The sequence below is a fragment of the Siniperca chuatsi genome, linkage group LG16 (genome assembly GCF_020085105.1).
Source record: "Siniperca chuatsi isolate FFG_IHB_CAS linkage group LG16, ASM2008510v1, whole genome shotgun sequence".
NCBI classification, from domain to species: Eukaryota; Metazoa; Chordata; class Actinopteri; order Centrarchiformes; family Sinipercidae; genus Siniperca; species Siniperca chuatsi.
In genome coordinates, this window is record NC_058057.1 from 8,009,724 (window position 1) to 8,153,902 (window position 144,179).

At 40.1% G+C, this 144,179-nt stretch overlaps 1 protein-coding gene and 1 long non-coding RNA gene across 4 annotated transcripts; both read left to right on the forward strand.

The window, feature by feature from the left end:
• The first annotated feature begins 3,534 nt into the window (after positions 1-3,534).
• flrt2 (fibronectin leucine rich transmembrane protein 2) lies at positions 3,535-48,266 on the forward strand. 3 transcript variants are annotated; one of them, XM_044169756.1, is made up of 2 exons: positions 3,535-4,048; positions 41,620-48,266. In XM_044169756.1, exon 2 carries the CDS (start codon positions 42,067-42,069, stop codon positions 44,047-44,049), a length of 1,983 nt encoding a protein of 660 aa, XP_044025691.1. In that variant the 5' UTR covers positions 3,535-4,048; positions 41,620-42,066; the 3' UTR covers positions 44,050-48,266. The 3 variants fall into 3 exon arrangements, with proteins under 3 accessions (XP_044025691.1, XP_044025692.1, XP_044025689.1); XM_044169757.1 differs by lacking the exon at positions 3,535-4,048 and adding an exon at positions 38,738-38,761; XM_044169754.1 differs by lacking the exon at positions 3,535-4,048 and adding an exon at positions 38,768-39,317.
• Positions 48,267-51,651: 3,385 nt separating this feature from the next.
• On the forward strand, positions 51,652-95,455 carry LOC122863346. The gene is made up of 4 exons (XR_006374990.1): positions 51,652-55,058; positions 59,938-60,335; positions 93,413-93,516; positions 95,023-95,455. It is a non-coding gene; the product is annotated as an uncharacterized LOC122863346 (long non-coding RNA).
• The last annotated feature ends 48,724 nt before the right edge of the window (positions 95,456-144,179 follow it).

Here is a 144,179-nt window from a genome sequence, read left to right on the forward strand (position 1 = left end):
TCAGCAGAAGCCTGGTGAAGGGTTTCCTGGAGTATGTTTTCATTTAGGAATCCAAACACCATAAAGTGAGGTAGTCATTTGAACAATAAAGGTTCATTTTGAGTTCCCCCTGCTCTGTGTGTGTCTGATATTTATGAAAACAAAAAAATATGAAAAAATATAGGTTTGGAGTTCTCTTTGATGCATGAAAGGCGGTGGGGGACTTTTGTTCTTTGTTCCTGGACACAGATGGCGATTGATTTTGTTTGTCCAACATTAATCTTTTCTTGCTTTTCATAAAGCTGCAGGAGCATTTTTTTCCCTCCCATCGCAGTTTGAGATCGACTTCTTTAAAAGAATAAGTCAGTGCTTTTATACATTTTTGCTTTCATTTGTGCTGCCACACATTGCTTGTTCACAACTTCACTAGTCCATCCAGTGCCAATGCAAATAAGTCTTTTCTTCGCCCTTGTAGAAGCGTTTTTCTTTAGGAAAGGACGAGAGGTTTACAATTACAGACATGCTAATGAAGTCTGCTAACCCATGGAGTGATGTTATCATTTGAAATTTTATGGGAAGGGGAGATTTTAAGAAATGTATTTTCCTGTTTATGTAGTGTGCAATTCCCTCTGAGACACAAAAAGGTCAAATCCAAAGCCAAGTGTCTGTCGGCCAAGTGTGTGGAGACGTGTAACACTAACCTGAAGTCATTTGACTAAAACGGATCTCGTGATCCACCTGAGGATTGTGAACCCTCCAGAACAAGTTCAGCCTGTCAGCTTGTGGCATGAAACATAAACTCCATTTGATCAACATCGCCCACTGAAAGGTGAAAAACACCGAATTCCACTGAAGCTGCATGACCAAATAACTCAGCGTGAATGCAACAACACAGGGGAGAAAGTCAAAGGGAAAACATTCTTTTCGCATAAGACCTACCTGGCAACGTTTTTGCGTATCAGACCTCCCCAGTGCCTGTCAGTATTCCAGCAGTGGCAACATTGCCAAAAAACACAAAAACAAGCTGTTCGCTATCACTGCCGTTCCCATGGGAACAGGCCCGCAGAGGGTGTGCCCGCTCCGACACTCATCTGCACAAACACTATGCGAGCATACTCCCCAGCATGCTACACATGGTGGTGGGGAGGTGGGGTGGGGGGGGTGGGGGAGAGTGCTGCACAGCCTCTTTCTCCAAGAACCAGGGCCTCATGCAGAACCCTGCTATCAGTGTAAGTGATTAGCTGGCCCCGCTTGTGAAAAGTGCCACAAGGGGAAAAAGGATCAAGATTCCTGAGATGTTGGGCCTGCAGTGCTCACTCGCACACTTCCTCTCCTTAATAAAGACCACACATTCCCAGCGGCTGGAGCAGCACTGGGCCCGCAGAGCTGCAGATCAAAGCTAGCTGGAGCTGCAGAAGAGACGGGGAGATGTAAACAGCAGACAGTCGACTGGCAAAACAATAAACAAATAAATGCCAGGCCGCTTCAATTAGCCCCGCTTATTTTTGTTAGAGATGAGAGAGGGAAAGTCAGTATGGAGATGGCATCTTTAAAGGCATCACTTTTTCTTTTTTTTTTGTTATTGGCTTGTGTTGTCAAGTTAGCCATCAGTGGGAATTAGCACCCCTTCTCACACCTCTGCTGCATCGCCACAGGTGGCACAAACACCATATAATTAGTATAGAGTGCACCTGCACTATTTTCGCATCGCGTTGTGGAAGCGCATGCAAATGCACCACAAAACAGGTGCCAGTGACAGGTAACAGTTACGCATTTACATATTAAGCTCCAGCTCCAAATTAAGCTATACGGTCAAAAGTTCACAAACAGAAACTGCAAGCTAAAAGTGTTTGTTTTTTTTGTTGTTGCCATCGATTTCACATGTAGATGGATTAAAGAAAAAAAAACAAATTGAGGATGACAGCCTGAGAATATGAAACCCTATGTATAAAAAATATATGCGAATGTTAGCATATTGAGTAACAGGAACACTTTACAATATGACGCAGTCCTATACAAAAAAAAAGGTCTGAATTTAAGGGTCACTTCACTCAAATGAAAAAAAACCTCTTTTCTCTATTTGGTCAGGTTCTCATTTGTCAGTCTATGAGATTTCTGCCTCCACCCTAGTGCAGTGGAGGTGAATTAAATGTTGCTAGTGTTGCTCAAAGCATTGAAAAATTACATTTCAAAAGATTTAAACACCTCTTTCCAGAAACAGTGCCCCTGTTAGTCTGGATAATCCACCGAACACACAGCCAGTAGATTCTACCAAATAAATAGTCCCTATGAAAAACTGTTGTGAAACAGTGTGTTCAACACTTCACTGACAGTCACAGCATACACTCTGATGCCAATTTATTAGGTGCACTAAGCTGAATACAGTTACATTTAATAATAATTTAATAAAAGCCCTGCAATAAATCCCACCTTCACGAAGCTTATGATGTTCGGTTTCGTTGAAACAGTTTGAGCGATGTGGTCATTCTGCAGGCTGTAGTTTGTGGTGCTGTTGAATTCTATTGCATATTGTCCATTGTATTGCATTTATATTGGAAAAAGTTCCCAGTATAATGCACTTCAAACACACTGCACAGACACTGGCCTCTCCTTTCACTTAGTTTAACTAGTGTTACCTGCCTCGCCAGCTGACTAGCAAGGTTGGATTGTAAGCTTGCATATTGTTCAGTGTCAAACTGACGGAAGCAGCTAGCTGAGTGAGTCAGAGTTAACTTGGCAGCGTTACGAATTTGAAAACGTTTTAAAACTCCGTGAGGAGCACAGTCACTCTGTCTGGTTGCTGTAGCCATTAAAAGCTAGCTGGTGAGGTGGCAGGGATTAGTGACTGCACTGTCATGAAAAGTGACATTATGAAAGTGTTCCTTGTAGGTCCTTTTACTGTTGTTGATGTCCTTGACACATTCTTGCTTTTAGTAACAGCCTACGCCTTCTTTTTAAACTGAATTTTTATCGAATTATTTCCATTTTGCCGCTGTTTTATCATGATTGTAAAGCATCTTGATTCAGTGTGTACTAAATGTGTGCTATGCAAATAAAAGTGTTATTATTCCTGCGACTGTGGTCACCCTTCTTAGTTATGTATGTGTTTTAATTGTATTCATTCATATCTCTGATCTAAGACTGCTAACATGTGAAAACAGCAGCTCCACAATAGAAGAAAAAAAAAATGCTCTTCTCCCTGAGGAAAACACCCCACTTTTTAAGTGAGCAATAAATCTAGCACTTAGGAGAGGTTACCCGTGTGTGTGTGTGTGTGTGTGTGTGTGTGTGTGTGTGTGTGTGTATTTGAGCGTGTAAATGTACTCAAGTCAATAGCCTCCAAAGCTGTCATGTTGCCTGGCCCCGCAACATCCCGTGACCCCTGTAACTCCTGTTTTGTTCTCGACGCTCCAGGCCCCTCAGATATCCCTTCCCTGGAACTCCCCCAGATGACTCTCCTCTCCGTTCTTACACACTACCCCAGTAGCCTTTGACCTCCCCGGCACCTCTGCCTCTCTGTGAGGCTGCCCTCGCATTCCAGTAAAGACGCTGAAACCTGAGCCCGCGGTGAGCTCATCGCCGGGCCACGGAATCAAGAGTTAAATGATACCAAAAAAAAAAAAAAAACGGAGAGAGAGAAGAGAAAACGGAGAGAGAGAGAAGGGAGAGAGGCAGCCGTTGGTGCAGGACAGGTCTGGAACTGGTTCTGTATGTCTGCATCGCCGGGGCTCTTCGGGGGTTAAGTTACACCAGAGAAAGCAAGGAGAAAGAGGAAGAAGAAACTGCTGGCGTCTTTGAATTCTCTCTGCTTTTGTCTGTCTCGTTTTCGCCCTCTCGCTGTCTCTCCGCGGCCTGACTGACTGGTGCCTGCAGTTTCCTCTTGACACACTCCAGCAAGCACACCGCCCTCCATCCGCGCTTTCAAGTTAACGAGCCCCGTCGGTCTCGTCCTCGTGTCTGGGAGCCGGGCTGGGATGTGAGCGTAATGCCGTGAGGTCGCGCTCCCCCCCCCCTCTCTCTATCTCTGTTCTTCTCTGACCCTGCCATGACCACCAAGTGTCCAAAGACGGTAAGTGTCCTTCTTTAAATTGTCTGCCAGTGTGTGTGTGTGTGTGTGTGCATAGCTTGGGGATTGTTTGTCTATGTCTGTGTGTTTAAAAAAGTGCAAAAAAGAACTTGTTCTGTTCCAGAAAAAAAAAAAAACACATTTTCCAAAGCTGTTCCCCAAATGTCACATCTCAGAATCATTGTGATTCATGTCTCATGTTGTGATGAGTACCATTAAGATGCTTAATCACTGAAAACATAATTAAACCAATCAGTGTCTCTCTCAAGCCGAGTTCGGAGGATGACTGCAGTACGTAAGGAAAAGGGGCTTTTTAGTCAAGGGCATCTCCAGCTGAAAGCAAAGATCAACTTTTAAAAGTTTTAAGAGTGCCATTAGATAAACCTTTCATCCATGCATTATTCATGGCTGCCATGTTTCTTTCTAGTTCACTGCCTGTTTCACTGTGTCTCTCTTTGACCTTGTGCACTTGTCTTGTCAACCTTTGGGGTGACAAATCCCTCTAAAGCAGAGTTTTAAACAGGGTGATGATTTTAATGGGTGGCCTACAGGAGACATTAAATGAAAGGTTGAGTACATATTATTTAAAAAAAAAAAAAGAAAAATAATAAAAGAGTGCATTTCACATGCTCTCTCGGGCGTTGTTTTACAAATTCAGAAGTGTAAGGACCAGTTTACATTCAGAAATCTGCCACCTGCTCTTCCTTTCCTAGCAGAAAGCAATTTAAAATAATTGTGAGCGTTTCCAGCAATAACTTTAAAAATGTCTGAGGTGAAACAGTAACAATTATCTCTAACATCTTTTGCAATGGTCTCATTATTTAAATGGGTGTGAAGTGTTCCATTGCTCCTCACAGGTAAACACACCATGCTTCTTGGGAAATAATGATCAAATCTCTATGATCAAAAGCTTTTAAAAATTTTTATTTATTTATTTTTTGCCAGGAAACGCTGCCCTGAAAGCACTTTTACAAAGCTATTTAATTCACAGGTTTTACTTAACACGCGGCCAGCACGCCAAATCCCAGACCATGACTGCCAGTGGACCTGATAAACACAACTAACAGCACATACCTCACCAGCATCGACATATAACCTCTAACATTTAGCCTAATTAACCTTAATAAATTCAGTTATTATTTTCAAGCGATATCTAGGGCTTCTAGCTGATTTTTTTTAATTTTTTTTTTTATACAGCTTCTTGTCAAGAACACGATTACTGAATTGATTTCTATTCCAAAATGATCCGTACAAAGTGATTTGCACATACATCCAGTAGCAAGGAAGTCAAGGGTGAAAGCTATAGTGCGAAAGTATACAACAGTGGTTCCCAACCATTTATTTGTCTGACTTACCCCTCATCCCTGTCAGATGAACTCTATTTTAGACCGGTCACTTGAGAGAGCACCAGCCAGCTCACAGCAGGGTGTGAGCGCGCCTGGCCGGCCGGCTGGCTGGCTAGCGGCCCCTGCAGGCGCTAGCTTGCCGTACTGGCAGTTTGTGGAGCTTCTCTCTGCTGCTTTGGTGCTACGGGAACCGAAACATGAGCTGCCGTGGCTGAGTTGCTCTCTTCCTGGGCCTGTCTAGGTCGTAGTGCCGGTTAGAATCATAGCTAGGCTAGCATTAGCGCTTAGCAGACGCCTGGAATAGCCAATCAGAGGGAGAGTAGGGGCGGGTCTACTACGGATGACTCTTCTTCCAGTACAGACTGTAGTTCCGTCAGCTCACGTGAAGGAATCTCGCCACCTGCTAGTGTAGCTAGTAACTGCACCCCACATTGCGGGATTCCTTTTTACAGATCTGCTGCGGCACGGATTGGACAAAATTCCACAAATATATAGGAGGGAAGTCACAAATGCCACGTGGCCCACAAGCTGACAGGAAGCAATCTACAAATGTGCAAAGCCCGTTTCACATGTAAAAATGGATCCACAAATGCGTATGTGTTCCTGTATGTATATGCGTTTGTTGTAGTGAAGCTATATTATTTCAGAGTAAGCATATGTATATTTGCAAATCGCTCTGTATTTTTGTGGTTATAACTTTACACTTTACACAACACAAATAAAAAAATACATGTGCGTAGTGAAATATTTGTGGGCCATGGTACACATTTGTGGATTGTCTTCTGCGGGTTATAACTAATAAAGTCTAATAAAAACATCCATAGAACTCCCCCTCATCAAGTCCAGCCATCATGTTCCAAAAGTGTTAATTTCAACTGATTTTACAGCAGATTTGAAGTAACACTACATAAAGTGGATATTATTAGAATCCTTTTTTCTTTCAGTTTTGTCAAGTTTGCGTTCTACTAACACATGGAGTGGCAGAAGCTGATTCAACCATCTCTCCATTACATTTAGCTAACAATATCAACTGTTTATCTACTACCTTTAGCTAACTATTTCAACTCATTATCTATTTCTTTCAAGTCATTATTTTACAACTCTTTATGCACGACTATGACTAATTATTTAAAATGTTTCTCATTTCTTAGCTAACTGTTCAAACCATTTATCCTCTACTTTAGATAACTATTTTAACCCAGAATCTTGCTTGCTAACTAGTTTTCATGCACTCTCCATGGCAACATATGACAACAACATGTGTTACAACTGACAGGTTGGTGTGGTGTGTCTTGTGCAGTCAGCCTATTGCAGCTGGTGGCTTACTGGTTACTGTGACAGTAAATCTACTGAAGATCAGCATCAAATCAGATCAGTTGCTTACTTAAAAGTAGCAGTACGACAATGTCAAGATACTTCGCTACAAGCAAAATTCCTGCATTCAAAGTAGAGAAAGTCTTATCAGCTAAATGTATTCCAAGTATCAAACGTAAAAGTACTTGTTATAAAGGTAGAATGGCCGCTGTCAATATATTTTTTTATATATAGTATTATTGGGCCATCATTACTGATGAATTAATATGTAAGCAGCATTTTAATGTTGCAGCGAGGTCGAGGTGGCCCTATTTTAACTACTTTATATACTCGTAGGTTGTTTTCAACCAGAAATGCTGACTATCTTCCTGTGGTTGCTGCTGATTTGCTGCTTTTCTCTGTTTTATGTCATTGTAAACTGAATACCTCTGGGTTTTGGACCGTCGGTCAGACAGAATAAGCCATTTGAAGCCATCACGGTGGGCTCTGGGAAATTGTGACATTTTTCACTATCCTCAGATGTTTAAAAGACCAAACACTTAACTGATTGAAATAATTGCTGTCAGACTTTTTTAGAGCCTCATCTCATACTCTGCATATAGAATCTGTAAAGCAACTAGTAGCATATCTGTCAAATACATGTAGTGGTGTACAATATTTCTGTCTTTAATGTATTGGAGTAGAAGTGTAAAGTATGAGCCTGACTGAGGTGACATTTCCAAATCTTTCAAAATAACTGCAGATTTCATGCATGATCATTCATGCATCAATTCTGAAAATATATCACTAATGTGTCAGTGCGGGTGACAGCTCAACATGCACCTTTTCAGAGTGTAGGGGTACAAGTGCTGAAAAAGAGCTCTTTCACCTATAACTGCTTTAGGGGACAGGCAGGTAGTCAGAAACAGTTTTATATAGAAGTACACGAATGAGCATGTTTGACAGTTGGAATGTGTTTTTGAACGGCGCAGAGGGAAGAAAGAGGCCCAGATTGAAGACGCTGTTTCAAACTGTCCATTTTAAGACATGAGAATTAAAATCATTATTTTGACAACAATAATGACTCACTATGTCTAAATATTTTAGAAATAAATTATAAAGACAGTAAAGTAGGATATGATAGGAATAGAAAAAGCACTTCATTTTGTAGAATAATTGTCTTTTAATTATTAAAATGTTCTTTTAAATTACTTTATATTTAGGCACACTCACAGGACACTGGAATTGGTCAGCGTCCTGGCAGGATATTGAACCAATCTTCCAACAAGAACAATCCTATAGTACTAGAGAGTCAGCTGACCGCAGCGGCCAACTGACGGCATGAATCAGCCGTTGTCCGGCGTTAGACATGGCCTGAGGGCAGCGCTGAGATATGCAGCGAGGGAGCAGAAGGAAGAGGGCTAAAAAGGGAGCATGAGGAGAGCATTGAGAAAGATCCGAGGGTGAGGAGGGGGATACAGAGAGAGAGAGAGAGAGAGAGAGAGAGAGAGAGAGAGAGAGTAGACCATAGACTGGTTCTCTGGCCAACTGGGAGATGCAGCACAAGGAGAAGCTTGTTGTCGCGCTGCCTCACCGTTCTCTGGGCATGTAGCAGGAGGACACGGCCTCCCTCGGATGAAAGAAAAATAGAGTCAAATACCAGAGGATAATGTGATTACAGGCAAATACGAGAATGAAGGTTAATTGGAGTTAAGTGTCTATAAAAAAACCGACCCTATATATATATATATACATCTGCAAGTCAACCTACATTCTGTCAACAAGGCTTGAATTCGTACCTCCATTAAAATAAACACATAACTCAACAGTTCAGAAAGAATGTTGCCAGTGTATATTTTCTGAAGATAATACCTGGACATTTGGAGAGCAATCATTAGATTATAGTCGATGGCTTAGACGTAATTAGAATAACATGAAGACCAATGTAAAAAAACATGAAGCTGCCACAGTGACCTCCCTACAAGTATCTCACACGTCTGGAGGTCAAATGGAGTGATTCAACCTCACCCCATGATAAATACCAGCAATAGCTGTTTTCATCAAACCCTCATAATCTCCCACATGTGACCACTGGCACTCTGTTTTTGTGGAAGCTGTCAATCAGAGAGACAGATTACCCTCACAAAGGTAAAAATGCTTCACCCCAGAATACAACTGTGACCTCTAAAGGACGAGCAGAGCTAAACACGCGAGGAAAGGATTACCTCCTTTTGCCGTACTTCAGCTTCCAGGGTGCCTTTTTTGGCAAGTGCAGTGACATTCATGGTGTTATGTTAAATGCGTCTCAACATCAGAGGTGACAAATCAAATGGGAGATTTTTTTTTGTCAAATGAATCACTCAACATTTACCGGCACCTTTGATTGTTCTTCACATAAATGCGTCTCAACATCAGAGTAGGGCTGAAACAATTCCTCGAGTAACTCGATTACTAAAATTAATCGATTCAATTGATTTGCATCGAAGCTTCGTTTAATCCATATAACTAAATACAGCGCACTGTGTTTCGCACAGATGATTGTTACTGTTGCACAACGCTGCGATCAGAGAAGGTTCAGAGCGTTTTGGTGTGATTTGACAGCGTGGATTACAAAAAGGAGGAAGAGAGAAAATAGCGAGGGGTGCAGAGAAGAGACAGTGAAAGTGACAGAAAGTGTCCAGGAATACTCTGTACAGTGCGTCTGTTGTAAAACTGAACTAGCCTACCACAATAGCACGACATCTATGCTTCAGCATCTCAGCAGAAAGCACAACGTTATAGTCTATGCATCCGGTCCACAGAGCGGACCCGACACAAGGTAGATGAAGGCTAGTAAAGAATACAGGCTGTGTTAATTATGGCTATATGTAATGGCTAATTAACAACGTAAATCAATATGGTGGCTAGTTATGATGTCCCTAAGTTAGCTGGGTTTTGCTCAAGATATTGACCACAGAAAATAAAATGCTGCGGTCAATTTGTGAAAGCCTGAGCTTCATTCATGTTATTTATTATTACGATAGTCACAGTTCCTGTCCACTCGTTTTTTTGCCTCCTACAAATGCCACAAAGACGACAGTAAAGGCTTACGCTATGCCTGAGCCCTAGTTAGGTTGAAACTCGTAGCTCTGAATTTATACCTTTTTTTAAGCAAAGGGTGTTTGTTTTTGCATTTCAGAATAGTTTTTCTTTAAAACCCAGACTGTAATATGGCACTTAAATGCACTAAATGAGAGAGACAAATGTTTTTTTTTTTTTAAATGTATCTCTCAACATTTACCGGCACCATTGATTGTTCTTTACAAAGCAGTATTAAAAGGAAAATCACAGCTTTGATTGGTGCAGTAACAATGTTCTGAAAAAGCCCTGCAATTCAAACCACTTCAAACCACAAATAAACCCCATAAGCAGCCATTTAAATCTGGCTTGCGTGCCCTTCTCTGTATGGAAAAGACCCAGAGACCGCCACACTGTAAATGACCAATTACATTATTACACTGTCACGTAATTGAGCTGGTAAATTAGTTTTACATTATGAATTGTGGAAGGCATGACTGGAACAAGCAAGTGAACGTGACCTCAGAAATCAGCATATATTTCCTTGGTGTTTGTTTTGACTTGCGTTGGTATTTTGTCAAAATTGTACCTATCAAAATTACAGTATGATAATAAGTTTCTCCAGTGTTTGTGAATTTTTGGTTATGACTGACAATTTGGAAGCAGTCATTTGATTGGTACTGTGGTATCTGTGAGGACAGGCACCATGTTTTTTTTATATAATATCACTTCAGTTCCAATGGACACAGACAGTTAACTGATGTGACTGTGTTCAGTGAGCGGAGGAGAATAGCAGCACGTTCAATCGACTAATCAGCAGACATTAATGTGAATGAGCTGTGAACGTCCGCACCTAACGAACAATCACTGATCACCATTCTTTGTCCGGGGAACTTCATACACAAAATACACAGAGTTTAACAAATGATAAAGCCAGTTATCCTTACTTAAGATCTCCAGTCATTTAAGGAGACAGTTCACCCCAAAATCAAAAATCCATATTTTTCCTCTTACCTGTAGCGCTATTTATCCATGTAGATTGTTTTGGTGTGAGTTGCCGAGTTTTGGAGATATCGGCCGTAGAGATGTCTGCTTTTTTAAAATATATATATAATGGGAATTAAATAGCACTACAGGTAAAGGAGGAAAAATATGTATTTTTGATTTTGGGGTGCCTTTAAGTTTACCTTGACTTTTTCAATTTTGATTTGAGATTGAAAAAAAATCTTGTATATTATGTAAATAATTACACGATGACATCACTGATATGCAAACTAGTGTGTGCCGTAGCACATATCTAGTGAGTTTTCAAGCAGACTTTAGCTTCTTTCCATTGAAAATAGTTGGCAACACTGTCTATGATTCCGTCCGTCATTACTGGAATCAAGGAGTAACGTACGGAGGGCTGAGTTTACAAGACTAGCTGCTGCTGTGAGTTCTGACGCTCATTATGCACCCATTAAAGAAAGACAGCTAACGCTTGCCCATAATTTCAATAATGCTGGATGAACACAGCCCTAAGTCTGCAGGAGCTGCCAATGACTCGTCAGTTGTTGAAATAAAAAGAAAAGTAACGTAAAATGGATATCAGTAAACGTTAACAAGCTTGGCTGACTCTTTCTAAAAGTAGAAGCTAGCAAGCTAGGCTAACTAGCTTCCACTTTAAGTGACTAAAATATACAGAAGGACCCATCTTGCTGTTAAATGTTATGTAGGGACAGATGTCATCTTGAAATGGTAACCAACATGCCTGTATCAATCTTTGTAGGCTTTAGGGCAATGACGTGGTCCGGTCAGTAGCACGCCACAGTTGACAGCGCATCTCCTAGCAATGTCGGCTCTCAAATGTCAGTTAACAGCTGCCATGTATGCCCACCCAGAGGTCTGAAGCTTAGGCAACGCTTCCACAAATATGTCAACATTATGCACAATAGCCACAGTATCATTATAGTTTAAATGTCCTTACACAAAAAGTGTATTGTTGGACTTTGAAGCAAAATTCTTAAAAAATAGTTAATTTATCACCATAATTTGAAATCACTTTAATAGCAGCTTGATAAGAAAATGTGAACACTTCTTGCCATTTTGTGAAGTACTGTGCTGTGCATGACTGAGTAGGCTGACACGCAAGTTTTACGGCCTGTAAGCAGGGCCGTTCTTGTTTGCTTTGGAGACTTCTGAAAGCAGCCAAAAAAGCAATGGCGAATGCCAGCCAGAGCGGCTGCCAGCAGCAGCCGTACAGCACAGCGCGCCGCTCCTTGATTTTCTGCTCCAGCCACACTGAACTGACACATTTTAGACCCAGCCATCAACACCCCCCACCCCCCTCCACCCTCATCTTTCCCCCCTTATCTTAGATTTTATGTTCACACCTCATAAAAACTCAATTTGCCTCTTAAGTCTGATCTTTAGGACTGAAATCCTGTCCGTCATTTACCGGTGATTTTGTGTTCAAGGCATCGTAAACCTATGAGGATTAGTTTTTGTGGTAATGACACTGCTGCACATACAGTGACTCATGGAGCATTTTTCGAGCATGCAACCAAAACAGCGGGCTGCAGATTAGATGAAGAATGGAGATGTATGCTCTCACACTTGAGCACCACAGCAATAGTGGCATGCGGGCAGCATCAGAGACGAGGAAAGTAACTACATTTACTCAAGCGCTGTACTGTAGGTACTTTTCAGGGAGACATATGTAAGTTATAAGTTTTTAATCCACTACATTTATTTGACAGGTATAGTTACTTTTCAGATTAAGATCCCAACCTTTTCGGCCTTACAAAAAAGCAGTGTCTAGATAGGGCTCCTTGTCATGTTACAGACTCCATGAGTTGTTAGCAGTTTCATCAAAGAGTGATTTTGTCTTTAAGATGGTTTCATTTAAATAACTGTTCAAACTAGAGAAGAGAATTAATACAGAAAGGAGTACAAATTTAAGTAACAGAACTTTCTTTTTCCCCCCCTACACACTAAAAATCACGGGGGTCAAAACTGACCCAGTTTGGGTCAATATAGCACTAATACAATAAAAAAACTTAATAAAATAATCATATTTTAGCTTGGGTAAATAACCCAACAGTAATATAAAAATATAATACTAACACTGGGTCAAAACAACTGGCACTGGGCAAACTGTCATTTTTTTAAAAGCAGAACATTTTTAGTGTGCACCCCATTAATGATGTCACGTCCCTAAGACTTGACTAAACTACCAAATTGTATATAAAGGAGTTAAAATTAGCTCCACCTCAACCAGCTAGTAAAATAACAGTAAAATGCTTACACATTAATGCATCAATATTAACAATTTAATAATATCATCTATAATAATCAGTCACAGTTTCTGCAGAACAAGTACTAGTTTTGATAATTGAAGTACATTTTGCTGATAAAACTTCTGTACTTTTATTTAATGGAAGTAATACTTTGAATGCAGGACTTTTACTTGTAGTGGAGCGTTTTTACATCGTTGTACTGGCACCCTTACTTAAGATCTAAGTACGTCTTCCACCGCTGTGCGGCAGTCACAGCCAGATGTGATGTCACCACCATGTGTTCTGCGTTATGCTTTGCAAGTGAGGTAAAGGACAGTTTGAAATCTGATTTGAGTGGCTCGGCTAAGTCATTTAAAATTTGATTTGAGTCAGATTTCAAACCACCTACAGTATGACTTCTACGTGTTTCTTGCCCTCCACACTTGATAAAATCAATCTGATTCCACTGTGGATATGCCAAAAATCTGATTTACAGTCTGAACGTAACCTTAGTGCCTGTCTTTACCCACATTCTCTATTTCTCTCGTTCTCCTTTTTATCTCCCCTGTGTATCTGTCTTCAACCATTTTCTTTACTCTATTGTCACTCTTTCTCTCACCAGACACTGTGAGTTCTGTTGTTGCAATACGAAAACTTATGACTCAGTGATGCAGGTTGGCTCAAAGGTCTAGTCAACACAATACACCAGCCGCACTTTCAAACTATACACCACACTGACATTATGCAACTCCCTGGACTTCCTGTTATTGCTCACCTTAAAGTTTTTCTTTATTAAACTTTCCCAACCAGTATAAAAATCCACAGCATAATATCGTGAAATGAAATATTCCTTTCATATGGGAACAAATTTAATCATTCTGTTTATATGTACTGCTCTAATACGAGCTGATACATGATTCGTTGTAGGAACATCCAGGCTGAGGCTTCCCTGCCCGTCCTGTTTTCAGTCAGACATGCTCTGGTGACGGCCAGGCTTTGACAGCACTCACTGGAGAGTCTGAATATGTGTGTGTGCACCTTCACTTCTTTTTGGATATGTGTCTTTTTGTTTGTATATGTTCCCTTCACCTGTCTGTATAAATTGGTTTTTCCCAGCCATGTGTTGCCTTCTCCTTCTTCCTTATTTTATATCTCTGCGTTGTACGGACGATCTTCTCTTCTGGCACTCTACACCATTATTTTCCTATTTTGCATGTTGCTTGCTGAGTTAGCTCACGCTGTCAGCTGCCTGCTGAGTGATGCATTCCCCCTCTATCTCAAAGGCTTCACAGTAATTGCAGGGTAATTGTTTGTCCAGTAATGCAGCATGCAAAAGCCTGGTCTCTCATTATGTCTGTTGAATTTTGTTGAAACAATACACCGTCAAAGAAAATCTGAGATCTCTGCCTTGTGGCGAGATATTGTCACATGTTTCCAAACCAAGTTTTTCAAATAACCTGGTCTGTACTGGAACACGGAGGAATAATCTCTCCCAGGTGGCATACAGTTTTCACTTTGTTTTAAGAAAAATAATCCCTCTTGACTGAAAACAGCCTCGGGCAAGCATCCAGTTCAGCCACATTCCACTTTCACATGACCTTCTCACAGACCTGGCCTAGAGCGAGAGCCGCAACGTCCGTCCCTGACCACACCTCCATTTGACTGGCCTAGATAATTCAAGGCCTGCTTATCTTTTCTTATTCTTCTTCTTCCACCTCCTCCTCCTCCTCAGTGTTTACAAGTTTGACTCAACTCCAGAGATGCAAAATGGCTTGTAAATTTCATGTATGTGTATTTACAGCTTTGTTTTACAAGAACAGCTACATCCTCGCTCAAACACTGGAAGCCTTTGAAACCATAGTGTCGGGGGGTTTCGTGTCAGAAATGTTTCAGTCTGTAGAAGCTTTGAACACATAGATGTTTAGGAATCAGTCAACTAGTGCTGAAACAACTATCGTATTTTTTAAATTGATTAGTTGCTTAAAGGATTAGCTTGACATTTTAGGACATACGCTTTCTTGCTGAGGGTTAGCTGAGATGATTGATACCACTCTCATGTCTGTTATATATGAAGCTACCACCAGCAGCTGGTTAGCTTAGCAGAAAGACTGGAAACAGCTAGCCTGGCAGGTGAAAAAAAAACTTCCTACCACCAACTTTAAAACTTGCTAATGAACACGTTATATCTCGTTTGTCAAAACACAAGTGTAAAAATGACAATTAGTGGTTTTACAGGGGTTTACGTGCGGGACAAATAATTGCTTTCATGCTTCGGTTTAAGTATGGATCAAACAGACGAGATATATAGTGTTAATTAGTGAGCTTTAATTAGTTTTACTTTTGGACAAAGCCAGGCTGGCTGGCTGTGGCTTCATATTTATCCTACAGATATAAGGGTGGAATCGATCTTTTCAACTAAATTAAATGATTTAGCGGAACCATCATCAATAGATTACCATATAATGAAAATCATCATTATTTGCAACCCCACAATCAACGCTGACTGCACCAGCAGCTCTCTGTCTATTCTACAGTAAAGTTCCTGGACTGAGTTTTTTTATTTACTTTGTGAATAACAGAGGAAAGCTGTGAAGCTCGCTTCTAAAACAGGAAATGGAATTGGCTTTCGCAAATGATGGTGTGTGTGTTTGTATTAAGGAGTCAGAGAGACAGAGCCACGCAGCACTTTAATATCCCCAATAACGTTGGAGAGACGGAGCATCTGTTTGAGAATCCCACATCAAACAAGACGACATGTCAGCGGGGGGTTATGCATATATTTCCCTCGCTCTTCCCATCCAACAGGAACAGGCAGGCATACAGGGAGAGCTGATGAGAAGAAGGAGATACACTTTTGATCAAGACTAGTGAGTGAGGATAGAATAAAACAAACAGAGAGGATACATGAGCAAATACATAGATACAGAGTCAAAACAACTATAACAGAGACTTGCAAATCAATTACGATATCAAGGTTCGGTGTTCTGTTCTTGTTCTGTGGTGGTGCAGGCGGAGATGTTGTTTTCCTGCGCGGGCATCTGGAGGAGATTAGGGTCCAACCTGACACTGCAGCCCCGTGAAACATGACTCAGGGATGAATGGAGGCTTTTAGACCAGTGTCTGTCTTCCCACACGTTGTTCTGCTATTCTTTATTTGTCCGTCACCCAATAAAACACGCACGGGCGTTATCTGATACCCACACGCTAGCCGAGCAAACAAGGTTCTGCCAATCTCATCTTCATTCTCTGCTTCTTTTTTTAAAACAAGCCTTTATTGGCGCCTTTCACTTAAGATGTTTTTTATCATGTAAGAAAGCAAAGCCTCGGAAAAACAAGATGTCACAGACGATATTATTAATTTCAAATCAGCTGTCCGCACAGACTATACATCATTGTAAGAGAATGTAATTTGTAAGGTCAGCAAATCTGTTTTTTCTCTTGTGAAAGCAATGAACCAGAGCAAGACTGAGCACAGAACAGGGAGCATGAGGGAATGTAACAGAATAACACGAGTTTAGGCCCAGCCGAGACCAAATTACCTGCAAAAAGAAGTCCATATTCAGAGTTCTTGTTTTGATATAGTCTACATGGCTGCGGGTTGGACTCTTATTAGATTCGGCCTGCGTTTCCACTTGTGGCTCAGACGAGGCCCTCCGACAGCCTTTATCCAGTTACGTCTGGGCCCTGGCGCTCCGGGGAGCTCACATTTGCTATTCCGTTATGGGGGCAGAGGGGGACTAATGCATGTCACCGCTGCCACCTGCAGTTAAAGCAAACAGAGCTGACCACCACTTAGCTGGGCACTAATGCTGCAGAAAAAGAAGGGAATGTTTAGGGCATCAGGGCTGTATTACTACATCGACTGACCCAGGTCACTTAGTTGAAGGATATACATGTTTATATGTATATACAGATATACATGTATCTCTGTGAAAGCTGTTCTGTTGCCTCCATAATTGCCAGACTAGATGCTGATATTGTCAATTGTGTTTTTTATTGTGAGAAAATATGCGAGCTGAGGGTAGTGAGTTGACACGTTAATGTAGAGGCATATCTGTTGGTTTGACTAACATTTTCTGAGGATGTGTGTGTGTGTGTGTGTGTGTGTGTGTGTGTGTGTGTGTGTGTGTGTGAGAATCGTACATTGTTTCCATTTCTTCAACTAGTCAAAGGCAAGACTATATGCCGCTGTTCTGTTTGAGAGCGTGCCACTGTCCCTGCATGGGTTTCAATTTCAACCCCCTCAGCACATCCACAATGCAATTGCTTCCTACTGCAATTTATTACAGGCAAATTGAAAGATTCCAAGGTGTGAGTCAGTTTGTGTTGGCTCTGAATGCGCAGGCTGGTTACTTACACTCCTGTTCTCCGTTTCTATACATGGCCGGAGCTTGTGCCCCATCTGGGTGTGTGAGAGCTATCGTTATTGTAACCAAGTCCTCAGGAAAGAGAAAGAGAGTGAGGAAAAAAGGAATTGCCGCTTTTCTAAAGCAAAGAGGGAGGATGGCAGTGGTCCCATTAGTTGACCCCCAGGTGAGCTCTCTGGAGGCATATAGACTTACCATCGTCAAAGCATAAGAAAATGCACTAGGCAGCATCAAAGCGCAGCACCAGGGCAGCTGATAGCTTGTGGTGACATTGTGCTGTGGCACTCTCCGCCATCATTACCGTGGATCCCTCACATCATCTATTTATAATCAATTTTCCATTCCGAAACATGCTGCGTCTCTGTCTCCCATATGGTGTCGAGGAAAGAAAGAGGTGAGGGACAAAGAGCAGGAGAGGGGGTGAACATGGAGCTGGTCGAGTGCCGCTAACACTGGAGAAATTATACAACAGGGACTGTTCACATAAATGGACCCAGACGTGTTAAAGTAACAGCGGTTTAGTGAGGCTATTATTTTAAAAATGGGGCTCAGACAAAGAATAAAATTCCTCAATTCCTACTGGGTCATACTTCAGAGAGGTCCCCTTTTAAATTAGCCAGTAAACTGTGTAAAGCCGCATCATTATTTGCAACAAAATGGCCTTATTTACAGGCACAAATATCACCAGCCAGTCAGTGAGCAAGTATTGTTTTACTGCTTCCATCCTCCCAGTATTTATCAGGGGACTTTTCACTCTCTCATTACTCCGGGTATAGTTTTACACATTTTTTGTGTGTATTGAAAATAAACTCACAAGTGGAATTTGTTTTGCTTTGGTTAAATGTCAAAGGAGCCACACCGTCAAGGGAAGAGCACTGCAAAGACATGCACATCTTAGTGTGCCCAGACGAAAAACAAAAATGGAGTTGTGTGGGTGTGTGTGTGTGTGAGGTGGGTTTGTGTGTGTGTGTGTGTGTGTGTGTGTGTGTGTGTGTGTGTGTGTGTGTGTTTCACTCCCTTCCTGAAAGGATGAGCTGCTAAGTTCCTGATGGAGGTGATGAACCCACGTTGCAGTGGCATTCTGTCTAAGTGTGTGTTTCTGCTTGCCTGTGGTGTTATGTTTTGCCTTTGACACACTGATATGCTAAAGGAAGTGGAGTTCAGCTCAGCCACATGACTGTGAGAGGGAAATATGACCAAACACAGAGACAATAGGGGTCAAGTGCTTTCCTTTTGTCCCCTGCATCCTAATACCTAACGCTCATGCAGGGACACATGGATGAGGTCTGTGGCCTTGCGGTGCCACTTTACACCCACTCGCCCCTGCGGCAACAGTAATGGGCCTAGAAGTGTAACCAGTTTCAGAAGTGATGCAGGTTAAAGGAAATGAATGGTGGGACTGACCTTTTTGTTAATCTCTCTCATTTTTCTGCTGCTTCAGGTCCATCGACACCATCAGGCATGTAGCCCAAAGTAGCATGACTGCGCCCTCCAAGGCTTGTGGCATTTAATTAATGTTAAAGTAATAATCTGTGACATTTGCTGTTAATTTTGCTACTCTGATGTGAACATGGTCGGACAAGAAGGCCTTGTTCTGGTGCACAAGAAGTGATGCATGTTATTTCTGCTACCTATTACACCCGTTATAGTCAATTACAACTGTCCCGCATTAAACAACAGCAGGTAGGAACTAAAGTGACGTGGTCAAACACAAAATAATAATAATAATAAACTGGTCAAGTAATCAGTTAGTTGATCGACAGAAAATTAATTTACCAATTATTTTTGATAGATCGATGAATTGTTTTAGTCATATGTCAAGCAAAAATGCAAACATTGGCTACTCAAATATAAATACTCAAATAATCTGCTGCTTTTCTTTGTCTTATATGATAGTAAAATTCATATTTTTGCATTTCAGACAGTTGGTTGGACATAACAAGCAATTTATAAATGTCACTTTTGGCTATGGAAAATTGTGATAGACATTCTTTGCTATTTTCGGACATTTTATAGACAAAATGATTAATTGATTAATCAGGAAAATAATTAGCAGATTAATCAATAATAAAAATATTCATTAGTCACAGCCCTAATAATAGTTAAAGATAATGAAAAAATAAGTACTGAAATAATAACTAGAAAAGGCTTAATGTTCACAAGAAAATGTATGTGCGTTTGCAGTCGAAACATCTGCAGCAGACGAAATACTAAAAAAGTTGAAGTAGTATTTGAAGTCACAGTCGAAATGCAATTCCTGACGGAAGTTGAAATGCCAGTTAAAATGGAAGTGCTGAGCAAGCCTGTAGTGCCAATTTAAATGAAAGCCCTGAGTAAAGTTGAAGTGCTGAAAAGATTTAAATATTCAGCTGAAATTCAAGCATTGAAAAGAGTTACAATTGTCGAAGCGGAAGTGATAAATTGAGCTGGAGGTGTTAGTTGAAGTGAAAGTCCTGAATGAAATAAATGTCAGTTCAATTGTATAAACTGAAAGATGTCAGTTGATGTATAAACACAAAAAGCAGTTGGAGCAAATTGTGTATGAACAGTGAAAGTAATGTGACTGGGAAGAGCTGAAGAAGATTTTTCTGGCACTGAAAGCATTTGAAGTGTCAGTTTAGGTGTAAGCACTGAAAGCCGAGGAAATGTAATGATAATGAAAAAATAACAACTGAGGTAATGAAAATAAACTCTGCAACAGTTCAAAGTAATATAGTAGAATTATTCTTACTAAAATAGCATTTTACCACAGTGTATTGTACAGTAAAATTACACTATATTAATGAGTAAGAACAACCTAAGAATTTAAAGTAAACCAAGATGTAGTGAATACAGTAACTAAGGTTACACTTTCCTGCAGGAGGAACAGCAGTTTGTCACAAACAGAAGAATTGGGTAGTTAACAGGAGTAATGATAACAACTATGATTGAACAGACAAAATAATACGACTCATATACAAAAAACTCAACAGTCAGGAACAGAAAATCCAAGGAACACATTTGATTGATTGACAAGTGATCTTGGGGGTACTGCAGGGTAAAAACAGTAGCTTGTCTTCAAAGATATTACGATAAGATAAAAATACAACAACAACAAAAAAAAGGATTATTTTAAAAATGCAATCAAAATCCATCAAACATCTCACTGACAGGCAGTGCTGTCAATGCAAAACCGCAGACCATCACTTAAAACTGAGCATAACTTTGATAGTTGTTACTTCTGGAGTGTTTGGAGAGACCACACCAAACTTAAACTAAAGTAAACTTTAAACACAATGTGCAAAATTCATCACTTCTGCTCTGTTAACCTCACAGGCAATTTAAAGAATAGATGGGTTTGTAATGAAGAAAGTTACACACAAGAAAAGGGAGAAAGAAACACAACACGAAAACTCTCGTTATAAGAGGGAAAATGATTCAATTTATAAAGAAAAGGGGTTCCAGTTTACAGTACATTTTTCCATATTATGGGCGCAAAATGCAGGGAAACATTTGGAGAAAACAATCACATATGTGTGAATCTGCTAAATGCTGATGATTACTAGAAAAATTAGATTCTCTCTAAAAGGTTCATGATTGAACCTGGCAGGCTTCAGTTCTACACAGACAGAATTAAGACATCCACCTTGCTTTACCTTACTGGAAAATAATTAGAAAGCTTTGATGTTACTTAATACCACAGGACAGCTTCACCACAAATTACTCAGTTATAGGGGATCAGTGATATTTCTGACACGGCACTCATTATTCATGGATTACATTTGCATTATCAAGGTAAAAACTTGGTAGATTGACATCAGGACAGCATAGGTTTCAGCTCAAAATGTTTCAATAATAATGATAATCGGTAGTGATAAATATACTAACTCATCTTAACATTATAATTTTGATGATAAACATGGTAAAAAAAAATTCTCAGCCGAGTGAGACTTTTCAGAGAGATGAGTGTAAAAAGGAGAAAAAGAAGCATCAAATCAGCATCTGCTAACACTCGTCGTGGCCAAGCTTCCTGGACTCAGAGGCCCCCCACGCTCTGCCTATACTCTAGAATTATGTGACTGGTTGATGAGTAGCTGTGTCGAGTTGGAAGGTCCTTGGCAAGAGGCCTTGGGCACCACTGGAAGACTATCAGAGTGCAGAGTCATTAGAAATCCCTCATTCTCACTCCACTGTGTAAACGGCCCAGCGGCCTCCATCTGAACGAGCCCTGAGGAAGGATCACCTCCGTTGGGCTGAAATTGGATCGTGCGCAGAGGAGGGCAGCTGTGGGAGCTGAGCTGTGGGGGAAAAAAGAAGTTATGTGTTCCTATTTATTGACTCTGCTGCAGAGATAACTAAACTGTTTCAAGGGGGAATAAAGTTTGGGGAGTTTTTTCCATAAGCACTGCGGGCATTAGGGGAGTGACAAGTTGCCTTAATAAAAGCCTTAAATGGCTATGGAGAAGAGAACTTGATTGGAAATGTACTTAAACCCACATCAGGTCAACAATTTATTTTGTTTGGTTTTTTTTTGTCTTACATAGTAGTATTTAATCCTAGCACAGTATGTCCCTGAACACAGCTGTAAGGGACAACTATCCATACTGTTGGAATAATATTTTAAGTATATGTGCAGCATCTGCAGAATAAATTAATATCTGAGCTGAAACAAATGCACTCTGAACATAAAATGTTTCTATATGTTATATTCACAACAATTTGGTTTGATATTAAACCACATTAAACAATGAGTATTTGAGCTCAGTTGCTTCACCTGAGCTCCTATATGTCCCTGAATTAATCTCTTCGGTCTTTAAATATCCCCCAAATAATTAACAGAAATATGAATATACTATTCCAAACTCCTCAAGTCAGTTATACATTACTTCAGAGGAAGGTGACTGAAACAAGAAGCCCCTCATACACAGTTAAGAGCGAAAAAAGACAGAAATCAACCTAAAAACTGATTTGATCGAATATGTTTGCCCTAAACGTACGGACTACGAAATGTTCTGTACATCTGCAAAAGAATTCATCTTAATTCAAACTCGGCAGCTTGATACGTACAGTTGTCTTAAACAAATTATGATTTTGACCAGTGTTGGGGAAGTTACTTGAAAAATGTTATGTATTACTAAATTATACTTATTACTGATACAAAATTTTGTACTTTTGTTAATCGCTTTAAGCAACTCCGAACTCTCCGCACCCACAAATCGCATTGTCTGAATTTAACATATAGAAATACTGTAGAAAAGGAGACATTACAGTTTAACAACTGACCTTTGACAGCTACCGTTAGCTTAGCCCTGGTGACAGAAATCACAGTGAAGCTGTGGGGTTCACACACCCTCCAACTCTGAACAAACCCAGCACATTCCTAAATATAGGCTTACCAATGGCTAACGTTAGCAAGGCAGCTGAAAGTGGCCAGTGGCTAACAAGACACAACATAAGACAGCTTGGGAGGTGCATTTCTCGTTGCCAGGACTCACTCCTGTTTTTTTGGCTGAGGCTAGCTGCTTCCCCCACCTTCAGCCCCCACATCAAGCTAACCTGACCCGGACAAGTCTCTCCAGTGAATGCTCAGAGATTAAATTAATATCAGCCCTCCATTAAAGTCCCTGTGATCAATCCATTTAATTTCTCTGCTTTTCTATTTACTGTCGCCGAGGGATACATGTGGACATTGGCATGACAAATATCGTCTTTTGTGAGTGTCAAGCAACCAAGCATGAATTGAGTTTTAGGTTCTAAAACAGAAGCACACCACCGTATTTACCACGGTTAAAATTCAGATGTCGGTTCTACTACCTCCCAGAAACCAGGCTCCTGTTCAAAAACTGATATTATTACAATGAATGTCTAATTTAATCCATCATTTACAGTAACACATGTATTATGTCCTTACGGGACCACAATTACTGCGCTTACAATCATATCAAACCCACATCCATGCTGCAACAATAGAAGTGGAACTGGAATATGCAGAAACTGCGTGTAATTGCCTCCCACTTTATGTTTCCTTTGACCTCTTCACTAGAAGTACTGAAACTATGTGTATCGTAAAAGTGCTCAGTAATGGCAGAAGTGAAAATAGTCCTCATTAAACACGATAATGAGCTGCGTGATTAAGTCACATGAGGAAAAAAATACAATACACGTTTTGTTTGAAAATGATGGCGTGTGTTGGTCAAGGCAGCCGCATGTGTACTTTATGTTCTGCAAGCTGTTTTTAATGGATTTCTGAAAACAACGTGATCTTGTGACTTCTGGGATGTAAGGCAAAAAGCAGCAGCAGAACAGACAGCAAACGTTTCTGTCTGCGGCAGCGCTTTAAGACTTTTTCAGCAATAATAGCATATTGTGGGGAAAAGTTTTTTTTCAAATCCTTGCCTCCATACAGACCTGTACTCTTTGTTTAGCCATGTGACACGGTGTGAGTAATGCAAGGACTTGGCCTTGGTACTACTTGAGAGTGGGAGCTGTATTTTACACATACTGTATACGTGTGTTTGTGGTGCATGTGTGCAGCGGTCCGAACTAGAAAAAAAATCAAGGCTTTTTGTTGGCATGAGTGAGGGGGGCTAATTACAGTGGAAGAGGAAGTCTGAGAGGTCTGCAGTGGAGAAGGCAAGAGAGAAAGACACAGAAAGAGGAGAGAGAGAGAGAGACAAGTGCCTAACGCTGTTTGTAATGAAATTCTGTCAAAAAGCCTTTTCATTTATGTAGGCCATGTTGAGAGATTAGCGGGGCAGGGGATGGCTGGGCACTGCACTGTGTTTGCTCTGCTTCACCCCACAGTCGGCAGGATCAGTAGCCAAGGAGGTGACAGAGCTCTCCTCTCCTCCTGCGTTTACTCCTATTACTCCTATCAGCCACTACAATCAGTGATCTCAGACTTTCTGTTATTTCAGCCTCTTTTCTTTTCGCCTGCATTTGCCTCTGTTTCCACCTTAAACCAAGGTATACAACATATACCCGCCTCTGGGATTGACCGAATGCCTTCCTAAAAATAGCCAGATACATACGTATCAGGATCCATCTTGCACAACAAGACTGCAGCCAATCATGTTGAAATATTTCATGTAATCTGTGGGAGACTTTTGTTGCCTGACTTCAGCCTTTAAGGTAGTACCTCCAAAAGTACCATCCTAAAATGGCAGCAACCCTGTTGAGAAGCGGTGGCTTAAAAATGCACTAATCTATATTTTTATATTAACAATGACTGATCTGTTCTGTGAAAGGGCTCACTCATAGTCACGAACAAACAGAGAATTATCCCCCCCACTCTGTGTTTAAGCATCTTTCAGCGCATTGTTTGGGTTTTTACGGCCCACAACTTCTTCCCGCTCTCTCTAGCAGCAGCAGCAGGCAGCTGTTTTCAGCAAAAAGCTCTAAAAAGCCACTGCACACTACCTGCCCAGCACCAAACAGCAGACAGACAAAGTCAGTGACTAACTTGTGAAACATAGTGGAGCCTTTAGCAGCGCCAGATATTTTCTTCAATAGTTAGTGGAGACTAAAGAGCTAACATCGGATTTACATTGATAATGAATGACAATGTTTCTCCGTGTCTGCTGGATGTGTAAATAGAAATGTGTGAACTGTTTCCCAACATGTTCACCACATCAACTTTTTGAGGCGATAATATGTCAGTGTTGTGTTTACAGCTTGCTGTACTGCCCTGAAGTGGCCAAAAGAATCAATGGGGTGGGGCGGGGGGGGCACAAGTGTTGTTGATCTATGCCACTCAGACCTCTATTATCTCAAGGTGCTGAGATTTGAGCTCTTCTAACAAGTAAGCCGGCCCATTCTCTGTGTTTCAGTCTGTGTAAAGACCAGGGGTGGGCAGATCAATCCCTAAAGTATCAATACTACTGAAGTTGTGTTTTACTATTGATAATAGCGCTATGATCAAAAGCAAAAATTGGATCTGTCTCTATTCCCACCCAACAGGACACCACTAGGGGCAGTCCCATACCTACACAAACACACACAAATCATCACCCCAAACTTTTTTTTTTGCATAATTCCACCTGGTTGAAAGATTCAGTTTCCTCATACTAGAAATAACAACAAGCGGGCAGTGTTTATGTGTGTGTGTGTGTGTGTGTGTGTGTGTGTGTGTGTGTGTGTGTGAGGTGCTGCAATGAGGATCTGGAGAGGCATTCCTGATGTCAGCACTGCTTTTGTACCCGTAGGCTGTGTGTGTGTGTGTGTGTGTGTTTTTCTGTCCATCTGTGTGTGTATTGATTGGTCTCTGAGACTAGTTTATGTGCTCGTCTGTCTGTTTGTCTGTGAGCCTATTGGTCACTGTGTGTGTGTGTGTGTGTGTGATTGTCTGTTTGTCAATCGTGTGTAGATGTGTGTCTGTCTGCGAGTTTATTCGAATCTTTGATGTTTGCATTTCTGTGTCTGTCTCTAGTCTGTGTGTCTGTTGATGTTTCAGTGTGTGTGTGTGTGTGTGTGTGTGTGTGTGTGTGTGTACAGCAAGAATAAAGCACCCCATTGATAAGAACAAGTTCTTCTTGTTAACGTATCAGTGGAGCTGGACCTGAGCCAGCGCTGAAGTCCCAGGGGCGTATTTCTACACAACCCCCGCTATGACACGGCCGTTACTATTCTGCAACCCCAGACACACACACACACACACACACACACACACACACACACACACACACACACACACACACAGGGCTAGATAGCCGAGGAACGGAACATGTGTTAACACTCTCTTTCCAAGAGATACATTGAAGAGGACATTGAGCAATGTTTCGTCTTACATCTCTCTAGCGGCCGCCTGCTCTGCAGTCGTCTAAAATGCTTCCATGTGCAGTCTCGGCATTCCGACTACCTTTCTGAAGCATTTCGAGACTCTCCCCGAAGATACCGGATACCCAGGGGAAAGCAGATAGTCATGAGAAATACCTGCTAGCTCTTAACAGTTTTAAATAACAGGAGGGGGGATTTTTGCCATTCCCTTGGTCTTCTTTTTTTGCACATGTGCCAGCTATTGTTTTCCTCCTCTTATACATCAGGGAGATGGAGCCAAGGCTGTTTTATGACAGTCATAATCACCACCCCTGGCTGCTGCATAGGGACATCAGCTCCGATCGGCTGTTGCGGGGCACACCTCGTTGTCAAATAAAAGTGTCTGGATGAAGGTCGGAGGGAGAACAAAGAGGTTCAGTGTGTGGAATAAGCACCTACGAACCCCACTGTTCCAGCGTGCACATGCTCTGCCGCTCGTCTATTTGTTTAACCACTGCAGGCCACGGCGGATGTTGTAGAGCCAGGCTGCACGCTCATTCTTTGACAGCAGGGACTATCACAGTAAATCTGTGCAGAACCACACAATTAATCACAACAGTGGGTCAAACAAGTGGCTCCGCGCGACATATGCATGTGGGCAGTGCACGCTGGGAGCCGAAACATAGCATTTAGTGTGAGAACTACATACATCAAGATTGTATTTAATAAAAAACAGGTCACCATTCAAAAGTAAGCCTCATAAAGGGCCGTGTTGTTAACATCTGTTTTTGAAGATAGATCAGGGAATGTGAGGGTGTTTGGGGATGAACACAACCACAATGATAGACAAGTGTTTAGTTTACTGCTTCTAAATTTAACATCATCATCCACAAACTGTTTGAAGTGCAATCGCATAGAACATTTGCATGAACTGATTCACTATCTTGCCCCCTCAGCACAGGATGTAAAGTGAAAAGCCCGAACGCGCTTTTAAAGACAAGCAAGGGCTTTTATTTTCCAGATGGCTTTGATATAGATCATAGCGGTGTCGCCACCAATGCATGCTTTCCATTATTACGATTGTTTAAAAGCTTTAGCTCTTAAAGTAAATGCAAAGTGACAAATCCAAAAGGGTTCAGACAAAGAGGGGGTGGGGGGGGGGGATGTCTCACAAATGGAATTGTCCCCATGGGCAAACCACACAATATTCATATCAAACCTGATACATCTACCACTTGAATTACTAACCATGCAATCAAGGGCTCTGCCAAGTTAGTGAATACACCCTGATCAGTCCGATGATAAGAGGGGACCTGGCTTTGTGAAAGGCCGTGTTCTCGTTAGCTATCAGACATCTTGAGTCAGTTCAGATATTAGCTCATAGTGTGTAAACGCCTGTTGCAGCGCTCCAAATCTCATTTGACAGGAACAGAATAATCCCACGAGTGCTACAAAGTCCACTCGGCTCCTCCTTTGATGGTCTTCTCAACGGTTAGGAAGAGCACATTTTGAGTTGTGAGTTCTTGTTGAAAAATGACCTTTTCAGGTGGGTTACTTCAAGGAAGTTAGTAGCAGAAAATATGCTCTTAGCTTAGCATGTTTATGGTTTTTATAGGTAATCATATTTTATTACCCATGCTAAGGATGGCAATGTCAATCTGTCGGTCGGTCCACCACTTTGGTTCAGACCAAATTATGTCAACAACTATGGGATGGATTGCCATGGCATTATGTACAGCCGTTCATGATCCCGCTTAGGATGAATTGTAATAACTTTGGTGACCCTTTAACTTTTCCTCTAGCACCATCATCAGGTCAAAATGTCAGTCTGTCCGATACTTATATGGTTTATAACCAAATATCTGCAAACTAATGACTCATCTGTACTTTGTGTTTAGTGCTAATTAGCAAATGTTAGCATGCTATCACGCTAAATTAAGATGGTGAACATGGTAAACATTATACCTACTTAACATCAGTATGTTGGTATTGTCACTGTTAGCATTTAGCTCAAAGCACCACTGTGTCTAAGTACAGCCTCACAGCGCTGCTAGCATGGCTATAGACCCTTAGTGTTGTTTTGACTTACTTTAGCTTTAGAGCTTACTGAACAGAATGATGTAAATAGTAATATTTCTTTTTCCTTTTTTTTTTTTTTTTTTTTTTACCAAAACTGAATATTGGCATGGAATACAGTTATAATATCTGTATGATTTTTCAGATATTTTAATTAAAAATACAATGACTAAATCCAACGTGATACTGCTTATACTGCTAATAATGATTCAACAAAGCAAAATTTAAGCACAGTTGTGGACATTGACCACCTCATGCTGATAACTGGGGGTGGCCTATAAAGAGAGCACTGCATATTAATATGCATATAATTCCACATTACATGACTTTTGGTTATTTTTATTAGTTTTTATTTATTTATTTATTCATTTAAAAAAACTCATATTGTATGTAAAACGTTTTATTGCTTTTTTTTCCCTTGTCCATAAAAAGAGATGGGTAATTACATTTCTTTTTCATCTTTAAAATGTATGTAGGTTGTAATTTTACTGTAAATGGACATCTGAAAGATTTGGTGGAGGCTCACTAAGAAATGCAAAAATATACTTTTTCCATGGCTTTTTTTCTGTGTGGGACCATTAAAGGCTTACAGCAACTTATGTCAAGATTTATTAAGACAAACAAATCCTCCTCCTGTGGGTTGCTCACACTGCCTCGACTTTGCATGATGTTAACATGACAACCATGCTGTGCTGACATAAAACATCTAGCCGCCTGGCAGGACATTGTTGTTAATGTCACTTTGGTCAACATTCATCACTCTTTCATATTCCTTCCCTGTGAGAGTTAGTGCCAAAAATGCCGTTAGCGACTTTTCACTCTGTCCCCTTCTTTTAGTGCTGTTATTCTGGGCAGTGGATCTTATAAATAACTAATAAAGACCAAAGCTATGACGCATTCATCTTAATGCTAGGTGGCATCAGGGACAGGTGCGCTGGCTTATTCCTACCTTTTGTACGACAGCACAATTAATCTGCTTTATGCCAAGTTAAGAGCAAAGAGTGGACTGTGGAAAGAGACAAATGAAAAACCAAAAGGGAAAGTCATGAATTTTACAGTGAACTCAAAGCGATGAGCACCTGACCTTGGCTACCTTTACACTTTCTTCGTCATCTCTCTCTCTCTCTTTTTTTTTTGCGTTGAGCAGTACTTCCTTAAAGATAAAAGGAAAGAGACATGAGTGAAGTCGCCTGTTCCCAAAATAGAACACAAACGAGGATAGGTCATGCAAGCGTGTGCTGGAGAGGGGAAAGTGGGGAGATATTAGCCATATGTGATTCATTTACAACAGCATGCTTCAATTAATCTGGGCAGGGTGGCAGGCGCCAGGGTTGGGCCCCATGCCACCTGAGCGAGAGAGGAAGAGTGATCTGCTGCCCTGTGAGGGATGAGCAATGAAAGCAGATACCTCCGAATCGATACGCCTTACATTATTGCTCACACCAAACTCATCCCCTCGACTTTCCTCCTCTCTTCCTCTCTCGCCCTCTGAGCCTCTTTGTTCTTTTCCTTCATGGGACTTGAAGACGAGGCCAATAAAGGCTGAACAAGGCATCCTGATTCATCAGGCATCCCAGAAGCACCCTGAGAGGAGCGGTAATTCTCATGTAGGCGTCCACCTAGAGACACCCTCAGGATGTTTTGTGAGACTGTTCTCTAACTGGGGCGGCATGCTGCAGCAATAAGTGATAGCAGGAGGGGGGGGCAAACTGGCGAGGGGCAAAAACCACAGTGACCAGATGGAACCGCAGATTGTTTTAAAGGGGCTACTGCCTCAGCAAAACCATATGGGGTAAAAATGCTATTTAGCGAAATCTCATTTATGTTTTTCACGACATGGTAAGCAGCACTGGAGGATCTTGTAAACAAAAGATAAAGTACTAACGCTGTCAACACGTGACGGAAAAAGAAACAGAAGAAAATCCAGCAGCCTCATCTGCATCTGTGTATCCCCGGGGCATGTTGTTGTGAGTTGTTTTATTTCAACTTGTGAGCAATATTCCAAAATAAGAGCAAATGAACACTTGCCAGGCTTTAATACCATAAAGCATTACGTTACAGTAAAGCTTGCCAAGGCTAATACTGTGATTGTTAGAATAAATAACCTGAAAATGTTTTTTTGATGATGATGAATTAACCAGAGGAAAGAAATGTATATTAAGGCACGGGATAAGAATATTAAATTACGACACTTGATAGGAAAAGACAAGCAATGGCACCAGCCTGGCAAAGGATTAAACACTGTAGCTTAGCAGTGTCTGACAGTATAATTATATTTTTAGCTGTGTGTTTTGTAAGCTGTTTCACCTGGCTTCTGTAATCTGGATTTATCCAAATTCCTGCCTCATGCATCAGGGGGATTTTTCACACTGAAAGACAAGGGGAGGGCTGAAATAGATAATACAACGCTTTCAAACATCCATTACATTGTATGCTTTTGGCCATACTGCAAGCTAAAACGTCTCTTTGCTTCCGAGGCAATTAAAACTTTCCACGAGGAATAAAGATTGGCATAGTATTTAATCTGAAAGTGAAGACACAGGAGTATAGAAGTAAAGCGAAAATGAACAACCTTCATGCCTCATCCCCAGTGTGTGTGTGTGTGTGTTTGTGCGCGGCTGTTTTGGATAATCTAACTCGTTAAATTAACAAAATGATGATAATAATAAAGATGATAGCAATAATGATCTCCTCTTTATTTCCTTCACGTTAAGTAAATAAGCAAGGTTTAGAATTATATCTGCGTATATGAAACTACACAAATGCTCTACATTGTAATTATCTCTAATTAAAATCTAGTAATTAATAAGTGTCTCAGGTCATGTGAGTGTAAATTGTTGTGAGACATTCTCCACTCAGCACTAATTTGAAATCATGCAATAATAAATCAGCTGCAGGGAGAAGCTGTCAGAAAGAAAAAGGTTCAGGGGACCGTGATGTTTTGGTGTTTCAAGGCTTAGTTAATTAGTTGGAGGGGAAAGCCAAAGATAAACACAGATTGTCATTCAAGCGCAGCCTGAGCCTTTAAACAGCTGTCCACAGCTGTAAGGTCCTGATCAAATCAAGGTGGTCAGACAGAACCGTGCAGGGTTAGCACATTCTTTTTCAGCTTGGCATATATCACACTATGTATTTCTTAATGCTTTCAAAAGAAGTAAGGGATTTTTTTTATTGCTTTCTTTTGAACGTCTTATTATTATTATTATGATATTACCCATGGATCAGTCTCTTATACTTTTAAATTGTTTGCTTTAAGTTATCGGTTTCTCTCTTATTTGTCTTCACCTATAATATTCCTGTAAAGCAGTGGTTCGTGTGAAAAGTTCTATAAGGAATAAATGAACAAGATTAAATAGAGGAACACTTTATATTCTCTAAATCCACTAGGCATGTAGCGATAGAAACATTTTACAGTGTCATTAAAATAGCCAAAATGATCACAATACCCACTCTACAAGCTTGATAAACATTCCATATTAAATTTTTGCATATGTCAAAACAGTTTTTATCTTTACAGTGAAACATGTAGAATCGTGTTTTGGCAGTTCGAATAACTAGTTTATTGGTTATCAACAAAACATCCTTGAACGGGAGTTTCCAACCTTTTTTGGTTGTGTCCAGTGATCTACAGGATTGCATTTCCATAAAGTTGGAGGACTCTTAACAGATAGATAAAAAAAAATAAAAAATCGAAGCAGCTGAGGCCAAGATATCCTGACTTTCACTCTCTTGTATGGGTCAAACTCCAAAAACGCTGGATCCTGCATACTCCCATAACACAACTCAATAGCTTTTTTCGTTAGACCCTCCGTGCCTGCTAAATGCCCATGTCCAAAGTTTGTAACGCTAGATGTTATAATTTGTGGTCACCAAGCCGAGATAAATGAGTTATTTTACTTTATACAAGTGTTTTCATAAGCTGAGTAGTGCTCTTCATGTCGTGTAAACTGATCTTCATGTGTAAAATATGTAATATTTAATATTCCACTAGGAATGTATCAATAGAAGATATTTGCAGTTCATTAAATTGGCAAAAATGATCATAATACCCATTTTACACAATATACAATCTTAATAAACATTTCATATTATACTTGCATGTCAAAACTTGTATTATCTTCTTCTTATTATTATTAATATTATTGTAAAACATGTATATAATTGTGTTTTCACAGTTCTGATCAAATGTGGAGCAGTGGCTTTTTGTGAACCCTTGATACAAAGCAGTGTCTACTTGCAACCCCAGAGTGCGTGCCTATGAGTGTTTCACACTGGAAAATGGAATTTAGTGTGGCAAAATTTGATTTTCTTTCATAATTCCTTCCCCTTTAATCATCTCTCGAGCCCCAGGTTGGGAACCACGGAACTAAAGCTTATTCAGAAGTAAATGTAAACATGATTTCCCGGTCGGCAGAATAATGTGCAGCTTGAGACAACCCAGCTTCTGCACAACGCTGAAGACGATCATAACCTTTGTGATGAAATAAGTCAGTGTTGTGCCTTGTATGTATGTATCAATGCTCTTGTCTGAGGTGGTGCGATAACGCTTCATGTTTTACTTTGAGATTTGTAGCGTTTAGTGGCTCACACCCACACCCCCATTTTGAGTCTGGCAGGATGGATTACATGTATCTACTTCGCTTGCTCACATGTGTATCTGAATGACTGATAGCGATAAGACATCATTCCAGGAGTCATCACGGATCCACCATGATGAGCACTGAATCAGGGTCTGGATATAGGTTTGTTTAGTGACTCATAGTATTTGTACAGTTTAGCCTGGGAGGCAGGAGCGGTCCTGAGCCCCCTCCCACCCACCCAGAAGACTTCCTCTTTGCTCAACTCAGGAGGGGAAATTTAGCCCAGATGTGACTTCAAACAAAAGAAAAGCTGCAGGGATTGGAGGTGGGATCAGGCCCATCTTTCGCGTGACCCCAAGACCTGCTCCTTCCTGGCATCTGTCTATTTTTCTCCTCTTCTGTTCTTTCTCTGATGATCTCTTGTAAGTTGCTGTCTCGAGGGTCCTTTTACTTTTACTCCTAAACAGCGCGGCTGTTTTTAACAAATAAGTGCTGTGTCATTCTTACTTTGGCTGTCTCGTTACCCAACATCGGGAATAAAATGATAAGGAAATCGTGCGTAGCAGCACATTTTCACAAAATAAGATTAAATAAATGGATTTGTAAAGTTCTCAGAACACACGCACTTTAAGCCTTTTAATACTAAAAACACACACACACACACACGAAGTACTTCACATTTTTCAGCCTTGTGCTGTATCTTTTTCTCATAAATATCTGACCAAATGTAGACGATGATGAGACGTCACTATTTCCAGGAAATGCTTCAGTGAAGATTAAGCTGAAAAATGTTTAGCTGTAAAACATCAGTGGTAATTAAACAGCAGGTTTTGGAGATAACGCAGCACAATGGAAAAATCAAGGGCTTTTTCTAGTCTCTTGCATAATTACACAGGAAGAACATTAGCATTTTTGTATTTGAAATACAAATCCTGAGGACCTTTTTTTCTCATTTGAACAACCAGGCATGTCATGGCATTGTTCTTCCGCTACTCTTACTTTTTTTTTCAACTTCATTAACTCATATAGGTAAACAGTAAAAAGATCTATACCCAAGAAACCGTCTAAAGTCACCCTGGGAAATGTACAGATGTTGATTGAAAGTATAAATGACAGCACTTGACCTAGCCCCAGTTTGTGCCTCTAATGCCTCACATTCAAGTCACAGAGCATCCGATGCTGCTAAAAAATATACAACTGGTAATCTTTGAACAAGACTGAGAGTATACAGTCATGCTAACAGCTGTTAGCATGCTAACACTTACTGATTAGCACTTATGAAAGTACAGCTGATGCAGATGGGAATGTCATTAGTCATAGTCAGTTGGATATCTGCACCAAATTTCATGGTAATCCATCCAATAGCTGTTAAGGCACGTCACTAAAAAAACGAAACTGTCAACCTGCTGGTGGCACCAGAGGAAAAGTCAGGCGATCATCCAAATCTGTAGGGTTCATTTTATGGGGATGATGAAATTTCATCTTAATTTAGCTGCGACTAAAAAGAGGCGCAACTTAAAAAAAAAAAGGGCTAAATTAGGCTTATTTATCGTGCAACATTTTCTTATCCAGATCATTAGTGGAGTCTTGGAGGATTCTGGAAATACAGTAGTGGGTGCTGTTAAACTATCTCCTGTGTATTTCAGAGATTGCTGGGCATTTCGTTTTCGGCAAATCGGATGCTTAGCGCCGACTGAAATGTAATGGTGATACATGAAATGAACAAAATAGGGCCACACGCTTGACCGTGATATACTGCTACGAATGCAGCGAACATCAAAAACTGGAGATGTAAAACAAAGTAGGCCCTTCCAAGGGTGGATTGCTCCTTTAAGCTATATTATCTTTCATAGCAGAGAGCAGCACATGTCAGCACAAAATGGCCACCACTTATCTCAACAATTACATGTTGCTAAGTAGTTGTCTGAGGTATTAAATCTTAGGAGGACAAGGATGACATGGCAGCCAGTAAGAAACAGCAGTAATCCACAATCCTCTCTTCCTGTCCTCTTTTGAGTGACTTTAAAGCTCCCCACCTCTTTTCTTCTGTCTCCTTCCCCCTCTACGTTCCCCTCTCACCCTGCTTCTCTCTCCCCCATCCCTCCCTCAGCAGAACTACAGGGGCTTGCTTGTTGTCAAGTCAGTGTTTTTACAGCCTGGCATTAGCACAGGGCAGCATTCACTCAGGACACTACGTTCACTTTGCCTCCCCTATAATTCACATGCTCACGTGAGAGCGCGCTGCCTACTCATGAAATGACCCCGATTGAGCATCGTTTCACAGCCCAAGAGACCATTTTACTCTCTTTTTTTTTTGATCTTATAAAAGCGACTTTAAGCCTTACAAGTCATTCTTTTATACATTTTAAATGCCACATACAACACCCCGTGTGACATGAGGAAGGCTCAGATGGAGCGGTGCTGTATTCGGTTTTCTTACATGGGAGTCAGTGGTCGATTTGTTTGACTTTAACAAGGAAGAAAGGTGGGGAGGTAAATGTTATTTAATCTAACTTTGCCATCTAATTAGGGGGCTACATTTAATCGTTTGGGAAATCCCATGTCCTCTTACAAAGTGTTTATTTTGTATTTGTTGTGTGTGTGTGTGTGTCTGTACTGTATGTACTGTATATTGTAATTTTCAGTGTCTGCCAATCACGATGTGTATGAAACAGAGCAACAGAAAAAAAGCCGAAAGTGGAAGAAAAAATGAATTTTTGGTCTAGAGGGGCTCAGGAGTTGGTGCAATCCTCCGACTCCCTCGTCTCCTCTCAGCTCGCTGAGTAAAATATACAGTATGTTGTTGGCTGACTAGTTTCCTCGGCTGTGAAAATGCGCCATTCTCTTCTGGGAGCCCTGCATTAGATGCATGTAGATTGATAATCGACTGGGGTAAACATAATTACATCGCCTTAGAAATTAATGAACACATTGATCGCCCACTCTAAACATTATCAGCATATTTCTCTTTAAGCCACTGAAACCTCGAGGGAAGGGCCTGATTATATCACGGCTTCAGCGAGTTGCAATATTACTGTGGCTTCCCACAGTTATTTCTTTCAAAGATCTTGCCAATTCTTGTGGGGAGGTTTTTAAACACTTATGTTGTTGGCACCTTTGAAGTGCCTTTCAGTGTCCAGATGTAAATTCATGCAGGGAGAAGTGTGATAAGCTAATGATGTCTCCGGGGACTAGAATGAATATAACCAAGGGATAAACATATCTGCATATCTGAGTGGGCTTCTCCCCCCACCCCCACCCATACCCCCCTTTAACACTGTTTGGGGCCTGAACAGGAGCAGATGGACAGAGCAGGCTTTGATGTGCTCTGGGGTCATGTGTATCTGCAGTTTTATCAAGGTACACAAGCATGCAGAGTAAATATGCCACACCAAAACTCTGGGAATGTCTCTGGGCAAGGCAGAGAAGGGGAATTTACACTTTGAGATTCAGAAGAGGGTGTAGACTGAAATATTTTTCTGCATTTGTGCAATATAGACCTTTAAATATATACAGTATGTCCTCGCCAAACTTAAGAGCAAGGCTACCAGAAGAAGGCACAATACAGATGTTGAACGTTTTCACTTACAGAAGCTTAAAATCAAATTTTTTAAAGTATTATTTGTATGTAATGAAATCATTTTCAAGCTATTTTACATCTCATGTTCTTTGCTTGACAACAATGAACAAAATCAAATTAACATGCCGGATAATGGCCTGAGCATATTTGCCTGTAGCCCCTCTTTCGCCCATTTAAGTGTCTGTCATTTTATCCCCATTTGCGTGCCAGAAAGAGACATTCCATAATGCTGTGCCGACCAGGAACAGAGCGCACTACTGCAAAACATGTCCATCAAGGAGAAAATAAAAATAGGCTGTTTCCTCTAAATTCACTCAATCAATAATTTATGCCGTGCACAGAAGCTTGATTTATGAAGGAATTAAATGTTGTGGACTGGGCCTCGCAACGGCCGTCCATCTCGGGGAAGTGGCAGCCGAAATTAAACATGAAAGGCAAACACTGAGAGCAACCAAATCATCTCACGGAGAGTTGCCGCATTAGAAGACTTCAATGGCACACGCGCTGGGCTGCCTGATCGGACAGAATTCCACTGGTGATTTGATCGGTAGCCACAGCGCTTGTTGGGAAAGTTTTCACGAGTTGTATATGTACAAGTGGGTCACCAAAAGTCAAAAAGCTACATTAATACTATTTGCCGACTGAAGGCAGAGATCAAAGGCAGCCGTGCACCTGCTGACCTGTGGGGATCTTGTGACTCCTGTGTGCCTCTCTCACCCTGGCTTTGGCTACAAACTGACATGGAAAACACAGAACATGAGTATTTTTTTTTTTCAAGTCAAACTGAGTAAGGAAATATAAACCGTAATGATACTGTGGCTATTGTACATATTTTTGAAATTTTCAAAAGAGGATAAAACTGTTTTGGACATATCTGTGGAAACAGCACTGAAGCTTCAATCCTCTGGTTGGGCATTTCCCATGGCAACGATGACTGACATTTGATAACCAGCATTGCTAGGAGACACGCTGTCAACTTCCCTGGTGCACTGACTTGCAGGTCAAAGCCTTGTATATAGCCTATGAATTTTGGTGTAATAAGTTTTTTCCCCTTTTTTCAACATCAGCTGTCTGTCTCTTTACACCATTCAACATTTGGGAGGAACTGTTGTGCTGTTAAGTTTGTATTTCACTCAGAGGGGAAACTAGCAAGCTAATGGAAGCTAGTTCGTCTAGCTTTGTAAAGTCGTTAGCCACATGACATTGTCAGCTGGTGCCACAAATTCACGTCCTCAGGGAACACTAACACAATAAATAAATTAAAAAAAAAACTAAAATGTACTCTTTTTGGTAACAAATACAAAAGATATCTGATTTCTGAGCAGAAGTGAATTTTAAAGTGAGTAAGGCTACTTTCACTGACCAGCAGCAACTGTGGCCACGAGAGACAATGGCAGGATAATGGTAAATGCTAAAACATAGTCTAATAGTAGCACAAGTAAAATAAGAGTCATAAAGTCAACAAATTGATTTGGTAATGTCAATTAGAGAGCAATATCTATCTTAAGTTTGCTAACATTAGCTAACATTAGCCAAGCTAAACTAGTCACTGCAGCTAGTAAGACTAACAGCAAAAGAGTGGAGTGAATTGGGCACGGGTGTTTTATTGCTTATGAGTTCAGCCTTTAATTTGTAATAGCCCTACTAAGGTTGTGTTTTTTTTTTCTTTCAAAAGTTACATAGTCTCACTTGTTCATCTAATATGTGTGTGTGTGTGTGTGTGTTTCGTGGTAAGCTTTTAGTTGTGTAAAAGAATGAGACAGCGAGAGGAGCAGCCTACAACAAGATGCGGGCCAACGTGCCGGCTTGAAGAGTGTGGGTAGAGCAGCGGTGCACTGCTGAATCAGGATTTGCGCGAAGAAGCAATGTTGTCAGATGAAATTACTTTGGCTGTGTCTAAATGCTTCAAATCACTACAAGTAAGTATGGGAAGTAAGGATGAGACTGTGCTTTTGCACTCGGGGCTAATTATCCAGCTGTAATTAAAAAAAAAAAACACCCTTCCGAGAAGAAATAGGGCTAGTGGTCCTTAAATCTTACCGCAGGCCTACACAACAGAATTATAGCTAATAAGGCCCTCTAGGGACAATTTGTGACCTCGGTGATATAGTAAATAACTAGGAACATTAAAGGACTCTGGCCTGCAGTGATTTTTCATTGAGAATGTGACTTCAAGACGAATTCCTGGATTTTGTGATTAAAATGCAAATGAAAGCCCCGGCGTCGTCGCAGGGTCGGCCAACGGTCGGTCAGGCAAATAGAGAATGTAGGAATGAAGTGTGTTGAGAGACAAACTATTTTCTGCAGTGTGAGGGCAGCAGGGAGGATCTGTGGCTTAAAGCCATCACGGAGCTGCTGGAGATGCATTCTTCATTCTGAGGAGGGGAGGAGAGAGAGAGAGAGAGAGAGAGAGGGAGAGAGAGAGAGGTGAGCAGAGCACACACGTCGCACTATCAACTGAACCCATCTAAGAAAACAAGTCGCAGGGAGTCCGGGTCTGAGCTGCGTAGACACTAAAAGGCAAGTTTGAGCTCCCCCACTAAACAGCGCACCGGACGGACGCAGCTGGCCCGTCATGGCCCGTGGCGGCTCAGGTGGCGGACACTTCGGCGAGTGCGACCTCACCGTTCGGGGAGAAGTGTGGAACGGGAGAAGTGGGCTCCGCGATCACCCTGCCGCCGCTCTCTTCAGCCCGAGTGCGCTGCAGACGGTGTTGAGTTAAAGCGGAGGAGCTCGAAGCGCCCGGGAGTCGGAAGACCAATAAAGTGGTGGACAGCGGTGCGGACGGACCCATGCAGGGAAATATGCTGTTCCGTAGACTCACCGGGCTCACGCTGCTGATCGGAACCGACTCGCACCAGCGTTACCGAACGGACCTTTACGTACGGTCGTACAGCAGGACCGCATGAAGGACAGAGGCTCGAAGAAAGGGGAAAAGTTGAACGCGGCCGCGGGGTTTGTAATGGATAAAGGCTCGCCAAAGGTACAGTGGCTGTTTCCCAATAACCCAGGACATAGTTGGACAGAAATGTAGAGGAAAATGGCCTACGTTGTATATCAATCGACTACTTTTCAAATCAAATTCTGAATGAAATTTATAAAATATGGACGTTTTGTTAACCAAGCCCCTATACAAACAGATCCGCAAATATGTTTTCACCTTTGGAACTCATAGCCCCAAGCATCCTGCCAGGAAGGATAGCTATATAAACTGACATGAATTCACCTATCCCCAATGACTTTTTAAGATGCTTATTTATCTGTAGGTTCATTAGGCTAGATGTTTCATCGAGTTAAACACATTTTTTCACCCAGGAGAAAACCTGACTTTTTTTTTTTGGGGGGGGGGGTCACTCTCAATGCACTGCACGGTTTTCAATTCCCCCCTTTGAAATAATTCATTCAAATGAACACCGCTCACTGGGCAGGCTTTGAAGTATACCTGATCCGCCTCTTATCGCCTCTTAAATACCCGATCCATTTTAAACTTTTAATTGCGTTTCTGTCGCTAAATCCAGTTCTAATCGGATTGTCCTGGGCACACATCACAGTGTTCATCTGGCGGGGAGAAAATGTGCTCCCTCGGCTGGAAATTTAATGAAAAAGAAAGAACAAGGGAGGGGAAAAAAGAAGTCTTTCGATAACTTTCCCTCCTTGATCTGTCCATGTCCACCATTTATCAGGTTTGGTGGTGTCAAATAAAGAGCAACTTGATGTCGCGCTTATTTTTAAGGTTATTATTTGGACTGAAATTTTATTTATGCAGCTATAATCTTGATGCTGCTGCCTTCTGCTGTTGATTCTGCTGCTGTGGCAGCACATTTTATCGCCTCATGTGGTTGCTTATACCCACCCCGAAGCTTATTTGATTAAATTTAGCTCTTTCAATTTAGAAAAGTAGATCACAGATGTGTGTCAAAGGATTGTTTCTCCATCTCAGCCACAAAGAGCCCATGCAGGCTGTCAACAAACAAGCCGGTCTACAAGGGCAAATACATGGATTTCCTTTGCTTACTATTTTTTATTTTACTATGATATCCTTTCTTGATAAAATTCCCTTGTCATGGCTGCCAGACATAACAAATCAGAAATGTAGTAAAAATAAATAACCCAAACAGCAAGAATTCGGATTATTTTCTGAATTATGTGGCTACTCCTCTTTCTTGACAAACCCTGCAGGACACCTTAATCCACGCTCATGGCCATCCCTGTGTTTAACATTCAACCCATCCTTCCTGTTATTGTGTGTCATCCAACATTGACTCAGGGTGGAGCTTCAGTTAAGCTGAAAGCTACAAATGACAACCAGTATATTTCAATCATGTGGGGGGAAAAAATGTTTGATGGGTCATAAAACTTGGAATAATGGTTCTAGGGGTCTACTGTAATCCAATGGCCTTGTGCTTTACTACAAGTCTCTCCATGCTGAAAAATAGCCAGTATCGATCATTTATTGCAGGTGGAAGGTCTAAATTATTTTCCAATCCCATTTCATTTGACAGCTCGTGTATGTCACTCTAGCGAGAGGAGGAGCTGATATGCAGGGTCTCTATTCCTCGACTGCCTCTCCTTTGTTTTGTAATTCCACTCTTCACAGCCTTAAATCTTGAGTTCGATGGTGTGTTCAGGCCTGCATGTAATAACGAGCTCCTCCTAAGGCCACCGCTAAAACAATTGCCTCTGTTTACTGTAAGCATTTGTGTGTTTACTCGTGTACCTCTGCCCACAATGTCTGCTCAAGCAGACAGAAAAAACACAGTCGTAACTTGCTTTCTGTTCCGTATTTTTTTTCCAGGAAATATCCTGTGCATCCTTGTTGGCACACAAAGAGATGATGTCTTTATTAGCCTTATCTCTATTTAGCCTGTTTTCCATTAAGCAGCATTAATGTTGCTCAGAACCTCTGTGAATCCATGCGTGTGTGTCCTTGCAGTGCTCTATTCCCTCCTTTGATAGAGCGGAAGGGATAAAAGCCTTCTTTATGTCTGTGAAACCGGATGTGCAAGAGCTGTTCTGAATATTTATCAGATGGTTTGACTCCTTTTTTTAATAGCCAACGCATAATTTGACATCAGCAGTGAACGCTATGTTTTGTGACTCTGTCTTTCTGTTTGGGAGAGAGGGAGGGAAAGAAAGTTGGTGTGTGTGTGTGTGTGCGTGTGCATGTTTGTATGTCAAATAAAGAGACAGAGGAAGAGAGGGGACAAGAGAGGCCCCTTTTTTTTTCCTCCGAGAACAGGCCACCCCTAAATATACTAATCCAGCATTTCTTTGTTTTCCCACAGGTCTCTGGATTCAAATGTCACCCCCCTTGGACTCTGCCCTGGTCGGGGACCAGCAGTGTGTGACGGACAGGCGAGTGGAGCCTGTGGTGGCTCTCTACTGCGTGGCTTCAAATTGGCCCTGGCTGAGCTCTGCATGGAGCAACGAGTGAAGAGTCCTGCTATGGTCTGATGTCTCAGCATGGATGGAGTCAGTCAGAGGACTGGCCACCACTAATGAGACCATCGCTCTTCAGCTGAGGACTAGCATTTACAGGATTACTCCCACGGTTTCCTGCTCTTTTCCCAGCTAACTGCATCATTACCTGACTCTCCTAGGTGGACTTTTCGTGGGTCTGGTTTTTGGTGGATATATACGTCATTGCCTTTCTGATTTTCACATTTGTTTAATTTTATTCCAGTTCTTTTTTTTTATTGTTGGTTTCCCTTTTCCTGTTTTGTTTTTCCACTATGGAGTTTCTGGCTGGACCCTGGAATAAAGATTGGGCTTCATTCCTGCAATTTTGGTTGACTGTCATCCTAAGCCTCCAAATGCAATTCAGCCCGGGTGCCTCTTGCCCGGAAGAGTGTCGTTGTGACAACCCGTTTGTGTACTGCAATGAGCGCAGCCTGACATCAGTGCCTCTGGGGATACAGGAGGGCTTCAAGGTCCTCTTTCTACATAACAACCAGATAAACAATGCTGGCTTCCCTGTGGAACTTCACAATCTGGCCTCCGTGGAGACTGTGTATCTCTACGGTAACCAGCTGGACGAGTTCCCTGTCAATCTGCCCAAAAACACCAGGGTCCTGCATCTCCAGGAGAACAATATCCAAACGATCTCCAAGGCAGCCCTGGCCCAGCTGACTCGACTAGAGGAGCTGCACCTTGATGATAACTCCATCTCCACAGTGGGGGTAGAAGAAGGGGCCTTTAGGGAGGCGGTAAGCCTCAAACTCCTCTTCCTCACCAAGAACCACTTGAGCAGCGTTCCCATTGGCCTTCCTGAGGACCTGAAAGAGCTGCGGTTGGATGAGAACCGCATTGCTGTTATTGCAGAGGAGGCCTTTCAGAATGTGACACGTCTGCAGCGCCTCCTTCTGGACGGGAACTTGCTGACGGACGAGGGCATTGCACCGGGAACCTTCCAGGACCTGGTCAACCTCCGTGAGCTGGCCCTGGCCCGCAATTCACTCACCTTCCCCCCTCCCCTTCTGCCCAGCCAGTCACTGGTCAAACTCAGCCTGCAGGAGAACCAGATCAACCAGATCCCTGTGGCAGCCTTCGCTGCCCTAAATAGGCTGGAAAAACTGGATATCTCCAGCAACCAGCTTCAGACTCTTACACAGGGTGTGTTCGATGGCCTGTCGAGCCTAAAGCATCTCATGGTGCGAAATAACCCCTGGCGTTGTGACTGTGCTGTGAAATGGGTGGTGGTGTGGCTGAAGTCTTTGCCTTCCTCCATCAACGCCCGAGGGTTTGTGTGCCTGAGTCCAGACCAGGTGCGTGGCATGGCAATCAGAGAGCTCACGCTGGATATTATAGAGTGCCCAGTTGATGTTGACCAGCCGCCCTGGCCCACCCTCCGCTCCACACCCCCTCCCCCACCCACAACCACCCCTATCACCACCATGATCTCCACCCTCATCACCACATCCATCCCTTACTACTTTGACTCACCCTCCCCTCCCTTACCCCCGATCCATAACAACCCTCCCGGGCCCCTGCCTCCGTATGCGGATCCCCTTCAGATCTCCTTCCATGTGGTCAACTCCACCAATATCGAGGTGAGCTGGGCCTCCTATTTCACTGTCACAGCCTACAAGGTCACGTGGGTGAAAAGGGGCCAAAGCCAAATAAACGAAGGAATGCAGGAGAGGACGGTGAGCGGGGACCGGCGGCATATTAGCCTCACCAACCTGGAGCCCCGGTCCGTGTATCGGATCTGCGTGCACGTGCTGGACACCCTTAACTCCTACAGGCCCGGAGAGGATACTATATGCTCTGAGGCCAGGACCAAGCCTGCCATGTCTACCAAGCCTCCCGGTAGAGAGCAAGCTCCACAGGAGAGCATCAACTCCACGCTGCTGATGGCTGGGATCATAGGTGGGGCGGTGCTTATCATCCTGGTAACGCTGCTCAGCCTGTTCTGCTGGCACATGCACAGAAAGAGCCGGTCATCTTCGACCAAGTGGAAATACAACCGGGGCAGGAGAAAAGACGACTACTGCGAGGCTGGAACCAAGAAGGATAACTCCATTCTGGAGATGACTGAGACAAGTTTCCAGATAGTGGCGCTGAACAATGAGCAGCTGCTCAAGGGAGATTTCCGCATTCAACCCATCTACACGCCCAACGGGGGCATTGGATTTAGAGACTGTCACCTCAGTAACAACAGCATAGCCTACTGCAAGAGCAGCAACGTGCCCAGCACAGAGTTCTGCCACACGTGATGCAGCAGCAAATAGTACAGCGGCATTCACACATACACACACATACCAGAAACACTTAACAATACATGCATAAATACACACACACACACACACACACACACACTGTTTGTGTAGACAACAAAAAAAACATAAAAATTCTAGTGAAATATAACTGTACTATATATATTTCCAAGTTCTGTCTACAATGTAATTTATACTGTGGATAATAATGTGGGATTCTCTGCTATCTTTTTTATTCTTAGAAAAAGAGATTCAAGTGTTTCTTTTTTTATAACCAGCAGGGTTTTGAAAGTTGTTTTAATGGTCAGTACTGTACATGAACATGGATTTGTACAATCACGGCACCCTGGGTGTAGCTTCTGACAAAAGCTGTCAGCCTTGGAAATGTTGGGGCGCTTAGAGGGCTGGGATCCTTTGCTAACCACAGAAGCAAAATATGGCCTTTTTGCGCTTTGAAACACTGCAAACCCTCCCCAGTACAACAGAACAGTAGTAAAGACAACACAGCGCAGGGGAAATCCAAACACTGCTGATTAGAGCGCTGTGGAAATATAGCACTGGTTCACTGGTGGCATGTTGTAAAAAAGAATTGAAGTGCACTTTCTTATTAATGGAAGTAAGGCAGGAAATGAGCAGAGGTTGTGATCACATGTAAAGGACTGTGGACGGTTGTGTAGGGAGAATATTATCGGGGCTGTTAAAAAGCCTGGACTGAGATTTCCCAAAAGTGCCTTAACACTAAAAGCACCTTTGTTCTGTTGGTTTACAGTGGAACAAAGGTGGGCTTAGTCAAGAGACACTTTTTGGAAAACTCTCAAAAAGGATGCGTCATTTTCAGCGTCATTTTGTAAGGAGGTGCAATTACAAACACGAGTTTAAAAAGCAACAAAGGATTATTGTCCCTAATGAGGCGCATAGATGTGCTGAGACTCACAGATCCTTTTGAAGAAATTCCCTAATTTGTTCTGCTTCTTTTTTTTCCCCTGTTTTGGCAAGTGAGGCCACAAGGGGGCGGTTTCCCTCAGCGTTGTGTGTGGGACAGAGGAACAGAGGGCAGGACAGGCAGACAGAGAGAAAGCTGCATAGATCACTTTACCTCCACCATTCCCCTGGAGTCCATTACCCAGACGATATAACTCATGCTCAAACAGCATTGTTTAGAGTATTATTGCTCATCGAGCTACTTAATGATGTGGAATCATTTAAAACTAAGAGTGTTTTCTGTGTTTGGTAGCTAAATGAAATGGATTTTCACCACTGTGGTCTATCATGGGGGGAAAGCCTCTGTTCCTCCCTGCGTGTGTGTGTGTGTGTGTGTGTGTGTGTGTGTGTGGAGAGAGCGTGATGGATTTTATAAAAAGCACACACATAACGCTAATTATACACCCACTTATTTCAACCTTGTCCCAGCGTTCATTAGGCTTTTTGATAAATTAGGAAATTACAACAATAAGATCGCACTCCGCCCACGATCCTCACAACGTTGTGACTGAGCAGCTCATCTAGTGTCTCATCATTTACCCCTTTGTGCACACTTATGAGACTGTCTACTTCATTTATGGTTTGCTCACCTGAACAATGCACCTGCTCACTCCACAACATTAGTTTCTGCGATGATGATTTTCACCCTATCTACCCTCATTTTCTGTTCCTCTGTTCTTCGTCTGTCTCCCTGTCTCCCTGTCTGTCTCTACACCTCTGATCGCTGCATGGGCTCAATTAAAACAGTTTTCCTGCCCTTCAGCTCCTAGGCTGTGGTGGCAGCTTTTTGCATGCGAGGTGCCAGCGAGAGGTCTTTATTATGCGCTTCTTAAGAAGGACTTTATTTGATTTGACAAGATTTTATTTTGAGGGGCCAAGCTTAAAGAATTCCCACCGCCGATACCCCCCTCCCCCCCAACCCCCACCCCCACCCACCCACCTCTCCTCATAATCCTCGACCAAAAAAGGGAGAAAAATATGTAGACCTTATTTTCACTTGGCTGCATGGATCTCACGCTGGGAGATGTTAACTCTTTGTGAGGCGCACAGCTGCTCGAACATACGCGGTAGAGAATCAACACAAACTAGGCCGAACATTTAAAGTCAAATTATTTTTTAAGGGCTTGTACTCGAGTTATTCCAGAGTGTCGCCATTTTCTCTGAGAGGATTCACCTCAGCATTTGGAATATCTCAAAGTAGCCGGACTTACTGTAATTCCAGCAATAGCTCAAATCGTGATCACATCAACTACTTAAATTCTGTTTAACCAAGACAATGGTTTAGTGTCATATTATGTCTTCAAAATCATGTTTTAATAAGACAACTGACGTGTTTTTCCAGTGGAACGAGACCTTTTTGTTGGAGTTTTATTTGGCATTTTTTTTAGAATATCTTGAAAATACAAAAGCTCTGTTATCAAGACAATATTTAAAACAAAAGTTCAACATTTTGGGAGATATGCTTATTCACTTTCTTGCCAAGAGCTAGATGAGAAGTTTGATTCCATTGTCATGTCTGTACGGTAAATATGAAGCCACCACCAGCAGCCACATTAGTTTAGCTTAGCATAAATAGTGGAGACAAGGGCAACCAGCTAGCCTGGCTCTGTCCAAAGGTAAGCCAATCTGCCGTAAAACCACATTGAGTTATTTTTATATGGATTAAACAAGCAAGATGTTAATTTGTGAACTTTAGAGGTGCTGGTAGGCGGATTTTGTTACCTTTGGACAGAGCCAGACCAGCTATTTCCCCATTTCCTGTCTTTATGCTAAGCTAAGCTAAGCTAACTGGCTGCTGGCTGTAGCTTCATATTTACCATACAGACATGAGGCTGGTATCAATCGTCTCATCTAACTCTTGGCAAAAAGTGAATAAGCGTATTTTGCAAAATGTCTATTAAAAACTATTCCTTAAAGGGAAAAAAATTCCTAAAATAAGTCGATTCTCATTGCAACAAAATGAATGATTGTAATGATCTCATTCCCCTTGCCAATGAATTACACTTATTTTAAGCAAAATAATATTTTAAGACAATTTTTTTTCATTTTGGGTTTATTAATACTAAGATCTTCTGTGGTTATCAAAGCATCTCCACTTTTTATTTTAACCTTTTTCTACTAATATCCACAGCGGACCATAAACACTTGAACATTTACATCAGATATTGTTTCGATTATTCTTTGTTATAAATGAAAGCCCTATTTTAAGTCACATGCCGATCAAACAAGGGGGGGGATCAAACTGTTGCAACATATACTAGCTCCCTTGTCTGTGAATGTGTAACAGAGACAGATATTTGCCTTACCTTTCATGCAGGACTGAATGATTAGCTAGAGAGAGAGCGTTGAGTGGGAGAAAGAAAGAGCGAAGAAAAAAACGAGACATAAAAAGACGGCAACGAGAATGCTGAACAGAAAGCACATTTCTCCAACAGCCACGGTGGCAACAATAACAGTATTAACAGGAAGAACAACATTAAGTGTGACAACACAGTAGCTAACGAGAGACTGTTCATCCATAGTGCCAGACCTTAAGCGGTGCATGGCTAATGATTCAACCAGACGGGGAAAAGGCGCTTTGGTGGTTTTGCAGCGTACATTACTCTTAATTTTCTACTTGCTTGATGAAAGTACTCTGCTGCGGTGCCGTGACCAATGGAATTACACAAAACGTATTACGGACTGCTAGCGTCGGATTATTACTGTTTCAGGGTGCCGAAAAGTAATTTCCCTTAAAGCTCATCGAATCACGTTGAGATAATTATGTTTAATCTCGGAGAGGTCAGTTCAGACACAACGCACGAGTGGTTGAAACAGAATACATTTAAAGTCATCTTTTCTTCCTGTACGCTGCAAAAATATATTAGCCAGTAACATTCATTCAAGGATTTTTGCATGTACTGTATTTAGCTTCATAGCCTTTCATTTTTGTTTGGATTTGTCCAGTATTTTTTTCAAGAGAAAGAAGGCTGGAAATTTACAGTGCATGTAAAACGGCTACGTTGGGATACTTCTTCTCATCGAGATACTGCAGTGTTATGTTGACCATCCACACCAAGTTTTCTTAGGAACCAAAGTTAAATTTCTGTTCTCATGATGAAATATTGATGTTGTTCCATGTATGTGCCTTGAGGTTGAACTTACAATGTAAAGTCCTTGAAACCTTTAAATGTTTTTGCACAAACTGTAAATACTTAAATGAAGCTTTTTGAAAATAAAAGAGCCATTGGATTTGAGCGATCACTCCTTTTTATTTTAGAAAGCTATCACCACAATCTAATGAAAGTGTATATTCTGTTGTGCTTTAATGAGTGATCCTACATTCTTTGTCTTTTACACATTAGTTTTGTTGTGCTGGCATAAGCTGTCAAACTATCAGAGCAGAGAGCAGAGAGTGTGTACAGAAACTCCGGCCTCGCTAAATCTATTTTGGGTCAGACACTAGTAATTCTGGGTCAAAGATTTGTGCTGTACCACACCATGCCAAGTTATCCTCTTATTTCTATACGGGAAGCTTGGGACATCTTAGCGTAGCCACAGCAGCTTAGCGTTCATCTGGGGAAAATCCAGGATACTCTCTCATTCTACTTGTATGGCACAAGTAAATCCCAGAACGGGCTCTTTCTCCAAATCTGTGTGTTCTACCAAAGTCCAACTTTTTTTCCCCCCCTCCCCATAACCACATCCCAATGTTGCCTTTGTAACCTCCAGCCCGCTAAAAAACCCACATTAGCCCAATCTTAATTCACTATGACAATTAACCACATGCATTCAGTTGAAACACAAGAGGGTGTGCCACTCTGGTACTCTGAGCGGGAAATGTGTTATTTTTCTCGAAACCCCCAAATGTCAAAATGTGATTTGTTATTGCAGAATCGTAGGCTCTTTGCGGAGGCCAAGTGGCTGAAGAGAACTGAGGATTTGGCACTAAAATCATCTACTTTGCTATTCTCCTCTCCTTGTGTGTTGTGTAACGAGCACCACGAAAGATTCAGAGTGTGTGACCTCACCCCTGTGCGTTCATCAGGATTGGGTTGTAAGTCCATTACAACGTTTGTGCGTAAGGTTCTAAGTAACTACCAGCTAGTTTCAAACTAGTTATTTATCAAAACGGGTTGCACCATTAAAACTTAAGACATTTCTTATCTAGTAAAGGCTTAAGTAATGTGCAAATCAGTTGCTAGAAAACATCTGCAACACTGTTGATTAAAAGCAATCAACTAAACAGGAAGTGACTGTAGCATCACACGCTGTAGCATAACTTCCAAAAATTGCAGTTTTTGGTTGGGAAACGATATATTTAACTTACCTGCCAGTCCTGTAAATGTAGGTATAACTTGTGTTTTATTCATAAATGCATACATGGAGAAATATGCGTTTCACAGTTAGTATTCATGCATTAAAGAAAGAACGGGAAATGTTGGATTAAGCTAACCTAGCTGAGGTTATTAGGTCGTTTTTGTGAAATGTAATTTAAAATCTTCCCGGTTTACATCATAGTTAAGCAGCATTTTATTAAAGGTCAAGGTCAAATGTGTCGAGCATATTCCACACCTCCCTTACACTTCAATGTAAATGTGTCATATTAGCAAGCTAACGTTAGTTTTGTCAGTTCATTCAGTTATTTACGCAGCAGTTCCACCTGGCAGCTGTAGGTGTAAATCTACAGTAGCAACCAGTGGTGGAAAGTAATTAAGTACATTTATGCAAGTATTGCACTTAAGTACAGATCGGAGGGACTTGTACTTTACTTGAGTATTTTCTTTTTATGCTACATTTACTTACTCCACTACAATCTAGTGGGAAACGTGGGACTCCATGACAGCTATAGTTGTCACTTTACACATTAAAATTTTACATACAAATTGTAGGATGAACTAAAATATGATGCATTGGGAGAGATTAAACCACCCAACAGTAAAATGATTTTAACTCCTCCCTCTAAGGGTAGTCTGTATGAGCCTAAGTCATTAAACTGGACATTGATCATTACTTCTCTGCAATACTTGACATAATTGTGCAATATTCTGTGTAATACTCCTGTGCAATATTTTAGTTTAAAATTCCCTATTTATTGATATTGATATTGCTCATACCTCTATTACTGCTGTGCAATATCCTCTGTCTCATTAGAACTTTAATAAGCTACACTTAACTTGACAGTTCATGCACTATTACCTTATACCGTATTATTATCATCAACCAGTAAACCCACTTGGTACTTAATTTATTTTCTGACCTGTATTATAGTGTATTATATTTTTTGCTAGTAGTTCTGTGCACTGACGTAAAGGCAAGCTGCTGTAACAAAAGAGTTTCCCCTCAGGCATCAATAAAGTATTTCTGATTCTGATTCTGATGTTAGCCACACTTCAACCAACTACAAAATGCTATGTACACATTAATGTAACAGTAATAAAAATACAATAATATTGCCTAATAGTAAAACATGTGTAAATCTTCACTGAGTAAACACTTAAATTATAACTAGGCTAAATTTGAAATAAGAGTCGGCTCCAGGCCACTAAGTTAATTGTCATAACACTGAAAAAGAGCACCACAGCAGTGTTTGTTAGCACAATTTGTGCCCTAACATTTGTGAACGTTGTGATTCATTTAAAAGAAAGCGGTTGTGTTTGTCATAGTCCATATGGCAGGAACTAATGAAATTTGGATCTTTTGCCTTTGAATTGTTCACTGAACAGGTGTTAGCTCTGAGTAGCTGTTTTTAAATCTTTCACTGCCAAAAGAACATTCAATTTTCTGCTTAGTACAAGCTCTCTAACAGCTTCACTTTGTGATCCTCATTTAAGCATCTTCTAATCAGCCTTTATATGGAGGAAAAGTCATTAAGGGATGTAATTTAAAGGAATCTTATTCCAGGTTTTACAAACATCTACATCTGGTAGACTTAACATTGAACTGGCTGGTTTAAAGCTGTGCTCTGTTGTTATTCCCATCTTTCACTGCCCTCAGTAGCCTTTAATTAAAGAGTGAGTGCAGGTGAGACCTTTGCCTATTTCACAGTACTTCAGGCTAATATGTGTCAGGTTGGGTCATTGGATTTCTGCCCATTTGCTGCTAACAGTGAATGTCATGAACATTAAGTAAAACCAGACTAAATCAATTTAGGATCATCTTGCTGTACTTTGAAGTTATATGAAACTAGAATTTCCACCCCACCACCAGTCAGGTTGCAGTTTACATCCATGTCTGTCCAGACTCACATAATATATGTAGGGAATACTGCGAAGGAATTGAATGAAAGGCATAAAGTGTATTTGTTGGCTAAATAGAAGTTATATAGTATAAAATGTGGTGCTTTTGTTTTCTCCTGGCATTTTTAGATGTGAGCTGTAGGTGAAACTCACTCAGTCACAGGCTCACGATTAGCTAGGCGCGCTCCAATACGTTGTTCGCAGTCACGTGATTCCGATGATGCTCGAAATTCAGAATGAGGCAGGAAGTGAAAGGCAGAATGGACGAAATGGAGGAAAGCCCGTACTGTGCTAGTTATTGTTTACACATTGTGTCGTCCCAGTCAACATGTGTGTGCCATCTGGAATCGCCCAATTATTCTTAAATTATGACTAAAAACCTATTTTGAGGTCACAATGACCTTTGAGTCAAAAGTGTCACCTATTCAGTGTCCGACCAACTGTGAAATATGGTCACAATCTCCCCTCCTGTTCCTGAGTAATGGTATTGAATAACGGCCAAAAAATCCAGGTCATTATGATGTCACAGTGAAGTTGACCTTTGACCTTTTGGGTAAAAAAAAATGTCACCACTTCATCGTTGATCCCATTAAACATCTGTGTGAAATTTTGTCATAATTGCCGCATCAATTCTTGAGTTATGGCCAAAAACATGTTTGTCACGGTCATTATGAGGTCACAGTGACCTTTAAGTCAAAAGTGTCACCAATCCATTGTACAACCAACTGTAAAATACGGTCATCAATTCTTGAGTTATGGCCAAAAACATGTTTTGTGAGGTCACAGTGACCTTGACCTTTGACCTTTAAGAACCAAATTCTAATCAGTTCATCCTTGTGTCCAAGTAGACGTTTGTGTCAAATTTGAAGAAATTCCCTCAAGGTGTTCCTGAGGTATCGCGTTCACGAGAATGGGAGGGACAGACGCACAACCCGAAAACATAATGCCTCCGTCTGTCGCCGGCGCAGAGGCATAAAAACTAAATGAATCGGAAAAATTGGTCGAAACAGGCATTTGCATTTATTCCTGTGTGATGGTGAAAGCGAAGATAGCCTTGCAAGTTTTCTCTTTTCGTGAGCTTTGCTGTTTCCTGAAGGTGCTTACTCTATTTGATGCTAGTCATTAAAATTTGATGTTGTGAGTTGAAAGAGACCAAAACACAGCGCAGACTCTATAGGAATTCCTCAGACAGCATTTAAACATTGAACACAGGGGATATTTCAAGCAATCATCAATCAGAGAACTGTTTTGAGATGCAAATTAAATGTGTCCTCCCAATTCTAGATTACTGAGTTGAAGATTACCATGTGAGGCCTGACAAGTGTCACAATATAAACTGTTTTCTTCTCTTTTACAATTTCTGAAAAGTGACTCGCCAGCTGTATGGAGTCGTAATTGGTGGCAAAATGAGCTGTACACTGAAGACTGCTGTCTGACTGCCTGAACTCCTCTCAGGCCTGGAAGGCATTTACAGGTGTCGACACAATAAAAGCAACTGCTGTATACAGTATGATGCAACCCGCTAACAGAGTCCTGCAACAAATACTAACATTGTGAAGCTTGCAATGGTCAGTTTGTGTTGACACTGTGTCCTAGGAGGCATTGATTCAATTATTTGCTCATTTTTGAGGCAACAGATTCAATTGTATTCTAAAGTGTAGAATACACTGAAATTCCTGAAATTTAGGGTTATGGTTAAAAAAAATAACAAATCAGCGCACCTTTTAAAAATATTGCAGTCAAATACACCACCACTACCTATGACCATACAATTAAATCAGCACCTCCCTTGCTTTACAAAGGTAGCATTTCTCGCATTGCTATTGTCTTGGATTGCATTAGATTGTACATTTGTATTGGGTCCACTCCCTATTTCTGTATTTTAAATGTTTTAAAGAGACTGTGGAGGTACATACAGTTATCATTCTGCCAACAAATGCTTTGGATTAGTGTTTTAAAAAGTCTATGTGTGAATGAAGCTGCAGAAGTTGTGTTACCATCACACTCCACTCCCTGCAGTGTACTGAGTAACAGCCTGCGGGGAGGTGAGATAGTAGCGAGCGTAGCAGTGGTGGAAGAAGTTTTTACATCTTTTACTCAACTTAAACTCCACTGGGACGCCTATTTCTTTGGCCAACATTACTGTCTTTCAGAGGCTGTAGCGAGCTCAGTTTTAAAGCTAGAGTGAACAACACAGTATCATATGAAACTAGATGCCCTAAAGCATCCATTGGTACCATGTTATGCTAGCTTGTCAGGAAGGGGGCTAAACAAAGTTAGCTAAATTAATGGCCATTTTCAAAGGAGTCCCTTGGCCTCTCACCTCAAGATATCTGAATGAAAATGCATTCTATGGGTACCTACGAGTCTCCCTTAACAGGCCCACTTTATGCTAATCGCATGCAGTTTTTTGCATGCAATATAAATGTGTTATTTTCGTGTTATTTATTCTAAAAATGGTGTATTTGAATATTTCTACATAGTGGGGTCCCTAAACAGTATTGGAATTGGGCATGACTGGGATTCTGAGACTCTTGTGGATTCAACGAGCCCAATTGTATTCATGTGTGATGATGTTAGTCCCATAGCAGCCATTTCATTGTAGTGAGACCATTTTTTGAAACTTGACCTCACTGTATAAAATGACCTATTGTGACCTCTAGGATAATCACAGCCTCATGAAACTTTACAACCGCAAACTAGAGACCATGGGCATTCAGAGGATGTATGGCTTCCCTAGGTATATTGACAATAAGTGGGGTTTCTGAGCAATTTCCAGAACAGAAGTGCTCGCCATCAAAATTGCAAATGCAACTGCAATTCTTACAGAAATCACCAAATGTCAAATGTTTTTGATACCAAATCACAGCATGATTTTGTCATATTTATCAATTCTCAAGTGGTCAAAAATTGTGTAACAAATGGTATCATCCCAAAAAACTGCTGCAACTTATAAGGCATAATTGAGCATGCGAATGGCCATAATAAACTTCTATCATAATAAAGCCCTTATACACAAAATTTGAATAGGCGCCTAACCAAAACACAATGTTCATTACTGATTTATGACTAGAAAAATATGACACACAGTGCTGCACTGGATCTCAAATTAATCTTCAGGTTCCCAGCTTTCAGATGATCTATACTTCTTATGTGGCATAGACTGTTGACCTGCTGTCTCCCCCTAAAGATTCCCTGTCCCCCCCTAAAAAAGACAAAAATGGGTCCATGGTAGGGAGGGGTGGAGTCGAAGAGGTTAAGTCAAATAAGTAATACCACAATGTCCAGCTTTCAGAATCTTTCTTAAGTAAAACTACAGTATAGTACAGTAAAAGTATTATCAGCTAAATGTGCTTAAAAAAAATCTGGTAAAAGTACTGGTTATGCGGGAAAATGGCTGTTGTGTTATATATCATTATCTATTATTGGATTGTTAATAATTAATACTGATGCATTAATGTGTAAGAAGCATTTTACTGCTCTAATTGGTCGAGGTGGAGCTAATTTTAACTACTTTATATACTGTTGGGTAGTCACTCTATAAGCTTCACTGCACTTCTGAGCTCTGTCTGTAGCATGATCTGTTCTGCCCGACCCCAGTAAATTGTGCAGCCGTAGCATTGCAGATTGATTCAATCCATCGTCAATTCTAAATTAAATTGACTGTGCTAACTGTGTCTGTCTGTTGTTTGGTGCTAAGCAAGTAGTGTATAGTGGGTTTTTAGAGGGTTTTTTTTTGCTGAAAATGGCTGCCTGCTGCGGCCCAAGACCCTGCTATGAGAGCGGTGAGAGTGAATCAACACAGTAAAGGTGAGGGAGGCTAAACAATGACCTGGAGCTCAGTATAAATCCGTAAAGTCGAGGGGAGCTGCAGATTCAGGTGATAATTCTCTGTAGGTTCGTCACTACGAGCGACCCCTTTCACACTGTCACATTGTTTTCAGACTGTCATCTGATACATTACATGATACAATTATAGCCGCTTTAAGTACAGTGCTTGATTAAATGTACCTAGTTGCATTCCACTGGAGTGTAGCATGATAGCTTTAACATTATACAATAAAAACAATCTGGTTTACAAGAAATGCAGTGGTTCCCTTAAAAGCTACTGCTCTAAATGGGTATCCATATGGTCAGCTTTAAATACGCATTATGTAATTCCCTCATCATAAATGTACCTGGTGCATGACATGCTTGGTGCTATGAGCTAAGTCAGAGATATCCAGAAAGACCACAGAGCAGATCATTACAAAGTGCACTAATGAAACTGTTGTTTCTGTTGCACAGATATATTTATATGATATCGCATAATTTCCCTCATCTGTTTTTAAAAAGCTGCCTAAATAGGTCTTAATTATCTGCAACCACAACTGAGTGGCACTGTGGCTGAGCAGACTCAGTTCATTAGTTGCATAAAATATCAAGTTGTCCGGGCACTTTCCCTTGTTTTTCAAGCTAACAATGTATATGTCTTCACTGTCTATGACACATTTTTCTTTGGTATAAAATTCATATTTAGTTGTTAATACATGAAGCTACGCAGAGTGAAACTTGTGCATATTTATATGCTAATTGGTGATTTCTCCGTCTAGCATATATTATGGTGTTGGGTGCCTTAGAGAGGCTGTTATCATGGGGAAGGTGATTTCTCCAAACACGACAGTACAGAGAAATAATTGGTACAGATATAAACAACACTTCCTTTATGTCTGGTTGCCTTGATTGAAATTACTTGTGCTTTCACCAACAGCTACTTGAATTTTCAAAAATATACAGTATTAATGTTGTAGAAGGGCGAGCTGGATGAGATGCTTAATAGAAAAGGTGATTATGAATGCACTTCACATCGCAGTGGGGAGAAAGGCAGACCTGCTTAACATTACTTTACATTTGCAATAAATGTACGGCTCTGGCTGCAACTTGTTGTTCTTGATGAAAAAGTCATTCATGGCTAAACTAAATATGAACCGAGCATTTTCAATAATTAAAACACCACCTGTCAGGGAAACTTAGTGCAAATTCCCCAGTATCTGGCCAGATTATAGTTTAACTTTCTCCCCTGGACCACATGGAGCATGGTAGCGCCTCCATATGTTGGGCCAGTGGGTCAGAGGAGTCACACTTCCAGGTGGGACAGAGCAGCTGTGACCTAGAGTGAGACTCACCGTCTGGTAAGGCACGTAATGAATGAAGACGGTGATGAATAGGGAAGGCAAAAGGCTCAAGGCTTTCTGGAGGTGACCAGGAGGAAACTCTTTTTTTATTTTCATGTTAGATACAAGTTCAGACTGTACAAGGCCTCGGCCCAGGGAGATTTATTGACATCGCTAAAGGTCTGTAGGGATGTAAAAAGGTGTATTACTCACAGGGCTAATCAGGTTTGTGCTCCTTTTTTCGAGAAAAAAAAAATCCAATAATGTTTCTACAGTAGCCCAGAACGAACAAACCAAACACTGGCTCTAGACAGGACCGTTCGCAGTCACCGTAGTTTCTCCTACATGCTTGGAAGGGGAGGGTGAGGCGAGCGGTATTCACATGGTTGCAAACTGCAATTTCACCACTAGATGCCAGTAAATCCGACAAACTGGGCCTTTAAAGAAAAAAATAATAATTTTAGTTGTGGAATGCAGGAAAACCAGCTTGGAGTTGACATTTACTTTCTACCAGACTCCTCTACACTGTAAAATGTTATTAATTATGTCAAATCAACACTTCTTTTATCATTAACTGTAAGTGTAATTAGATCATTTTGTCAGTTTGTAGTTAGTTCAACTTCATCAAATCATCTAGTTCTCAATTTCAGAACTTACAAGCAGTCAAGTCTTGTAACTTGAAATTAGTTGACTGAATGTCCAGCTGACTGTTCACCTACTGTTACTCATCAGATTAAATTACTTAGAAACATTGTTAGCAAATTAGCATGAACTTCTTAGCATACATTGTATTTGAGTAAGAATTCATTGCTGTATTGAAGAAGACTTGAAACTAGCAATTGAGACCATAAACTCGTTAGGAAAGTGTTTACTGAGGTAATAAATCAAGCGAGACTTAGGGTCATTTTCTCATTGAATTTCATACAATCGGACTTCTTTTTGCAACCAGTGGAGTCGTCCCCTGCTGGCAATTAGAAAGAATGCAGGTTTAAGGCACTTCCGCACTTGGCTTCACTTTTCAGACCCGGAGGCTGCTGTTTGAGGTATCCACTTCGACCACCCCCGCACTCCTTCTATGTAATTAATTGAAGCCATAGGGGTCATATCTAGCACTGATCTTGGTTTATTAAATGTGTCTGATAGCAACACAGCAAATGAGTGATCAGACTTGACGCTAGATACTTGATACTAGTGACAAATTGAAGTGTGAAGTGTGTACAATGAACAATCTGAGCTACTAGAGTAAATTATGTGAAAAATCAAAGTTGTGCCAATGATATATACATTAAATAATGAGCAAAAGTTCTAAGTTGGACAAAAAGAAATTAAGTTAAATTGTCTAATCTAAAATTGTATCGAAGTTTGTTGCCATGAAATTTTGAGTTTTTCATTTTTACAGTGCAGGTGATGTAGGTTCAGGCGTGCTGTTGGCTCAAGTTTCAACATTGTTCCATTGTTTCAGAAGCTCTTTGGCCTTGCATTCATGTAATGATATGAGAAATCCTGCAACTGTAATATAAGAACAGAGTGAGGACTGTCCTGAGTCACAAAGTCTCCTTGAGTCATGAACTCCTTGTTCACAGCTGCATTCTTTGGGCTGAAGTCATAAATAAATGCCCTCCTTAGTGAAAGTCTGTGATACTGCAGGCTCAGAACCAGGCTTTTAGGAGCAAAACATCTTCTCCCATTTGTGATGGAAAGATTTTTTTTTGTTGCCTGGCAAACATCTGCCGCTGATGTAACACTGGAAATTAGCTTTTGATGTACACTCTTTTATAGTCAGACTGAAATTAGAATACATTTTTGCTAAGAAGTAAGTATATAAATCCTTGGTAATTGAGAAAAGGCGCTCAAAGGAGCTCCTTTGATTGGCCAAAAGGGTTCTGTGATCTCTGAACAGTGCCCGCTCCTGGCTTTACAGGTACACAAATCACTTTTGCTCAACATTTCACTGAGATATGTGGTGCAAAAGTGAGAGGCCGCAGAGGTTTGTGTCATTTGTGAGCGAACAAACAGCATCTGAGGCTCTTAGAAGCGGATTCAAGCAGTTGTAGTTATTGACTTGTGTTTGTGCTAGAAAAATATCTACAGGTGTGCAACTCTCATTGCACGAATTCACATACTGATTTGCGGATGTGCAAATTTTGTCCATGATTTTAAATTTTTTGATGCGGGTGTGTGAATGTGTTTTGCACCATATTCACCACAGCAACCGTAGCAAAACTGTGAGCGGATGAGTTTCTTAATTTGTGATTCGTAGCATAGGATTTGTTCACATGCAATCAAGAATTTAAGAAGGTGTAACTGTTGTGTTTGTGGCAGAGAAAAAAAAATCTACAAGTTTGCAACTCCTAAAGCAATTCTCTCTGTGACTTCAAATTTACTGATACACGCGTGTGACTGTTTTCTACAGCTACAGATTCCACTGTCACAGGTGCTCAGTTGTTTTGCTACAATAATACCTTCATATTGCTTTGTCTGATCTCTGATTTGAGCACGTTTCAGTTACTCTGTACGTTAGCTACTCCATGTTGCAGGCCCTCCAGTTACAGGATTCCACTCGTTCCTGTGCATTTCTGACAGTCTGGTAATTTGCTACAGCTGGATTCACGAAAGTGAGACAGCTAACGCTAGTTAGAAAAGTAATGTAGAGTGGGAATCATTCCTTACATGAGCAAGCCAGGCTAACTACCTTCCACTTTCCGAGTGGAAGGTATGCTTCAACTTGAACGTATTTTTGCTGTTTGTTTAATGATAAAAGAAGAAATGTGTTTTAGCTTAATTTAGATACATTTGTAGAGATGGAGAGATGCAATGTGGCATATTATTTTTCACTATACACTAATTGCACTGCAGAAGTCGTGTGTTTCTGAATGGTAATTACAGATTAGCTTTGTTCGGTTACTGTCATGTAGTTGTTGTTTTCTTGCTCCCGGAGTTTGCAATAGTTTCTAATGAGCTCTAAACTCTTCATATGATTTTAATAGAATCCACACAAACAGGAGCATGTGTATGTGTGTGTGTGGTAGATACAGTAAGTGTTTTCATTACAGGACCTTGGCTGCAAGAAATAAACAGGAAATGTAATGCTGTTTGCACTACTCTCTAACTACCTGCTAACAACATAAAACTCTTGTTTTCGAGACTTTGTGACTTGTTGAAAATTCAAGTGCCTGTGTCATTCTCTTGAACTCCCATTTCCAGTTTCATGTATTCTCGCTGAACCTGTACTACTTCCTTTTAGAAGGAATAAATTGTTGCAGTCCCAAACAAACATTTCAGTCTAAATTGGGAGCTCATTAGAGGCTCACACATTCACTGAGAGCACGGGAAAAGGAGACATTATGAATTGATTTCTCTATATCTGGACGATAAAAGCAGAGTGCATTAGCATTAGAGAAGATGAACGTTGCTTCTGAGATCAGCAGAGGGGTAAGAGTGGTGTTGAATTAAACAGACATGTTTAACAAGCTGTTAACAACTCTCACTATCCTGCTCCCCCCCCTCTCTCTTTCTCCCTCACTCGCTGTGAGTAGCGGAGACAAAAAACAGCCGCGGCCTGAACGGGAGCGAGATCCCACGAGAAAGCGGCGACAAACGGGGCACTGTGGCGAGGTGGTGACAGTTCACACAGCGAGACTGGAGAGGAGTCCACCCGAGACAAAAAGCAGAGGCCCTTTGTCTCACAGCTGGGGAAAGTGTGGCTCAAAGCTGTTTAAATGTTATGGCGGGTAGGAATGGTTCTTATGAGCCCCGGGTCCGGAGTGCACATTACATGTTAATGACTTGGAACACAGACAGCAGAGCAGAGGCTCAAACTGCCAATTAAGCATATGCTGCAGACGCCACTGGTGTTCAGACACAACCATCTGATAGCGCTCAAGCTTGGCCTGCAGATCTGAATCTCTCCATGGGACGTGGAGGCACTCCAATGGTGAGTCATTAGCCACAGACATCCCTGAAAACCACTGAGGAATATAAGCAGCTGCTGATTGGATATCACTCATTCAGCTCCATCCTCCGTCAATGCTTTATTCTTTTGTTGGGCTCACCACTGTCTCTCCTTTTCTCACTCATCTGTTAAGTCTAACACTTGGTGATGTTGTTTGTCTGTGAACAAAGTAAACAAACTGTACTCCAGCGATTTAGCACTTCAATTATTCTGTGAAAGTGCCGAGCAGCTGAGGAATGGCTTGTTATTAAAGTGACATTAAGTTGGTAAAGTGTTATTGCTGAAGTGGAAGGAATTCCACACTTCTCAAATGCACTGTACTGTGTTTTATGTGTTTAATTGTTTTACAATCAGGGACACTTTTAGAAGCTTTTGAGTGGGGGTTACAATTTTAAAGAAAATGCGAAAAAATGTATTACGACTCACATTTAAAGCCCTGGTTCTTGGAAATAATAAGCTGTACATTACTAATAGTATACAATAGTTACATTGTTTATTCAGTGTAATAAATGAATGCCAAACAAATAACTTAAAGTACCCTACAACCGTGGACAGATTATGAGACAACAGGCCCCTGGACACAGATATATAAAAGCCCCCCCACACTCCTCCTATATAGGAGCAAGACACCCAGACTGAAAGAGGTACGAAACGACTACAAACTGTCTCTTGGTAGTCATTTTGCATCGTTGTGGTCATTTTGTGTCTCTTTGTAGTTTTTTTTGTGTCTTTCTGTGGTCATTTTGTGTCTCTTTGTAGTTTTTTGTGTCTTTCTGTGGTCATTTTGTGTCTCTTTGTAGTTTTTTTGTGTCTTTCTGTGGTCGTTTTGTGTTTCTTTGTAGATGTTTGTTAACTTTCCAATGAGAAAAATCACTTCATACAGAGGCTCTGGTCCAGGGGCCCCTTTACCTGGTAGGGTTGTTCAGTAATCCATCCATGATTCTAATTAGTTATCTACCTCGGGGGTCACCAGAGGGAGGTCAATGCCACCCTTGGCCACCCCTCTTGCCCTGCCCCTGTTTCCAGTATTGACTCACATTTGGTGTAATTAAGATTTTTTTGATGGAAAAAAAAACTCAAAGTGAAAAGAAATCTCTACAAATTGATCTAAATTAAGACCAAGGACAAAACACAAAACAATTGATTGCATAATTCACCCACTTCTAGTCAATATTAAGTAGAGGCACCTTTTGGCAGCAGCTGCAGACTTGAGTATGCGTGGATAGGTCTGTCTCAGTTTGCATGTCTGGACACTGCAGATTTCCCCCATTTCCTTTGCCAAGCTGCTCAGGCTCTGTCAAGCTGCATGAGGTACACAAATGAACAGTGTGTCTCATGTCCAGCCACAAATTCTGGATTTGATTGAGGTCTGGCTTGGCTACTTCAGAACAGCAACTTTGTTGTTTTGAAACTTTTCATGTGTGGACGTTATATGCAGGAATCCTGAAGTTAAATTTAATACCTTTTAAGACCCTTTCCATACATTTTAAGACCTCATCGCCAATTCGAGTTGAACAAAATGAGTGACTAACCCAATGCAAGGTTTATTATAAAGAGTAATATCAACAATCAGGCATGTGATTGGCAAAATTGTGGTAATTTGCACAATTGATGTTATTTGACTAAAAACTATGCATTTTCCCATAATTTTAGACCGTTATTACAACATTTATTAAAGAATCACACAGGTTTTATTTTTCACATTACACAGCAAGAACAAAAGTGAAACAAATGTGCTCACTGATGAAGGAAGTGTGATGTCCTGAAGTTATCCTTCACATTTCTGTGAGTGATTGCACAGAGTGTGCCATAAAAATAATAATCACAAAATAACATTGGTTAAACAAGGCTTATAGTGGAGGGATTTGAACTGCGATTGCTCATCCTCCCAAAGTCAGGGTGAATCCATAACCAGCTGTAGGGGTGGGTATCTTTGGATTGTATCTTCTTCTTATCCATACTCTTATTGGCCCGGTTCATTATCAATACTTTTACAGGTTCTTTTTCATTACTAAAAAATTGGGTTTTTAAGTATCTTTTATTTAAAAAAAAATCAATTCAGAACAGGATTAGAATTGATTTATATTTTAAATATAACTAAAGATTGTTTCTAGAGCAGCAACAGTTGTAAAGTTCACAACAGCGCAGTCACTATATACAATAATAATAATAATATGTCAGTAATATGTCAGTATCTAACATGTCAGTAAAATAAAAAGCCTAATATTCCTGACATCAAAATACTGAGTGAAGTTTAGAAAGAATGAAGAATACAGACATTGTTCAGTATCAGTCCTTCCTCCTGTCCTCTGAACTCCTCCCTCTGCTGCTGCTGTGATTCACTGCCTGGCTGCAGGTACAGCTTGAAGAGAGAGGAGGGGCTGGTGTGGAGGGGGGGCTGCCCGCTCACCCAGCAGCTACGTTTACAAGAAGTTGCCAAATTTTAAGATTCATGGCAAACACAGTTAGGCTACATACAGATAGCTTTCATTTCATTGTCACTTGTTCGTAACAATTAGCTATTAGCTTAACAAGCGCGCTGTGGTTGTAACAACAACAACTAGGGACAAAACAGGTGGAAAAATCGCTTTTTCTACTTTTTTCTTGAGTTGTTGTCAACTCAAGTACAACGTTACCTTCACCTTACCTGGTTCACTGTCTCCACCGCGGCCTCTCTGCTCTGCTGTCCGCTGTGTGTGTAGGAGCTGAGCCCTGCCCTCAGTCAAACATGCAGAGGAGCGGACAAATTTAACCTCGGAAAATGCGTTTAAGACTTTTAAAGGGCCTTCATTGTAGCTAAATTGATTTATCAACTTTTAATACTTTCTAAGACCCCTTTCTAGGACACCCTGTGTGTGGCTGTGGCTTTTTGTTTATCTTCTCAGAAGTTCTCTTGCACACTTGCAGCCATGACTTCTCTGTATTTTGCTAAATTCAATTGATCTTTTCTTTCACAAGCCATCCAGTATGTAGTATCACTATGCTATCATCCGATGCCTCATCGGACAACGGATAAAACTTTCTGTCATGAGAATTTTTTTAAACAGTACTTTTCACTTTGCTACTCTAAAAGCTGCAACTGGTGAAGACCCCGGGCAACAGTTGTTATATGCACAGTCTCCTTCCAAGATGCCTCGGACCTTTTGATGGCCTCCCTTACTAGTGCCCTTCTCAAACAGACACTCAATTTGTAAGGATGGCCTCCTCCAGGCAGATATACAGCTGTGCTGTATTATTTCCATTTTTCTGATTGACCTTTCTGTTCTGTGAGAAATATTCATTACCTTGGGAATTATTTCCCTGATTGGTACTTTTTGGTCTAACCTTTTCATGGAATTGTTTGGAATACTTCTCATCATTGTGAGTAGTTTTAACCAAGGAGGTTTTGCTCGTAAAACTGACTAAACAGTTGTTGGACCTTTTAGATACTGAAAATCAATTCCCACATCTTGACTACACACAGGCGATCACATTCAATTTAGTACTTGTACTAAAAGGAGTGATGATTGCAAAACACTTATGCAAACCATTACTGTACTTGTAAATTATTATCCTTAAAGGGGCACTGATTATACACATGAAAATCACTTCTGTGGCTCTGGAAGGAGCTTTGTCAAGTCTGAAAAAATGACTCAAGTGACTTCACTCAGTAATAGTAAACAGTGAGGCAGACATCAGCGAGATCCATTTACAAAAATTACACGCATGCATCATTTTACTGTAAATCCCTCGTGTGTAGGCAGGTAATTTGAATCCAGCGTGGGAATGGCGGACCCCGCCACTAAGAATGAAAACTCATTGGCTATTTATGAAATAATGCCAACAATGAATAGTATGAAAAATGGGGTTTGCTTTCATTAAAATCGTATGGATTAAAGCTTTAATTTGTATGAATTTTAAGAGATTGGTTTTTACTTACATTTAACAGTCTTTTAAATGAAAAATCCTACTTGCATCCAAATAGTCTCTGAAACTCTACTGAAGGGATAAAACATCATTCTTCCAAAAGATGTTCCCTCATTTAGTGTTTTGATGATGAGGTTGGAGAGCGTTGTCTGGCACGTTGATGTCACATAGGTGTTTAATTGGGTTGAGCTCTGGTGACTGTGAAGGCCACAGCATATGATACGCATCATTTTATACTCATTAAACCATTCAGCGACCCCTTGTGCCCTGTATATCTGCATTCATTATATACATATAGTAAATGATATGATATACTATATATCATATACTAAGCTGAGATGGTAATCAAAAGAATTTCTGCTAAAATGAAAAAAAAACATATTTCACTGAATCTCAGTGACGGAGACAAGCAGACAGCAATCCAATATTCTCAGGCTGCTTGGGATCTTTGTCATACAAAGCACAGACCAGGACCTCATATTGTGCTATTGTTGAAACTTCATTTTCTCCCTGATATGCAAGCATCAAAATCAACAGTGACAATTCAATTTTCCATGTTCCATGACTGTTCAGCCACTCCTGAGCCTAAACCACACACATCTGCTGATAAGCGTCTCCGCACACCGAGGAAAGTTGGTGCCAAAAGCAGTTTGCACAGCATCTCTTTGACCTTGACATGATTGCCTGTGAGGCACTTTAATTTAATCAGCTTCCCCAAGCTTGAAGCTGTGCTCATTGTTAGGGAGAGCAGGACCGGGGAGCGCTAGCCACACATGTACACACACACACACACAGGCACATGAAGGCATACTCCTCCTTGTGCTGAGGCAAGGTTAGCGACAGACCAAAGCTCCAGGGACCTGGGCCTCACATCCACACAAAGGCCAACAGACAGAGGAGTTTGCCAGGCATCTCCATCAAACAGGCCCATCTCTAATTATGTCATCAATCAGGGACGAGATGACGGGCAGGTACTCAATTAATGGGCATTGGAATGCAGAGCAGGGTCTTCGGGCACTGTGCCATCTCTGTCATCTTAGGCAGGCAACAGGACATACACATCAATGCACTTGGAAAATGCATGAGGCTGGGGCTAGGACAAACACATGCAGCCATTGTACCAAGACCCAAAGAATGTTAAGGCTGCATTTTTTGTGCACTGCTGCTGAATTAATCTTCTACTGCTGAAAGAATTTGTAAATGAAGATCATTATGCCAAATTGGCTAGTTAGTACTGTGATGCCCTTCTTCTTTTGTTGTCCTGGTTGCAATGAAAATCATTTTTATTGATGTAGTTACGTCTGCTTGTTCTTGCCTGTTCTTCAAACATGGAAGGATGGAGAAATGCCACTGTTTTAGGGCATTTAAAATTGACCTAATGTAGTAGCTATGCTCTTTTTTGTAACTCATTTGGTTCAATTTTGACCAAAGGAGAGGTAACATTCGGACTATGTTTTGGCATTCACACAATATACCAATTGGCCTAATGGGGGTGCTACGATTGAATCAAATTTCTTGACCACTAGTGTTTTAATGCGGGTCCCGTTTTGTTTGTATTGCTTACTCTACTAGCATGCACATGAAAACACCATCGATATATTGGGAGAATTGGATACCGTTTTCCAAGATGGTGCCCCATTTCTTTTTTAATGATTGTGCATGGGAAAATGTGTTTTTGATTCAGTGTGACCATGTGACCTGTAATTTCAACCATGACCACTACGCAAAAACCGTCTCCCAGCCTACAGACACATGAGCATGTGCACAAGCATGTGGGCAACGCAATGCAAATGTGTTGTGTGACATTTGGTGGCAATACTGCACCAAGAAAGACAGCCATGAGCCAGAAAAATGCCCGGAAGAGAAGAAGATAGCTAGCAAACAAACATGGTTCCAAAATATATAAATATATCAGCTTTGCACATGTTTTATGAGGTAGGACATGCATTTAATTCAATGCATTAATGTATGTATGTAAACCTTTGCCAAGTGACTAGTACTGGTTTAGTATTACTTTTAGCTGGTTACTGGTTTTAGCAATACCCGGCGGCAGTATGTTAAATAACATGGGGAAACCTGAGGAACAACATGCCTTATTTTGGCATTCCAGTGTGTGCATTGGAAGACGTGAAGCCATTACATGCAGTTACAGTTCTTTAAGCCAATCATAGAATGGGATTAATCATTTCAATTGCAAATGGAAGATAATATTGAACCTTACATATAATCATTGCATTAAATCAAGGATGCAGACACATATGGAATCCACATAATTTGTTTACTGAGATGCAGAGGCCCGTCGTCAGGGCATCTATTTTTTTCCATCAGAGCGATTAGAGCAAGCTCAAATGGACTTTGATCAGTGATTTGGTTACAAAATGAATCGCACTGGAATTAATGATGTTCGATTACTCTGCTAGCCCACTTGTGAGTTGCTAACTGCACTCATTAGCCCCTGAACTGGGCAGGCGTGAAATGGGCGCCCACAGAGTGTCAATGCTAGCCTCTGCCTCAATGTGCACCGCACAGCATTATCAGCTGCTGTTTAGACAGAGCCAGTTGATAAATAGGAGGGCAGAAATGCACTTAAACTGATTCATTTGATTAGTATTGGATGTGTTTTTTTTCTTGGTGGAGACAACCTGTGCCTTTCCGCGAGGGGGTTGAGTCTGTGTGTCTGGTTGTGTTGGCTGACAGATGTTCTTTCAGTCAAACCATGAAAATACCTCCCCAACAAGTGAATTAAGGTGAAGCCAATACTTATGCCCAAACCAACAGATTTGTTGCACCAGCTGGATCAATAGCTTTCTGCAGTAGAGAGATAGCCTGGAAACACCAGGGTGGACATTCCTTTTTGCCTCTGCAGCTTAATATATCATCTAGCATTTGAATTAAAATTAATGCAATATGGATGGCACAGAGTTGCTACAAAGAAGAAATCAGGACAATTGACAAGCCCAGCCCCGCCTAATTATTGTTGACGCCTGTCAAGCCTCTATTCTCGTGGCACATATGCACAATGTTAACGGTGGCAGATTTACCATTTCAGCGACAACTGTAGCTAGCAGATTTTATCAGCTGTAGCTAGCTAGCTAGCTAACATTAGCTAACATTAGTTGTTTGACAATGTGTCTCGAGGTGACTTTTTAATGTTTCCAGCTGACTCATCTTAAAATGAGAACCCTGTAAAACGGGTCTTAAATATGCACTTAATGGCTACATACATTATATCATATCAAAAGACTTAGGCTTAAGCTTTGTCCCAGGCAAAAAGTCACCATCCTCACCAGCTGATCCATGTAGAAGGCATAGAAATAAAGAAACAGCATTGTTCTGGCATTAATAGTAGTTAATTATTAATAATATTATAAGTATGTTGAGGAAAAATTTAAGACCAGACAAAAGTGTAAACTTCCCCAAATCCAATAAAGACCAGGACCTGCTAACACCTATATTCTCATAAAGTAGCACCCAGGACCAGATTCCACACAGTGAGGAAATACTACTAAACAGCGTATGTGCTACTATCTTAATGCAATGTAACTGCACAAAATAATATACTATGAAATGCTCTTTCCTGTTGGAAGTAATGCTGAATTAGGTTACTACTGTAGGTAGTAAGCTAGTTAGCCGGACATGCTAACATTTGTTCGTAGACAAACACACTCTTTAATCCATTCCTTACACCTCTGATCTTGTAGTTTTGGTTTTGAAAAGCTAAAAAAGACACCAGCCTCCAAAATCTGTATATGGACGTATATTATAACCCCATGCACAGCTCCTTCAGCAGGTGGCGACAGACCTGTTTGTTTTATGAATAGCCCCGGATCTAAAAAGAAATATATATATATATATATATATATATATATATTACTTGATATAGAAATGTCCAGCTAGCAACAGGTCATTACATGCGTCCATTGCCAGCAGCAACGTAGGCTGCTTCTAATCACTTATTATTTTGATTATTATTATTACTATTGTTATCATTATAATATTAATATTCTTTACAAAGTCAATTAGTCCATCATCGTACAGGAAGAAAAAGTGGATACTCAGTCAGCGTCATTTTTAATTATTTAGAAAAAAAAATCGAGCCATTATGTGAGTGTGTTTTGTGTAATTTACACAGTGGAATGTTAATTCAATGTTAATATTTGGAGGCCAGCCTACGCACCTGACCGGAACCTTTTGGAACAGCACAGTGTCTCACATCTTATATTAATTTTAATCTGAAATATCTTGAAAATGGTGCAATTATAGGGTAAAAATCTAAAGATTTCTGGACTGCGCTAAACCCCAGATGTTTCAAGAGCCTAACAATGTCTCTGATCGGTATGAAACTCTTTTATCTGCAGCCCTCTTGAAATCCTGTCAACAGATAATAATGTACTTCAGTGTCAAGTGTTTTACATGTGGAAGACTCGTTCTTTCTGCTCCTTTTCTATACTGATAATGGTGAATGCAGAGAAGCAGTATTAAACACATAAGGCAGATAAACAAATGCTTCACCGCCCCTTGCTTTGCTCTCAGGGCTTTCCATTCGTCTTTTCATCTATTTGCGTTACCGCAAAACTTCCTGAAAATGTGATCTTTGTTTTTCATTTTGGTCCTGTGTCAGTCAACATATAATGGATTTACTGTAGATCACTTCCACTGCAGAGGATGACATGTAGAGGGTGGAGTTAACCTTTAATTACAGCCTTATAGTACAAAGTGTTGAAAGGCAGCCATTCATGGACTTTAATAACTTATGTATTAAAGAATAGCGGGGTATTCATGACACACACTAACAGGGGCATCACCAGAGATTCAAAGAAACATGACCAGATTGTCTTTTTATACAGTCTGACCTGCAGCACCAATGACGTTTGGTAATTCAAAATGCTGTTATGAACGTGTGCTCCACAGCTGAGATCCACCTGATAACGTCACAGTGTACTGAGAGCTCACTTTCATTGCCTGCCTTGCACAGGTTGAATTTAAGGATCAGAGGTCCTCTCCTATCAGTATGATTGATCACTTGCCTCTGTGCTGAACTAGCACAAACTATTGATGCATTGCATTGACTGGTATTGATCTAAGCATTTCCTTCCAGGCATACAACGCATCATAGAATAATTGTAATGCTCGATGAGATTGTTTAGTGTATTTTATAGTGTTTTTTAATCACAGTTGTCAGACGTAACGATAAGGCTAAAAGATAGTTGAAAGATATAAATTGTCTTAGCGCTTAAGTCAAAGTTCCTATTAGAAGTAGTTTTGAAAAGAAAGTAGGTGGAGGTGGGTTAGAAGTTGTAGTGAAGTGTCTGTGGCGTTTTATATTTTGTTGGAAGTGTTTTAGATTGTAATCACACTAGTGAAGCAACAGACCATGTTGGATATTAAAAATTGACAGTCTCTTCGCATATGGTCTTCCCAGTGCTTCCCAGTTTCTAGCTACCTTAGTAAGCCCTTTTCTCTGTAGTGATTTGCCTAAATCTGTATTTAAGCTATTCTATTCTTTGGCAAAGGCTCAGATCATAAATCTGGATCACTTAATCAGTGTTTTAATAAAGGAAAGTACACTGAGAAGGTCAAGCAGATAAATCTATTTATATGCTAAAACAGACAGTTCTGGTGCAACCCTATAGCCAAAGAAGAAAGGTAATATTAGACGATTATGCAAACCCACAAATTATGTTCACTGACAACTGACAATCTTGCTTTCCACTATATTTGCGCATGGCAACTACGGTTAAGAGAGGGAAAGACCTTGGCTATGGAAAATAAAACTAGGGTTAAGGTTAGGCAACTAAAACACTTGGTTAAGGTTACGGTTAGTAAAAAGGCAAACATTAATTGCAGGTTTGTGATGGGATGCAAACTCCAGTCTCCTGCATGGAAATCACTACACAGCCAGCCTCCACACCCTCACTCTCCACCTTGCTTTATAAAGGGGACACTAATTCCTGCATTGGAACTTACTGTTGCAGAGGTGTGGGATTGTCCAATATGAACGTAATTCCTAAGGACATTGGGCTGACTAGTGTCAAAGACAGTCTACTACATGTACCTAGAGTGATCAAAGATCTTGGCCAATTACTTAAATGTATGTATTTCGTTGTTAGCATATTAGCAGTAACAAAAACTCACTTACAGTATATATACCATTATCATATGCAGAACATATACACATCCCTGTTCCCCAGAGTCTAGTTTCTGACAATTCAGCTGCAGTATGACATTCTGAAATGATGGCCTGAGGGCACGAGAACCACTCCAACACGTGATAATTCATCAGTTACTCTAAACAGCTGTCACTGTTAGGTATACTTTAAATCAGGGTACCGCAAGTTATATAAATGAGACACTGTAAAGCTTCAGTGTCTGTGACATATATTTATTTCTGAGATGTAGTAACTCTTAACAACACTGTTAAGATGTGGGTGGTATGTTTAAGTTACAGTTTGATAAAATAGATTTTGATAAAAGTCTCTTTTTTTTTATTCCAAAAGATCCTATCTTGGTGTGATTACAGCACCTCCTAAAAAACTGAGAAAAATAATGGCCAGTTTCTTAATGAATAATTCTTGATAAATGCTTCTTATGTTACAGATTAGTTACTATTTTGTGTAAGAGCTTTATACTTACCTAACGAGTAGCGGAGTGATATTTATTTACTTAGTAGTAGATGTCCATTAATAAGCAGTTTACTACTTTACTACTCTGTGCTCACTTGTGTAAACTACTCAGGGTTTTGTGTATCTTATTGTAGTGTTGCTGCATTGAATCAGTCCATCAAGAATTCTGGATCTTCAGCAAAAGGAATGTTACGGTGGAGGCTAATGAAGGCTGACTGGGTGAAAGAGCAGATTGGCGCCAGGGAGCCCGCCTGGCCTCAGCCCCTCCAGGGAATCACAAAAGACCTGCAAGTAGAGGAGATGGCCCTGCCAATCCCTGATACCCTTTGAAAAGGACAGACATTGTCTGGCCTGCGCTCTGATGCCTGAAAATAAGCATTCCTCTGGGCAATTTGAGCTGTTGTGGGTGCCAGGGAGGGAAAAAAAAGGATCTGGTGATGCAAGGTTAACTATGGCAGATTAAGAAGATTCTTTCACAGCTGGTTTCATATTTTTTTTGTGTGTGTGGGTAAATTCAAGCATTTGGGCAAGTGTTATTTAGAATAGAATTTGGACATGTATTCAGCAATGTTGGGCAAGTTATTTCAAAAATGTATTCAATGAATCATTGTTATATATATGTACAGTACATATTACTCATTGAAAAAAAAATCACATTACTTACCTACTCGGCACAGCTCAATCAAGGGTGCCTTTTAACAGCTCCAAATCCTCCACACCCACACATCACATTTTCTGTATTTAACGTGTAGAAATAGAGAAAAAAGACATTGGTTTAAGAAGCAGCCAGCCAACAGTTTGGCTGTATTTACTATCAATAGGTAGCTTAACATTAGCTTAACATGACCGCTCACAGAAGTCCGAAAGTCCTGAACCCTCCAACTCTGAACAAAACCAGGTGACTCCTAAATATCGGCTTACCAGTGGCTAATGTTAGCGAGCCAGCTAAGTAGAAACATCATGTACAGTAATTAAGACAACTCTGGACTGAATACGGAGAGACCAAACTGAAATCAAACTCCTGGTAAGACGGCCAACAAAACCCCTAAATTGTCGAAGCAGCTTTACTGGGATTACTAACTGTAATGCAATCGGTGAATTTCGAATTGTAATCACTTACACTACAGTAAGCTACACAAAATCCTAAGAAACAGCCAAAACTTTTGAATTGAGTAGTGGAATACACTGCAAATTAATGAATACAACTTACTTAATAAATAATAAAGAACTCAATAGCTACTTGATGATGATGCTCTTGAGTCGCATACATAGTAGGCCTAACTAATATGTATATAATTAGGAAGTAATGATTAGTTATTGATTTATTTAATGTTAATTTATTTAATGTTTTCTGCTGTAATCACACTTCGATTTTATTTTGTCAGATAATATTCAATATAGGGGCCTTTGAAAATGAAGAAGGCGTTTAGGAGATGATTAAAAAAGCATTTCTTGATGTGTTCAGTATACTGTACTTTGAAAGAAGACGTGAAAAAGGCAAAGCTATCCTGCTATTGAATAATTGGTGTTTAATGTCAGATCTCAGCATTATCAGCGATTACATGACATTTCACATAATAAAACGGGTCATTTGGAGGCAGAGCTTTTCAGTATCGGCACTTTGTTGCAATTCCACAGCAACATGGAATGTTACCAAACGGGCCAGCTGGAGGAAGTATAACTGCATAGCAAGAGTGGTGATGATTGCCATAATCACAGAGAACGTGTTTCAATCAGTGAGAGTAGCTTACTCAGAAGCTTGACCAGAACGGTTAGCAGGTTAGAACAGCTGGCTTGTCTCTGAATGCAGCAGCTGAAAGGATTTACATAGAGACGATAAAATAAAAAATAAAAAAACAACTGACGCCATCCACATATCAATCACTCCTCTGAGTGCTTTCACATGCAATCATTAGCTGTGGATGAGCCGAGATGTCAGAGGAAATTGTCCAGGCCAAAAGAAAATGGAAACACTCATCACAGACAACAAGAAATTGTGGAATAATTTTATCGAGCATGTCGGGAATATATTTAACACAATGTCTGCTGTTTGTGTGTTATCTCTTTTGCCTATTTTGTAAAGGGACACTGAACACCATCCATCAGAATAGAGATATAGGTTTATGAGTTTACCGCTCCTTCTTTCACCCTTTTTCCTCTCCCTGCCATATTGGGCCATAGATCTACAAGGCCTGACACTTGGATGAGCCCATTCCAAGGGAGTGATATTGCACCATAGATTTTAACAACGTGACAGAAACACCAATACAGTGCTGAACAAAGAGGCATTAAGGCAAAGATAAACCTCTGTGAAAAGCACATAAATCTGCAGGGGCCTGGTTTAAGACAGAGCCCAGAGGGGTGATGGCCACCCTTAATCAATAAGAACCTCATCAAGAAAGGTTTCCGTCACACCGATGAAACTTATACCAAGACTGGAAGGGGGGATCTGCTTGAAGAGTACACTTAGCTTTGCTGGTCCAATTAGTTACCAATTGTGCAGTCACAATTTTGCAGTATTCTTAGATCCTAGGCCAAAATGGCCAGGTTGAGAGTTTTTGAAACTTTATGAAGTCTTCTTTAGGGTAGGTAATTTTATATCTTTCATGGTTTTTGTGTGGTTTTAGTTATGGTCATAAGAAAGTAACTAACTATCTTTGGGTCTTTTGCTGACTTTCTACAACATGTCAATGGGCTGTCAACGCAACAGACGTGACAAGTATTCAGCTAACCACTTGAACACCAGAAAGGTAATCTCAAGTGCTAATCCTCCATCAGTTAGTTCACTATGGAGAGACCTGAAATCAGCTGACTTGACCTCGTGATCGCCCCCTTTTCACTCAATGTAAGGCACAATGTAGTTAGCATTAGAAGCAAAGAATCCTGCACGCTGGCAATCACTTACTCACTTTTTTTGTTCTTTTTTTATATATACAATGTTTGCATTTGTGGATCTTCATCAACCCAAATTAGTATGGTTGTCACAACATGGGTTCGCCTGATTGTTTGACTCTGGTCGCTGGTGATCAATACTGTTCAGGACTCCTTGGCTCCTCTCTGTCCTCAGAGTCACCCTTCAGTTAGACTTTGAAGTTTGCAAGAACTTTTTAGCCTCGCTAGCAGCGTGGCTCTAGAGATGGCAGTGTCGGTCTGTTGGTCCACCACTTTGGTCCAGACTGAAATATCTTAACAGCTATTGGATGAATTTCTCTGAAATTATGTTAGGGGATTCACCTGCCTTTGGGTTTTTATAAAGCCTCTGTACACCTTAGACCTATTTTATCTCAAACCATAATTCTCTTCTTTCATTTGAAAGCAGTATTCAGACTTGCAGCTAAAAAAGCTTGTGGAAAAAAGTGATAGTAGACATGCATGGTCCACAGAGGATGACCCTGCTGAGTTTGGTGATCCCCTGACTTTAACTCTATCATGAGGTTCACATCTTTGGCTTTTAGTGGAATGTCTCAGCAACTATTGGATGGATTGCCATGAAATTCAATGTGAACATTAATCAGCATTAAATGTTCCCCTCAAGTTGAATTGTAATAACTAGATAACTTGTTATCTATCCTTAACGTTTCCTCTGGCGTCATCAACAAAATGTAATGTGTCCAATACCTGCAAAACATCATTAGCAAACATGCCAAACTAAGACGGAGACAATGGTAAACATTATACATGCTAAATATCAGCATGTTAGCATTATCAATGTATGCGTGTTAGCATACTGACCTTTCCATTTAACTCAAAGTACAGCCTCAAAAAGCTTCTACCATGGCTGTAGTCTTGTTTGAACGTTCTACTGTAAAACAAAGTGCTAGCATACATTCTTGGTGATGTTCCAGTTGGTCATTCAACAATATGAACTATACACTGAACAAATATGGCTCAAACTTTTGTATAGTGACAAAATGATAGCACTTCTTCAGCTGTCCTTGATTCTGTTCTCCTCAGCTCACTGCTAATAACCGTCTATGACAAAAGATTACTCCGGGTCACAATATAAATATTGGTATGGGGTAGCCTAAAGGCAGATGTGCAGACAGGAGCATCTCAACTGCACCTCTGTCTCACTGAAGTCCCTGTTGCATAAGGTTAGGACAACAGTCGCACCCTGGCCTACCTTGTGACATGCTCATGTCCTTGACATTTACTGCTGCACTGCTGAAATAATTACACAGCTGCACAGTTCAGGCCAACATTATACAAAGAGAAGAAAGTGGCAAGTGAAATTAGACCACTGCAGACAAAATAATGCTCCAAAATGTCTCTCAGTGCTTGCACTGAAGAGTGCTATGTCATTCTGCTTTTCATGTCCGGTGTACCATCTTTTGGAGAGTTTGCCTTTGTTGTTGCCTTTGAAACATTTGCATTCAAAAAGATGGAATGAGCAACGATGGTATGCTCTTTTTAACCTTGGGCATTGTATTCAGGTTATTCTAAATATCTCTGTTTCTATTTGGCAAGCTTGCTACAGTGATTATCAAAAAAAAATACTTATTTAAAACAGATTTGTTTGTGTGTTCAGATTTTTTGGAATGTTCCTGGGTTCAAGCAACAGAAAAATAAGAGGAAAACGTGATGCAGTACATATTACAACTGATCTCGAGTAGGAAAGTCTGTATTCACTTGCTCCCATTCAAAGGGAGTAGAGAACTACGCTCTCTTGGAGTGTTTAGGCCTTGTGGTCAATTGTCATGTTATATTGAACATGTGAAAGAATCATCTGAAGGAGGCCTTTGAAGACTCCTTCAGACACACCTTCGAAGACACATGAACTGAAAAGGCGAACAAGGGCAAAGACATCACTAGTCAACTTCTTTCAGCTTGGAAATAAATATTTAAGCCATGTAATTATCTATTATGGTAATCATGCAGTAAATACACACCATCCTTAGCCTTATCCTTTATAGTAACGTTGCCTACCGCTTGCTAGGACCTACAGTATGTATTCTAGGATATAGATTTAGGTATTTTTCCACTAATGTGTGTATTTTCTCTTTTAAATGTGTCTCTGTACTCATTAGAAGTAGGTTAATTAAGCTGGAAGAGAACGGATGGGATTCTTTGGCCAGAAAACGATATGATTTGTGGTGTGAAAGCAAAACAGACCAGTCACAGGACTTTGTGAGAGTAGACATGTGATTTAACATAAGCTCGAAAGCGACTGTTAAAGCAGCTGCTGATCGTCAACTGTTAAGAACGCGATCTCCCAATCTGTATAAGAGATGGACAGCCTACATTTATAGAATTTGTCATTTGATCATTTTGTAACCATGGTAACACATATATGGCTGCACGCGAGTGCGGGGATTTCCCCTGATACATCACAAAGAGAAAAGGGGTTAAAAACAGAGTTGTGTTGATGCAGTTCCCCAATAAAAAGTATTTGTTTGTGACACCAGAGAACATACAGTCGATATACATATATAAAAGAAGCATTAAAGTGCTGCATCCCCACGTGGGTCCATGTAGCGCTGATGATTCAGGATGACATCACCAAAACTGTCCAATCAAGGAGTAACCTGTCAGTCTGTATAAAGTTATGTTTACGGCTCTGAACTACAGGTGTGAAGGCACCCTAAGACATTCATCAGTTTATTCTTTACTAAACCATTGTCGTTCCGAGTCATCATAAAGCTTTCTATTACTATTGCTATTGCTACAGCTATTATTTGCTTTTGTGAAGCTCAAATACATGCAACATCTTTAGACTATGGTGAAAAAACCTTTTACATGGACTACTAGACCATTAGTAAGGGAGAAAGAGCTGAGGCACATTACTGACCAAATTGCATTCCATATCTAGTTATTTCTGTTTTGATTCTTAATAAACTTCCACAATGGAGTTACTGAGAAATGTAGAACTTGCCGCAGATTCTAATTCATTCATTGTTAATATAAAGCTGTTACACAGCTACATCCAGAAGGTCTAAAAAATATCAGACATTTTCCTGGAATTAAGTTTCACATCATTGCAAAATTCTACTGAGAGTTTCTCCAATTCATGCTCAGTTTGGTTTTCCAATCTTGTGTTAGCTAACAAGTGATATGACAAGAACATGCAGAAGGTCTAGAAATTTCTCTGACAGAGACACTGAGGACTTCTTTTTCTTAGTTGTACAACGCACTAGCTATGACCGGGACCCCTTATGCCTTTAGTATTTCATGTAAGCCTACAGGGTGAGCACAGCCTCCTGAGCCCACTACACACAGGCTGCAAACACCTTGTTGCTGAGGTGACCTTATCCCCTGGCTTCAAACAAGAGGGCGTCACGAAAGGCCAAGAACCGCAGATAAATCCGAGATGCTGGAAACGACAAGGGCCTGTCGACTGACAAGCCTTGTGGTGCTTTGACAAGAATGATGAGGATAAAAATACATTTGTGTAATCTCTCCAATCGGATTAAGTTTCACCTTTCCAGCAGTGGAGTGATGGCGGTATTGTGTATCGCGGCTGAAGGATTTCATAATGAATGTTTCAGCATCTCCATGATAAAAAAAACATAGTGTCATCTCTGACTTGTGTCTGGCTTTCTCATCTTTAGTTGTTAAATCCCACCATGTCTGCATGCGTATTGTCTCGGAAAGCTGCCTCGCACAAATCTAATATCAACCGAGAGACACCAGTGAAGTGAACACAAAGGAGAAAGATCTTTGTGGCACATGATGAAAGATCTCTGACAGCAGCAGGTGGCACTGGTGCAAACCCCCACGATTCAACTAATGGTTCTATAGAGTCCAGTATCGACCGAATTTTATGGGAGAATAACAGGACATTAGCATTCCCTTTCATATTTCTTGTTGCACCATTGTGAGTAAAACTACATTTCTAATTGATAAACCTTTGTATAAGGACGGTGATAGGAACAACATTTGATGAATACTCAGTGGTATTGTGATACAAATGAGAAAAGAAGTGGTTGATATTTACCGTACCAGTGGAACAAGAGGGAGATGGAGTCATTCAGCACAAATCTGATGGTCTGTAATTATCAGCATGCAAATATCACCCATCTGTGCTTTAATGTGGCCTTCAGTGTTTTTTTCCCACCAAAGGGTAACATTTCTAAAAAGACAGTAATTACTCAGCGGAGAATGTGGGTCCCATTAATTTTTGCTTTGGCACAAATACTGCAATAGTACATCCTATACCCTCTCAATGCTGCAGCTGAGATTTATTAAAGTTCAGCTGGTGCTATTCCATGGTGATTACTATTAGGCTGAACACTGTCTGTTGTTTTTTTTAGAAATAATCATCAGATATATTGGTATACAGTTTCAAAACATATGGTTAGTCAATTTCAGCCCATATGGCCTCTATAACAGAGATACTTGAGAATTATCTGGTGTACAAGCATTTCAGGGAGAAGTAAAAGTGATGTTTTATTGTGAGTCATTATAAACACCAGGGTGTTGTGCAATACTCCTTACATCTTTCTCTAGTTAGTGTTGCTATACCTGAGCTTTCCATTACAGACATATGCGGTTTACAGTAATACCGATGGCAGATTTACCACTCAAAATCTTTTGTAATTTTAGAAACAATGTGTCCTTGATTTCAGACAGAGGTAGACCAAAGCAGGTTTTCTAGTCAGCTGCCGTCGATTTTTCCGGCTGAAATGATAACTGTCGCCGGCTGATTTTATCAGCTGTAGCTAGCTAGCTAATTAAGCTAACGTTAGCTACATGAATTGGTTGAAAATGCTGTCTCCGACTGACTTTTTAATGTTTCCAGCTGATTTATTTTAAAACGAGAACAAGGTAAAAGAGGTCTAAATATGCACTTGATGGCCAGATATTGTCCTTAGGGACTGAGGATGAAGCTGCATGTCCCAGGCAAATATTCAGCATCCTCACTAGTTGATAATTGATGTAGAAGACATGAAAATAAAGAAACAGCATTGCAGTATAGAGCTAGTTAGTCTGAAAAAGAAAAATGTAGGATAAGACTGTTACTCCGTTTTAATATAACCCTGTTCGGCTGCTTTGCTGACATACTTGTTTGTATTTTCAAACCGCATGTTTAATTCACTTTTATCGTTACAAGAGAAAAGGCTGTTAAGATGAGGACTACCGGTGTGTTTGGCAAATGTAACACTATCTCAGGTAATTTTGTGCCAGGGTTGCTGGAGTGTAAACTTCCACAAATCCAATAAAGAGCAGATGTTCCACACAGTGGATGTGCTAGTTGTGAATGAGGCATCTTTTAACATGAAACTTGTATGCTGACAAACGAATATAGCCTAGCTAGTAAATGATGTGTTCCTTGGCCTTGGGAGTAACACTCAGTTACTCGGATAGGAAGCTAGTTAGCCGGACTTGCTATCGATTGCAACTCACATAAACGCATTGTTAAATTCATTCCTTACACTTTTTCTCTTTTTAGAAAGGCTAAAAAAACACCACTTTCCAAAAGTGTTGCTCTTACTACAGCCCCATTACTGAACGTTCCCCACAATACACAAAAGCATGGGTCGATCCAGAGCAAGTAAACCAGCAGTTGCTGTTTGTGTGAGTGTGTGTGCTGGTCATGTGTGTTGTGTGCTTTAGCATGCTTGTGTACATATTAAAATGTGTGTAGGCTGGTTACATGCTGTTACCCCGCAAAATACACCAGTATATGTGCTATACGTGTCAAATAGCTGATTTTAATATTATGTTTAGTCTGTATGGTATTGTATTTTGTGAAGCACCTTGTAATTCTGGGTTGTAAAGGCGCTATATAAATAAATAAATAATAATAATAAATTGAAGACCTAATCTAAGAACATACAACACTATCGCCCACTCATTTCCAACTGTCTGTCAAGATCCAGCTTTGGTGCAATAAATCACTCACTGACACACAATGTAATAGGCCATGTAATGCAATGAAGTATGTTTGAGGATCTGATGGCCAGAGGGCCAGTTCTTAAGACAGCTCTCACTTTGCTTCCCAGCACATCATAATTACTCTGTTTCCCTACTGGCTTGCAATCCGTCTCCATAGTGATCCATCTTTTACATTCAGGCAGTGTAGGATCACACACGTTGGTATGCACGCACACACATACATACACACACACACACACACACACACGCACACTTCTGCCTTCGCGTTCCTCTAAGCCTTCAATTAATCTCTGTAGCAGACCTTTCACATTCATTTTTCACACATGTTCGCTTTCACATGTTTATTACATCAGTAAATGAGTATCAACATCATCCTCTGCTCATGCAAATGAAAGATGGGGGGGACTGGAACTGGCAATAATTGAAGGCAATTCATTATGAAAGGTTTTTAGACTATCAGGCTGGATCTGAACTTTAATAGCAACCCATGAATCCTCCTGGCAACCTTGGCCGAGTGAATGCTGCAGTGTTTTAATCCATAATGCATCACAGTATATGTCCTGGTCCCTGCGATCACATTAGATCCAATCATTTGCACTTGACACATTTTGAATATTCAAAGGACAGAAACGGAGTAATCATAACCTCATGAATAAAATAGTGCACCATTACAACCTTATGAAGACTGTAATTTACATTTCATGGTGAGCTAACTTAAATGATAGCCCAGAGTCAAGTTTAGTACTTGTAGTCATCATTTATAAGACTATATAGACTTTTAAGGATAACTTTTGGGGGTAATTTTGTTCATTTTGTTCATCTCTTTTAAAATTATTCCTTCAGGCTTTTCCCATTACATGGTTTCATTGTCACGCTTTTGGGACAGGCTCTCTTTAATGATAGGTCATTTACTGGTGATGTCCGGAGGTCATGCATGCCAGGAGGACTAGAAGTCATTTCAACGGCAGTCATAGTGAGCCTAGTACAATTACTGCCAGTTAAATAGTAAAAAAAAAAAAGTAATGACAAAAGCTGCAAAAGACATGTAAAGGTAAATCAATGTGGTAAAATCTGTCTGATCATATAAACAATTTTTTATTTTTTAAGCAGTAGAAATCACGCTTTTTTATATAACCAAGTGTATTTCAATCCAAATTGAAAAGTTGAAAACTTACTTCGCATGGAAGTCTGTGCCAGTTAATAACACCAAAAAGATTAAAAGAAAGAAGAAGGGGAAAAAAGAGAGAAGAGATTAAAAAGAAAAGTAGAACTATTTGCAGCACAAAATGAACACAATAAACTTAAATTTGCAGTGTTGGATGAGGGTTTCTGGTTGAGAGAGGCATAACATTTAATTCACAGGATATTTGATGGAGTCCCAGACTGAGAGAGACTGTATGAAAAGGCTTGAATGATGCAAAATGGGTGCAAAGTACACGCTGTTAGGCAACATATCCAGTAATAGCGCTGCTCTGCCTTTCCTCTTTGTTTTTTCACAGCTGCCACGACTTAAGTCCTGAGATAGAGGTCATGAAAAAAAAATCACTGAAATAGAAATTGAAATAGAAACTGAAGAAGAGGAGGATGTGTGGGTTTTGGCAAACATCAACAAATTCATTCTCCTTGTGAGGCCTTTAAGGTTTGTGACAGTTTGACAAGTGGAAACCTCTGGGGAGATGCTTCCCATAACCCTGCAGGAAATGAAATATGGATTATCAGGAACTATCCATAAAGGACACCATTGGCCAGATGTGAACCGCTGTGTGTAACTGTGTGTACGCAGAAATGAGTTATATTATCACAGACAGTATTATAGCCTTAGCTAGTCATTTTCTTACATGCGTGCAGTGAAATTTAGCATGTACTGTATGTTCTGTTTATGACTAAATACCTGCTAAACCAATGAAATTCCCATCAGTCTCAGCTGTAGTTTGTGTTTAGTGCTAAGTAGCAAATGTTAGCATGCTAACACGCTAAAACTAAGATGTGCTCAACAGAAACATTACTTGCTAAACATGAACATGTCAGCCTTGAGCTTAAAGCATTGCTGTGCCTCGATACAGCCTAACAGAGCCGTTAGCATGGCTGTAGATTCTTAGTGTTCTTTCATTTAACAAAAGATGCTCTCAAATGCTAAATGCTGTGCAACCACAAGCAGCTCTACAAGAACATCGCTTGCATAAAACAGTCTAAAATGGACAAGAATTCAGATTGAAATTGGGAACTATTTGTTTAAATAATCAATTACAAATGTGACCAGTTATTCAAAACCAGTTTTTGGTACTTGATAGTTTTGGATACTTTGGATACTGATGTTATAGACACATTTCATTCAGTACAAAGAAAGTAAAAATATTGAGGTTCAGTACCCAGCTCTAGTTACAATAAGTAACCATTGTTCTATATCACATATAGGCTTTGCTCGCTAACAGGTCCCTACAGGTTGCAGCGGTACTCACTTGTCAGGACAATGACACTATAATTTTTGTCCCAAGTGATCCCACCAAAGTGGGCCACCACTCTAGAGCCCATCACAGTGCTCTGCAAGAAGGTGAGGAGGTGAATAGTACCCCGCTGTGAGTCATAAGCCTGAGTGACTGTTAGCGAGCAGTAAGTCAGCTCCCACTCATCACTGAAGTGAGAGGAGCGGGCCGGCGCGGTCCTAAGTCCCAAGATGAATCATAAGTTCAGTACTGAAACATCATGTACTTTACTTTAATTCCAGGAGGAGTCAGAATGTCAGAACACGCATCACTTTGTTAAAATGACGTGTCATTCCCAAACCCAGTTATTAGTTTACTGTAAAAACTTGTATCCCCAAAAGTCTGCAGTTCAGAAATTAAGAAACAACAGGGTTTGCAGATTTGATGCTATGACTTATTTTAACAATGGTTTTTGCGTGGGTTTCATCCACTCTGCGATTATTAAACATGCACAGCCACATTAGGAATTGCAAGGTTTTCTTGCAAAAGCCCCAATCTATTGTAGTGTTCTACTGCTGTGGTTCTTATCCAGGTCAAGAAATTCAAGAAATATGACATATTTCATGGTACTAGTAATGACACTGGTAATGCATTGAAATTTTAAGACAGTAGACAGACAGTATTTCTAAGTATATAATCTCCCCCATGATGAAACATGTTAGCCTGAAGGGGCTAATTTAGCGATAACATGGCTCACTACACTATATATATATATTATCAAACTTATTTCCGCAGTTTATTATTTCCGTAATAAAAGTATTGAGAGTTATAATCGTTTGTCAGATTTCAGTTCTGGTTAATTTGACAGCCGTGGTTATTGGTGGTGACTAAAAGCGCAGTTTAATAGATACTACATGTCCCAGAATTCTGGGTGCAGCAAACACTCGTTTCGCAGCTACTTTGTCAGAAATAGAATAGAAGAGCAACTGGTGTATCTGTTTACACTGCAGCCTAACAAACGCGTCAGCCATTAAAAAATGCAGTGACAAATACATTGTGTTTCCTGTGACCGCCTCACATTAAAAGCCACCCTGTGTTAGTAGGAAATGTTGGGTTAGCATTAGCAATGACTTAATACAGCTCTGATAAAGCGTTGGGATGTTATCAATGAGATCAAATTTAAAACAGTTAAGCTTCCTGTGAATCCCTCGTGCATTTGAAGGCAATGTGAACCCAGGGCGGGAATGGCGGACTCCACAATTAACAAATAAAACTACCCACAGACCATAAATAATTTCAAAAATAAGGTTTGATTTCATGAAAATCTTAAGAATTATAACATAACTAACTTAACTACCAACATGTTCATGTATCCTTACAATATTTGATTTTAAAAATGTTACGTGTTTGTCTCTTTCTTTATTATATTTGAGCAAAATGTCACAGCTCACTCCAATGCCCTCTGGCTAAGTATTACTGGTCGACTGTAGTGAATGTCCCACTGCGCCTCTCTGCATCAGTGGACAACATCTGGCTCAGTGACCTCTGAGAAAGGGCTCACAGGACTTTCAACGGCACCTTCTGCTTGCTTTTTGTGCGAGTGTGTTAAAGAGTGCCTGCTCTCACCCATATATGTGTGCCTCTTGTCATGCATGCAGCCGCCTGGTAAAACAACCACCATGAGACCTCGCTGCGCTCTTCCTCACACTCCCCTCTTCCTTCAGGCCTGAGCGTCCCAGCCTCCGGAAGAAACAGAATATTAACTCCATGTTAATTGGCATTTCTCCTCCATCTTCTCCCCCTGCATTCCCGACCCTACATCCCTGCATTTCCCTTTAGTCTCAGATATTGAGTGTGTCGAAGAGGCGCAGCACAGGAGGATGGATCGGAGTAAGAAATGTGCGTGAGGAATGTGGAACTCTGTGCAGCGGTTAGTGAGATAAGTGGCATTTGTGTTTCCTCCCGTGGCTAATTATGCTATTTATACCCTGGCAATGGAGGAGACGCTCTGAGCTGGTACACCAAGATTAGTATTCTTACTAACATTGTTTATCCTCCTGAAAGTGATAACAGCACACACCTCGTGCTTTAGGGGTAATAGCTGTGTTCGTGTCTGTGTGTATATTTGAGTGATTGCTTATGTGTATCTCTGTCTGGATGTGCATGCATCTTTTGAGTTTTTTTATGTACAGTGAAGTGCTGGATAACAATGGCAGAATTTTGTTTTTTGTGTCCAATATGTCTAAGAGCATCCTGAAAGTACATTGTCATGTGTGTCATCAGTGAGAATTAGGTCCCTAAGCCACTAAGTGTTGTGCTGTGCAGTGAGGATCACAAGGTGGTTGTCAGAGTTGCTGGTATCACAGCAGTCCAAAAATCTTATTCTTATTCTTCTTATTGGTGAAGTGGAAATAAATGATGAAATTTAAGAGACTAATTTATATGCAACAGTTGCAACAGACAGCTCATCCTTCTCAGAAAAGGTACCAGACACCAACACCAGACAGTTTGATGCAACCGCACCTTGCAGACATGACAGCCAGAAAGGAGCCACTTCTTAAGATAGTATGTCTGTGAAGCCCAGCCTCACTGGGACAGCAAAAGATGACTTTTATTTATTGCAAGTCTACTGCCAGTAAAAGCGCACAATAATAAGTTGTTTACATATAGATTTTAGTGCATTGGTTTAACCTACATTAATAGCTTTTTGACCACAAGTGGGCAGCACAACAAGCTGTAAACACACAACACTGACATATTATCACTTTATAAAGGTGTCAATGGCTAACATTACATGTAGTCATTAGATCCATTTTAATACAAAATTAATGATTGTAGTAGCTTTAATGTCATGGATCTAAAAATGCACAATAACATAATTTAATTCATCCTATTTCCCCTCATTGCAGCCCATGATGATCTGTGGTAGGAACAAGTTGCAGTAGAATAGCTGCAAGAACAGGATGGAGTGATAAAACTGGCTTCAGGCTGTTCAGAATAAATATCTTGCCTCAGCTACAGTATATCTTATGGACATCTGTACTTAATGCATACTTTGCTAGACTGCTGCTGCAGCATACATCCATTTATCACAAGGAGAAATTGGAACATTCATATTTTGTTCCTTCCCTTTTCACACAGTATACCAAAAAGCAAGTGAAGTGACTTGACAGCTGGTCTACCTTGTTATAACTCTGGAGAATGTTGTATTAATATTTTCAATGATTATACTGCACTGGGTGCAGGAAAACAACTACACAACTACATGAACAATATTCCTAGAGCAAACTACATTTACAATTCAGTCAACAGGGTCAGCAAAAATGAAGCCAAGATAGCTCTTTCCCTGATGGGCCAAACACTGTCAGGCTAGCTTACTTTATGCGATGAGTGTAGCGAATTAACATATTGTTACTCCTCTCCTGTTTTCAGTTCAATTTGAACCTATAAAATCTCCCATGAGAGAACACTTAGAACAGAATATACTTTGTAATAGAGAAAAATAGATGAAAAAAAGATTAAGAGTCTACAGCCATGCTAGCACCTCTGTGAAGCCTCACATTGTCACAGTGGTGCTTTGAGCTAAAAGTAAGTATGCTAATGTGCTCAGGGACATTTTTAGATGATTTTATTTAAGCATAGTTCTTGTAGAGTTGTTTGTGTTTACACAACATTTAACATTTGAGAACCGGAGTCTCTTGTCAGATATTTTTTTTTGTAGAAAATTGTTTATCCTTCTCAGTACAAAGGTATCAACAAGACTTGAGAGTCTACAGCCATGCTAGCTCAAGCGCTGATGTTTTGAGCTAAATGCTAACATCAGCATGCTAACATGCTCACAATGACAACAACATGCTGATGGTTAGCAGGTATGATGTTTACTATGTTCACCATCTTAGTTTAGCGTGTTAGAAAGAGCAGCTGATGCTGATGGAACTGTCATTAGTTTTGCAGGTATTTGGTCATAAACCAAAAAAATAAATTGAAATTTTGATTTGATATTGGCGTTATGAATTAAAAATTAAGGGATCGCCAAAGTTATTACAATTCATCATGAGGGAAACACCAATTTCCATGGCAATCCATCCAATGGTTGTTGAGACATTTCACTAAAACACTAACCTCAGGGTGACGATACAGGAAAAGTCAGGGATCACAGAGGTCAGCAGGATTCATCCTCTGGGGACTGTGAATGTCTGTACAGAATTTCATGTCAATCCATCAAATGGTAGATATTTCAGTCTGGACCAAAGTGGTGGACTGACCAAAAAACTGACATTGTCATGGAGCCATGCCCTGGAGCCATGCCACTAGCATGGCTAAAAACATGCATCCGACCTCCTTTTCTCTTGTCTGATCCCAAATCCTTGCATTTTATACATTGTTCCCGCTTCTTCCATACTGATGTAGAATTGGCTACCAGTGGGTATGACTAACTGGCTAAGCCTTTTCCTGATATTCTACATGAGTCTCTGCATGATTTTGCAGATAGCAAAGAGGCTGTGCCAGATATAGGCACTTTGAGAGTGATCTGATATGCGGATTGGAACAGAAATGTAGTTACATTTTCTCATATTGCTCATGTGTTTGAAAGAATCCTTTATAGTGCCATGCAATACGTAGCATTGCAGCTTTAATGAATGTACATCCAGTAGTAACTGTAGTTGTGTGGAAACTGTCCTTGGATTAGGAGAGAGATAACCATATGCTTCACATTATCTTGCAGCTGGAGACCTGAGACATGCAGGTACAGGTACAGGAGAGTACAGAAGACTTTCCAACAAAATCATTCCAACTGTACATCCTCTCAGCCTCCTCTTACCTCAGTTTCTCATTCTGTCATAGATGGTGTTGTAGAAGGTTGATAATGGATTCCGTAGCAGCTCACTGTGATGAAAGGCGACACAGCTGAGTCATGTGGTCTTATCAGCCCTTTGTGTTCAATGTGCAGGACAGATCATCCCACAGCCACAAGAGAAGCCCATTGTCTCTTTTCTACCCCTCTGAAAATGAATTCTGATTTCCAATTCCACAGATACAGAATGGGTTACCGAGCAAGATTTTGAAACAAAATCCCATTGCCTCCCCAAATCCTGCTGCAAATGAATCACGCCAGAGTTCTCATTCCATTCCTCTATTCCTCCCCTGCCTTTTTTATTTGAATGTTATGGAAGCGTTAAGCTTATGAATGCCTTTTTAAAAAGAAAAACATTACATGGTCTGGCTCAGGCAAACTAGAATGATAGCAAATCGTTCGTAAAATTAAACTGTAACAATATAGCAAACACAATTTAATTTTGTGTCAAGGCCATAAATCGTTGTTTTTATGTTGTTTGGGCTTGTTTCAGGTTCCAAGCACAATTTAATCAACCATTGCAGGTGCATAAAACAGAGACGACTGTGGTTTGCGAGACAATAGCAAAAACACAAATTGGATTTTTCCATTCGCTTCTACAATTAAACAGTTGAGCTGCTGATTAACACTTTTCAATTTCCTCCTTCCCAAGCTGCAGCTGCTCTCTATCCCTCACTCCCTCTGTCTCTGTGCCTATCCATCTATCTATCTATCTATCTATCTATCTATCTATCTATCTATCTATCTATCTATCTATCTATCTATCTATCTATCTATCTATCTATCTATCTATCTATCTATCTATCTATCTTAATGGAACACATTATTTTGCCTCCATCAAAAATCATAAAATGTAATGCTAAAAAATTGCAGCCACCTGTGCTCACTTGTGGATAAGCCTCATTCAAATTTCCATATGTCAGTGGTAAATCCAACCATTACAGTATCACCACTGGCTCCGCATGGCTGATTTGTGTGACATAAGACAATTGTGTTGCCCCTATTGCTTGTGATTGATGTGAGTAACAAAAATCCATTTAGCTGTTTTCACAGGCAATATGAACCATCAGGAGGTGTTGTATTGAGTGTTGGCCAATAGATAATGTTACTGGAAGTGCAATAATCCTTAGTTGGCATGTGTATAACTGATTCAATTAGTTTTGTTGCTTTCTCATTTGGGTCTCACACTACTCCGAGTGTGCAATGTGGCTTATTATTATTTAATAAAAACCCAAATCAATTTGGTTGATCTCTGTGCTTTGGTTTTCAAATCAAAAACCTGTCCCTTGGTAAAGAAGTAGTAACACTTTCTCATAATTTCATTGTGAGTGTGGGCACTACTGGCTTACATATACAGCATATGACTTGCATTTTAATAAATCAAGAATCTAGTATGACAGTTTTATGAAAGTTATAGTCGTGCACCTCCAGAGGCTATGTATCCTCTAAAAGAAATTAAAATCACTTGCTTGTTATAGTAGTATATTATATATAATTACAATGTGATTAAATCCCTGGTAATATTTTACCAAATATCAAATGAAACAACTACAACAACCTTCTTAACCTTCTGGAGTTCATTTGGAGTCTCACCATTCATTTTAAAGGGTTAAGTTAACCCACATTGCAAAAAACATTCTGGTCCACTCACCCCTAGTAACAACCAGGCAGCGTATAGACTAGACATAAAGACTGGTAGCTAAGAGAAAGCACATAACCCCCCTTGACACCACAACTTTATTATTTGACACATAACATGTCAGTTTGTGAGCTTTAGAGGTGCTGGTAGGCGTTTTATTTATTTTTTTTTACCTTTGGACAGAGCCAGGCCAGCTGTTTTCCCCTGCTCCCATTCTTTATGCTAATACCAGCTCCTGGCTTTAGCTTCAAATTTAGCGTACAGATCTGAGAGTGGTATTGATCTCCTCATCTAACTCTCAGCAAAAAAATCCATACTTGCCATTCACCCCTCACCTGTTAATTTGTTTTACCATTATTCTCCAGATGGTTTCCTATGATCATATCTCCAGCCAGCCCAAAATGGGTGACCTGAAAGACTAAATTGTCAACTACAAATGTTACAGTTCCTCCTGCTTCTAGTCTTTATGCTAAGCTAAGCTAAGCGTCTCTTGGCTATATCTTCATATTTAGTGCATAGACATGAGAGTGGTATTGACCTTCTCATCTAACTCTCAGCAAGAAAGTGAATGCACTTATTTTCAAAAATGTCAAAAAATTCTTTTCCAGCCTCAGCACAGAGAACCAACACCATCTACATTTCTACACTGACATGTAGCATTAAGTAAGAACATTATGAGCTTTGTATGTATTGATGCCGCTTGGGCTCCGACTTTCTTGTGGTGATAGAAATGAGGCAACTGGAGCGTAGAGGACAAACACAGCATTCAAACTGTACTATATAGGCCCGGGCCACACACACATTCATACACACTCAAAAGCCTTTGACAGCCTCAAAAAAGAGATTCTGAATAATCTCCGCAGTTCACACACACACACACACACACACACACACACACACATAACTTTACATTCACCGACTCGCACACGGCCGCCAATCCACACACTCCAACACACACTCAGTTTTTTGTCCAAGCGTGATAAGGATCTGGTGAAGGTCGTGAGAGGGATCTCATTCGCAGCAGAGATGAGCCTGCTGATAGCGTCAGCCCTGCGGGCAGATTAGCCCAGTCTGATTCCACTACCGCCCCAGTCGTCCCAGTGGTGTCATAGCTGCAGCACTGATGCTATCGCGTCCAGCCAGCCACTGATGACCCTTGAAGTCCATTAAAGATTCCATTTAACTCCGTGTCATGCACGGGAATAGTGTGAAGAGGACAACGCTGTGTGTGTGCGCGCGCGTGTGTACAGATGTCTGAGTGTGAGCTTGTGGTTTTGTGTGTGCATGTGTTTGTGTATTTTTTAAAAGCATGAATAAAATCCGAACCTGCTACACATTTACTCAACTGGGAGCTGCCAAGTACAACTAAAGTTTTCTGAGCAGCTCAAGCGGAGTAATTCTGGGATCGTGTCTTGCTCAAGGCACATCAAGGCTGTTTACTGAGGGAGGGGTGAGTTTTCCCAGCCAGTCTGGAACTCAAGAAAAATAATCTGGAGGTCAGAAAAATGGTTTGAGTGACAGCCTGAAGGTGAAAAGACAGACATAAAAATGGAAGAAACATTGTCTTGTCTGTAGTTATTGTAGCCATGACGTGGAACTTGGTGTTGAAAGAGGTTGTTTTTCTTTGTTGCCATTTCAGAGATTCAAACTTGACAAGTCGATCTATTTTAATCACGAAGATCTTACGACACGCAGTGCATCTCGTTACTTTGAATATCACATTATTCACCGCATACCGCAGGTTGTTTTTTTGTTTTTTTTTTGCACACCAGAAAATATGTTTTTGTGCGAGAGTGACAAAAAGCCAAGTTTAAAAATAAAATAGTGGCTAGAAGGTGCTCATTAGAGCTGTTGCCAAAGAAAAGATTTGTTAGAAAATCAAGACCCCCTTCATTCTTTGTCGATAATTAGAATGCTTTTGTTAAGGTGTCATGCTGACACGAATATTTAAAGCCATCTTTGGATACAAATACTTGTTTTGGCTGAGGACAAATCATCATCGTCAAACATATTTTTGTGTCGTTATTAAGGAGGGATATTATGGGGGATATACCTTATCATCCTTCAAGTATGAAAGACCATTAGTAATGAATTACACAGGTTTATGGAGTGAATTATTAAAAAGCTTTTTCTGGTATTTATGAATTGGCACAGGATTAAACTGGAAGGAAGTATTCACAATTATATTTACATTTTGCAGGACTGCAGTGGCGGATTGTGATAATCCCTTTGGTTCTGGTCTTGTTTGTTGTGCTTTTTCCTTATATGCTCATTCCTGCAGCCTGATTCATGTTAAAGAAACAGTGTTTCTAATGGTGTGGGGGGAATTTTTTAGTCATTAAAATTATTTGAAACTAAATCCAAGACACCCTTTACACATGCTGTGAAGACCAACCTGAGACGAACTTCAAACTACTGTAGTATAACTTAAAGCTGCCTTCAGATGATAAGAAATTTGCTCTTCGCCCACTGCGAGGTAGGGCGCAGCTGAAGGCAAAACGCAGCGCAGGTATACGCCATGAAAAAGTGCGCAAGGAAGCTAACTATAAGTTCATAAACTATATGCCTATTGACAAACGTGGTAGCCCTATCTGACTGCTGACCTTTCGCCATGCATTACTGGCTCCGTCACACACAGCTGTTATCTCATTGGTGGCGCTTTGAAAGGTGAGCGGCAACTGAGGTCAAAGTTGAAATAATTTGAACTTTGACCTCAGCGCTCTGTGGTAATTTCGAGCGGTGCGCCACGCCAAGGGTAGTGCTACTGCTCTCCCCATAGGAAATGAATGGCACAGCCAGCGCAGAGCAGCTTTACCGCTGATCATGCGTGGGCACCATAAGGGTTAGGGGCTGTTGTATTGGTTTATTGGGTAATGCTTTAGATTACAACCAGTTAGTCTTCATCCTTAAAGTCTTTTCTCTTGTAAAATACTGTTTGAAAACACTCAAAGCATAAATATCATACCCAAATAAATCCCTTTTCTAGACACTGGGAACGTTTTTCAAATTTAAAACCTTCATGGATTAAAAATGAATGATAGAAAGACTAATAACTGACCTTGTCTGCAGTTTGATGTGTCCTGTCAACAGTCATTGGAAAAGGAGAAAAAAATGGTGAATACATTTTCTAGCATCACAAACACCCCAAAATGACTCTTGATATTATCAGAATTTGATCTGATAACATTTGGAAAGTCAATATTTTTTCCCCCATTCATGTGTGTGGGTATGTCATTATTATTAAGTGAGATTTCTGAAGCAAGTGCAGTTTAACACTTTCAGGTGTGTGCAAAAATGTTTTTTTTACTACCTTGTAATTATCTAAAATGTAATGGGTAATTTAAAGGTCCGGTGTGTGGGGTTAAATGGCATCTAGCAGTGAAACTGCAGTTTGCAACCATTTGAATACTGCTCACCTCACCTGCGCGTTCCAAGCGTGTAGGAGAAACTACGGTGGCCCAATCTAGAGCCAGTGTTTGGTTTGTCCGTTCTGGGTTACTGTAGAAACATGGCGGTGCAACATGGCGACCCCCGTGGAAGGGGACCCGCTCCCACTGGAGATAAAAATGGTAATGAAAACACAATTCTTATTTTCAGGTGATTGTACAGTACAATAATGAAAACGTACTTATAAATATTGTATTCCACTTCTGCCAATAGGTCCTCCTACATGTTACATACTGGACCTTTAAAATGTACTTACAGTGTAATTTATATCTATGTCCAACCTAAACGCAAAATTGTTACCCCCTTATTCTCTCTACTTCTTCTCTTGTACCTACCAGTAGGTAACCAGCAGTTAAGTTTTACTGGTTTCCCATATGTAGAAACTTTTTACACTGTAATTTGTGGGCTGTAGCTAAAGCTTTACTGTTTGTGGTTTCCATTGTTGTTTCACTATCTGCAGCCCTGTGCGTCTGTAATGAGCTACTACAAATAACAAGTGTGTGTGCTACAAAGGGGGAAATATTTAGGAGTTTATACAAAAGACAGTTTATTGTTCATCCTGTGCAAACAGTATCTAGACCCTGATTCCTCACTAAAATGAAATGTGAACACATTACAAAGGACAGCACAGCAGCAGATTCTGTGAATACCTAATAGCTTTTTTTTTTGCTTGAAGGCTATGCGAGGTTTTGTATTTTTCTAGAACTGTATAGACTGAATAATCAGAGCAAAGGTCCAAACATGGGCGTCTGTGATATTCAAAAGAATGTGTTAGCACTGAATAACACATTCATTTAAAGTCATCCTGATTAATTTTTAGGAGAATTGGAAGATATCTAAAGACCCCTCCTAGCTCGTAGGTGTTTTATTGCAGTGTCTCACGGCCAAAGCTACCATCAAAGAACAGGTCATTTGGTTGAAAATGTGATATATTCTCCATCCTCTCTGTTTGTTTGTTTTTTCATTCATCTGAACTTTTTCATTTCAAAACGAAACACCCCCCCAGGAAGTATTCCCTCTGAGTGTATCAAATACCAACTCTTATTCACAATGCGCCTGGCCTTCAGTGAGAAAACATTCTCATATAATTTATTCTGTTATGAAATCCCCTCCTTTCATGCATACACACTATAGTCTATATGATCCCTGTATATTTTCAGCCTTTAGTGGTGACAGTCGAGGGGAAAAAAACACACAGACTGTCATTTCTGAAGGTTGAAAATATACAGGAAACATATAATTGTCTGTTGTCCATTGCTGCCTCTCAATGGTACTCATTGATGTGTCTATTTTGTTCATGTTGTGTAATCTTAGCTTTGCTTTCCTCATAGTTCCCCACTGTTGGATGAAAACAACCATTCTTGAATCATGGCTAATTGGTTTCAAGCAATGGAAAACCCACTGTCTAACAATGCCCACTGAGCATTATTAACAGGTAATGTGCCAACATCTTCATTTATGTCAAGTATAGAGATGACTGACAAGCAAATCTTTCCCCTGCTGTTTTATTGAGGTAATGGTAATTGGTAAAACAGAATTATCTCAGATGTGCAGAGCTGCGTTGATCAGCTGTAAATACTCTGGTTTACTTTTTCTTGCACTGATGATGTAAACCCTACCAGTGTTTCCAGTTATTAGTGGTTGTTTCCAGAATATACTTTACGCTTTAATAATGTCGGGGTTTTATCAAAAAAAAGAAAAAGAAAAAAAGCTGTAGCCAAGACTTTTGAGACACTGCTCCCCCCTGTAATTGTACTATTACATTGGCTGTAACATGCTGCCATCTCCCTTTCAACTAGTGTCAAGTTAATAAAGCATGATCCATTAATAATAAACAGGGCTCTACAGCAAATCATTTTGTTTGCATATACCACTGAAAATTAGAGTGTTTCTTAAGTCAATTTGTCCCTTTACTGTTATTCCTTTAAAAAATTAACTCTGCCCCTCTTTTTTTTTAACTTACAATTTTTAATTTAAGCGTAGAGGTCCGATAAACCAACAAGGCATCTTGTGCACTACACTGTACACTCTGCTACACTGGCTGTTGCCGACTTTGCCCTTTAGCAGAAAATGAATTTAGACTGTGGCTTCTTTTAAAGTTAAGAATAATTGACATTACAAAATGCACGTTCAAGGACAAACAATATATGGCTTCCAGCCAAACAGCCTGCACATCTGACTCCAACTAACACACACAGACATGAAGGGAAGGAACAGGAGCTGCTGGGTGTGAAAAGTATCGGCACCACAAACGGCCTGGACAGCCCTGCGTCTTGCTAACCAAGGCGTTCTGTGAGTCCGGTATGAATATAAGTGTCTGAAAAGCATTGCAGGAGAGTGCAAAAGTATTGCAAGGTAATACAAAAACTGTTGTGAGGGATCAAAAAAGTGTTTCAAAGAACATTTCCGTAGGGGCCCTTAAGGGTGTATGTGACGTCATCGTTGGAAAATCTTAGATCATGTATCTTAGGGGCTGTAAAAATCCCAAGAATAAATGTAAAAAATCAAATAAGAAACTTAGGAGTAAGTTGAGGGAAATTCTTGTAAATACAAACTTTTCAAATAAAATCACTGCAAGAAATAACTGGATGACAAACTGCAGATTTATGTGAAAAACTAACATGAGCCACTATGTTTGTAGATACAAGGGATGACGTGCCAAGAGGGGAATTTGTCATGTAGTTACAGTGACAGAAAAAAAAATCACACCCTCAAAAATCTTCAGTGCATAAAGCATGCTCATATTCTAACTCGCATTAATCATCCTGTCAGAGTGTAGATCAAGTACATTTATCATTAATAAATTAGTCAGTGGTGGTGTTGGGGTGGGGGTGGGGGGGGGTCTCTGTGCATGTGTGGTTTTATGATTCTGTGCTAATTAGATCTGGAGAACATGAAGGCTTTGATTTACAATTGTAATATGTCTGATTCTGTGTTTCAGCCAGTTACAGAAGGTAAATCCTCATCAGGACACAGGTGACACTTGGGAACAGCTGGCCAGCCTTTCTGAGCTCGGTGCGTCACTTTACAGGCGTCACAGAGCAAATATCCAGCAGTCAACTGTCCAAGAGGCAGTCTGAGGCCAGTTTATGTGAAGAGGTGAGACTGGAGAAGCTTTAATGTAAGTTTTATCTTACGTGCACATGTCCAATGTCCATATCCAACTGGTGCTGTTGGCAGAACATCTTGTTGTGCAGGAGAAATGCAGAGTTCATGGTTCAGGGTTTGTGCTAATTTTGTGAAATTTTATAAGACGGTTTTGTTTCTTGGCTCTGGGCAAGACCACCTCTGAGTCCAATTCAATTTTAAGATTCAGATCCAGTCCTGCTTGAATGTAGGCCATGACCAAAGAAAATTCTTGAGGCTCATCAGATTAGACTTTTTTATATTGCTGAGTGAAACAGGTAAAGGAAAACATGACATTATGTAAAAATAAAACTGTATCATATTAAGAGGTGTTTCTACTGTCTTGTTTACCCCTATTTACATACTGAGGGGAACATGAGAAACACCTCTCCATATGTATTACCATAATGTTTAATCAACACATCTGCACAGTGTTCCTAATAAACAGGTTAGTCTGTATTTACCTTTGTTGTCAGAAACTGTGAGTAACAAACCCCTGCTCTGTAACAGAAATATAGATTTTACGGATAATGGAATTGCAAGTGTAGAATGAAATGCAAAACAAATATGAATATCACTACATCTGTTACATATCTGTAAGTGTGTTTGTTTACATTGTGTATTTCCCCTGGGGGGATTTTTCTTTTGATCAGTGATTGAGATACATGAACATCACACACTGTGGAATTGTTTTTCCCAAAGACTCATTACAGTTTGTGTATTCAGTGATGACTGAATGACAGACAAGATGATAGAGTGTTATCCTCCCAGGCATCCCAGGGCAGCATCACTCTCAGTAGCTCCTGTATGGTAATTTAACATCTCTCTAGAAATGCTATGTCAATAAATGTTTCCCCCATGTCATTATGGACTCAGTCACTAATGAGTGTGCTAGGTGGTCATGTTGGAAATGATTCTTCCATTTGGACTTGGACTTTTCTGAGCTTCCGCTTATAGAATACACAGCGTGTTTCTCCAGACTTCTACTGTGGTTGTGGTTAAGAAGTTACACTAACAAGACCCTCAAAGAATGCTGTCACCCAATATTTCAGTGAATTTAATGTTATTCGAATTTAATACCTGTCCTGTCGCAGGTTGGTATATACAATACATTAGCACGACGCTATGGTCAGCCATCTAGCCTGCTAACCTGATGGCTGATTCTGTTGCTGGTGCGCAGATGGCATCAGTTGGTAGATTTTGGTTTATTTACTGAAAAATACATAAGAACAACTAAAGCAATTATTACAATAACTAAAGTAACACACTTTGTCTAACACTGTGCTTATGAACAGATAATTAGCATTAGCATGCTGGCTAAAAGCAAAACATTCCCACAAGAGTTAGGTACTGTTTCCAGAGTTTATGTTTATTCACTTGCATTATTGCAGTTCACTGTGTAATGAATTATTGACAGTACCTGTACTCAGTATGATTTTTATGAGAGAAGTAGGCTAGCTGTAGTTTTGTAGCTGGCAGGCAAGCTGGAGGTGTGATTAGCTGCAGGTGTTTTCAGTAAGCTAGCCTTTGGTCCAAGGTATCAGGGGAAGGTTTCCAGAGAGTGAAAAGCAAAACCCTGCACACCTCTGGCAGCATGTCGCCCTCCATAAGCCGCAGCTCTGGGCTTCAAACGGCAATATACTGTATATGGTAATTACTCTATCCCATCAACAAATATGGCTTCAGCTTTTCACTTCCTTTTGATCTGATTCTCAGATATTTGCGAGCTATACCTAGATATTACCTTGTCCTGAAACAGGTATGTACTATCAACTAACGTATGCTTTTTAAAAGTAGGTAATCTAACAGTGAAATATGATTTTATTTTTTTCAGGTGCCTGATGGTTGCCTCATGGTCTACTCAAAAATGCAGACTCATTTGGTGCATCTGCTGATGAAAGGCTATAAAAACTTGAGCAGAATGCACGAGCTGTTCGGTTGGAAAATCAAATCCAGAAAACAACATGGATGGTTAAAAGTGTAATGTGAAATTGACAGCTCCTTTGACTAAGGATCCAAATTATAAAGGCGCCAATGACAAAAACTGTCCATGTTCTGCTTTTACCTTTTTCCTTGTTTTCCTGCTTTGAATCCTCCTCCCTTTTTATACTCCGCCTGTCATTCCTACATTTGTGCCTTAACAATCATTAGATTTGGGCTGTCAGAAATGCCATGCCTTTGTTTCAGCAAATGCACTTTTCTAGTTTCACAGCAATATAAATAAATTAAGTTGTACCAGAAATACAGTATATACCCAGGTAATGGATCTACTTTCCAATGTCCTTTTTACAGCAAACTCTCACACTGGCTTTCAGGATGTTGCTAGGAAACAACCAGAAACTAGACTGTCAGTTTCATAAAGCCACTTCACAGCTTGCTCATCAGTGTCTGCCAGCTGACAGTCAAACTGGATAAGCCTATCATCAGATGTCCCGCTGCCAGAGTTACTTATTTAGTGATTAATACTTTGTACCCTTATTATTAAATCAAGCAGTCAGTGTGCTGAAGTATAGATCTGGCTACCAATCATCTCACAGTCACTACACTTGTAAATGCAAGCAACCATTACGTTTTTTTATTCTGGAAGGCTTTGCAGGCCTTCATATTACACAGTTTTTAAGATTTCCCAGCTTACCCATTCTAGGTCCACGTAGTTGCAATCTTACAACTTACTTATCTTACAATCTTGATCTTACTTTGCTGCAGGAAAAGTACATTCTCAGGCCTTTAACTGCAATTGTGTCATTGTCAAAACTGTAAATTCTCAACTCTCAATACATTAACAGCCATATCACATACAAGTTAAACGGGTACGCCATCATTTCAGTATTGCACTTCCATAAGGTTGAGGGACTCAAATGAGACAGATTTTTTTAAAATGGTCAAAAGTGGCACAAGCGAAAAATATCATTCAGCCAAATACATTTGTTTCCACTGGTCAGATCAAAAATCTCTTGCAATTCTCCCACACTACATGCAAATCAGGGTTGGCCCTCCTCCAGTCCAGAGATTAATGGCATCGCACCTGAATATGTTGGCTAAAAATTATAATAATAACTTTATTTATAAAGCACAGAGTTGCATAAGTGCTGTGCATACATAAAACTGAGCAAAGCAATGAAAGACATGGAGAAAAGAGACAAAGTGTTAGTTAGCATAGCAAGTATTACAGGGGTAATTACAAATATGAATGTAAAAACAATAAAATGAACAAACAGACAACAAGTAAATCAACCCCTGCAATGCCAAAAGAAGAATAACTTAAGTATGTATAGCTAGCTAACAACTGTCCATAAACTAGGACTATGAGCTTGTCTTCACGGGTTCTGCAGTTCTTCATTGTCATTTCAACCAGAAGGTAAATGGACTGTACAGCACCTTCCAAGTCTTCCGACCACTCAAAGCGCTTCACACACTACATATCACATTCACCGAGCAGATGCTAACTAATCAGTTCACACTCACACACTGAAGGCACAGCCCTCGGGAACAAGTGGGGTTCAGTGTCTTGCCCAAGGACACTTTGACACGTGGGCTGGGGGAAGCCGGGTTCGAACCGACGGCCCGCTCGTCCACCAAGCCACAGCCGCCCTGTGCTGACCGTATACAGCTAGTACACAGAGAGACAAAACAGCGTTCCTCCAGGACTATGGTGCTACATAGAACAACACAACACATTTTGCATTTACACGTGGCTTTTCAGCCATGGTAGCAGCATGTTCTAGGGATCACAATGTCTGCCGGTCAACTGAAATATCTCAACAACTGTTGGATGGATTGCCATGACATTTGGTGGAGATATCCATGGTGCCCAGCAGATTAATTCTAATGATTTTGGTCGCATCCAGAGTCAAAGAAGATAATACGTGTTATACATGTAATGACATGGCTGCACACACACAAAGGACGTTATCTCACAATGGTACTTAAATTAGCCAACTTATGATGAAGTGACTGTATGGAGAAATCATATTCACTCGAATAACATAGAAAGTATCCCACACATTTCTCATGACAACCTCGATTAGCTTAAAGAAGAGCTCAGATGAAATAAAGAGGGAAGCTGCAGAGCTGCGTACGACAGCATTTTGACAGAGGACGCTCACTCCGTTCCAGGGGGGAGTCATTATTTATGCATTAGCAATGTGAAACTAATTGTATTCATCACCACCTCGCATGAGGCCACAGAGCTGACATGTCATTTGAATTTAACACACAGAGACACTTACATATACCTGCCAAGTGCACCAAAAAAAGAAGAGCGAGTTGTGTTCGTTCATGCATGCATGGGTGCTCGGATTGAAATTGCAAAACTGACCGCTGTTTTCTCACTGTTATTTCCCACTTGTATATAGTCTATTAGTATTATACACTTTGAACTGAATTTAGTGCACACTGGGTAGCTTTGAACGTCAGAGGATGGAAGAAAAATATTTACAAGCACACGTGTACGAAAATTGTAATAGATGGTCTTAATATAGTGAAGGAAAATAAAGCATCACTAACCCTGGAACACACACTGTATACACCCAGGTCTACCTTCTTTTATCATTTTGCTGCTCTCTTGGCCTGTGCAACATCAAAATATTAATGAAGTGGAACATTCCAAAGTGGAAGTCATTGCCCTTGTTTGCTCAAACAACATATAACCAGGAAAATAATACAGTGGCAATTTTGGCAAAACTGGTATCACAAACTTGGCAGGCAGACGTGTGCAATAGCCTTATATCTTCTCCAAACTAGTGGCCCAAAGCTTCATCTGGGCAATGGACTGTGACTGGCAAAGCTCATTGAAAAGAGGGAAAAAAAGACAATAGGATGAAATGTGCTGGCACCAGAAGGGAGTAAGTTTGGCTCTGTGAATCCTTCCCTCTGTTCAGCTCTCAGCTCCAGCCCCATCTCACCCCCCCACCCTCTGTCATCCCACTTGTATCTCTCTCTTTGTCTCTTCTTTCCTCCCGATGCTACACCTCCATGCTGCCTCTTCCCCCGCTCCCCCTCCTGCAGCACAATCTAATCTGAGCAGCTTCACTCCCCTTTGAACCACCTCACAATTAGGCAGAGAGGAGCGTTGTCCTTGATGCATTGTAGTTACAACCACTCTGCTCTGCTGGAGTTTTACTTTGATCTGTTAAAGGCTGAAGCAAAACGCCGGGCCGGCTACAGTACAATATGCCCTCGCTTCGCCAGGCACCGCCACGCAGATGCGCTCCATTCAGATCGGTCTGACAGCCCCCGCCCCTGAGGCCTGGTGTCAAACAGATATGGAGAGGAAATCACTGTATCACTCCCACACCCGCGCTTTAAAAAAAAATGTGGTAAAAAGTGTAAAGGAACAAAACAAATGGCAGCATCAATATTTTAAGCGCTGTCATTTTGGGGGTAGTTCACTTGACACAGGCTGTAATCTAGCACTTTACCTGACACACTCAGGCGGAATGGGCTGGATAAACTCTGTGTGGATAGAGAGCGATGTAAGTGGTGCAATAACAGCATCCTTTGAAGATTAGAGTGACTGGTGAGCGTAGTAAATTGCTCTCCGCATGTTCCTTGGTGGCAGAGACGGTTGTCTTTGACAGAGAAATGTTAGGCTTTCTTTGAAAAAACAACCCAGACAAGCTTACCTTTCCAAAAATAGCATGCTGAAAACGTCTCATTAGAATGTATTTTTGAGTCCTACAGACAACGTGTGTGACACCCAGTTCAATATACAGAGAAAAAAATTAGGATGTTTAGTTGGATGCTGGACCGATTACCAGGGTTCGACCGTTGGAGCAGAAGGGATGATTAACCAACACAGTATGTTTATTGAAGTGCAACAGAACCTGTCACTTCTAGAATGGGTAATGATATAAAAACAATGATAAGGGTTGTCACTTACAAAGAGAATGAGAAACAGAGCTCTCCTGAAGCCTCAAAATAGTGTTGACATGGCGCCATGAAGCTACAAAGTTTTTTATGTGTGCATTGCATTTTTACAGCGTGTGCAACAATGCTCAGTCCAAGAACACACACAATAATATTATATTATATTGTATATTATATATTACATATATTATATGTATATAACCATTATGGATTACATATGTTTCAATTTCCTAACTACATTTTTTCATGTAGAAAATCTAGCTACTCCAGCTTGTAGCACTAGCTTAGTCAATAGCGCTAGCCGATAGCAAACCACTGTTGTGAGTTTAGCTTAGCAAGTGTCTGTTCTTAATTCACAAGTCAAAACAAAGCAAAATTAATTCAAAATTAATGAATTCTACTGAAAACGGAAACTTTTAGGAAATTGCCATTTTCCCCTCCCTCTCCTGAATCTCGCTGCCCTCACAGCGCTCACACAGAGAGCAGAGCTCCCTTTCACTTCACTCTACATGTTGCAGACTGATATTCACCTGTTTATTGAACTTTTTCATCTATTCCATTTCTGGTTTTGTCTTTTAACTACTGGTTGCTATTGCTGGCCATAGTAAACATATTTGGATAAAAGCGTCAGCTAAATAAATGTAATGTAATTTAATAAGTCAAAACGCTCAGTCACGATTGGTTCGCACAGCCTGCTACACATTTCTCAAAGTTGGGAACACACATCCACATTTTTGAGCAGGTCACATGGCCTGACACCACCACAGATATCGGATTAAAAAGGGCGATCTTTGGTGCAAAGTTATGTACGGCATTAACCAAAACATCCTTACAACTAGCGTTAGCTCAACTAACTTACTTTGTGTTGTAGCAGTTTGATATTATGGCTAGAATTTTAAGAGCTCTGATGCTAACTTAAAGTTAATATTATTTGCATTCTTCACCAATGATCACGAAACCATCAGATTTTTCATTAACTAGCCTGGAAGCTGATTTATAATATATTAATAACATAATTTTCAGCTTGTTACACAATGATAAAACCATGTCATTGAAAACTGGACTGTGCAGTGTGATAGTGTAACATCCTCACTAGCCCTTTGTACTACAGTGAGAGGGTTACATGTGGCTTTGATTTGATGAGTGTACTCTGGAAAAAATATATTTACAGAAGCATTTCTCTTCAGATTTTATGGAGTAATGAAAAAGCCAGCTTTGGGACAAAACAGACGATTCAGTAAAACTGGGAGTTTCACGATGCCTTCTGTTCCAGTCGAGCCTCATTAGTTCAAAAGCATGTCATGTCTTTTAAATGTCAGGACATGCTGCTATTCTGCATTAAAAAAGTAAAGAAGTTTTCCAAAAGGACTCTAACCTCATCCAACAAATTCAAATAAAAGCCAACAAGTTCACTTTCACACTGATACTACATTTTGTGCTGATTAGATGTTAACAAAGCTGTCAGACCCAAGCTTGAAATTAGTTCAGATGTATAATGCTGCCCTGTATTATGAGGTTAAATTACACATTTTTAAAATCTGTTCAGAACTTCATTTATAACCTCAGTGTTTGCTCTGCTATCTCTGAGGGGGGATATGTAGCCTATAAAAACATTTTCAAAAATAATTTTGGAAGTGCTAATTCGTTGCATCTTCAGTTTGCATGAGCACTCGATAATTCTTGCTTCAGCCATAAATTAACTGAAAGCAGAAACAAAACTGATTGAAGCCTCAGTTGAATCAATACATCTCCAACATGGCCAGCCTGCAAAGAGCAAAAAGTCTGCATGATTAAAAGACCTGGAGCTAAGAAGCAGTTTGCTGAATTCATACATTTTCTTTGTTTACGCCTTCAACAACAACCTCCTAATTACAAATAATTAGCCTCACAAGTCATTTGAGGCTTTAGAGATGATGCAACAACAGCTATATTAACCATTCCTTTTGATTCTGGCATAATTTTGGGACAACCCGATCCAAGGTGTTTGGTGCTCCATGACTTGGATGAGCAATAATTTTCACCTCTGAAATATTTACAGGAAAAATAAACCTTCATCCTGTGACACTTTTATCATCTATAAAACATAAACCAGGGAAGGGAGTCACAAAAATAAGGTGGAAAGATTTGAAAATATTACACACTTTCATTCATAGAATAAAACAGAATACATATGTGCTTGAATACAAACACAAATCGAAGGCTCTATAGGATTAAATGTTTTGTTTCTCATATCTCGTGAGCCAAGTATGGGCATGAATTGTGGACAGAATATAGCGCTTTTCATCCTGGCTCAAAGCATGTTGTTAACCTCTGTGGAAAATGCAGCTTACAGGAGTAAGCTGTAATAATACAGCAGTGCCACAGCAGCAATATGTCTGCTGTAAAGGGATTTCACAAATCCAGAATTCTATCACTGGAGCAGGAATCTACACTTTTGAAGGTATGCAAGTGAAAAGTACTCTCATCCACTGGAGAAAAACTCTAACTTCCTGAATGCCTTTTCCAGAAAACATTGCTCGTCCTCATGAAACTGTTTGCAAATCCTCAATTTTGTGGAAACTAAACAGTGCAAGCCTAGCCCTGGAGGTTTACTGTTTAAGAATATAACTTACACATTGTATGTCTGGATGTGTTACATTTCACCCAGAACCTTTCAGTCGAGTTGAATAGTTTTAGTCCCAAAGTGATCAATTTTAAATAAATAAATAAGACATTGTAAAATAAATAATTGCATAAATAAAGTGAAACATAAATGAACCAATAAATTGTTGACTAATTCAATAAATTATCAAAACTGAACTCATCATTATGAAATGTTATTTTATTTTTCTTAATTTTATATAATACCGCTTTTTATTTCATGATGTCACTTTTTATGACAGTGGAGTTATTATTATTTTCTTTAACCAACAACAGCGTAACATATACACATTTTAGGTTGTGGGAAAATAACAAATACAGTGGATTACATACGTTACATAACAACACCCGCATGCAAGCAAAAGCAACAATGCCTATATCCTGTTCCAGAGCTGTGCTGCCAGCTAGCTAGCTAGCTAGCTCCTGTTAGCTGTTAGATGAACCAACAAGAAAGACTGTCTTCTCGCTCTTCACAGAGTTGTATGTCTTTCTCATCTTTAGACTCAACGCTGCCAAGGTATCACTGAATTAACCAGCTAGCTGCCACTCTTAACATTGGCTTCTCAGTTTGATGCTGAGTAATTATCCTAGCTCACAGGCAAACCTAGCTAGTTAGCTGGCTTGGTAGGTAGCATGTAGCCTTATTAAATGTCACAAAAGCAGAGGTTAGTTACTGTGTCTTTACTCTGTTTATTTGTAGCAGCAGCTAGTTGGTTGCTTCACGATAACGTTAGCATTGTTGTTGCTGTTGCTAACAGGGGCTAGTTGGGAAAATGTGTTAGCAGTTGTTGAGCCCTGCTAAGAAAGGCTATGCTATTGTCATGAAAAGTGACATAATAAAATGACACTTTGGGAAAAAGTGATTATGAAAATAAGAATGATGAAATAAAAGTTCATAATAATAGGTTGAGTTTTAGTAAATTGTATCACAATTTATTAGATAATTTATATATTTCACTCTATTTATTAATATGATTATGTATTTCATAATTTCTTTTTTTTTAACTTAGTATTGAACACTTGGCTCCATATTTAGCTGGCACACTGAATAATTAGGCCTACACATGTCTCTGACTGCAGAACTGTTTCATTTTCATGTTCTGCCTTCTCTGTACGCACAGGAAGATGAATATACCAAAGCAGGCCATCACGCAGCTGTGATATAAAATCAGCTTTTCTTTTGTGAGGTGCTTTTCTTCTTTGGAGATACTTAACTTTCCCATTGGGGTTCCTCAATACCGAGTTCCCTAAAATTGGAGAAAAATAATTTTTTCTCTTTATTCTTTTCCACACTATAAGACTCATTTCATTAAAGCAATGTGAATGTGCTTGATGGGGCGGAGACATCGAGGGTAATTGATCATCTCCATGTCCTGGGTACAGTCACCCGTTTGGCGATTGAAAAGAGAGGAACCGCAGCGCCTCATTGTCAGAAAGACGGGAGAGAAAAGGCAATAGAACTGCTGATAAGAGATCGTCTGTCCTCATTTCCCTTGCCAGTTCAATTGTAGGAAGTTCTGTGTGTCGGTCTGCGGCGCATGGGGGGAGCTCAGCGGTGACTAAAGGAGGTCTGGATCCTTATCTGTTAAAGAGAGGGGAAGCGTAGAGTTTCACCCCTGTAAGCAGGTTTTTGCAGCAGACGGCGAGCGAGGCAGTGTGCTGTCGAGGGCTTTAAGCTGACGTGCTCATGTCTCGTCGTAATGTGCGATAAATAGTTAACATGCTCCATCTTCTCCCCGAGCCAGCTTGAGCCAGGCCAGAGTTCAGCCGGATTAATGAATAAAACATGGTGGGTATTATTTGCCTAAGGAAATAACTAATGTGACACACAGGTCATAAACCAACTGATAAACAACAGTTAATTGGTTATAGTTTTTTACTCCCCAGCATTGGCTTTTGTTGAAATATGCTGAAATTTGTCTCAAAGGGTAATGTGCTTCACAATTTAAATGATAACCATGCAAACTATGCTGAAATATGATTTGTTCTCTGTTATGTGCTGGGTGTATTTATTCTGCAGAAGAGCTGCTGAGTAAAAAGAAATGTCAGTGATCCGAAAAATGCTCCTTAGTAACGACATCTAGAATTTCTAACATGGGAAGTATAAAAAAAAGAAAGAACGCAAATGTGAGTGTGTTGGAGTAATATGTGCATGCATGTGTGCCCCTGTCTCTCTTATGTTCTATGCACCCAGCAGGGAGGGTAATGGCATAGAAAGATGTAGGTTTATTGACATATTGATTTCAAGGTCTTGCAGTGATGGAAATGCTGAGCATTCTCTAAATTGTATGGACTAAAGAGTAATCTTCCAATTTAACCTGCTGGAGGGTGCTGTAAATAGATTTGGCAGGGAAAGAAACTGATAATGACTTAGGGCTGAGTATTAAATGTTGGGTATTATTTGGGCTGAGATATGCAGCGAGCACGGTCAGTGCCCACATGGATAATTTCTAAAGTGGAAAGCACAGAGAGCACATCATTTTCAGTTAATTCCCCTTGTGTGCGTCTGAACTCTATTGTTGCATTGTCGCCGCTGAGCTACAGTATCAAGCAACCGTTGCCAGAAAAAAAAAAAAAGTCTGGCTGCTCCCACAGTCTTTGCCCAGGGTGGAGGACATACACTAAATCCTGGTTTTATGACTTTAAGATATTGCATTTGCATCACACTGAGCAGCGTGCTCATGAAATGTTCTGTTACAGTATATACTGTATGTGCAATCAACGTAACCTTACACCAAATAATAAAATCTTTATTGGACTGTGCACTGACCTTGCAAATCATGATCCCATCTGTGGCGCTTATAATGTGCAAAATAATCCTTTAACTACTAAACAAAAGTTAAATATTCTAAACTTATTTTTGTTAATGTACATTTCCAGCCATGATGGAATTCTATCTAGTGAGTAACATTTTTATTGCTGCTGGAAAAAAATAACATTATCACCAAAACGATGATTGGTGCAGTGCTAATTCGCTAAGCCATCCATTTTAAACAGTTCAGATGCCACTAATATTCACTGAACAGTTTCCTGTACTGTACCTTCCAATTTAGGTTCCATTTTATTATTCACTGATGTTTTTCTTGCTCCCACTGCCCAGGCACTTTGACACTGTGCATCTTTTATGTGTTTTTCATGCATCAAATTTGTTCGCAGACATGCAAATTAACGTCACATTACACTGCTTTCATTGATCAGATCCTTAGGCAAAAGTACCAATACACTAATGTAAAAATACTCCATTATGAGTAAAAGTCCTGCATTTTAAATCCTACTAAAGGTAGAAAGGGAAGGTAGTTACACGGAAGAACGTGAAGCGCAAAAAACATGCTTTGGTTCGTGGTTACGGTGATTATATCTGTAAATAAATGTAGTAATTTCCCTGTGTGGAAATGTATATTCAATACCTAACATAACATATCTCACTGCACGCATCGATGGCTGAATAATTATTAATTCATTGAATAATGTTTATGAGTGTGCACAAGATTAGTTACATTTCCATCCACTTGTTTCTATGCTCAGTGTGTTCATTAAAAACCTGACTGGAGATGTCAGCTTAAAAATGTAAAAAAACAAAAACAACACTTAACCAGAAAGGCCAAAAAATGCAGCATAAAAAGAGCGGGGGTCTATGAAACCACAACGTCCCAAGTTTGATTCCAGACAGGGGCCCCTGTTGCATGTCACCCCCTCTGTTTCACCGTAGAAGCTGATACAAATACTAAAGGGTACACTTGGATTCATTCATTTACAAAGAGCTATTCTATGGTAGGAGGGAAGCTAAATATAACTGATCATCAGAGTTACTGGTCCTTGATTATGTAAACATGTCAATATATTTGCACAAAGGTAGTTGATGAACTTATGCACGGATTCACGCTTCATTTTGACAAAATACATTTCCTTAAAACTTTGAATTGAAACGTAACTTTGATGACCTTGCTTCACAGTCGATGCACAAACAGAGTATAAATGACGACTGAACCTTTTACCAGAAGTTTTAGGATGAGGGGTGCTGCTAGAAGCACGAGAGGTAGTACAGAAAAACGTCCTCCTTCAGCACCATGAAAGTACTTCCCTTGAGTCTGACTCAAAATCAAAGAGAGAAGATGATAGACAGGAGCAAGTAAAGAGTTGAATTTTAGGCAATGAGCACACTTAAGAGATAAGACATACAGGAGAAAATGTGGTGAGCATATATGAGTTGTTATCAACCATCTGCACGCCTCTCACCCACTGTGCCTCCTCGCTCTGCCTATCTCTCTGCTCCTCCGCTCCCTCTGAGCACCGAGGCTGCCGTGTGATGCTTCGCCAGCTCCATCTGATTGCTCAGATCAGATCCAGGCACAGCCAGATGCGACCCCGACCCTGCGTGCACGGGTGTCATCACCAAAGACGGTGCCAAGGAGTCCTTGGCTGCATGTCTTGAGGAGGAGAGGGCTGGACTTGTAATGCTACTTTCCGATCATCTTCAAGCGTTTTGGAAACATTTTTGAAATACTGAATGGGATTTTTAGGTTGTCTTTGTAATGCTGCATTTTGATCAGTGATAAAATAACTGATATTTTGCATTCAAGTCACAACAAGTCGTACAAGTCATTCAAGGTTCCCCTGGGTTTATCTGTAACAAGATGCTTCATCCATCTAAGTTCCATCAAAACCAGACTGGTAGCCTGTCAAGTTTTGAAATTCTGACCTTTAATAAGTGTCCCCAAGAGGAACATCTGTCTAATGTTTGAATGCTGGTTCAAAGATCCATCAGCCCTCCAGGTTCTCTCAGAATCATCCTAATGGCGTCTGGAATGTCACCTGAGATATCGCTTCTGATAGACACAATTAGTTTCTGACTAAAAAGCAAAAAATCTTGCAGTAACTCATCTAGCTTTTCCCATGACAGTAGTGATAATGTTGCTCATTTACAAGTTCATGGACTCATGGATTTGCATCTGAACATCTGTCAGTATGTTTAATATGGAATTCATCTGCATATTTTAATGAGAAGGTGAGTGTGTCTTGGTGTTTCACCGATGGCCATTTACTTGTTTGCAGACATTTGCTTGCAGCATGAATTCGTTTAAACTGAAAGTCTGAGTCTGTGTTTTCCCAGATGCTTATTTTTCATATTCATATTTTGCACAGAGACAAAAGACAGTTAGACGAGATGAGATTACATTGTCATTTTCACGTACCCAACAGCCTCTATGCACTCTGGTGAAGTTTGAGATTGTGGATGGTAAATATTCACCCACTGTTTCTCTCTTCTTTCTATTTATCATTATTGTTTATTAATTTATTTTTATTAACTAATGTGCATACTCATATATGTATCTGTATTTTGTTATGTTTTATTCTATTAATGTTATATTCATCCCTTCATCCAAGCTATATCTGAAAGATGGGACCACCTCAGACTGGGCCTCAGATGACTTGGGGGAATCGGGGGACTGGACTAGTTTGTGACAGTTTGGAGTCAGAGGACCTGATCCCCACCAAGACCCTCTCCAAATCTAAAGCTGCTCCTCAGACCCATTTGAACAGACCCCTCCCGTAGGGGTGGGGGGTTTTCTAAAGGGGATTCGACCTGCAACAGGCAAGGAAGAGGAGAAAGTGAAAAGACCTAAAAAATGAAGAATAAAACAAGCAAAAAAACAAAAATAAAAACAAAGGAGGAATAATAAATAAATAAATGCATAAATTTCTGCCCTGACCCAGTTGTCCTGACCCACCCAGATACACCCCGGCCCCCGTTTGTCCTTAGAGCCTAACCAGAGACGCGCCCATCTTCTCTTCTTCTCTTTGTTTTCTTCCTTTGGTTAATATCGTCTCCTCAAAGATAATCCAAGCCCAACATTATGCCAGTATTATTATTTCCCCCCCCCTTTTCTTTCTTTCTTCGTTCTTGTTGTTTCATTTCGTTTCTGCTGTCTCTCTTTTGTCTTGTGCTGTGTCACATGTGTCTTCATGCTGGACACTATTAGCCAAAAATACCTAACAGATACGGAACTCACTATTGTGAGCGTGCATCGCGTCCAATGGGCGGTTATGGTACGGGTGGGTGGGAGATACCAAATTTAGTGAGTCTTGCCACCATACAGCGGTAAAAACGTATTTAGAAAAGAAAAAAACTTATTTAAAATAAAAAAATTCAACAATTTAAAGTTGTGTGTCCCTCCCCATTGCCATAATAAAAAAACATAAGCCCCTCCCCAGGGTTTAAAAATTTATATGACATGCCCCCCCCCACTCATAAATAACAAACAGTCCCTAAGTAAAAAGAATTAATGTAGTCCACAGAGGTTAAACCTGTAAAAAAAAATTCCCCTGCTCTGTGGTTTCTCTAATAGAGTACAACAGGAAACTAAATTAAGACAGATTGGACATTTCTCTCTCCACTGCTCCAGTGAGACAATGGCCCACCACATTAGAACTGATATTGAGTACGCTCGTGATATCTTTGATGATCCATCCCTCTCTCTCAGTGCATCTGTCCTTTAACTGCTGACAACTCATCAAGTGAGACAATATACTCAATTCTGGGAGGAGATAATCACTGCAACTTTATTAACAATTTAACAATGACCTAATACATGACTGCATTATTAAGTCATTGTTCTTACTTGGAAAAGTTGGCCCGGTAAAAACTAATTTAACTTCTGAAGCTGGCCGTTAGCCTGTCAGCCTTTGCCAAAAGTCTAAATCTGAAAATTCTCCATGTATGAACTACTCACACACTAATCCTTAGGATTTCTCTGTGTTCTCTGCAAGGGGTTTAGGAGGCTCTTGAGCACCATATGTTGCGTATCATCACCTTAACCAGAGGCATATGTCTAATGGTGTGTGTGGATGTTTTCTGCGTGTGTGGAAGTGCTCAGATATGTTTGCTTGAGTGTGTACATGCTGCATGGGTCTTAGATGTTTTACTGTGGATATGATACTTCAAGGCTGAGATAGAGATGCAGAACAGGTGGTCTTTTAATGACTCGCTCATGGCTTGCTTACTCTACTTACTTCAGTGGTGGAAGAAAGAGCTCTCACTGTGTTCCCTTTCCCTCTGTCTCGATATTCTCTCTGAGTGCTGTTGTGGGTGTGAATACTAACTGGCTAAGGGTAAACTCTCTGCAAGCCCCTGGCTTCAATCTACATGCAGATCTCTTTGATGTGCTGTCTTGGGAGCAACGGAAGGAATTACTCAGCCAACCTCAGAGCTCATTGCTCATTGCCAAGGTGACTGCACCTGGGTAAGGTGAAACGTTTTCTCAGCGTCCTGTGAACTTGGTCGGTGAGAAAGCTGCTTGTCACAGCTGATCAGCTCGCAATTCAATATGATTGACCCGGGCAGGAAATCTTTAAGTTGCTCATGCATGGATGGAGAAGGAGAGACGGTGGCACATCAAAGCGTCAGGGATGCAGATTGCTCATGCATGCTAACATGGCAGCCAAGGTCAGGAGGAGTTGCTAAGTGATTGCTTACCATCCAGCCGCTTAGACTGAAAGTGGACGTTTATTTAATGCTACTGTTAAGTGATTCATTCAGTCTCTGATGTTACAGCTGTACAGTTTGTTTGTTTTTTCGTGTTTTTTTGGGGCATTTTACCTTTATTAGACAGTCAGTATAGAGATAGACAGGAAGCATGGGGAGAGAGACATGCAAGAAAAGGTCCCTCACACTGTTTTCACTGGTATAGAACCCAAGCAAAAATCTAATCTAACTTTTAACTGAGAAATGTGTTTACTAAACATAGTTTTACTAGGCCAGAAATGTTCAAATCCAAACTACATCTAGTTAATCAACTAGTTTAGCATTAAAGATGATCAACCTTGTGTGTGTCTCTAAAGTTACAAAGATGTCCTCTTAAGAAAGTAAAAGTAATGGATGTTCAGTTTACAAATGACATGAATTTAAATGAATTGCATTCAAGTTGGAAGTAGTGCAGTGAAAAGTAGGGCTGCAGATTGGGTTGGATGGATGTGCACAAGTGTTTGACTTTGAGTCTGCAGGCTGGGATTCATGTCTTGTTTTGTTTTTTTAGCCAGGTGTCAGTGAGCCACACCGTTGCTCTGGGTGACATGTTGCTCCATTACCATAAATGTGGGCACTGTATTTTATTTTGACTCAATAACACATAGACTGTTCTGCTGCTGTAAATACTCACTAGAGCACCAAATGTGTATTAATCCTCATCTGAAAATAGTCCCCAACAAATGCACTATTTACTCCTGTTAGAGTGATGTTTGCTAAAAACTACAATGCCCTGCTGTTCTAGGAAATGACTAAGCTTTTTTTTTTTAAATGAAACTAGATCTGTAACCCATTTAGTGAAGGTTTATGTCTTCAGTGGGAACCAATGTGCCTGGGGCTGAGTGCCACAGACAGGGTAGGGAAGTTAGAAAATATTGAGTGACGGACTAACATATTGTTGGTTTTGATCTTTTCATGGGATTTGTTGACAATTAAAAAATATATAAAATACTGCCAGTGTCATCTGACAAGTGACTTATTTTGGTGTTTAGAAAAGAGGACCTGTCCAATGTTCACATACGAAATATGCATAAAAACAAACAACTTACATAAACAGCTCTTCTTGCAGTCTAATATGTCTCACATATTTGAAGACAAAATAAAAATCTTGCGATGCCATTCAGCTAATTTTGTCGTGACGGTCAGACACTACAAAGTGTTCCATAATGGAAAAAAATCCACTTTGAAATATGGCATTTGCAGAAGTCCATTAATGAAATTAATTTTTAAAGTAAAAAATACAACTTGTTTTCATTGAACTATATATATATGAATAATAGAATATACTAACAAATACTGTTTGAATCAATGGCATATACCTGATATTACCTGTTGTGACAGGTAGTTAATAAATAATGGATTGATAAGCATTTTGGCTTTTTGCTTTAGTGGTTTGAATCACCCAAAATTGATTTTTCCCCGCTGGTCCCCTATCTAATCAAGCTAGGTATGTGTTCCTGATAAATAGAGTAGTGCATGTGTGTGTGTGTATTGGAGGGGGCTTGTGGATAGGTTAACAATTTGCATTTTGAATGGTTTCTTTCTCAACGGGTTTTATTATTAACCACAAATGAAGAGACTGTGGTCTAAGCTGGGGATTGAAAGACGCCTATGTTTTCCATGACCAGACACAATTGATGTATTCATTACTTTTCAGATCTATGATAATAAACATAGTGCACTGTACATACTAATAGCCTCTATTGCACAGTAAGGGTTTATACTTTTGTCAACCATCAGGGCCAATTCAGTGGAGAAAACAAAAGGAGTTTGTGGCTGTAATTGAATTGTTTTATATTTGGGAGTTTTAATATGAAATACAAATACAGTACATTGTGTTTTGTTCATCTGAGGCGGTGGTTTGAGAAGATGATTGAATGCTGCTGAGCACAAAAGCTCTCTCTGCTCCCTCTCCAGGCCCAGGAAAGCCCAGCGTGTGCACTGCTTTGAGATGATCAGCACTACAAGCTTCTGCTTCACGGAGTGGCGGCCAGCTTTTTGTTTGTCTGTCCCTGCAATTCTCTTAACAGATGAGTTCGAAAATTAACATTCCCGTCATTTCCCACTCTTCCACTTTGCATTAAACGCATCTCCAGAACCCCTCATCCTCGAACGCGAAGCTCCCTGAGTTGAGTGCGAGTTACACCACCAATCTTTGTTGGGGGACCGAAAAGGGTTTATTTCATATCATGCTCCATAAACCAGCACTAAACCTGGGAGGGCGAGCAATCAGGAGGTGAACACATTGTGGGCCGGGGGAATTCTCCAACATGGCTGCAACTCCAACTCCTCCAGATTGACGGCAAGCGTTAAATCAAAGATGGGGGAGCTGGCTATGTGCAGGGCTTGAGATTAGTGCTGGAGAAATGATTCCATGCTAATTAGAAAAAAAAACCCTACGACACTTTCTAAGCACAAAACCTATTATGCGGCATCAAGGCGAGTGAGAGTGGTAGAAATTGAAAATGTGATGAATACAAATGACGACAGAGTTTAAAAGCGAGTGGGCTGAACTTCTGATGGACGGATCAGCGTGATAGGGGATGAAAGTATGCAGAGTGAAAATCACAAAGTAACGCAAAGTAATTTGAAAGCAGAGCGCTCTCGGATATTATGTCATCAGGTGGGATAGTTTGAGTTGAGCCATTAGGTGGGATGAAAGGTTGGCCCCGCAGAATCGATGGATGCGCCCCGCCTGCTTCGCCATTACAACACCTGACACAAAAGGACAGCAGATTTCATCATTTCATGATTGTGCCCTCAAAGGCTATTCTGTGTGAAAAGGAGTCGTTATAATGTACTGAGGGAGAGTAGGAGCTGAGAGAACCTTGGGAGAAAATAGAAAACCATGCCGACAGTGTTGCGGCTAGTAATGGGCAGAGGTTCGGCTGAAAGGTTGGGGTTGTACAGTTAATTCAAGCTGACAGGGTAGGGGATAAAAATGGGTTTCTCTCTCTACAGCCAACTAGAGGCCCAACCCTGTCCAATCTCTTTGATGGAGAGAGGTACGCACCCCTCCCCTCGGTGGTAAAGGGTGAGACAGGAGCGAGAGGGAGGTGCTTTATTGAAGGTGAAAAGTTGCAATGTTATCTGAGTGGACAGCCTCAAGGGCAGCTAGCAAGAGATTAGAGGATGTTATTAGAAAGCAATGGGCTGTACCTCACACTCATAATCCTCCCACATGGGAACGTGTGCGTGTATCTCTGAGTGCAGCTAACCCGATGATATCAGTGACATTACATCCCTGGACTATAAAAAAAAACGTCCTTACTCCTCCGCTCAGGTAAATGTTATTGTTTCTTTTTTTGACACTCAAACTTACCTCAATCTACTCACATTGTTTGAGTCTGAACCTCAGCGAGCCCCCTCCAAATATCCCCAAACCACAGGACAAGCTCTCTAAAGAATGTATGCACTTTATTGCAGAAATAGGCTCATGTTTGAAAGAGCTCCAACGTCATTTTTTTTTTTCTGTAAAAGTCAGGGTGCCAATTTTACTAAGTTGTACCAAGTAACACTTCCATAACACTTCCAGCATAGCACAAGTCTCAACTGTCACATTAAAGTCACATTTATATTTGAATTCTCCTCACTTTTTGTGTAAGGAAATATATACTATAAAGATACTACAGCAAGCTGGACTAACTAGCTTCCCCTCAAATAATAGAAGCTAGTTTATCTAGCTTGCTAATGTTAATTCCCAGAAGACAATACTTTTTGTTCATGTTATTTTAACACCTGCTGGGGGGTCTCCTTAGCATTAGCTGTCGGTTGGTAACTGCCTGTTTCCAATGGAACTGAATTGATATTGCAAACTATTATTATTACCTGCCCACACATATATTGCACCAGTCAAATTACAGTAACCAAACATTATAATTTCTCTTTTTGCCAATTACAGTTTCGAATGTATTCTTGGTCGCTGTTGGACTGTATAAATTCTGTTTTCCATCTAATAAGTGGTGAATTTGATGAGAAAATGTATTGTAGAACCCACTATAGTGATCCCTTAATAAATGTTAATGACCATTTTGAGTGTTACCATCCCTCACTCTTAATTAAGGCTTCAGCTGCCAAATAAGTTTAAATATCCATCACTGATGCAGCTTGTGAAGTGAGAACACTTTCTTTCCTTGATGCCATTACTTTCCAACTCTCTGTTCTATGAAATGCCAACTATCACGTGAGCATTGCAACTCCATCCAGAATGGTTCTGTCACGTGAAGCCACCAATCTGACAGATTCCATGACTGAAATGGGCTTAACACTTAATGCCAGATGTCTAGCTATGCTAGTGTGAACATCTTAGTATGCAGTAAACTGAGTTGCTAAAGCTTAGCATCACAAAACACTTTTTTTTTTCTCCAGCAAACTTTCTCCAGCATAATAAGGAGTTTTTTGTCTTCCATTTGCAACTTTCTCGAGGTGCTTTGCCTCTCATCGCCTACCCATGACAATAATTGTTGTTTTCTTCACGGGGACGCTTTGAACATGTCTCAGAACAAGGTCACCCAGGAAGACATCTTGTCAGTGCACTGTATTCTGTATCCATTCATGTGAACACAGAATAAGCAAGGCTCTTACATTTACAGGTCCATTAGTATGTACTTATTATATGCCCATAATATCTAATCAGCTCACCTCAAATTTCTTGTCAACAGGACTCAATGTTTCAGTGTGTCCTTTTTAGTATGCCTTAGTGAAAGGTATCTTTGAACATCTCATATCTGATGAATGAAGAAGCTACAGAAGTGCATTAGTATTGTGAATAAATGTTGTGTGGGTCTGATTAAACCATATCTTTATGCATTTCAGACTCATTTAATCCTCAATACTAAGCCTGTTTAACGAGTGACATTAGGGTAATCTGTTTTATGTTTTAAAGCTGTACGTTGGCTGAATGGCAATGTTTATGATGGGACTTTCATAAAGCAAACATTATTCTGTGTTTAGCACTATTCTCTTGGTGAAGCACAGAAGAGCTGTAAAATGGTTGTTTACTATTATAAATTACAGTGGCACACCTGTAACTTGAAAGCTGTTTATGCTCCATATATTGTTGATATATTATACATGCATAATTGAATGTAGGTTCTTGCATTTTCATACAATGTGCATACATCTGCATATTTAACTAGCTATTCCTAAACACATGACTTAAAAAACACCTTTGATATTTGTCTTCCTCCCACAGTTTTAATGCCACCAAGACGATCGGTAGTGAAATTGCGTGTAATATGCTGAGGAGTTTTCTTATTGATAACAGTTTTACTTGAATTTTTGATGGTTAATAGTTAAAGGCAGTTCCCATAGACATCTGTTGTATTTATGTCTTAGTTATTGTATACAGTATAAACTCCTTTTGAATTTCAACTTAATGATTGACTGATTAACTATACATAAGCTCATTATGATGACATGTTCAATTCAATTGTATTTATATAGCGCCAATTCATAACAGAAGTTACCTCATTGCGCTTTTCCTATAGAGCAGGTCTAGACTGTACTCTTTATAATATTAAATACAGAGACCCAACAAATCCCATGTAAAAAACATGTGCAGTTTATTAATTATTACAAGTTACATAATGCATTAATGTCTATGGAGGCCCATTCACTCCCATTGCATGTATAATACAGTGCCTGCCTACAGTACAAACTCAAATTTCACAATGGTGACTATAGCACACTGATCTGTACATATGGTCATTATGATGACATGTACAGTTTATTTAGTTTTAGTGATACATTGCATGAAAGTCTATGGAGGCCCATTCATTCCCATTGTATCAGCATCTATAAACAGTATAAACTCCATTCAAATTTCAACATGATGACTATTGCACACTGATCAACTGTATGAGGCACAGAACAGTACATGTACAGTTTTTAGGTTTAAATGTATAATGTGAAACTTTTCCGCATTAAAATGTCTATATATTAATGTTAATGTATAAATGTTATATATTTTGTTGATTTGTGCACTTACATTATCCCAAATGTTTCCAACAATTTTCAAACCTAGAGAAATCCGTAATTTTAATCAAGGTAACAGTGAGTTTCATTTGATTGCCTGTCAATGGGCCTGCCTCCGCGACGTCCTGTGTCTGCCGAACAGCATCGGAGATACACTGATTTTTAATGTGAAACTGCTTTATTCAGTGTTGCCGGTTCAGTTGCCGGTTTTAATCACCTGGTCCGTTGACGGCAATGGTGGTGAAGACAACAACTTCCATGATCCCATGCTACTTCACGATGTCATCAAACTACGCCTACATCTTTTGTTATTCTTTTGATGTGAGAGACCCCAAGTGGCAGAAATTACATAATGTGCGTTTAAGGCCCCATTAACTTCCACTAGTTTTCACATTAATTATAAAGTCAGAAATCATACCAATGCACAGCAATCACAAACATTTTCTTTAGGAAATGCTTCTCTAGTTTATTTTTACAAACTCTGGAGAAACTAACTAAGCACCAGTGAATATAATAATTTATATAATTAAATATAAATAATTTATTATTTCACCTGAGGTATTTCCAGCTCAGACCCGTGTTGTACCGTGCTGTGTGTCTGCATCAATATACTTCTAAATCATCTGTCTACCATGTGTGGATACTGACTGCCGTAGAACAGCAGCTCCCTTCACTCACTGTGAGCCACATGGTGCCCACAAACATCTAACCAGTTTTCCTTCTCTTCTTCCCTCCTCGTGACACTATGCTTGGCAACATTTAAAAAATAAATAAAAACACCACAGCTGATGATCACTCTTCATCTATAATAAAACACAAATTTGTCGACATGGTGATAATTATAAGAAATTTAACTGAGGGACTGTACGGGGGAATGACTCGCCATAATTGCAGCGACCATAAACGCATGCTTTATTGCCTTTATAAAGTATTCATGCTCCATGGTTGATGTGCTCAGAATGTTTCACGACAGAAGCACTGATACACAGCGTGACTGATCAGAGTACTAAAACCCTAAAAAGGGCAATTGGAGGATAATTCTCTGGAGTCAAAGTAGCCGGGATACTACTATTTGAACAGCTGAGTTGTTATATTGTCATTTCAAAGCATTTCTAGTTATTCTGTTTGTAGAAACACAATATAGCCAATTTTTCAGAATACTCTCAGCTTTCACTCTACATTTATCCATTCTGAGTTGTCGAGGAAGGGAGCTGCAAAGGATGTGCCAGTCTAACAGAGTCCTCAAAGATAGGAAAAAGGAAAAGCCAGAGGAAATAAATGCTCTTTGGCTTAGAAACGGGTTTTCAAACGTCATCGCTCCGGGTTATTCTAGGACCTCCGTGTAATGACTGCAAAGTCAAAATGACCTACCTTATTTCTCCAGTGCCTCAAAGCTGAATGAGGAGTGCATCTCATTTGTATAATTAGTTTACTGGCAAAAGTCTGCTGTCACATCGCCGTGCAAAATATCCAAAAATTTGCATTTTAATTAAGTTATAATTCATTCAACATAAAAAGAAGAAAGAATATTCAACATCAAATCAAAGTGTTACATATACTGTGCCATCTAGGAACACCTTGTATTAGGACTTCATAAATGTCTTCAGTTATTATGTGTTGTTTCTTGTCTGGGCAGAAGTGCACTGAGTCATTTGGAAATTCAAATTCATTGTCATAATATTTATATAGGGTACATTTTGGTTATTTATGCAAATACTTCAACAGTGTCCTCTTCTGTTACAGCGTGGATATTCAAGTGAGGTAGTCATTCACAGGGTTTTAAGTTTCTGTGGAATTTCAGTGTGGACAGTCAAATTGCAGTATACAAATCATGTCACATCACACTAACTCATTAGACAGTGGACAGTGTTGCTCTGGGCATTACTGTAAGATTTACTGTAAGTCAAACATCTTGAATAATTGGTGAAGTTATCTTTAGTCAAGATTAATCAATAGTTAACATTAACTGTTGATTATAGTCAATATATAGCGAATCGCTTTTGAGTTTTGAGGGGCTTTAAGATTTGAAAACAAGTTGTTCTTTAACAGCACATAAACCCAGGTAGACTGTGTCAAAGTTAATGTTATGTACCCATCCATCTAGCTGACCTCTGCACCTTCATTTTTTACTGCACTGTAGTAGGAACATCACCCTGCTTCTTGTCTCCAGGAGAGTCTGGGCTGGGTAACATTTTCAACAAATTGTAATAAAAAAGCAATGCAACAATTAAACAATTAGACAAAAAAAATTCTATTAAATTTGCATCGTTCTGTCATTGTACTGATGTAGGCTGACGGTGATTCACAGATGAGGAGGCCATTAGTTAAATCTTTTTCTACGTTTTACTAATGATAGCTTTGTAATATGTTATAGTATCCACTGTTAAGCCTGTTTTCCATATACTGTGCTATAACAGCAAAGAAATCCTCAAACAGCTGTTTATTTTAATTGTAGGCAATGAAGGCAAAAATGTATGTGTCTGCAGTGTCTCTAAATCTGCTGGAGCCTAGTTATCAACGTACCCTTCATTCTATCAGTGGTACAGTTTCGGCACACATCACTACTGTACATCAGAGAGCGCTGTAGACTGGGGTATATCAATCAATAGTATCTTAAAATGACTGGATGTCTCTTTTATTACAGAAAATTACAACAAAAATTATAGCTTAGTGAACACAGAATACAGATCTTGGGAATAGTTCACATTACTAAATCAAGAGCAAATTGACAAAGTAATATGCACTTTGAAGAAAGAAGCAAATTGGACACATTGAATTTTCACTGGTTAGTTGAGCTGTAAATGAATGCTTTCTTTGTATATTGCTTTGCATCTGGCTCGAGCATTTCTTTATAGATGTGAAACCTGTATGTACTGTTGCAATTACTGTGCTCTGTTTTCATGCCAATGTCCGTGAATGCATTAAAAATGTATCAATTTAAGTGTTTTTATGTTCAAGCTGAATTTGGAGCTATTCAAACAACAGCTGAGGGTCAGATCTTCTGCACAATTTCTGCCTTGCTTGGGTTTCAAATCTTTTTTTAAACCGTAGTGATGTCCTGAGAATCAGCAGTGGGGAGAAATAATGAGATATGTCAATCTAGAGGAGCACACGGGCTGTAGAATGTATCGTTAGGTTGTTATGTTTTTTGTAATTAATACACTTATTGAAAACCTTTTGTAAGCCTTTTAAGTGCTACTCATTTATTGCCCTCCACAAAAAACAACTTGTGCGAATGTTTGAATTTGTGCAGCATTAATGATCATTTTGCATGCATTCAATTGATTCAGTTGTGTTATAGCCTTGTGATCTCACATATAGAAGTATTTCTCACACACACACACACAAACACACATTAATCTGCCTGCTCTGGCAATCATCGCCCCAAGAGGCCCTCGGTGGGTGTTAGGCAGCCTTGGCCCCCCTTGGCAGTGTGCCGCCTCCTGGCAATCAATGTTAATTTGACTTACTCATCCACACCCCTCACATTGATCTGTGTCGCCCTGGACATCCTGCATGCAGGCAGCAACTCAACACTGCTTTTCCATCCTGTCTGGAGCACAGATGGCCTACATGGACCCAGGAGAGAGGACTTGGTGTTCCAGGTCTTTAATAGTGAGAGCAAGGGAGATCAGGGGAGGATACTGGGCAGCGCGAGGCCACTGGCAGCGTTTAGCTAGACGGATAATGTTCCATAATGGTTTGTAGTTGGATGGATAGGCGGGTGGGTGGGTGAATGGCCCACAGATCAGTGAATAGATGGATGGATGGAAATAGGGTTCCATAGTGATGAGGGTGGTGGAGCTCAAGAAGTCACTGCCACTATCTGCCCCACTGACGAATGTTACAACACAGTAAACCAGGGAATCCTGACAACAAAGGTCTGCATAGGTGTGGCAAGTCTACATCCAGTGTTACATTATATTAAAGAAAATATCAGGAGGAGGATCGGGGCAGCTGTGGCTTAGTGGTAGAGCGGGTCCACTAATCAGAAGGTCGGTGGTTTGATCCCGGCTTCCCCCAGCCCACAAGATACTGAACCCCAAATTGCTCCTGGGGGCTGTGCCTTCGATGTGTGAATGATTAGTTTCTTTGGGCTGCAGTTGGCAGTTGAATGCATGGGGTGAATGTGATATGTAGTGTGAAGCGCTTTGAGTGATTGAAAGACTAGAAAGGCGCTATACAAGTACAGTCCATTTACCATCTAGGGATAAGAAGGGTGGATAAGCAACCAGGCACAAGGTTGACTGGGTGATAATTATTATTTGGTAATTTGATTAATTGAAAATTGCACCGAGGAAAACATCATCAACCAAGGCAGGTCCTTCATTATTACATAAAAGGCCTCATCCTCTGTAGGAGCTTAACAGCCCGTAGCTTAACATCTAGCCATTGGTCACAGGTTGTGCTTCTGTTTCCACTGTTCTGCACTTGCTTCGGGGATGCATTCCTGGAACTGAATTTTGGCACTGCGCAGGAGATGATACTGAATCCAAGTTGCAGAGGCAACACGGCCTTAATAAAGCAGAGAGTGCGAAATTCTGATTCAGTATATCCGACGTGCGTGTTTTGCTGCCTTTCAATGCATGTCTCTGTGAACTATTTGCACAGTGTTGGGGAGCATGCTACTGTATTTTCCAGTAATGTACTGTCAACTGAGAAAAATACACAATCTGGCAGTGTTTCCACTTATAAGCTGTAAGCTATTGTGGTGAAGTGTTGTTAAGTTCCAACAGTGTAAAAGGCCTATAATTAAAGGAATAGTCTAACATTTTGGGGAAAAAACAAAATAATGTGTTTTCTTGCCGAGTTAGATGACAATATTGATACCACTGTCATATCTGTGTAGTAAATATAAAGCTACCAACAACAGCTGGTTAGCTTAGCTCAGTGTTGGCAGCCTGGCACCCTCACAGGGACAACAAGACTCGAGGAAGTGACTGCACCCACCCAAAGAATAGTCACCACTTTGATTTATACTTAGATTTTTGTACGGATTTAACAAAAGAGATATAATGTGTTAATGAGTGAGCTGAAGAGGTGCTGGTAGGTGGATTTTTTGTTACTAATAATAAATAAAGCGAACAAGTGTATTTCTTGAAGGTAACAGCCTATAGGGGTTGGGTGGGTGGGTGTTTCAATAGGGGGCCAACAGCGACCTATTGCCTTGAGGCTATTTAACAGGTTAATACGACCATGGAGGTGAGTGCACACATGTGTATCACAAAATTGACATGTGTAGTCATTACAAGAAATTGTTTCAAATTCAGGGCACACAAGTTCCCATTCCAGTAATAAAATCCATAACATTTCCAGTGTTCATCCTATCTCTTGTTTTAGCTCCTCTACCCCAATTGCAGACTAGCTGTGCTTCAAGAAGAAATACTAACAACTCATCAGGGTTTTAAAAAGTTCACTGTCTTCTATGGTAACACTTCTGATCAGAGTCTTTTTATGTAACAGTCCTTCCACAGCAGGAACAGAAACATTTTAATATGACACAGCAGATTCTGCGAATAATAGACGTATCATTGATCTGACTGACTGGTGAGATTGTTGGATTCCATAAACCCTTGAAAATAATGAGCTGCTTCAAACACAGACAAAAGTATCACTGTGTTCTGCATAACAATGTGTATACAAGAGAAACTTCGAGTACCTTTAATTATATTTGTTTGTGTCAAATGTGTCTTTTTTCAAATTCTCATTTTGCCTGCATCACTTTTTGAAGCGTGTGTGACGCCTATGAAGAAGAGAGGAGAACAAAATAACAGATTCAATATTAGCAGAGGCACAGTTCAGTCCCTGGGCTGACTCTGAGTTGCCATTTCAAATGAGGTCGCTTACTTCCCTTTGGATTCTAATGACGTTTATTGATGTCTTTAATAACTTTTTCCTTTCTGTTGGGTATTAATGGACAGTGTGGTTCTGGGGTGGTGCTCGTGGTGCCACGAAAAACGAACGAGACAGGGAGACAGATGGGGAGAGAGCGAGACAGACAGAGATTGAGAGAGAGAAAGTGGAAGAGATCCCAAGAGTTCAGTCATACTAATCCCTTTGGCTGAGAGCTGTGAGTCAATTATTCTTCATTTGTCTTTTATCTTGCCACTACTGTCTGGGAATGGGGCTCCACCAAGACCTGTCAGGCACTTATTGATGCTGTCTGGCCTGAAGGGTTCAGACAATTCTGAAGACGGGACCAAAGGCGTGCAGGGTCCGAGGGGGTAACTGTGTCAGGAATTGGGGTTGGTTGCTGAACAGGTATCTTGTATTGGGTTGTAAAAAATGAGACGAAATGAAGCTATATCTTAAAACTAAAATGGAGTAAAGGCTGTTTGGCAGTTTTACAGTTTTGATAATGCTGGAATTTATGGGAGTGAGCTCTGTTTTGTTTTTGGACAGGACACAGTTATAATATTGGACCCAGCTGCTCCTGCAGACTGTTGCAGACTAGACTTACGTATGATGTATTTTGTCGTTTCATTTAAAGGACTTGTTCTTTTTGTTCCACTTGTACAGTAGCATTAAATGGGAATATTCTGGAAAACCTTTAAAACTTTAACCAACATCAAAAGGGGTGCAATGATTCACTAATCTGAACCAATGCACCTGGTTTATTGTTGAAGTTAGGACTCTACATTGATTCAAACTGCCTGTATCAGTCAAAGGTTGGGAGCAAATCATAGAAAAAGAAATCCCAAAGTCATTGTCTAAACCCAGATTTGACATGTTTCTTTCATTTTTTAGTGGATTCTTTCTTATCCACCATATTTCACACTGCGGCCATTTTCCTCTGGTGTCACGCTCAGGGTGGGAAGCTCAAATGCTGTTATCAAAAGCAGCTGGTGACACCAGCTATTGAGTTCCTATTTTTACCAGCTACCAGCTAAGATTCTTACCAGTTACCAGATCCTATTATTACCAGCTGCCAGTTGCTATTGGTGAGACCAGCAGCTGCCAAAATTCATCATCTTGTAGTTTTTGACTTACAGTGAAGTGCTATGCCTAGCTTCTCAAATGTCTTTAAAAATACCCGCATTCTCTTACATACTTAATTGCAGCAAGATGCACGTTTTGTCTACAATATACCACCTAATGCTATTTAGAAAAAACCCCACAAAATGTTGAAAATCTTTATCTTGTGTTTCAATTATTTTGCCATCAAACATCTGGCATTTACAGGCATTTAACAAAATGAGATATCCTTGCTTCAGAGCCGTCATTTTAAAGGGACGTCATCTGCATCATCTGTCCATTGTTTTGTTACAACCCTATGGTTATAGCCTGTCGCTGTATTTTATGATCTCTGTCAGATGATCATAACAGTGTTCACAACAACTCATATATTCACTTTTAATTCAATTCATGAAAAGAATGTACGGATATCACACATGCAGTATATAGCCTTTATATATTTTATTGTGTAAAGCACTACAAATGTTTATATGAAAAGTACTATATAAATAAAGTAACAGTATATTATATATGTGATTGAGTTATATTGGCTACAGTACATTATATAGGCCTACACACAAACACACTGACAAAGTAAAATTGATCTCAAATACAGCCCACAGCAACTGTTGCCACAGGACCATACTTTGGAATGATATTTGCAGACAACATAATGGGCAATAGCCTAGACAACAGGAAAGGCAGCAAATTAGGCCTGAGAAGAGAATGTTCTTGTTGATATAATGTGACGTTAGCAGCTGTTTGCACTTGTAAACATCATGTCATGATTACAGCAGTTCAATTGGGTGTAGCCGATAAAACATAATTAATATCAAGGTGAAATGTCAATGCGGTTAGAACAGCGCACCTTACGAGGCGCTAAACAAACGGCGAAGGGCAGAAAGTCTGATCGCGCATTTGATCATCTAAAATCATTAATCCAACTTGTGAATACAAAAGGATCACTTGTGGAGTCCTGCTCCCACCATGGTTTGTATATTCCAGCTGTGTGTCACACCTCTTGTGTACAACATGTGCCTAAAAGATTTCCGCAAAGGATACACCAATGCATCCTCGTTCCTAGCTCCTCCAGGCAAGCCTCATCTCTCCTCGAGATGCGTTTTAGGAATTGAGATGTCCTTCAAGATGGCGCACTGAGATCAATTTCCGGGTCACAGGCAAGAGGGCGGAGGAGCGAGAGGTTCCTGTGCTAAAATTAAAATGGAGTTCAAAGACAAAGTTTGCTAATGTATAATGCAATTTGAACAGAAAAGGAAAAGGGAAAGAAAATGAGGAACGATGCTAAATCTGGATGAGACATCACAGACTTTAAACTGTGCAGAGAGAAGGAACCTCTGACCTTAAACCTGATGAACTGGATTCTAAAATAATCATTAAGTGATGTTGATACTCCCAATTCCATTAGTAAAAATTAAACATATTTAAATAATTTTAATGGGAACAACCAGAAGATCAAATGGCTAACAATTGGCCTAATCACTGAACACCACACACTGTATGATTTTACAGAGTCATAAAGTCAGCTCCAGCTCTTGTGGACCCAAAAATCTTATTAATAATCTGCCTAACAACTGTAATGAGTGTGTGCTCGCATTGACTTTCATCACTAATCTCACCATCAGTTTAAGCAATAACTTAGACATCCATGTTAAGTGTTGTGTTCCAAACCAAATGCCTTATACTACACATCTCTGGCATAGAGAGATGGCTCAATATGGTTAAAATGCCATGTTCGTTACTGTAAGGCTGAAAATGGATGAGATCAGCTAGCGCAAGTTGGCTAGTGTGTGTTGGCAATATCATTAACTTTGCTAGCTAGCTAACCTAACCAAAACGCTCAATAGCTAGCAGGCCATGGCTAACAAAAACTTGCGGGCCTCATTGCCTCTCCAGCATGTCCGATCCAAATAACTTGGCTGATCAGTGAATCCCACGGTTTCCCTCATCAGGGGTGAGGGAGGGCTGGGTCTCTGAATCATTCAGTTGAATCATATCCCATTTATCCTCATGCATTTCTTTAGTTTCGGTCAATTTTAGATTGGTGGAACAACCAAAAAAAATAAAAAATGCACTTAAGTAGTCTACTATTTTTTCATCACCACCTAATCTGTCATCTCAGACCAGAACAGCAACACCAGCATGGCCTTGCTGGTCTGAAACCATCTGACCAGTTACACCAGCACTACCAACCTGGCTGCTCACCTCTCAACCAGCTGCACAAAACTGGTCTACCAGCTGATCACCAGTTTAACCAGCTTGAGCAAGCTGGCCCACCAGTTAAATCCAGCAAGACCAGCTAATGACCAGCTAAGGTTTGAAGCTGGTTCTAGCTGGATTTTACAGTAGGGCAAGATGTGCGTTGATATGTCAGAAATAATTAACACCTTTCCTATCGTATCGTATATCACTGTCAAATGGTAATAATGGCTAGGAAGTGGTTGAATGCTAACATTAGGTGTTGTCTAATGGTAGGGTTATCAAATATGTTTTTTTTTACCTTGAAATATGGCCTGATTTTCTCTATCTATTGTTTTTCCAGTTGATGATCAATCAGGACGCGGTGAAATGATAACGATTTGTCAGATTCCCTACATTTATATGACTTGCAATCTGGAACACAGCAGTACGACATTATGCTTTCGTTAACAGCATTTGAGCTTCCCACCCTGAGCGTGACGTCGGAGGAAAGTGGCCGCATTGTGTATTTCTCTCATTTTTTCTCATCTCCCTCAGTTGGCTCTTCTTGTCTCCCTCTCTTCCTGTCAGTATGTCGTCACATGTCCCTGGCCTGTCACTCAGCTAAAATACATCTGCATACAGTGACACGCTGGCTGCTAGTGTGCCAGCTAAAAGAGATGTCAGAGCTGCCAGAGATTCAGAGGCAGGGTCTATATACTCAGTGTAGTCCTCCGGAAATATGTTGATCAATCCTCACAAAATCCTCAACGTGGACCACATGGGACTTCTGTCAGGTCATTCTACAGCAACATGTGGTTTGGTTCATAATTTATCATTGACTACATGATGTCAATAAAGAAAGTCAAATTGCTATCGGGTTACGGAATGGCTGCTTAAAGATGTATTTGCTGATTTGATATGGACATGATAATGGAATTGGTCTTTGTGAGCTGAGCTCCAAAAAGGACAAAAACCTGTCACCATGGCATTGGGCTGATAAGGAAGGCTTTAAATGGTGCAGTGTTGGTTTGCCCTAGTTAACCTTCAAATGTTGCTTTATACGCAACTACAAAGGATTTAACAAACGAGCATGTCAATAACAAATCTGCTGATTTCCTCTAGGTCAACATGTCAGATCTATACTCTGTGTCGCATATTCCATCTGTAGCATTTCTGCTTTCATTTATTCTAAAAACCCATATGACAACACAGGAGTATAAAGGCTAAAAGGGGAAAAAAATGCTGACAGACAGCAACAAAGTGTTGGAGGGAGGGAGAGAGGGAAAAAAGAGGGAGAGAGGCGTCCTGCTATGAAATACCTCTTTGATGCTTCAGTACAACCTGAGATGAAAAGTCTGGTCTTTATCGCCAGTTTTTGAAAGACATATAGATGAAAAGTCTCCATCTTTGAAATCGCTGAAATTATAATTGATGACAAATCACAGTTGGGTTTTTTGTTGTTGGTTTTCAGACTTATTGTTCGAGAAAGACTTGATTTATACACAAGACACATTTTCCCATCATCCCTCATTCCTCCCAGTCCCTTTAAAGAAGACCATTTAAAGTGCATTTTGGGCAAGGTGATAAATGAAAATGTTGGCATATTAAAGCTGTCTTTTGTCAGGACAGAGGAGAGTCAGACAGGTAACATTTAAGTTGATTTAAATATATTACACTTAAATCAGTCCACTCACCAGAAGTAAACGTCAAAATTGGACAATTCTGCGAATCCAGGATTTCGTCTAATGCCCTTTTATTCCAGCAGTACCCACGTGTAGGTGGCGCTGTTGGCACCCAGAGAAAGCACAGCTGGGCAGAGATGTTATAATCTAGTCATGTAATAAAATGAGAACATTTCGGCATTAAAGCAATTCACATCAGCATATTAAAAATATATATTTAGTATATATTTGTGTTTAGGGACATTGTATAGCCTGAATTATGGGCCAAATATCATTTATAGAGTCAAAATCTACATCCATTTTTTGGCTGTTGAAAAAGATGGAAGTGCTGTGTGCAGCAGAACACAAATCGAGCATACAATCGGCCCATAGAATTGATCACTTTCAAGAGCTTTTTATTCCCTTTCTGTCACTTTGACAGAGGGCTGAAGCAGCCCATGGATTTTTTCAGAGTAAACAAACATGTTGTTTAGAACCATGTTGCTGCAGGAGCCACCACTACCAGGCTTTCAGACTCTTTTTAAGTAAGTTGAACTTTTATCAGAATCAGAATAGGGGCTCAATAAAGTATTTCAATAAAGTTATCATTGAATGTATGAATAATATGTACTCTTTGCATGATTTTTTCCAGTTTGCTTGCCAAAACAAATGGTTAGCTAATTGTTGTAGGTTGTTTTAACAGTAAGCTAGCATGTCAGCTAAAAGGTGACTTTACAACAAGTTACACATCATTGACATATCTTGTTAGCAAACTGTTGCTTATTTACACATCCAGCAGTTACGGAGTAACAATAGCATCCATTTGGAGTCGTGTGTCTGGCCACCTGAATATTCACTCTCCTTTTAGCTTTGTTTTTGGTCTCTTCCTACTCCTGAGGGAAATATCTGGCTGTTTAGCTGCTAAATGCTCCACTATGTTCACTTGCTAGTCGCTAACTGTGCCCAGTGTTGCCAACTCGGTGACTTTGTGACTAGATTTAGCGACTTTTCAGACCCTCCTAGCAACTTTATTTCTAAATTGCAACTAGCGACAAATTTAGCAACTTATTCAGACCATCAGCACAGCGCAGGGGTCTCTCTCTGCCTCTCGTCTTGCGCTGTGCGCAGGCAGTCAGTGTGTGGCGTGTGGGGCAGGCAGCTTCTCTCGCACTCTTTCTCTCTGGATTAAGATATTACTACAGGTTGTAAATATGTAAATACAGTATATCGTTTGAGCTTGTAAATATTTAAATAGTCCATTTGATCTACCTCCTCACTCCCTATGTAGATTTTTTAAAATTATTTTCAGCCTGTCTGCTGTTTGGTGCTGAGCAGGTAGTGTACAATGGGTTTTTAGAGCTTTTTCGCTGAAAACAACACTATGAGAGCGGTGAGAGTGAACCAAAACAGTAAAGTTGTGGATAGGACAGTTAAACAATGAGCTTAAACCTTAGACTGTATAAAAGAAGTGGACATAGTCACCGTGATGTCACCCACTGGTTTGTGGACTACTACGTTTTGAAGCCTTGAGATTTACATTTTGACCGTCGCCATCTTGGTTTTTTGCAACCATATTTGACCATATTTGGACAAGGGGGTGGAGGAAGGTGCATCCGTAATTCAGGTTAACTGTGATATTAAGCGGGATGCGAATTTTGGCTAGTGAAAAACTTAAAACATTAACAGCTGACTCCTAGAACAAGATATTTTTAGGCGACCAAAATGTTACAATTACCTTTTATGAATTTAAAACACACTGTGAAAGGGTCAAAACACCAATAGCAAGTCGCTACCACGTAGACTTGTCAATCGCAAGGTAGCCACAACCTAAAGCATACCCTGCTTTATCGTATTTTTTACTCTAAATGGGACCATAATTTACAAAATGAACATCATGCTGTGTTGGAGCAGACTTGAAACTAGTGATTGAAACCATAAACTCATTAGGAAAGTGTTTACTGAGGTAATAAATCAAGTGAGAAGTAGGGTAATTTTCTCATGGACTTCTATACAATTAGACTTCTTTTTGCAGTCAGTGGAGTCACTGCTAGCCATTAGAAAAAAATGCAGATTTAAGGCACTTCTGCACTGGCTTCACTTTTCAGCCCCGGAGGTTCCTGCTTGGTTGAAACTCATTATAAAACTCTGTAAAGCTGAGGGGAGCTGCAGATTCAGGTGATAATTCTCTGTAGGTTCATCACTTTTGAGTTTCACACTGTGACATTGTTTTCATATAGTCATTGATACACTGTCATTATAAAAATATCGATTATATTCGCTTTAATGTAAAATCGTACAAAAGTTGGCTACTTTGGCCTTTTCACGCCAGTCACAGCAGATTGAGTTAGAAAGTACATTTTAAAAACACCAAAGATAACCAATGTCCCATGTTGCCATGCCTACAATGCACAAATACTCCATAAAAATCACAGCATAGGTCCAAAGACCTGCTGCACAGCTTCAAAGGCAGAGGGAAAAATATGAGACCTGTGATGTTTTAAAATTAGTCATGAATGGGCTAGGCTTCATGTAAGATGTCATCATGACCGATGTCATTCTAAATATGGCTCTTGTTAGCCATATTCTTAACGGCACAAACAGGGATCCAAAGGGAAAAAGGGTCACAAAAGGGTTGTCTAACCAGTAACAATGTCAACAGCGTAAGAATCTAACACTATGTCAATGTATGATATGTCTTTTAATGCAGAGGCTAACACCAGAATACTACTGAACCTGACTTAAATGTTTTCTGATCCTGTTAATAATGATTTACATAAGTTACTTCTGTGAGCATGACAAACAGGCCTTTATTTTGAAATATGATCAGCTGAGAAAAAGAGAAACATCCACTGTATCTCAAACTCTGTGATTATGTATGAGAATACACCTTAAAGTTATATGGTAAACTATTTAGCATTTAATTAAACATATAAAAAGACATTCTGAAATGAGGGTCCCTCTGACAGATGTTACTATCAACATTTTCTATATTTCAGCATGTTTATACATACAGTACATTTCAATTTTGGAACTAGACTCTGTGATTTGCTCCATTTAATTAGCAGGCAGTTGTCATACTGTGTTTTGGTATGCTGTTTTGAGAAAAATATCTTTCTACTGTGTTTTTTATTTTTTATTGTTTTCCTCTATTGCATTCATTGTATTCCACAATGAAGTATTGATTTTGTCTCTCAAACAAAGCAGAGAGTTGGAAATGAGTATCAGCCAGTCACTGTGGGAGTCAGCTCTGGGGTAAAACTCTGTGTGTGTGTGTGTCTCGCCATCGACTCTCCTTGTGTGACCCCTTTCTCTCTACAAAAAATGAGTAATCGGTGAAGAGATATAGCACTCAGCCAATTATCAGGTATGACTTATGAATTGTAGATTTCTTGATTTGCAGGAATTAGCTTCAGGCTTTTCCCTCACGAAAGTCACGGCTCATAGCCTTTTGTGTGATGTAAGCCAAGCAGCTGTCCGGTACGTAACGCCCTTCGGTTAATTCTGCTGGAGCTGGGAAACTCAGTCAGAAGTTTGTCCAAATCTGAGTGTCGTGCACCACAAATTTCCATTCGTATACCAGTTATACACGCTGGTATAAATATTCTAAAGAAACAACCCAATGGAAAACCAACAAAGCCAGCGGTTACCTCAATCTCACACCAGTCTTGCTGTTAGTGATAATGCTTATCCAATTTGAAGTATTTCCCATAAACCCTGTTGCTTCCTGCCACACGGAGGATGCTGCTAATTGTGCCCCCTCCCTCTGCTTGTGCCTGGCAGTGCTCCACATGTTTGTTTTGCATTTCGCTTAAGAGGATAAGCAGGTCGGAAGTGCTTTTTCACGCAAAGTAAAATGCTGTAAAGCTGGCTGCCAATCCTCTCGTCAGTGGTCTCATCTGATTACAGTAATTAAACTCTCAAAATGAAGCAGTAATGATTTATTGATGCTTAAATGGTAAATGCAGGTCAATGTACAGTAGCACATTTAAGGGAAATCGGTCAATTAGCCAGTCAATTAAAGAATCAATCAAGTGGTCTGTGTGGCATTTACGTTTTGAATATATTTATTTTCAATCATAAGTGTTCCTGCCTGGAAAACTGGACAAACGTGTGTGTGTGTGTGTGTGTGTGTGTGTAGGTGCTAGAAGGTAACAGGATGTAGATAAAGACCGAAAGTGTGAGTTAGGGGTGTAAAAGACTATGAAGACATTACTCGGATATGAACTGATAATACACACCACTTTTTCTTAGAGTTATAACTCAGTCAGTGGAAACACATAGACCTTGTAGTGTACACACACATAATCAGCAGTACTCACTCTTTACAGTGGTGTCCAGATCTCCAATGTCTGTTAAAGATAATCAGAAACAGAATCAGAAATACTTTATTGATCCCCGAGGGGAAACTCTTCCATTACAGCTGCTCACTGTCACATCAGTGCACACAGGAATAGAAGGAATAGAAGTACTAAATAAATCAAAATATAATACACTATAATACATGTAAGATAAATTATGTACAAAGTTGATATAAGTATAAAAGATAAAATAAATGTAAATACACAGTGGATTTAGAGGTTGATATGTACGGTATAATACAATGTAATAATATAAGTAATAAGTAATAGTGCAATAATGAGTACTGTCAAGTTAAGTTAAGTGTAGCTTATTAAGATGGTTATGAGACGGTGGATATTGCACAGCAGTAATAGAAGTATGAATAAATATGAATAAATAGGGAATATTAAACTGAAAACAGAGTATATTGCACAGGAGTATTAAACAGAGAATATTGCACAGTTATTTCAAGTATTGCAGTGATGTTAATGATCCAATGTCCAGTTTAGTGACTTAGGGTCATATAGACTGACACTTAGAGGGAGGAGTTAAAGAGTTTGATGGCCACAGGCAGGAATGACTTCCTGTGGCGCTCTGTGGTGCATTTTGGGGGGATGAGTCTTTCGCTGAAGGTGCTCCTTTGTTTGACCAGCACGTCATGGAGTGGGTGGGAGACACTGTCCAAGATGGCATGTAGTTTGGCCAGCATCCTCCTCGGGAGGGGGGGGGGGTGGGGTGCACGGACGACGACTGTATGCATCTTTAACGTAGGCATACAGCAGGTCCAGTGTCCTCTCCTCTCTAGGAGGACAACTCACATACTGGGTGAAATTAGTCAGTGTTGTTGAAACACTGACATGGTTGAAGTCACCCGAGATTAATACGAGTGCACTCGGGTGTTGAGTCTGGAGTTGTGCTATGAATCTGTTTAGGGATAACAGAAATACTTTCTTATGTTGGCTCATAATCATCAAATTCAGACAGGGACTGATAGTAGCCAAAGCAGCAGGACTTTCCATGATGCAGATTTGCCAAAATATAAAAAATAGTTTATCTTCTACCACCACAGAGGTGTATAGTTTTAATTTAGACATTTGGCGAGGTTTATAATCAGTAACTTCCCATCAGGTTTCACGAGATCCGTTGGTCAGTGCAGGATAAAGCTTTGCTGATGTTGCACAGATGTTATTTTTGCCTCATGACCCGACATTAAAGCCTGACACCAAAGCAGGCAGGTGGGCTGAAGTCAGGGACTGGTTCCAAAGTGCATGGCCAAGAGAGCTTTTCCGATTTTTGTCAATAGCCTTTTCAATTTTTTTTCACAGACATTTCAAACAAACAATTTCATCTGTACCTCCGGAAGCAGTTGACCGCACGCATAGGGAAGCAAATAATGGCCATAAAAATGTGTGCCTTAGAAGTATCTGAATTTCTAATTGTGAAATTGAATCACTACTGAATTAATGTTGAAATGTAAACACCACTGAAATTATAGCACTGAAATATTGTACTTTTACTTTGAAAATCATCTGAATTTATGTGGTCTGAATTTTCCTCTTTTCAGTAGTCAATGTTAAGTTGGCCAATTTCAAGTGTCCAGTATACAGTTGCTCAAATTGGCTTGGTCTGATATCTTTAACATCAATTCCTGATGTGCAACATAAGTCAAGCTCTATGTCCACGATTTGCTTCCATGTATGCACAATCTCCATTTTTATTTAAAGTATGCAATATGGCCCAGTGAGCTGGGCTTTCTCATTTTTGCATGATATACACTTCAAACAACCTTAACATTCATCTAGGAATCCTCCCATTACGTACACAACAGAAAAAACATGGCTCAACGCAATTCTGACTTTCCTGCTATTAAAATCTCCTGTTCTATTTCCACTTCTCCAGACCATTAACAGTTACACGGCTTTTATTTAGACCCAGCTTACACTTCCTTTATTTCTTTTTTGTTGTTTATGATCCAATAGATTTAAATACTTAATGGTGTTATTTTGTGTACTGTGTGAGCAGCTAAAGTTCCACAGATTGTATATGAGGAGTATGACAGCGGAGTGAATTTTCACCTCACGTCATTCATGCGAATTTGACCACTGGACCGTTTGTGATTGTTGGCCCCAAACAGTCTGACTGTGCAGACGTTGGCTGTTAGCTAGCAACTGTCGAGCTGAGCGCGTCTGTGGGAGTGTGTTTGTGTTCAGCTGCAGTGAAAATAGTATTAGCAGCCAACACTAAGTCGCTCTTCTGGTTCTTAGGGAACTCCAACAACTCCAACAACTTCTCTCAGATATATGGCACTTGATTTACAATTTTTACACATATAATGAGAGCAGAGAGGGAAGTCGAATATTATTAAATTCATTATCAAAATCGGTTGGCTTGTTTAGTCAAGACACTCACTGATTATTAATAATAAAAGGTGGGAGAGCACGAGAGTTATCAATGACTGTACCAACTTGGAATATATGAGGGAAATTAATTAAATCAAGGAAAATACAAAGTAACACTAGGCTTAATGATAAGAGGAAGATACCTATGACGGTTTAGGGATGCTACTACCTGAGCGGTTAATTTGATTATTTCTGGTAAGAAGACTTTGGTACGCCCCATGAACATAATATGATGGATGGACAGTACCTGTGGTAGTGTGCGGTGACGGCAGGACGACTGTCCGGTCCGTAAGGAGGGGGTAAGCCGAAGGAGTTGGGCTCACACAGGAGAGGAGAGAGAGAGAGAGAGAGAGACACTCTGGACCTCTGCTGTAGATTGTTGAGTGTCGGGCGGCCTGGTTTGTTTGGCCAGACAAACGTCGTAGGCGTGAGGAGTTACAAGTCTTTGCTGTTTCACTACTCCATCTCTAATTCTTCAGTTCAGTTCAGGAGAAAAGGCAACATGGCATGACGCCAAGAGTTAAGAGTGAAGAGAGGAAGAGAAGAGGTGAAGAGAATAAGAGAGTGGACTTGGCGCAAACCCTAAGGTTACATATTAAGCTATACTCAAATTTGGACATATCTTGTATATGGTTGGCCTACTAGATATAAATTTGAGAGTAGTTTTTCCAAAACTGGCATTATACTACAAAATGACATCAAACATGACATGTCTAGCACAGTAGAAATGGATTATTATGACATGATTTATTACTGCTGTAATATACGTCAGAGATATTGTTTAAATACCAAACCTTGGTAAAATGAACATTTCAATACATGAAATTATGCTGTTTATTTCAGAAATGGGTTTTCTTTGGAGGGAAACAGTCTTGGAGTCTTTGTTACTTGGTTACATGGCAGATGCCCGGAACCAAGGAATTCTTTTGAAGCTGGGATCATCCAAAAAGAGGTTTGTGTGTGTTATCAGATGTTGTCCTACTCTTTCACGCACACACACACACATCAACATCCTGTGGGTCACTCAAAAATGTGTGAGGAGGTTTGGCAGAGATGAAGAGGCTAGAGATGAGGTTTAGGGGGAGCTGGCAGAACCAATACACAGCACACAGCTCAGCCTCTGACTGAACTCAAAACCTCACCAGAAACTCCAGTTCTTTCCCTCCAGTCTCTCTCCTTTTTCTTCTGGTCTCCGTATGTTTATGAAGCAGATTCATAAAGCCCCGGGATATGTGCAAAAGTTTTGCTGAAGTTGAAACATTTTAAGCTCGCGCAGGCGCGTCAATTCACACTGCTCCGGGCGAATTTCCTTTGACTTTGTAAGCACAGAAAGAAATTCTGGTTTAGCCACACTAACTCACTGGTATGAATCCAAGCACAGATATTTTTCTGCAATAAACAAATACAGATGCAGATAGTACCGAAAACGGAATATGGTGTGTGCACGTGTATTTGCATGTGTGTGTGGTTACCTGATGGACCTGCTGGTTGGAAACATGTGAAGACCGCAGCATCTGCTTTCTGGCCTTTCGTCTCATTCACACACCCACACACACGCACACACACAACCCTCAAACACTGTACCATAATTCATAATGAGAAAAAAGATTAAATTGGACTTATGAGGAAGGCAGAGCTGTGTTTCCGGCCAAGGGTGTCTCTTAAAAATGCATCAACACTCATTACATTGTGCTTAATGGGCTTCGAAGAAATTTGTCCCCCTGCCATTTTGGTCACTGCTTAGGAAAAGTGGTCATAATAGATACAAATTAAGTCATGAGTAAAGCTGGACACACAAACTAACGCACTCACACACTGCCTGTGACTCTGCTCTTGGACTGCCATACAATATCTCATCCACAGCCTGACTAAAATTGGCCGCAAATATGATTCACAGGAAATAGCAATAAGTTATGATTAAAAAATGATGGAGAACCTCGTCCCCCAATTAGGACAGAGATTGTTTCCAACATCTGAAAAGGCTGGCTGGAAGTCCTCATCCGCTGATGTTCCAGACATATGTGATCACTGCTCCAAGCCAAGGTCTGCACAGACTGAGGTCATTACAGCCCGCTTTGCATTACTGTTGGCTAAAAACTTTTATCGGAGAAGTCAACTTTTAATGATTTGAAAAAACAAACTAAAAACTGCCCTTATTTTACACTGGCAGGCACATGAAGTCAAACAGCTTCAAGATGCTTTATATAATTGTTTTCCCCCACCTTATTTAGCATATAACATGGCTGTGTAAGTTTTAAAATCAATTCAAAAGTACAATGAGGCCAAAAATTACTTGAAGTGGTCAGTGATCCTATTGAACAGAACTATAATTATCTAGTTCTCCATCTGGTCGTGTGGCCTACTGTGCCAGGAGTGGACCTCCTGCTGTCTGCTGTCTGAGCATGGCCAAACACAGTTAAGCTTCTCAAATGAGGTCAAAGGAGCGGGCTTGGCACAGCTTAAGATACAGCTTGGACATTGTAGTTTTCAGCAGTATCCATGTTGGCCAAATATCTCCGGTCCCACAGCGCTGTTATTTGTCATAATTCCTTGTGATTTTTGTTGTTTTTTTTTTTGTTTTTTTTGTTTTGTTTTTTGTTAATTTTACTGCTGAGTTTTAAAATGTTGGGAGTGTAATCATAAGGATGCCGCGAGGAACATGAATGCAATCAGAAACTCAAAGTTCTTGAAAAGTGCATAAACAAAGTTTATTCAATGGAAATTCCACAAAGGAATGCACTTCTATAACGCTGTCAATGGCGACGGACAGTTTAAAAAAGTATCAAAATTGATGCAGCAGAACTAGAAGACATTGTCTTTTTTTATTCCATGCATTCTTCTTTATTGTCAAAACCTTTTTTGTAGCGACTAATGTAGCCTGGAGCCTCAAGCAGAGATGAGCAGCGGGCTACAGAGTCTTTCTAACTCCACACTCCCAAAGTTTTTTCATTTTCAAACTTGGAGTCTTCAGCCCCAACTGATGCTCAGACTTCACACAGCTCCCTCTGGAGTCACAAAAGGCTTCAGACAACTTTTTCCCCAAAAACCTGTAAATACACTGTGTGATGTGTAAAATCGGCGGAGTTTCCCTTTAATGATTTGGGATATATTTATCGAACTCTGATAAAGGTACATTTTGTACTACTCTTAAAGGCGGGGTATGCGATTCTTATTCTACACACTATTCCTAAACGGACTCTTTAGAGCCCATATTTATTAAACTTCGAAGAATTATACTTAGGATTGCCCTGAAGAGCTGAAAGTGAACAATAAGACACATTTATCAAGCATCTCACTCCTACTGTACTCACAGAGCAGTGTAAGGCTGTGTCTGAAATCATTTGCTATATAGTAACTTCTGTATTGACTGCCATTGTATGAGTGTCTGAATTCTGATTGTGAAATCTATGCACTGTATAGTGCCCTCAAAGAGTCCTACAATGGGAGCGAAAAAAGGAGTAGTAAAGGAGTAAAGTAGGGAGTAGTGAATGAGTGAACAAGGGAGTGATTTAGGACAAGAGCTACTATCAAGTAATCACATGACTGATCACATGTATGCTCAGAGCAGAAAGAGCCAATCAGAGACAAGAATTTGCCATATTGTTCATTCTTTTAACAAAAAAAGACGTTACATTTTACTCAGTGATATGTTTTTCTTCAAAAACATAAAAATAAATAAGCTAAATCAATAGGGATTAATAAATATGGATCAAGTAATAGGAAATTGGCTGAAATGGAAACAAAGAGAAGACCAAACTAGAGCAGGAAAGAAATTCTGCCGCAGGTAGATGAGCTACATCAGAAAAAACATATAATACGGAGAATTTAGTACTGCAATGATGTAACGGATGTTCACATCAAATCCAAGTAATAAGCTAAAACAACCCTATTCTGAATTATACATATTGCTTCAGCTTACATATTGTTTATAATGACCAATAATATTTTTTATAATCACTCCAAATCATGTCTCAGAAGGTGTGCTCACCTCTGTTTCTGTACTGCTGCCATCTAGGATCTACCCCTAAACAACCTAAGTAAGATTTAAAAGGCCTGAATTCAAATAAATCAAATAAAGAAAGTGAAATTCAGTACACACTGCTATATATACTCCCTTTTTATGCATGCATTTGCTGTCGCAATTAAAGAAAAAACGTATGTTAAAAGGACAATTATCTAGCTTTTTGTCTAATAACTGAATGGATTGTTTTTTGTTGTGACATGAATTTTCCATGCCGCATTAATATCAAATCACAACACAGAAAACAAAGTGAAGAGGTGTATTGCACTAGAGTGCAGTGGCAAGCAGCTTTAAACTAAATGCAAAGTACTGCCATTAGTTTTCATGAGGACGAGCAAGGGAGCTCTTTTTCTTTTTTTTTTTGAGATGGAGACTCATTGTCCATGCCAAAGTGAAAAACAATCAACAGTCCAATCACAGTTTGGTTGCGGAACCCTGGGCCAAGCTTAGTGTCGGTAATTACATATATGAAATGAAATACAAATATGAATGTGTATTGTATTTCACTTTATTTCTTTGTTTGATATGTTTTGATTTAGCCATTTGAAATCTTCCATACATAATAGACCTCTGGAGTGCTCTTAAACTTTAAGAGCATTTTCAACTCATAAGAAATGTAATCATTTCATCATTTTTATTCGTAAGTTTAAGTCCTGGATGTCACTTTTAGCTGTCTGATAAATGTGGGCCCTGTATCTGGACATTTGCATGTTTGGATTTCAAGGAATATGGGTGAGCGTTCACCTCATAATACGTATACACCTACACTTAGCTCTTTGATACTGTTTACATGAAATGATGTAATATGTTAATTCCATAAGGAAGATACATCTGTAGCTTGTAGCTTGCAAACTAAGCCTTAGTAATATTCCAACTGTTTAAATGATAAGCCCTGTGGTGACATGTTTCTTTTATATGTTGCTGCTTCAAGCTGTTTCACTACATGATGCAAGTTTGGATACAACCACACACAAACACACACACTACTGAGACTAGAGCTCAGGGCAATCTCTCTCACTCTACATAAGAGTCAATGTTGTTCTTGAGTCAGTCAGTCATTCACTCAGCGACACTGTTCAAACAATCAGTCTCCCTGTCCAAACATGTTAATCCACCTACTTCATCCTTATTCCCATGGACACTGGCTGCCAAGGGCGCGCACACACACACACACGCATGCGCATACACACTCATGCACACGGGGGTGTCGGCAGCATTAGCGAGCCTCTTCAAACAAATAAACCTTTTTTGCATATTTAAGAAGAAGAAGCTAAATATCAGATAACGCTCGTGGGGCTTTACATGATGTGGGGAAAGACGGGTGGATTTTCTCATTGGAACCAGAAGTAAACAAGGCTGTCGGGACTATCGTGTGTGGTTTTGTTTCATGTTTTCTCGTGTTCCCGGAATCAGTGAAAATATATGTTATAGTACGAATATACAGTATATCTTACATAATTAATACTTTGGCAACTAATAGGAAGAGATTTGCATTTATTCTTGCATTGCTTCCTAAACTGATGTTAAGCTCACTGTTATTATATTATTGTGTATGCTGTTCAGTACAGACTGCTAACATCTGCAGTGCTAATGCTCTTTGAATATGGAGCCAGATATAAGTCATTTGAAATGGCTTGCAGGGGAAACCAATATAGGCCACTGCTTGTAAAAAAGACAGCTTTCTTTTGATACTACATTCTGTACGAGTAATCAATAAATGTTGCGCATTTCATATTGATTGTTGGGGCATGTTATATGTACTGTAGTTTAAGAGAAGCACATTTAAGAGATGAATGGACTCAGTTATTTTTCAAATCTGAAATACACTTCATGTACTGTAGCTCATTTCCTTTGGGGGGATTTATGGACATGAAAGCACATTGCTGGCAAGATACTAACATTTCAAAAATACATCAAGTGTTCATTTCTGTGTGCCTAACTATGGAAACAAAGTATTCATTGTTCAATAAATAAATAATTATGAAACAAACAATCATAAATTGTGTAAAATATATAAATGAAACCATCATGTGTGAAATAATTTAAGAAATCATAAAAACGTATTATGAAATGTCATTTCATCCTTATTTTAGTTTTATAGGAGTTCTTTTTTTTATTTCATAAAAATGTTTGGTCAAATTGGCCTTTTTCAAAAGTCTGTTTTATTTTGTAGTGTTGTCACCGCGCTCTCACCTTACAGCCAGTCACATGCCCCCTGCCGCTTGAGCAAGCAAGCTCAACAACTGTTAACATATTTAGACAGTTCGCACTTAGATAGAGCAATAACAATCTCCTTTTGCTCATTTACCTTAACTGTTACTAGGTAACTAGCTACGTAAAGGCCCTACCAACACTGGAGAGATGCAGGATAAATCCAAAAGGAGAAAACTCTACAGGGACAACTGCTTCATATTATGCACATCTGCTGCTGCTGCAGAGAAAACAGCTCCAACAGACATCCATAAATTTATCAACGCCATTCATGAATCATAGATCACATGTGATTGTAATCCCGGAGTCTTCCGAGCAACGCTGTGCATTCTTTCAGTTGAGCTGTTAAAGCGCCTTTGTTTATATTGATGCCTCTTTGATTCAAAACCCATTGTGGCCCTTCAGCGACGTCCCGCAAGACGCCTTGAAAGGAAGAGCCAAGGGCCTGTCGAGGAAGGCTGTGACATTACCTCTCATATCCGTTCCGTCTCACATGGGTTGTGGCATGTGTATGCTTGTGTGTGCATGTAGACATAATGGTGTTTAGGAGTGCTGGGATTTGCAACAACGCTGACATGAAACACCTCGCTGTGCCTGATACACAGATTCAACCAGATGCATGCACATCCACATGGAAGTGACGGAACTGGAATCATTGTATGGGGGAGTATTTTCATGGCAGACTGTGATCTCTGAGTTTCTGTTGTGGGTGGTGACGCTTTGAGGCTACATTTCTTACCAGTGTGTGGGAGGGGCACAGGGCAAGGGATGGATTGAGGAGAGGAGGGGAAAAAAAAGAGCAGTGAATGATAGAAAGTACACAGTCTTCTGGTTCACAATGTAGCTGTGTGGGCTTGTATCTTTTGTCTCCCTCTGTGCGAAAACAAGCCACCTTTGGTCAGACATCAACTGCCCCCATGCACCTCTAAAGCCAAGGCTTTCACATCGTCTGAAAGAAACGGGAAAAAAAAAAAATAGGTGAGGGGAAGAAAATGGCACCATAAGTGAGTGAGGAAAAAGTAGCCGAGAAATGAAGGCAATATTTATCACTAAAGAACAGTGAGGTTCCTCGCCGTGTGACCTTGTAGGTATAAAGTGATTTTGTTGTGGTTTGGTTTTCTGCAGTGCCTGCCACCTACAGCAAGAGAATCATTAAAGTGACTTTGCAGAAGGCTGGCAGCTCTCCCTGACACATATATCAAGAAGTGTTATTAACAGTTAAAAAAAAAACAAAGAAGAAGAAGGAGAAAGCTTACCCTGCGTCTTCCATTGATCCTCTCAGGTGCAATTAAAAACTAATTGGTGAGGCTGTTTTGATGGCATATTCCAAATGACTACCAAATGTGTAAAGTAGGAAATTATGAGGTGTTTAAAAAAGTTGTGTTGCTCTTTAATTAGCTGTCAGCGGAGGGTGTGTGATTTATTGTGAAAGAGATGTGGAGAAATGTTGATGTCTGTCATAAACGTATCAACCCTCCCTCGAGTAACATTGCTATAAACCGTTACTGAAACTGGGATGCTTCGATGTTCGATGGTGCAGACAATAACGTCGAGCTGACATGATCACACTCGCTGATGTGAGCTGCATACCTTTGACCTTTCGACCTGGAACATCAGGATTTGTTGCTTGTTTTTACTCACTTCTGCCAGTTCAGTTCTGTCTTATGAGATGTGTTACACTTGTCCCCTTTGTGTATAAATGGCTAAAGGCAAAGCTAATAAAGCCTTACATAGCTGGGCTCAATTGACCGTTAGCTACCTTTTAAAGATAAAACAGTGTCTGCCGACAAATGTATAGCGCTATCTAAAATCAAGGACCCACTGTTATAAAAAATTACGCTGAACTTTAACAAAATGCTAAATCTGCCACTGAAAGCTTTACAGACATAGAGACAGTAACTAAAGGGGGCAGCGCTAAGCTAATGGTCAATTGTGCACAGCTATGTTATTCAATTCAATTCAGTTTTATTTATATAGCGCCGAATCATAACAGAAGTTATCTCAGGGCACTTTTCATATAGAGCAGGTCTAGACAGTAGACAGTTCCCACCTTGAGCAATGCGTGAGTAATGCTTTATTAGCTTTGCCTTTAGGTGTTTTAGAAATTGATGCAACAAATCTGTGAAAACAGATAAAAAAGTAACGCAGCAGATGGTTTCTTAGCCATCTATTACATACTACATTAACGAAACAGTATAAATGACATTGCAGTGGCAGACTTAAATCATTGATTGGGATAAGGTGATTCAAATGGATTTGCACAGATGCAAAGATCAAAATGTGTTATTTACAATGTATTTCAAGCAATGTGTTGGCCATCTGTTCAGTACTAATTTACACATTGTAAACATAACATTTTTATTTTTTTGGTAAAAATAATACATGGGAATTTTAAACACAGATATGCTGTTTTTTGTAAATGACAGAAAGGTTTTTGCGATCACTTTTTATTACTAATTATTTTACTAAGTCTAAAATACAGTATAAATACGGTTGGAGGCAGTGGTGGAAGAAGTTCTCAGTATTTATATTTTATTTAATCTTTTTCCTTGTAAGATTCATTGTAAAAAATAAAGAATGAAATAGGTGCATCAGAAAGTTGGTGTTTGTGTGCACAAAGGGTAGTAAAGGTAAGCTTTGGCCTTATGCACGGGACACAAAACCTGGAGAGGGCCTTGCTTTTTTATGAAATGAAATATAGCTGTTGTAGCTAACAGTTAGCTAATAGTGCCATTAACTGCTAAACATTAGCATGTTAGCATTATATCATATTGATGTTATGAACATTCCACCCATTTTATTTACCCAGCCCTACTCAGCAGTGAGGCTGTGTTTTCATGAACAATACATACATTCTCTCAACAACGTTCTAAAACTCGTCTTTTTTTCTGTTTTTCAGAGTGAAAGAGTTCTCCCAGCTCTTGGTAGCACCTGCAAGTTGCTTGATGTCTCCTCTGATCCGCAGTCTTCAATCCAAACACATTTACATTTTGCCTGAAACGAACTAACTACATTTAATATTTACTTATAATTTGCTACTCTGTATATACAACACCTATTTTATGTCTGTTCGGATAAGACAAATTTGTTATGTCTTGCTAAATACATCAAATTTGAGTTAAGTTAAATAACCTGCTGAAATGCTGAGATTTCTGAATTTATTTATAAGTTTGTGTGTTAGTG

What these genes read in the sequence shown, in the direction of transcription:
- flrt2 (XM_044169756.1), top strand. Translation starts at nt 42,067, where the DNA reads ATGGAGTTTCTGGCTGGACCCTGGAATAAAGATTGGGCTTCATTCCTG.